We start from the raw sequence: 144179 nt of genomic DNA on the forward strand, positions 1-144179 counted from the left end.
ACTTGTGTCACACCATTTGCGAACTTCCTACTCCATTCGTAGATTTGCTGCTGTGACAAACATGCATCACCGTACTGAACCTTCATTCGTCGCTGAATTTCAATAGGTTTCACACCTTCAATACGCACAAACCGAATAACAGAACGCTGTTCTTCCCTGGTGCAAGTCACAAGTGGGGCGGCCATCTTTATAGTGATACTGCAACGGTATGTGTGCGTCTGCACTATGCTGCCACCTACAGGCCATTCTGCACGCTTTCTGTGGCACGCTTACCAACTTACACAATAACGGCGCGAAATTTCGAGTTGTTATTACAAATTTAAGGTTTTCATTTGACTCACCCTCGTACTTAAACCGAACTCAAAAAAATGTGTGTGAAATCTTATGAGACTTAATTGCTAAGATCATCAGTGCCTAAGCTTACGCAGTACTTAACCTAAATTATCCTAAGGACAAACACACACACCCAAGCCCGAGGGAACTCGAACCTCCGTCGAGACCAGCAACACAGTCCATGACTGCAGCGCCACAGACCGCTCGGCTAATCCCGCGCGGCAAACCGAACTAACCTAATGACATCGCACAGATCCATGCCCGAGGCAGGACTCGAACCTGCGAGCATAGCAGCCGCGTGGCTCCGGACTGAAGCGCCTAGAACCGCTCGAGCGCAGCGGCCGGCTAAAATCAGCAGAAGGAATCACTAGACAATGCTACCAGCAGTCCAGATAGCACAATGACGGTGCGTACGGAGTCAACAAGAATGGGCTACAATGATCGAGCAGCTCCTCATAAGCCACAAATTTCTATAGTCAGTGCTACTCTGCGCTCGAGGTGGTGTAATGAGAGGAGGTGCTGGATAGCTGATCACTGGAAACGCGTGATTTACAATGATGAATCACGCTATATTCCGTGGCATTCCGATAGGAGGATTTTGATTTGGCGAATGCTGGAGAACGTTACCTGCCATCATCTACATTGCCATCAGTGTAGCACACAGGTGGTGTTATGGTATGGGCAATTTTTTCGTGGTTAGGGTGGGGCCCCCTTACTGCGCTTAAGGAAACACTTAATGCGGAAAGACATCCACACATTTTGTAGCATTGTGTACTGCCTACAGTAGAACAGTTCGAAGACGGTGATTCCACCACATGACAACGCACCGGCATAAAGCAGCATCTGTAAGGCAATGTTTTGTTGACAGTAACATTCCTGAAATGGACTGGCCTGTGCAGAGTCCCGGTCTGAACCCAATGCAACACCTTTGGGATGGGCCAGAATATCGACTTTCGCTCCAGACTCCACGGTCCAACATCCCAGATACATCAAGCATCAGAAAGAGATAGTTAATATGTAAATTTACTGTTATGTGATTTGTACAGCCTATTCTAGCTTTTCAGATAATAGGCTGTATTGTGAAGAATAAATAAAAAAATCACTACCTGTTCTAGTTTCGGCTCTTGAGGGAGAAATGGATTGCTATTCCTCCACAAACATTCAGACACCTCACTGTAGGTGTTCCCAGGTAATTTCAGATCGTCACGAAGGGGATTGGTGGGCACACCGTATATTAATGTCAACTAATTGGTGTTCGGAATCTTTTGAGCAGATAAGAGTGAAACGTCCCCTTAGAAAAATTAATGAATTACTGTGCTGATAAACCTCTTACATTATTTAGTTTTCAAACAGCTGAGCAGAACTGAACGTACTCAGACATTACTCTCTTTACTTATTCTGATCAACACTAAACTGAACACAATATTTTTAGCGCAACGCAATCTGACTATCAAAAATCCCTACAAAAGAATGGCCCTGACTAACATTAACCTATACCTTTCACAAATCACTTACCTCACAAAAATCTTCATTACTCGAACTACTGCAATACAGCGAGCGCCACTACTGCCAGCTAAATAAAAGATTCAAACTACTGAAGGCACTAATTACTGATAGGCATAGTTAGCAAATGAAAGATTTTGATAGAGAACAAACAATGTATTTACTTTAATAGTGTTCAAAAGTCGTTATATATATATATATATATATATATATATATATATATATATATATATATATATATATATATATATATATATATCAGTTCATGGCATCCAGTCTTACAAATTTACTGTCTCTGTCCAAAACTCCCGCCATCTCACTCCCCACATCCACCACTGCTGGCGGCTCACCTCCAACTGCGCAACGCTACGCGCTGTTAACAGCCAACAGCCCAACACTACAATAGCGAATATTACAACAATGCCACCCACCCACAGACTGCACACAGCACAGCCCGTGATTTTCATACAGAGCGCTACGTGGCGTTACCAATATAAAAACCTAGACAGCCTACTTACAAGAGTACAAGACCAAGAGCACAGTTGGCGTCGTTGATGAACAAATTGCCTCTCGCACCCACCGATTATCTGATAAGTTTAGCATACTGCATGCGACCGCAAGCCGCGCATGAACAGGTGTTGCGGATAACGTAAAAGCACACAGCGGTAAACCTCTTGCTATACAGATGTACGCGCAGATGCCTGCCGATTCGGCCTCTACAAGCATTTTTGGGCAATTTCGAATACTGCACTAGGGAATGTACACAATGAAACGTAATCTTCAGAATGGGGAATAACTACAGCAGGGATATCGCAGCGATCGATACCGTGTCTTTTCCTGTCGTTGTTATGGACAAATGATCTTCCATCACGTATCCAAAAAGCAGACGTAATTCTCTTCGCGGAACAAGCGAGTATTACACTGAAGACCCAAAGAAACTGGTTCACCTGCCTAATATCGTGTGTAGGGCCCCCGCGAGCACGCAAAAGTGCCCCAAAACGACGTGGCATGGACTCAACTAATGTCTGAAGTAGTGCTAGAGTGAACTGACACCAAAAACCCTGCAGGGCTGTCCATAAATCCGTACGAGTACGAGGGGGGTGGAGATCTCTTCTGAACAGCGTGTTGCAACCCATCTCAGATATGCTCAATAGTGTTCACATCTGGGGAATTTGGTGGTCAGCGGAAGTGTCTAAACTCAGAAGAGTCGTCTGTAGCATTTCTCGATATGTGGTGTGTCGCATTGTCCTGCTGGAACTGCCCAAGTCCGTCGGAATGCAGATCGACATGAATGGATGCAGGTGATCAGACAAGATGCTTACGTACGGGCCACCTGTCAGAGTTGTATTTAGGCGTGTCAGTGGTGCCATATCACTAAAACTGCACACGAATTACACGATTACAGAGCCTCCACCAGCTTGAACAGTCCCCTGCTGGCATGCATGGTCCATGTATTCATGAGGTTGTCTCAATAGCCATACACGTCCATCCTCATGATTTAAATTGAACCGAGACTCGTCCGACTAGGTAACATGTTTCTAGTCATCAACAGTTCAATGCCGGTGTTGACGGTCCCAGGCGAAGCGTAAAGCTTTGTCATGCAGTCATCAAGGGTACACGAGGCGACATTCGGCTCCGGAAGCCCGTATCGATAATGTTTTGTTGAATGCTCCACACGCTGACACTTGTTGTTGACCCAGCATTGAAATCTGCAGCAATCTGTGTAAGGATTGGACTTCTGCCACACTAAACGATTCTCTTCAGTCGTCGTTGGTCCCGTTCTTGCAGGATCTTCTTCCGATTCCAGTGATGTCGGAGGTTTGATGTTTTATCGGATTCCTGACATTCACAGTACCCTCCTGAAATGGTCGTACGGGAAAATACCCACTTCATCGCTACCCCGGAGGTGCTGTGTCCCATCACTCGTGCGTCGACTATAACATCACGTTCAAACCCACTTCGTAGCAGCAGCAACCGATGTAACAACTGCGCCAGACACTTTTTGTATGCTGCGCAGTGTCGCCGCGCTCTATGAGACGCCTTGTCACGGTTCGCGCGGCTTCCCCCCGTAGGAGGTTCGAGTCCTCCCTCGGGCATGGGTGTGTATGTTGTCCATAACGTAAGTTAGCTTAAGTTACATTAATTAGTGTGTAAGCCTATCTCTGTATTTGAATATGCATGCCTATACCAGGTCCTTTGGCACTTCAGTGTAGATCCACGCGCGGATGCATCCCGATTCGGCCTCTCCAATCGACCCATATTGGGAAAACTTTGAATAGCGTACACTGTGGTGTCACTGCCAGACACCACACTTGCTAGGTGGTAGCCTTTAAATCGGCCGCGGTCCATTAGTATACGTCGGACCCGCGTGTGGCCACTGTCAGTGATTGCAGACCGAGCGCCGCCACACGGCAGGTCTAGAGAGACGTACTGGCACTCGCCCCAGTTGTACAGCCGACTTAGCCAGAGATGGATCACTGACAACTACGCTCTCATTTGCCGAGACGATAGTTAGCATAGCCTTCAGCTACGTCATTTGCTGCGACCTAGCAAGGCGCCATAGCAGTTGATATTATTTTATATTGTGGTTATAACATGTACCGTCAGGAGAGATGTTCTACAATTGTGGATTAAAGTTAAGTATTACATCAACTACGTACTTTATTTGCTACTATTAATTCCTTTAACTGTTCCAGACCTCACGCCAATCTGCGTGAGCTTAACGCGTGCCTTTCGGCTTCCTCTCATTGTGACTTGGCTGTCTTGCCAAGTCACAACATACACAATGGAACCACATCTTCAGAATGGGGAATAATCCCTGCAGGGATACCACAGCGATCGATACTGTGTCCTTTCTTGGCCTTATTACATAAAAATGATCTTCCATCACAGATCCAAGAAGCAGACATCATTCTCTTTGCTGACGATTCACGTATTAGAATCAATCCTAATGGAGTAACTGAAACGCTTGAAAGTGTAAACCACGTTTTGTTAAAAATTAATGACTGGATCTCTGCGCATGAACTGCCATTTGATTTAGATAAAAAACAATAACGGCAATTCAGAACTGTACAACTCCCGACCACGTCATTAGAAACAATTCATAAAGATAAATCAACGAATGACACAAAATATTCTAACTGGTAGGTGTTTACATTAACGAGAATCTAAAAGGAAGTCACATGACAAAGTCATTATTAAATTGAGAACGTTTGGAGCATTATGGGCAGCGCCCTTCACCATCTCGAGGTTTTCACGACCTAATGCGCCAACTGGACAAAATTCGGCAAAAATCCCTCTGGATGACAGCCAACAGCTCTATCAACCATTGTAAAGCCGACATTTCTGATACTGTAATCACTTGTTTGCCTGTACATTTATATCACTTCTACCGATTTCCGTCCAATTCGGGCAATTCCTTTGGTTTTTTGTGTGTGTGTATTCATGCGTGCATGAGAAGAACAAGAACTTCAGAAATTATACAAATGGTCAGCATGTTAACATTCGTATTTTGCGATGAGAAAATTTGCTATATAATTATAAAACGTACTCTTTCCGTATCATGGGCACAGGTTGCAATAACAGCCCATGAAACATGCAGATACCTTAGTAACTAACTAACCAGGGAGATGCAAACCAACATACCCGGACAGGAAAGCACATTAGGGAAATGGTTCAAATATCCCTAAGCACTATGGGACTTAACATCTGAGGTCATCAGTCCCCTAGACTTAGAGAACTACTTAAACCTAACTAACCTAAGGACAGCACACACATCCATGCCCGAGGCAGGATTCGAAACTGTGACCGTACCAGCAGCGCGGTTCCGGACTGAAGCGCCTAGAACTGCTCGGCCACAGCGGCCGGCCACATTAGGGACAAAAACGCTTTCAAGGCGTTCAGAAGTCGAAGTTCCGGCGACACACGAACAAGTGTTTCCATTCAACAGCACTTGCTAGAAAACTGACAATAATGAAACTGAGCACCACGACAGCATCCGGCGGCGCAAAACACGTGGTCGGTGGGACGTAGCAGAACAATGGTGTGACTGATCGCGTTGAGAGGCGTGGCAGCCTTACCGGTAAGCATTGTCCCGTCCGTGTGACATTTGGCGCGGGAAGCATTACGGCACGGATCTCATTTTTGCGAGCGGCCGTTGGTCCAGCGGAACCCTAACGGGAACCTCTGAAGTCGCAGATGTACAGTCTCTAGAAATTGGCCGGGAAACCGTTTAAAATTGAATCAGTTGACACTACAGTAGGGTATTTGGTTATTTTACCCGGAATAAAATAATTTGATGACTGAAAGATTGCAGTGGCGGGGTAGTTTCCATGGCGTGTAGCCAGCCATGGTTGACAAGACGCTATAGGTAACCGCACCCGACAAAATGTAAGCCACTGCCTTACATGAAAAACTGATCTCTTTGGAGTATTTTTTTCACTTGCTGCTTATTTTTACCGACGCACCACCTGACTGCTTTCGGTGCGTCACTTAATTCCTCTTGGCCGCTATGATCGGCGTATAGGACCCAAGTTGATCTGAGTAGCAGTTCCAAACAGCACCCACATCCGATCATACCGTTGCCCGCGTCCCGCCACTTGGATAGGGTGGCAGAGACGGAAAAAAAGAGAGAGAAGATTTTTTGGGTAGAGGGAGGATGAAGGAAGATATAGTCAGAGAGGAAATTGAAAGAGGGAGGGGGAGGTGGAGAAGAAGAGACAGAGGGAGTGGGGAGGAGACAGTAGACATATAGAAAGGGGGATAATAAGTGGGCAGACAGAGGGAGAAAGTGGTGGACACAGGGAAGGGGACGAGAAAGAGTTTTCAGTACATTTGTCGAACAGATACAGGTTCAAATGGCTCTGAGCACTATGTGACTTAACTTCTGAGGTCATCAGTCGCCTAGAACTTAGAACTAATTAAACGTAACTAACCTAAGGACATCACACACATCCATGCCCGAGGCAGGATTCGAACCTGCGACCGTAGCGGTCGCTCGGACTCTCTTTTTTGCGAAACTGAGACCATCATCACTACTAGAGGCGATGTAACCCGGTATTAAGATGATGTCTCCTGGGAAATTTTGGAAATTTGTTGTAAGTTCCTATGGGACCAAACTACTGAGGTCATCGGTACCTAGGCTTACACACTACTTAATCTAACTTTACGCTAAGGACAACACACACCCATACCCGAGGGAGGACTCGAACCTCCGACGGGGTGAGTTGCGCGAACCGCATCAAGGCGCCCAGGACCGTGCGGCAACCCCGCGCGGCACGTCTCCTGGGGATGGGAAATTTTTCCCGTAATTTTTCTACGAAACAGGTAACACAGCGAGCAAATGGCTCTCGGAAGCTACATTTGGTTGGTGATTGTACCCTGCTACTCTACTAACCGAAACGACAACCAAAAATTATTGTAATCGGAGCATACTGCGGCGCTGCACTGACCGATCGCACACAAACTTGTGCTCCTGTAATCCAGTTGCAAGCAGAGGGGGGGGGGGGGGGGACAATGATATCGTCTCTGTATCGTAGATAGCTTAGCCCGCTATGTTGTTAGCTGTCCTGGGTTTACTTTGGCTTTTGTAGAGAATGAAGAACTCTTTCAGATTGTGCTTTTAGGTCTGAATATTGGTAGTGAAATGTTGGTGGAAATACTAGTACAATCTTTTCACATTACTGCCAAAGGTGAACAGACACGGTCCATCAGGTCTTGCGAGAGGTGAGGACTATCCACTTGTCGGATAGTATTGTTTGAATTCATTTCAGTCGCAGGTTCAGGATATCTGTGAGAACAATTGAAACGAATGATTGTGCGCCATTTTTCAAAACATTTCACAGTTATATTTTGTCTAAGAAGACTAGACGCTATAACAAAATTTAATATTATATAGCTTTTCTATATTGAGAGCACTGCAGCTTAATGAAGTTTGTCACTTGAAGCGTTTGGCTTTATTTTAAAGCTTCATCAACAGTTATTGCACAGCCATCTGTGTAAACGATAATCTTTGTACATTCTGATTACTAAAGATCACAATCTCTCTTGAACACGTTACGTATGACGTTTATTGTCGGGCTTACTGTCTTGTAGTAATGTGAGAACGTGGAAAATGCAGTGTCTCGGGGCCGAATGCCAGTCAGACATTGGTCTGCATTTACGCTTGTCTACGCCTCTCCATTGTGCGAAGATATGCCGGGAACGACACGAGGTTCGGATATCACAGTAAATTGCAGCTGCCGTTTCCCCAGTAGGACTACAAGGATAGGCGAGAGACACACAAGTCGCGGAAGTGGCGTCCAATTGAAAGAAGTTCCAAACTGGCGGGGAACGATCCCTCCACAGGAACTCCCAGCTTATTATGTCATGTGAATTTCCTTTGTTCTAACGTTCATTGTTACTTTTCACGTGTTTCCATGACAGGTGGATTTTTTTGCTTGTTCTTAGCAGAGATTGTAGACGAACAAAGCTTGGTACCAACACCATTACTAACGTATTTCCGCTTTTCGAAACTGACCTTTCCTCTGACTCACTTCAGTTTGATTCCGTATGAGTTTGTGTAATGCAGCTGATTTAAGTGCCTTAATATCAACAGACCCTCATAACTTTGACGATGACAAATTCACGCAACATATAATCGAATTGCGCGCTACTATTATAAACACTGGTGTGGAAACTATGAGTATGTGAGCTACTAAGGGATGGGAATCTAGTTTCTTTCATTAGTTTCTGTCTGCATTCAATCAGTCGCTTTCTCATTCAGTGTCCGTCCAAGGACCGAACTGTACTATCCAATAAAGAGGTCCAGGTTTACTTACATATGCCCAGAAATGTTGGGAAAAACTGCGACAGGTTGTACAGGGTACCTTTAGGAACAAATCGAGGATGGGAACCTGTATATGGGAACGCCATCCAACGATGGTACAGAATGTCGAGGTCATAGGCGCCGGCGCTTGCGACTAGGCTACCCCTTTGGCAGAAAACTTGACTTTGTACGCTGAGAGACAACAGACGGAACGTTTCGCAAAGTTGTTTGTTACTTAGTTCAAATGGTTCAAATGGCTCTGAGCACTATGGGACTCAACTGCTGTGGTCATAAGTCCCCTAGAACTTAGAACTACTTAAACCTAACTAACCTAAGGACATCACACACATCCATGCCCGAGGCAGGATTCGAACCTGCGACCGTAGCGGTCGTGCGGTTCCAGACTGTAGCGCCTTTAACCGCTCGGCCACTCCGGCCGGCATATTACTTAGTGATCGCGATTGATTGCCAGGATCGCCAGTAGAGAGGTTGGAGCTAGCTCTTCTACGTAGGAAGGACTTGTCTCCTATGAACATAATGCTCTTCTGCCTCGGAAATTGAATAATATCTATTTCATCCTTCGTTCCCAAATCAGACGGAATGTAAATAACATAGAATATTGTAGCATATACTTTTATTACATCCATAAGAAATTCCCACAATGTGTTAACAACGCTAACATGAAAAACAATATTTGCATTTGTCGAGATGCGAACTCACAGCTTTTGACTCGAGAGACCTCAACATTATTCATTACGCTAGCACTTAGTTGTGTTATGTTTGTCTCCTGTCTTTGTTATCATAGCCTGAAGGGATATATCGTTGATGCGTTATTAAGTGACACTTAATGGCAATGGTGGCGTGCTTGTGACAAAGTTTCTGTGCGCCTTTACCTTGAACCGACATACTACAAATTATAATACAAGCGTGTCTCCTGCTTAATTTTTAAATTATTGACGATAACAACTTACTGCTGAGAGGGCACTCTCATATGATGCGATTCACTGATAATAAATCATTATCTAAAATTTAATTTTAACAGTAATTATAATAAATCATTCCAAGAATGACGCGTTTATATTAATCTGCGATGCACGTGCATGGAGTCTTGTGAGAGGCCCGTATCTAACGCTAACGAAAGTCGATAGCCGATCATGCGGTCGTCGATACTGTGCGTGACGTCAAAATGACATCTCATTTACACGATGGTGGTGTGCAACATGTGTTACCCAGTACACTGCGCCTTGGCACAGAAGCTTTATCCTGACCGGAATGGTCCCTGTAGACGACCAGGCCGCAAGCCGATAAGCCATCACGCAAGCAGCTTAAAAATATCCTGTATGAAACGTACACTGATGAGCTGAAACATCAAAAAAAAAAAAAAAAAAAGTTCAAATGTGTGTGAAATCTTATGGGACTTAACTGCTAAAGTCATCAGTCCCTAAGCTTACACACTACTTAACCTATATTATCCTAAGGACAAACACACACACCCACGCCCGAGGGAGGACTCGAACCACCATAAAGACGAGCCGCACAGCCCATGACTGCAGCGCCCTAGACCGCTCGGCTAATCCCGCGCGGCAGTTGAAACATCATCACCGCCGGATTAATAGCGTGTTGATCCAACTATGAAGGGTAGCAAAGTAGCGCTTCTGCGTGGCGTGCATTCCACAAGCCTATGGTACATTTTCGAAGATATGTAGTACCAGATGGTTACGCACGAATCACACAATTCCCATAAATTGCAGGCAGATGGTTTGCGAGCGCAGAGCTGGCGCCCGATAGGGTCTCACTTGTGTTCCATTGCGTTCACATCAGGCAAATTTGGTAGCCAGGACATCAACGCGAGCTCACTATCAAGATTTGGCAGCCAGGACATCAACGCGAGTTCATTATCATGCTCCTCGAACCACTGTAACACGATTCTCTCCTTGTGATACGGACAGTTATCCTGGCGGAAGAGCCATCGACGCCGAAGAAAACATCAAGCATTATGGGATGCAGTTGGTCTGCAATACTGCTCACGTAGTCCACCGCTGCCTTCGATCACTACCGCAGGTCCCATAGAAATCCAGGGAAATGTCCGCCATAGCATAATACTGCTCCCACCGGCTTGCGTCCGTAGCGCAGTGCACGTTCCTAACAGCTGTTTGCCTGCATAACAACGTATTCGGACACGACCATCGACTTGGACTAACAAGAAACGTGATTCATCCGACTAGGTGATCGAATGCTCAATTTCGATGATCCTGTGCCCACCGCAGTCGTAACTTACGATTTCATTGGGTCAGTATGGTGAAAAAGGAGAGGTCATCTGCTACGGAGCCCCGCGTTCAATACTGTGCGCTGAAACAAATTTGAAAAGCATACCACAAGGTTCAGTCTTAGAACCTGTATTATTTCTTAAATATCGAATGTTTTGCAAAAAAATGGTTTGGATGGCTCTGACCAGTATGGGACCCAACATCTGAGGTCACCAGTCCCCTAGAACATAGAACTACTTAAACCTGTGCTCCGACAGTCTCGTGCATGCACCAGGATTGTACCTCGTAGTCAGAACTTCTACATATCGCCTTGTCCACGCTCTGTAACGTGGAGTGGAGTCCAACAACTTGTCGCCTATTCGTCGTTTTACCGCCTTCAAACACTTTTCATAGACGCTTGCGACAGTAGCACGTCAACAGTGGACTACCTTCACCGTTATCGAAATGCTCGTTCCCTGGCATCGGTCCATAACAATGTGCCGTTTGTCGGAATGTATAATATCAGTGGATTTCCCCATTTAGGCCCCTATGGTCGTTAGAATGATTCACCATTCGTCTTTGATCCGGCTATGTAGTTTTACTCATCATGTCACTTGACGGCTATGCCATCTGGCGGTGTTCAATGGTGGGCAATGACTATAATGTTTGGTTTACAAGTGTAGCAATATGTAGAAGACCTTGCAGGTTCGAATCCTGCCTCGGGCATGGATGTGTGTGATGTCCTTAGGTTAGTTAGGTTTAAGTAGGTCTAAGTTCTAGGGAACTGATGACCTCAGATGTTAAATCCGACAGTGCTCAGAGCCATTTGAACCTTTTTTTTTTCCTTGCTGATTTCGACACTCAAGAGGTTCATGCTAGTTTACTCTCCATAAGTTACGTGATAAATTTAGAGACTGGTGTATGTAAAAACATAAAACCTTTTACTAATTTCCTTTCATGGGGTGAGGCGTCATGATACCCAAGCACTTTGCACCCTCCCCCAGTCCCGGTCTACCTCGGATCCGCACTTGCTAAGGGAAAACTAACATAGCTGCAGTAGAAATTATGTGAAGCTGCTTATAACACGAAATCTCGTATGGTGCGAGGCGCGCTATCTGCAAAACATTCGCCGGCCATTGTGACTGAGCGGTTCTAGGCGCTTCATACTGGAACGGCGCGACCGCTACGGTCGCAGGTTCGTATCCTACCTCGGGTATGGAAGTGTGTGATGTCCTTAGGTTAGTTCTAGCGGACGGATGAGTCCCATAGTGCTCAGAGCCATCTGAAACATTTTTGTTTTGTTTTTTGCAAAACATTCGATATTACAGAAATAATAAAGGTTCTAAGACTGAACCTTGTGGTACCCTTTTCAAAATTGTTTCAAATTCTGCACAGACGTACTGGAGGACTTTAGCGGACCACAAAAATTTAGTAGAGCACGGTTTGGGACGTACGAATCCCACTACCTGTACAGAATGCCGAGTTGTGCTCCCCGTGGTATCCGCTGGCGTCCATTGCCCCCGGGGCCTCGCGAGAAGAGAAGCGGCCGCGAGTTCCCACACTCGGCAAATAATAACAGGCTGGCCGTTCTGCTCGGCCGGACCTGGGTCCGCCCCCGCGCCCGCCGCCGCCCCCAGCCGCCGCCGCCTGCAGGTGGAATCCCTCCGCTTCCCTTATTAAAACGCCGCCGGCTGTCCGATCCGCCACAGAGGAGCACCGCCCGTCATTTCATTATCCACGCGCCGGTCGCCACCTGGGCCCTTCATCCAGCTGCGCTGCTCTGCCTGCAGAGAAAATCCGCTTTGCTTGTACTCCACGTTCCCTACTCACATACCCATACTCCTACTAAATCTTGAACGGACGAGTTGCAGAATTGATTAACACACTGGAAACGTGTTCTGGAAGACTCAGATACAGTCTAATCTCAGTGTGACCAACGAGTCCTTGATGTAATGTCCGTGTTTTAAACCAATTCAGGTGACTAGCACAGCCGGCCGCTGTGGACGAGCGGTTGTAGGCGCTTCAGTCTCGAACCGCGTGACCGCTACGGTTGCAGGTTCGAATCCTGGATCGGTCAGGGATGTGTGTTATGTCCTTAGGTTACCAGAATGAGATTTTCACTCTGCAGCGGAGTGTGCGCTGATATGAAACTTTCCTGGCAGATTAAAACTGTGTGTTGGACCGAGACTCGAACTCGGGACCTTTGCGTTTCGCGGGCAAGTGCTCTATCAACTGAGCTACCCAAGCACGACTCATGCCCCGTCCTCACAGCTTTACTTCTGCCAGTACCTCATCTCCTACCTTCCTAACTTTACAGAAGCTCTCCTGCGAACCCTGCAGAACTACCACTCCTAAAAGAAGGGATATTGCGAAGACATGGCTTAGCCACAGCCTGGGGGATGTTTCCAGAATGAGATTTTCACTCTGCAGCGGAGTGTGCCCTGATATGAAACTTCCCTGGGAGATTCGGAGGAGAGCTTCTGTAAAGTTTGGAAGGTAGGAGACGATGTACTGGCGTGAGTCGTGCTTGGGTAGCTCAGTTGGTAGAGCACTTGCCCGCGAAAGGCAAAGGTCTTGAGTTCGAGTCTCAGTCCGGCACACAGTTTTAATCTGCCAGGAAAGGTCCTTAGGTTAGTTAGGTTTAAGTAGTTCTAAGTTCTAGGGGACTGATGACCTTCCATAGTGCTCAGGGTCGTTTGAACCATTTGACTAACACACTGGTACAGTCGATAATTCAACTCCGTAGCACAGAGGAAAGACATACGCTTCCAGGATGGTGCTAAATCCATTGGAAACCGGTTCGAATCTTGGTGTTACAAAATTTACATTATCTGATCAAAAGTGCCCAGAGATCCCTATTTAACGCAAAAATTGATCACTAAATGTCACGAAGTGGCTTGCCTACCGTCCAGAGCGTCTTCAGACACGTCTTCGTTTCTTATCGCGGTTAGTTCGAAAAGGACTCATCACTGAAGACAATTCCACTCCAGCCAATGACAGTCCAGGCCGAAGACGTGTCTGAATCGCCCCAGGCAGCGGTGGGATCCCGCCATACCGCACCACAACCAGGATTGAGGGTCTTGGGTGCCATTTCTTTTCGTAGCAGGACTCTTTCGGTGGACATCCGCGACACCCTTACAACGCGGCGCTACATCGACGATATTCTGCGTCTCATTTTGTTTTGCTCTTCGTGGCAAGCCATCCTCGGCTTACATTTCAGTAAGATAATGCTGAGAGTTTCTAATGCTTGGCTTCCTGCTTGCCAAACCCTACCTTGGCCAGCAAGGTCGCCGGATCTTTTCCCAGTTGAGATCATTTGGAGCGTTAGGGGCTGGGCCCTCCACCCACCTCGAAATTCTGATGATCCAATGGGCCAATTCAACAGAATTTGGCACGATATCCCTCAGGAGGCCATCCAACAACACTATAAATCAATGGCAAGCCGAGTAACTGCTTACATAGGGGCCAGAGGTGGAACAATTGACTTTCTCACTTTCTGAAGCTTTTTCTCGTAAATAAATAATCAGTTATTCTGAAACTGTAATTTACCGATTTCCTTACCATTCGGATACTTCCTTCGTGGTGCGCCGTTGATATTATTTTTGTTTTTTAATAGCTTAGCGCCCGCTGCTTCGCTGTCGTAGATCGTATGGATTGCAGAGATTTTTGTTTTTTGTTTTTATTTGACTGAACTGCAACACCTTCTAAGCTTTTCACGCTAATTTAGGCCATATAAGCATGGTCGTTTCCGACTGTACTCCTGATCAAAAAGCGATTCTCGTAGCTGGAGTCCAAAGTTTTTGTTAATCGTGTGTTTTGCGTACTTATGGAGAAATTTTCATGGTAACTTTCATCCCTTAAGAAATATTTCTTTGTATATAACCGAGAAGTGAAGTACGAATTTACACAAATTTAGCTTTAAAATTTTTTTAATGTAACGAAATGTTTTCCCTTAGCGACTGAATCTCCTGACACACTGAAATCCGTATTTTTATAATTTCTAACCGAGAAGTCAAATACCAGTTGTCATAGAGGCAGCCTTAAAAATACTTTAGTAGTTCTTTAGTAATTTTTTTTTTCAAAACTGAATTTCCAAAAATGCTGAAATTTGTGTTTTTTACTTTCTGAGTCAGAAACCAAATACCAGCTTTCGTAGTTCTAGCTTCAAAACTCCCTTAATAACAACGTAATTTCTAAAAGCCTTTCATTCCCTATTTTATCATCTTAGGAGTGGAATTTCGGACAACCCTTCTTGAATGATACGTGCAGTATATGATCCGTTTCCTCTGCAAACTTCGAGTTTCTATCCTTAGCGTTATGGGCTAGGCGATGATGAGTCAGTGGATCAATCTGACCCTATTTCACCAACTTAGGGGTTGAATTTCCAAAAACAGTTAAACACGTATTTTTTCATCTCCAACCGAGAAGCCAAATACCATTTTTCACAGACTTAGCTTTAAAAATGCTTTTCGCAACGAAATATTTTCATAAAACGTTTCACCCCCTATTTCACCCGCTTAGGGGTTGAATTTCCAGAAAACAGTGAGGTGTGTATGTTTTATTTTTAACAGAGAAGCCAAATAGAAATTTTCACAGATTAGCTTTAAAAATGTTTGCACAATGAAACATTTCCATAAAAACTTTAATCCCCCGTTTCACCGCCACAATGGTTGAATTTCCAAAAACAGTGGAACACGTATTTTTTTATTTCTAACTCAGAAACCAAATTTAAATTCTCACTGATTTAGCTTTAAAATGCTATCATAATAAAATATTTTCATAAAAAATCCCATCCCCTATTTCACCCTTTGCGGGCTCAAGTTTTGTAACCGAGAAGGCAAACACCAATGATCACAGATGTAGCTTTAAAAACACTTCAGTAATTCTTTAATAACGATATATTTTCAGAAAAGCTTTCACCCACTATTTCACCCCCATAAAGTTAAGTTTCCAAAAATGCTGAAACATGTATTTCTTTATTTCTGACCGAGAAACCAAAGACCAATTTTCGTAGGTCTAGCTTCAAAACTGTCTTACTAGCGACATTAAAAAAAAAACCTCATCCCCCATTTCACCCCCTTACGGATGTATTTTCGAAAAATCCGTTCTTAAACGACGCATACTGTATAAGATCAATATCCTCGGCAAATTTCAAGTTTCTATCCTTCGCGGTTTGGCCTGGGTGATGAGTCAGTCAGACAGTCGGCACATTGCCTTTTATATATAGAGAAGACAATGTGCTATTCGAGGAAGACTGTGCAATGCTTGCTAATTTTTGATTGCCTCTAACCCTTTGCACTGAAAATCATATATGTGAGTGGCGTTCGCGTTTATAATCTTAGTGCCCCTAGCGTTGTAAATAACATCACGAAGGTGGTTCTGTCTCACTTCGATTAGATTTTATAATACCAAATTCAGTCTTAATCTGATATGCTTATTTTGCAACCTAGGTTCCGTAAGATGAAGCCATGTGCATTTGACTATGTTTTCATTGTTTAGCATGAGTACGCATTTCTTTTTAATTTTCACGCATTTGGGATCGTAAGTTTGTGGTATAAAATACGTGTTGGATAATATTTCAGGAAACTGTAGCCGCCAAGCGACAGTTTTACGTTTGCAACTGACTGAGGTAAGTTTATTACATGAGCTGGGGATCTGAAACATACACTCCTGGAAATGGAAAAAAGAACACATTGACACCGGTGTGTCAGACCCACCATACTTGCTCCGGACACTGCGAGAGGGCTGTACAAGCAATGATCACACGCACGGCCCAGCCGACACACCAGGAACCGCGGTGTTGGCCGTCGAATGGCGCTAGCTGCGCAGCATTTGTGCACCGCCGCCGTCAGTGTCAGCCAGTTTGCCGTGGCATACGGAGCTCCATCGCAGTCTTTAACACTGGTAGCATGCCGCGACAGCGTGGACGTGAACCGTATGTGCAGGTGACGGACTTTGAGCGAGGGCGTATAGTGGGCATGCGGGAGGCCGGGTGGACGTACCGCCGAATTGCTCAACACGTGGGGCGTGAGGTCTCCACAGTACATCGATGTTGTCGCCAGTGGTCGGCGGAAGGTGCACGTGCCCGTCGACCTGGGACCGGACCGCACGGATGCACGCCAAGACCGTAGGATCCTATGCAGTGCCGTAGGGACACTGTTGCTCCTGGGGTATCGGCGAGGACCATTCGCAACCGTCTCCATGAAGCTGGGCTACGGTCCCGCACACCGTTAGGCCGTCTTCCGCTCACGCCCCAACATCGTGCAGCCCGCCTCCAGTGGTGTCGCGACAGGCGTGAATGGAGGGACGAATGGAGACGTGTCGTCTTCAGCGATGAGAGTCGCTTCTGCCTTGGTGCCAATGATGGTCGTATGCGTGTTTGGCGCCGTGCAGGTGAGCGCCACAATCAGGACTGCATACGACCGAGGCACACAGGGCCAACACCCGGCATCATGGTGTGGGGAGCGATCTCCTACACTGGCCGTACACCACTGGTGATCGTCGAGGGGACACTGAATAGTGCACGGTACATCCAAACCGTCATCGAACCCATCGTTCTACCATTCCTACACCGGCAAGGGAACTTGCTGTTCCAACAGGACAATGCACGTCCGCATGTATCCCGTGCCACCCAACGTGCTCTAGAAGGTGTAAGTCAACTACCCTGGCCAGCAAGATCTCCGGATCTGTCCCCCATTGAGCATGTTTGGGACTGGATGAAGCGTCGTCTCACGCGGTCTGCACGTCCAGCACGAACGCTGGTCCAACTGAGGCGCCAGGTGGAAATGGCATGGCAAGCCGTTCCACAGGACTACATCCAGCATCTCTACGATCGTCTCCATGGGAGAATAGCAGCCTGCATTGCTGCGAAAGGTGTATATACACTGTACTAGTGCCGACATTGTGCATGCTCTGTTGCCTGTGTCTATGTGCCTGTGGTTCTGTCAGTGTGATCATGTGATGTATCTGACCCCAGGAATGTGTCAATAAAGTTTCCCCTTCCTGGGACAATGAATTCACGGTGTTCTTATTTCAATTTCCAGGAGTGTATATCAGTGTTCGGTATGAAACTTAGTGGCAGATTGCTACTATGTGCCACCCCACCACTCTCCCCTGGGATCTTTTCCTTTCGCACCTGGAAAGTACTGCACTGGCCGAGCTAGTCCAGCAGAACTGGCGACCCTGTCTTACTGTTTTACTCCCGCTGGTACCTCTTCTCCTATATCCCAGCCTTCACCGAAGTTCTCTTGTATATCTTGAGGGACTGGCACACCTGGTAGAAAGGATGTGATGAGACAATTGTTCACCCACAGCCTAGGGAATTGTTCCCAGAGTCACTATCCACTCTGGAGGAGAGTATGCGTCTGTTAGAAATTTGCTGTATTCGAATACAAAGTTTTCAGGTTCGATCCCGCCCCGAGGTTCGAAGGCCGGTACGATACACGTTTGTAAATTGCCTGGAAATTTCATGTCGGCCCACACACTGCTGTAGTTAGAAAACTCATTTCGTAATACGCAGTTTAATTCAGAACGAACTCTTTCGTGATAAACGGAATGGGGACAAATTCGCAGAATGCTATTTGCGTCTGTGTGTTTCACGACCATGATCGCCACAACGTTGCTGTGGCGGTTAATCGTAATGGGAAGCTTATTTCTGACGATTAGGCGCCACTTTAATGGGGAGAAAATGAAAGTCACGTTGCTGGCAGTCCACGAAACTCCTTTATTACAGCCTTGAAGTTTCGTCAGAAATTGCAGCCGTGTACGTGTGACGCTGTAGTTGGTGAGTGGAAGGTATTTTGCAGATCAGGACAGCAGCTCACATGCTCTTAACTACACATGCATAACGAGTTCCGCTAGCCTAACTGTAGGTGGCTCGTCAGCAGTTTATTTTCCCCTGTGGGAATGAGATTTGCTCCGTGACTGGTTTACGCGGAGACGCCAGATGTCAGTCCGGTTTTGTTCCTCTCATGTTCCTCTTTAGCAACGTCAGTGAAATGGAATGGATTTTCTCTTTGCAATGGAGTGTGCGCTGATATAAATCTTCTTGGCAAATTAATACTGTGTACTAGACCAGAAATCGAACCCGGAACCTTTGCGTTTCGCAGACAAATTCTCTACCGTCTGGGCTATTCAAGGACGACTTACGTCCTGTCCTCACAACTTAGTTCCGCCAGTACCTCGTCTCCTACCTTACAAACTTCACAAAAGTTCTCCGGCGAAACTTGCGAGACTAGCACCCCTCGAACAGATTTTCACTCTGTAGTGGAGTGTAAGCTGACGTTAAACTTCCTGGCAGATTAAAACTGTATGCTGGACTGGGACTCGAACCTGGGACCTTTGCGGCCGGTGTGGCCGAGCGGTTCTAGGCGCTTGAGTCTGGAACCGCGCGACCGCTACGGTCGCAGGTTCGAATCCTGCCTCTGGCAAGGATGAGCCATTTGAACCATTTGAACAATTATTGAGCAGAAAATGGGTTCTCTAACGTGGAAATGGAATGTTTCGTGACCCATGCCCATGTACACTACCTGACAAAAAATTGATTTACCCAGAAGGGGAAGAGGAAACACACCGAGCGAGGTGGCCCAGTGGTTAGCACACCGGACTCGCATTCGGGAGGACGACTGTTCAAATTCCCGCCCGGCTTTATATTTTCCGTGACTTATTAACTCGTTTCAGGCAAATGTCGGGATGGTTCCTTTGGAAGGACACGGCCGATTTCCTTCCCCATCCTTCCCTAATCCGATGGGGCCGATGACCTCGCTGTTTGATCCCATTCCCCAAATCAACCAACCAATCAACCAAGCAAGAGGAAACTAAATGAAATTCCCAGATTGAGACGATTTCAGTGACTAACAAACAGAATACAATGTACAAAGAACTTGATAGTATGAGTCCTCTTATTGGTTGTTTCTGAGAAACAAGATTCCGCCGGCCGGTGTGGCCGAGCGGTTCTAGGCACTTCAGTCTGGAATCGCGCGACCGCTACGGTCGCAAGTTCGAATCCTGCCTCGGCCATGGAGGTGTGTGATGTCCTTAGGTTAGTTAGGTTTAAGTAGTTCTAAGTTCTAGGGGGCTGATAACCTCAGATGTTAAGTCCCATAGTGCTCAGAGCCATTTGAACCATTTTTTTCTGGGACCTTTGCCTTTTGTGGACAAGTGCTGTACCAAGTGAGTTACCGAGCTTGAGTCGCATCCTGACCACCCAGCGTTACTGCCCCAGAACCTCATCTCTTGCAAGGAGAAGTGTTTGAGACTCGGTGCTATCGAAATGTGTTAAAAAGAAGGTGAAGAGATAACCTTCGAAGTGAAGAAGCACTAGAAAAAAATAGACGACTGTTTTATTGTTGTTCTCCACATTTCCAGTTTAAGTTCCATAAGATTTCACACACATTTGAACATTTGAACACTTTCGGAATTACGTCTTCATTTTTGTATTAATACCTGATACGAGTAGAACTCTTTTATTGGAGAAAGGTATCTCTGGATGTACCAGATTTCCTTGCTACGCCCATGCTGTGTGACCTTGATGACTTTGTTCCCAGGAGAGGAGGATTCTTCCACTTCTTCTACTTATGTTTCCCAGTTTTGACGTTAGACGAGTAGTTACTCTCCATTCTGGCACGCTTCATGGAATTCATCTTTGCCGTCTGCAACCTTATGTCATGCTCTGTGCAACGAATGCTATGCATTACTTTCAGAGCGTCTTCCTTACAGCTAACCTGGAGGACTGTGTCATCTGGAAGACTTAGCATTACTGTCTGTTTCCCAACATCTTTTATTCCTCTTTCGAAATTTTCTTTCACTTGCTTTGTTGCTAGCCTGTAAGTTGAAACGCACGTCTTAAAACGAGCTTTTCTTTCTTGCCCTTCAACAGACGCAGTGATGTCCACAAATATTGAAGCACTGAGAAGACATGGTCCGAAGAGAATGTAACTTCGTCCGCGTACACACCACCGGCAGGTATGAAAATGATTAGAGCTGCAATGCTGTGTGAAGCGTAGAACGGCATCAGATAGCATTAGTGCTGTTCGTATTGTAAGTGGCGTAGGTAAAGGGTCGCTATGTGTAAGCGACTTGCACTTACGTGATGTTTATGAAATGAGTGGAGCTCTGAGCTTTATCCAGGTGGATAAAAGAGCCACACGCAAATGGAAATGCTATATGACATTAAAAATCAAAGTAAAAGATTGGGTCGCCATTAACTCTAACGACACGACAAATAAAGAGGTTCGACTGAGTTGGAAAATTAATTAATTTAGTCATAAGAAAAAACTCATAAAAGAACATTCACTGTAATATCACTCATAAAGAATGGGATGTAATTATTAATATGATCCAGGGATTGTTCACACGAATCAAATATTAAAATAAAGTAAAAAGTGCGTGAACACTGGGTATAAGAGCAGCTTGCAGCAACATTCCTGAAAACGAGATCTATTCTAAGGAATTTGTTTTAAATAAAAAGGGAACACTAGTTATTGGACCCGTGTGCATGGAAATGTTATGGATGGGCTAACGAGGGAACTACAAGGTTCAAAAAAATGGTTCAAATGGCTCTGAGCACTATGGGACTCAACTGCTGTGGTCATAAGTCCCCTAGAACTTAGAACTACTTAAACCTAACCAACCTAAGGACATCACACACAGCCATGCTCGAGGCAGGACTCGAACCCGCGACCGCAGCGGTCGTGCGGTTCCAGACTGTAGCGCCTTTAACCGCTCGGCCACTTCGGCCGGCAACTACAAGGTGAATGGCGTAGGTAAAGGAGACGTAACATCTGTACACTTGATAAGACTTGAAGCAAAATTATTTATTTCATAAGACATTGATATAAGACATCTATATAACTGCTGTTGCCTAGTAACTACGTACGATTGCTTGTGAAACGCTAAACGATTCACAACAGAATCTCTTAATTTAGAACCGCAGTCGTAATTGGGGGGAGGGACGGGAAAGGTTTAATACTCGCATTCACATCCACATTCACTCAAAGAACAGCAAGAATGGCCCCAACACCAACAGGCAACGAAGCTAGGAGGTTTGATCCGCTGTGTTGAGAAATCATTAAATAAAAGAGTAAATCCGAATATCACGGTTGCATTTAAAGTTGAACCTTGGTTTGGAGAAACCGCCTCAGCGAGGGCCACACACACACGCTTACGCGCTTTAACATGAAATCACAAACCACAAATACAGTTAAATAATCTGGACAGGAAATATTTAATATTCCAAAATCAGAGCAATAAGTTAACTCTAGGACAGAGACAACGGGAAAATTAGGCTCACAGTTAACTCGTGTGGCCACTTGGTTCGCAAGGATAGTTGTGGTAAGATCTTATGGTTCTAAACTGCTGACGTTGTCGGTCCCTAAGCTTACGCACTACTTAATCTAACTTAAACTAACCTACGCTAAGGACAACACACACACACACACACACACACACACACACACACACACACACACACACACATGCCTCTCCCTCCGACGGTGGAAGCCGCGCGGACCGTGACAAGGTGCCCGAGACCGCGCGGCTACCCCATGCGGCAAGTGGTTTGCGGAAACACAATTTCTACGTACTGTGTCCAGATTTTAACTAACATTAAACCACGCAGCTGCGAACAATTAACATTTTATAGAGGACACATTTGAGTAGACAAAGAGTAATGGTAGAGGGCCAACAACTCTAATATTAACCCCCATGTGTGGTTTCCAACAGACATATAGAAATGAAAGTAAGAAAATTCACAAGGAGGCAAAAATTATCAAGATTCGGAAAAGATTAGAATGTATACGTACGCAGTCGCAGAGACACAAACATTCACACTGAATCGAGGGCGCACTTCCTACGTGAGATCGCTTCAACATATGCAACACCTTTGTGCTACGTTCTTCTTACGGACCAAAGTCTGCGTTAGGAGTCAAACTGAAATTCTGCAAAAGCCTTGCATCCCTTGCTGCGACCTAGCAAATAATCTTTAAGACAAAACGCGGGGCCAAAAACTCTTGGAAGAGACCTCGGCTGCAGACCCTCGGAGAGCTGGAGGCAGACTGCCCATCCCACCCTAAAACTTCTCCCACACAACCCCGTGGCCAGCAAAACCCAGAGATGAGGCTTCAGCCATCAACCTAACACCGGTAACTTTCTCATGAAGGGAACAAACCTCTTTGCCTACCTGAAAACTACAAGGGTTGGCCATTCTGTAAGACTAAACCACCGAACAGCAAAATAAAACACACCCACATTCATTCACTCATGCATGCCAGAGAGTTTTGGATTAGGCGAACAAGGGATAAACATTTTATGGTATCACAGTCGCGAGTTGGGTTACATATAAAAACATGGAAGACTTATAATGGCGATGCAGACGCATTTGCAAGTCTGAAGAGAACCAACATAACAGCTATATGACGCTTACAAATCGTAGAAAGAAATAAAATGATAATTAAATGGAGACCCTAGCTGCAAACAGGCGTTGATGTACCTCATTGGGGACATGTTGAAAATGTGCGCCCTAACAGGGACTCGAACCCGGGATCTCCTGCTTACATGGCAAACGCTCTATCCATCTGAGCCACCGAGAACACAGATGATAGTGCGCCTACAGGGACTTATCCCTAGCACGCTCCCCGTGAGACCCACATTCCCAACATGTCCACACCACTGCATTCGTAGTGCGCCTAGTAGATGTTTGCCCATCATACTCATAGCAAAGATGCGTGTTCATCTACGGTAACTGTTCTTTCGGGAACAGATACTACCGTCATATATAGTTAAAATATGGCTACCCGGCCATTGACCTTATTGTGTCAACGCACACGCTATGGACGAACTCGTGCGGGGCTTGGTAGATTAATCTGCCACGAGTAATTGGGCGCACTACGAATGTAGTGGTGTGGACATGTTGGGAATGTGGGTCTCACGGGGAGCGTGCAAGGGATAAGTCCCTGCAGGCGCACTATCCTCTGTGCCCTCGGTGGCTCAGATGGATAGTGTGTCTGCCATGTAAGCAGGAGATCCCGGGTTCGAGTCCGGGTCGGGGCACACATTTCCAACATGTTTCCAATGAAGTAAATCTGTGGTGTCACCGCCAGGCACCACACTTGCTAGGTGGTAGCTTTAAATCGGCCGCGGTCCATTAGTACACGTCGGACCCGCATGTTGCCACTGTGTGATCGCAGACCGAGCGCCACCACAAGGCAGGTCTCGAGATACGGACTAGCACTCGCCCCAGTTGTACGACGACTTTGCTAGCGACTACACTGACGAAGCCTTTCTCTCATTTGCCGAGAGACAGTTAGAATAGCCTTCAGCTAAGTCAATGGCTACGACCTAGCAAGGCGCCATTAACCATTTTAAGATAGAGTCTCACTTGTATCATCAAGGAATGCTGTATACAAATGATGGATTAAAAGTTAAGTATTATAGCAGCTACGTACTTTTCTTGCTACCATTCATTACGTATCCTGTTTCAGACCTCTCTCTAGCCTACGTGAGATTAACGCATGCCTTTCGGCTACTTCAGTGTGGCGTAGCTGTCTTGTTACGCCACAACAAAATCAACGCCTGTTAGGGTCTCCATTTAATTATCATTTCGTTTCTAGCAAAGCTGCATGGTCATCTACACTAACTGTTCTTTCGGGAACAGATACGACCGTCATATATAGTAGAAAGATATAGGCTATGGCTAGAATGAATCATAGCTCAGTCATCTCTGGTACGAAATTTAGCAATGAAAACACCCGTATTGTTCTGTAGGATGCAAAGTGCACTGGAAAGCAAATAAAGTGATAATGAAAGGGGATTATAGGATCCTTTCTGTGTTTAGCGTCGTTACCAGGCCTAGTCGAGATACAAGAGATTTGAACAGCGTCGGATGTTGAGAGATCACAATGAAGGACACGGAGGTGCTACGTATTCATGTGAGAAAGCGTTATCAGCCCCTGACAGTATTCGAAAGGGACCACACTGTGGGTCTCCATTTGGCCGGCTGATTGAATCATGCAGTGTCCACATTTCTGGGCCGTCCGGATGTTACAGTAGCCTGATGATGGACTGCATGGAAATGCAAGGCAGTCACAGTCATCGTCAAGTACCCGGTAGACCATGCCCGACAGCCATATGAGAGCCCCTTCACATCTGCATTTGTCATCCGAGGAGAACTAATGGATTTTCTGCAACCTCCTGAGTCATTCCACACCATCGTTCTGAGACTAGAACCAGCCGCCCTGGAGAATTACTGTTCCAAGCGTAGGCTGCCGCTCACAATAGGAGACAAACTGCTGTGTCTGGACTGTGTCCGTGGTCGGCAGCATGCACTGCAGATGAACGGCGATGCGTTGTGTCCAGCAGTGAATGGCGACTCTGCACTACGCTGGATGACAGTCGTCACTGAGAATGGTGGCGACCTGGCGAGAGGTGCTATTCTTCCAGTGCTGTGGAGCGGTGTCACACCTGGCTGGCATCATGGTGTCGGGAGCCGGCAGGTGCGACTTCAGGTCACGGCTGGTAATTGTGGCGAAACAAGCGCTGTCTTTGAAAGATACAGAGGCGAGCCGGTGTGACGGAACGTACCCCAGTTCACTGCTACTAGCGCCACGTCACCATAACGCGCCTGCGCGAAGCATAGATGTACTGCACCATAATTTAAGGATCAAATTAAAAATTAAAGTTGCTTTTCCAAATTTTATCAACATATGCTTCAGTATATTAATGTTTAAACTGTCAAATCTCAGAGTGGTCAGATGAATTTCTTTCCCTACATACACTACTGGCCATTAAAATTGCTACACCACGAAGATGACGCGCTACAGACGCGAAATTTAACCGACAGGAAGAAGATGCTGTGATATGCAAATGATTAGCTTTTCGGAGCATTCACACAAGGTGCTGACACGAGGAAAGTTTCCAACCGATTTCTCATACACAAACAGCACTTGACCGGCGTTGCCTGGTGAAATGTTGTTGTGATGCCTCGTGTAAGGAGGAGAAATGCGTACCATCACGTTTCCGACTTTGATAAAGGTCGGATTGTAGCCTATCGCGATTGCGGTTTATCGTATGCACGAACAGTTCGACGACGTTTGCAGCAGCATTGACTATCAGCCCGGAGACCATGGCTGCGGTTACCCTTGACGCTGCATCACAGACAGGAGCGGCCTGCGATGGTGTACTCAACGACGAACCTGGGTGCACAAATGGCAAAACGTCATTTTTTCGGATGAATCCAGGTTCTGTTTACAGCATCATGATGGTCGCATCCGTGGTTGGCCACATCGCGGTGAACGCACATTGGAAGCATGTATTCGTCATCGCCATATTGGCGTACCACCCGGCGTGATGGTATGGGGTGCCATTGGTTACACGTCTCGGTCACCTCTTGTGCGCATTGACGGCACTTTGAACAGTGGACGTTACATTTTAGATGTGTTACGACCCGTCGCTTTACCCTTCATTCTATCCCTGTGAAACCCTACATTTCAGCAGGATAATGCACGACCGCATGTTGCAGGCCCTGTGCGAGCCTTTCTGGATACAGAAAATGTTCGACTCCTGCCCTGGCCAGCACATTCTCCAAGTCTCTCACCAATTGAAAACGTCTGGTCAATGGTGGCCGAGCAGCTGGCTCGTCACAATATGCCAGTCACTACTCTTAATGAACTGTGGTATCGTGTTGAAGTTGCATGGGCAGCTGTACCTGTACAAGCCATCCAAGCTCTGTTTGACTCAATGCCCAGGCGTATCAAGGCCGTTATTACGGCCACAGGTGGCTGTTCTGGGTACTGATTTCTCAGGATCTATGCACCCAAACTGCGTGAAAATGTAATCACTTGTCTGTTCTAGTATAATGTATTTGTCCTTTGAATATCCGTTTATCATCTGCATTTCTTCTTGGTGTATCAATTTTAATGGTCAGTAGTGTACATCGTGTCAGTCGCTAAATAATAAAACTAGAAAACCAAAAATTTTTAAGAATGTGCAAATGATTGCCAGACTAAAAAAAAAAAAAAAATTCAGATGGCTCTAAGCACTATGGGACTTAACATCTGAGTCATCAGTCCCCTAGACCACTTTAACCTAACTAACCTATAGGACACCACACACACATCCATGCCTGAGGCAGGATTCGAGCCTGCGGCGGTAGCAGCAGCGCGGTTCCGGACCGAAGCGCCTAGAACCGCTCGACCACAGCGGCCGGCTATGTCAGACTGAACTGTTACAAATTTCAACCTGATCAGAACAATATTTTGGTCAAAATCGTAGTTTTTACTAAAAATTGAAGACGCTAATATTAGACTTAGAAATATGAAAATTTCTATGAAGCTTTAGTTCGATATAAAAACATTAACTAATGGACCCCATTTACCGACCTCTAATAGTTTTAGAGTAATTTACTGAAAACGAAATTTGGAACAAAAACGTTCTTATTTGGAATAGATTAAGTGTCATTTATACAGGGCTATTACAAATGATTGAAGCGATTTCATAAATTCACTGTAGCTCCATTCATTGACATATGGTCACGACACACTACAGATACGTAGAAAAACTCATAAAGTTTTGTTCGGCTGAAGCCGCACTTCAGGTTTCTGCCGCCAGAGCGCTCGAGAGCGCAGTGAGACAAAATGGCGACAGGAGCCGAGAAAGCGTATGTCGTGCTTGAAATGCACTCACATCAGTCAGTCATAACAGTGCAACGACACTTCAGGACGAAGTTCAACAAAGATCCACCAACTGCTAACTCCATTCGGCGATGGTATGCGCAGTTTAAAGCTTCTGGATGCCTCTGTAAGGGAAAATCAACGGGTCGGCCTGCAGTGAGCGAAGAAACGGTTGAACGCGTGCGGGCAAGTTTCACGCGTAGCCGCGGAAGTCGACGAATAAAGCAAGCAGGGAGCTAAACGTACCACAGCCGACGGTTTGGAAAATCTTACGGAAAAAGCTAAAGCAGAAGCATTTCTCAAACAGGTGATTGGAAAACAGATGGATTGGTCGTGGTGGAGATCATGATCAACAATTCATGTCATGGCCTCCACGCTCTCCCGACTTAACCCCATGCCATTTCTTTCTATGGGGTTATGTGAAAGATTCAGTGTTTAAACCTCCTCTACCAAGAAACGTGCCAGAACTGCGAGCTCACATCAACGATGCTTTCGAACTCATTGATGGGGACATGCTGCGCCGAGTGTGGGAGGAACTTGATTATCGGCTTGATGTATGCCGAATCACTAAAGGGGCAGATATCGAACATTTGTGAATGCCTAAAAAAACTTTTTGAGTTTTTGTATGTGTGTGCAAAGCATTGTGAAAATATCTCAAATAATAAAGTAATTATAGAGCTGTGAAATCGCTTCAATCATTTGTAATAACCCTGTATTAATTATAGAAAGTTTTGATTACCGCACCTGATGAAGCCCATTAAGTAATAGAACTGTAACAAGTTTCAAGACCTTGATGGAAATACCAATCAATGCAAGGTCTCATAATGATGTAGTTCAGACCTCATGTTCTACTGTCATTTCCGTTCTAAAAATTCTAGACGGCAAAGTTTAAATGCTGGCCATCCAAACTTTTTCTGTGATTAAAGCCAACTCAGCTGCATTCGTACAAAAATTACGAAGATTCTAATTTGATTCATGGAAGTGTTATAAAATAATATATGTCCGAGAAAGCTGCCATTTAGAAGCTGCTACCAGGGCATAGAGCGGATGACGGGAGGTGTGCCCTTCGGCCGTCCGCTGCGCCCCTATATAAATCATACAATAAATACCCAGCTACCAATCGGTCCGCGTCAGTCAAACGCCGACTTACGCGCTGCCTCCGATGACGTCATTACCAGGCTACAACTAAACATGTGTTTTTGCCAGAAATAGGAAGTGAACTGTCCTGGATCTCTCAGATTTCGCGGAAATAATTGTTAGTGTGCCGCCCAAATGTTAGCAAAACCGCTTGCCAAGTGGTGATATTATTTTTCCTCTTTTTTGGTGAGCAATTAACTTTATCAGAAGTCAGGGCGAAAGACCATTTAATGATACCTTACCTAGAGCTCGCCTCTGAACTGCTTGTAGTCCTTTTTATGATAAAACATTATTACTATTCTTATTATTGGTATTATCAGGAATATTACGATGTTGTGCGTGTGAAATTTTCTTAAATGTAATTGAATCATTTAGAGCTCAAAACCTTTATTTATAATTATAGTTCCTGATCCCGCTGAGTAAGCAGAGAATAGAACATTTCTTTCAGTGAACAGAAGAAGACTGCAGAGTCGCAGACTGGAAAGTGTGGTCAGTATGTTCTCCATCGCTTTCTGGCTGACCACAAAATAGTTTTTAGGCTATCGTAAACAGATGGCGGCGCCCCCCCCCCACCCCCCCATAATGAGTAAGGGAACTCTAGCAGAACAAAAAAATGGCTCTAAGCACTATGGGACTCAACATCTGAGGTCATCAGTCCCCTAGACTTAGAACTACTTAAAAGTAACTAACCTAAGGACATCACACACATCCATGCCCGAGGCAGGATTCGAACCTGCGACCGTAGCAGCAGCGCGGTTCCGGACTGAAGTGCCTAGAACCGCTCGGCCACAGAGACCGGGTCTGGCCGAACAACAGTATATCACGGACACCTTAGGTCCGCATGTGTCACCTGTCAAGCGACAGTATTGTGGTGCCATTTTCAGTAGGACAATGCTCTTCCGCATATGGGATGTGTCTCTGTGAACTGTCCGCGTGATGCTGAGGTGCTTCCGTGGCCAGCAAGATCCTGGAATCTGTTCCCGGTAGGAACAGCTCGGTGGCCAACTCCGTCCGTGAGTCAGTATCCCAGATACCAGGAGACAGTTACAACACTTACGGGCCAGCTTGCCTCAGGATGGGATAAAACGGCTTTCTGACACGACTCCCAACAGAATGTATGCGTAATGTAGTACAGAGAGGTGCAACTTCATGCTAATACGTGGGTCCATATTGCCAAGTTCTTTGTAAATTTGGCTCGATATTGTAATCACTGAAATAATATCACATATCCTCCCAGATCGTGATTTTAATTTCATTTCCTCTTCTTCCCTCCCGGCGTACGTGCGGTAGACGAATACAACCTGAATGTTTTACGATTGTTCGTGAGGACTGTTTCGAAATTGAAAACCATGACTGCTGACGTCCTCCGGGAGAAGGGCTGTAATAAAAAGTAAGTTTGTAACCGAGAGCGGCGTTCACAAATGTCAGCAGATGGAGCAGGCTTATCCCGGTGCTGCTTTACGCCCGACATTCGGCAGTGACGCTGCCTCGCGCGGCCGTCACTCAGCACATCACAGCAATTTACGGAAAACGTAAAGGCACATCCTGCTGCCAGACAGCACGCCTCAACCACGGAGCGATTGATCGTCGTTCGCGAACGATTTCATCAATAAATGCCACGAGGCAGCAGGTTATCGAAACTTACTGAAGAGCGAGTGCCCCGCGACATTAAGGAAAGCTAGTCGAATGCGCCTCATGTATTATTTACGGTCCGATTCGGCGTCATGGAAACACGTGTTTGACCGAACGTTGACAGCGAGGAGTGGAGAGTGGAAAGGGGTAGCTGTGGAAGGAATCTGACCGGCGCTATCGACCACTTTATACGGAGCTCAGGCCAAGAAGCACAGTGATTGCAGATGAAAAAGGTAATAGAGTAATGCAAGCAGAAAATAGGTAATGTTATTCACTCTTCGTGTGTGAGGCAGCGGCTGTCATATTTTATCAATAATGATTATTTGCATTCAAGTATTTTAATAGTACGAGGATGAAAGCGTGTACCTTAATCTACTCGCTGACGCCTTTACGGTCTGATTCTTCCTTGTTTACATTGTGTACTGAGTGTTTAAGATGCCTCCGATAATCCTGAGCCCCGCCGACTGTGAAGTACGGCCTGTTATAAGATTTCTTAGTGCTAAAGGCCTAAAAGCGATCGATATTCATCATGAGATCTGTACATATTACGGAGAAAACATTACGAGTGATGGAATGGTAAGAAAGTTGGTGAAAGGATTTAAAGATGGCCGTACAAATGTGCATGATTAACAGCGGAGTGGGCGTCCTTCGGTCGTTAATGAAAGTCTGGTGCAGGAAGTGGACAATAGGGTGAGAGAAAACAGACGCTTTACGATTTCCTCCTTGCGGGATGACTTTCCTAATGTTTCTCGTAGTGTTTTGTATGGCAATCTGACCGAGCACTTGAATTACCGAAAATTGTGCGCACGTTGGGTACCGAAATGTTGACGGATGTGCACAAAACCAAACGTTGAGACAGTGCATTGACTTTCCTTGAGCGGTTACACAACGACGGAAATGATTTCTTAAGCCAAATTGTTACGGGCAAAGAAACATGGTGGCCTACGTCACATCAGAATCAAAGCAACAGTCCATGGAAGTTGAACAAGGGCATCGTTTTGCTGCAAGAGCCGACCGGAGTGGCCGTGCGGTTCTAGGCGCTGCAGTCTCGAACCGAGCGACCGCTACGGTCGCAGGTTCGAATCCTGCCTCGGGCATGGATGTGTGTGATGTCCTTAGGTTAGTTAGGTTTAATTAGTTCTAAGTTCTAGGGGACTGATGACCTCAGAAGTTAAGTCGCATAGTGCTTAGAGCCATTTTGCTGCAAGACAATGCCCGTCCGCATGTGGCGAATCAGACCAAAGATCTCATCACATCTTTTCGATGGGAAACTCAAGATCATCCTCCGTACAACCCCGATCTTACGCCCAGTGACTACCATCTGTTCCTGCACTTGAAGAAACACCTGGGCGGTCAGCGTCTTCCAGACGATGACGAAGTCAAAACAGTGGTGATGCCGTGGTTAACAAGTCAGGCGGCAGACTTCTATGAGGAAGGTATTCAAAAACTGGTACAGCATTATGACAAGTGCCGCAATATTGACGGAAATTATGTAGAAAACTAGATTAAGGTACAGGCTTTCATATAAAAATAAAATTATTGAGATAGCACGTCATATTTTAATTTCAAAACGGTACTTACTTTAAAAAAACACGCCTCGTACATGATGAAAGGAGCAATGTCTCTTGAAATATTGTATTAAATACTAGTAAAGTGGATAAAAACAATTTTTACTGATGAGGCGAGATGATGGAAATAATACTTGGCAAAACTTCATAGCTGTGCAGGAGAACAAGGCATAAGAAGATGAAGTGAGATATTCAGTACCTATTACTGAATTCCAAAAGCTATGCACGAACTCGAGAGGCACAAACGGTGAGGTATTCGTCAAGTACGGGTGGTGCTCTTTCGAGTATCAGGACAAGGAGCAGAACAATACATGTACAAGATTGTGAATGGCAGTGATGGAACTGGATCCCGCCGCCGCGGCCGTGCTCGCTAACGCTACACCCACACCCATTACAGTCACCTACACTTCACAGACACACTTAATGCACACAGCTTTCATACTCCGCGAAAGAGAGGTGCGTGCGGGCGCTTAGGAGTAGGAAAAACTTTCCAATTCGGTGGCTGAATCTGCCCTTCGGGGTCTCCCATCCATTCACGCCATACGACTTTACTATATGGAACTGGAGAGATTCCATCAGATTTTGAAAACATTCAGCAAACACAAACTTCCGGTACAGCTTTATTTCGCCTAAATGCGTCTCGGGTTTCCATCCATTTCCAGTTGGCGTTATACATTTATATCTTCGTCAATACTACGTTTTTGCCCACTCCTCTTTGTATGCCGCAGCGACGTTAGTTGGTCACATGGCGAATGACACGTTGCAAGAGTGTAAGAGTCAAGCTACATCCTCACAAACACAGTTATTAACTAATTTTGACGCTTTTCCCAGGCTTATTCTTTCGTGTGGCTGGACATCGAACCGTGAAGTATCGATAGTTAACGCAGCAACAGCTAGTTCCGCTGTACCCAGCGCTAATGTTTGCTTGCCGGCAAATTTTTTTGTGAATGGTCGTTGTGGTTCGCGCTGGGTGTAATATCATAACCAGAACCAGCTGATCGGCAGCAAACATGCGTTGTGGGTGCGCTGGCGTGTGTGGTCGGGATGACCGGAAAAAATTGCATCCTTCTCAAAATAATGTTCAGTTAAATCATTCGAGCCGCTTTTACAGTATACCTCCACTTTCAGTGTGAAACAATTAATATATGTGGCGTGCGGCAATTTCCTGAATCAAAAAGTATTTTAAAAACTTTTGAGAAAGTAAACAATGCAGGCTGTGACCCGTAATTAATTGCTATCAATTACGGAATTTATTACCCGTACCAAAATCTACTTCTTTCAGAAATATGAAAACATTATTGTACTAAATTAATTCAATCGCTCAATTGAATTAACTAATTATGATACGCTGATTAGGCAAGAATAATAGAAAAACGAAGATGGATAGAAGAGGATCAGTAATTTAGCGCTGTCGGCAATATCGAGCGAGAGTGTTACACGATGTTACTACTCACCTTTCCTCTTGCAGTCGCGAACGGTGCGCAGGGAGAAGGAATGCTGGTAGGTCTTAGTGCGAGTTCGAATCTCTCTTATTTTATCGTCATGGAATTATCGCGAGATGTAAGCAGGGAGAAAAAATACACTGACTGACTTCTAGGAATGTATGCCCTTCGAATTTTAACAGCAAACCGGTTTTTTATTTAGTATATGATCACGAGACCGTCCCCGACATTGCACCAGGCTTTGCATGGATAATTAGTCAAACTCTCACAATGGAAAATGGACAAAAACGGGTTGATTTGAAGAAAAGATTAGGAGAAACAGTGCGTAGTTGAAGGTATGACGGAGTGAGTTTGACGTAAAAGTCGTTATACTTACGGGACAGGCCTGTGGAACAGTGGTGTCGAAGTGAGCTCTGAAAAAGATAAATAAAAAAATTAATAAAAGTATGGCGGGCAAATCAATGCTTAAAGTAAATACAGATAATATCTTGCGAACGCAGAGTGATGAATAATACAGACAACAATTCAGTAACTTGCAGAACAGCTTTAAGGGGGGACGTTCATGGAACTGACCGAAAATCTCGATTTTCAATTTATTTTTTTATTTTTTAGTACAACCCATAGACAGTAACTTCCCAAAATTCCAATGATGAAATGGCATCCAAAGTACAAGAAAAATAATTAATTGCGTAACGCAACCTTCTTCCAACGCCCACTTTTTGAAGCAACACTGTAATAGTAGCTCGGTGAACAACGATTCCGTGGATTGCTTTCAACCAGACTTGAGTGGGATACATCTAGATGGCTGTGACATCTAATCTTTGGTTTTATAGATCACTTGTGATTCTGTTCTGTATCGTTGAAGCAGTAACAAACCAGCTGCTTTCTTTATGAAAAAGCATTGTCTTAAAACCACACTTTCATCTGCTACAGTTGTCAGAACTGTATGTTCAAAAAAATGGTTCAAATGGCTCTGAGCACTATGGGACTTAACGTCTGAGGTCATCAGTCTCCTAGAACTTAGAACTACTTAAACCTAACTAACCTAAGGACATCACACACATACATGCCCGATGCAGGATTCGAACTTGCGACCGTAGCAGTCGCGTGGTCCCGGACTGAAGCGCCTAGAACCGCTCGGCCACCGCGGCCGGCCGAACTGTATGTAATTTAATGATAAGAACGCAGGGAGGGTGAATATATTAGAGATAACTAGCCTTAAGATAGGAAATTTCACTCAACACATCTTGGCAAAAGTCGATTTACGGCGCCTCTCTGCAGCTGAAAAGTCGGTCAAACGCTTGGTAAAGGAAAGAAGGCAGAAAACAAGTATTCAAAAGAGAGAACTTCAAGGGAAAGAGAACACGGAGTACAGAGCTGGGGCCTTATGAAGAGCTGACATAAGAAAAAACATTGGGTTGAACTTTAAATTATATTTCCTGAAAATTATATATTTTAGTGTTTATGCACTTTTTTCTCAGAATCTATGAAGTCCAGAACTACGAAATTTTGTACACTTATTTCAATAAACCCTCTAAATGTTGTATCAAGAATAAATTTTGGAATTCTGAGATATGAAACAAAGTGTCTGGAATTTTGCATGATTTTTATATTATACTTACAGAATTATAATTTAAAAAATATTAAAATTCTTCTATTCAATGTATTCAAAATACCTCATGTGAGAAACTTACGATTTTCAAAGAGATTAAACAGACAAAGTTTTATAGAAATCTTGAATCTCACGTTATGAATCTCTTGAATCGTTTCTAAGAAAAAGGTTAATACGTATATTATGTGTTTGAAATAAAATTTTTAAATTCAATAAAAAGTTAAGTATATACAATCCAAAGAACTTAACAGTAGACGTGCTGATGTCATGTAAGACATGGTACAAAATTTCATTGCCGTATCTTCAGAATTGGGGATTTGGTGCACCTTTTATATAGCGTGTGTTTTTCACAAACGTCCCCCCTTGAGCAACTTCTTGTATCAAAATTTATAAACCAGAAAATTTCCATGAAGGTAAGAAAGAGTCAAACGTGATACAGATGTGTTAGTTATGAACATGACGCGAGAAATCGGAACTATAGTAACTCACAGCCAATTATCGCAATAACATGAATTTTGGAGTACACACATCAGTGTCTTGGTCGAACGACTAGTCTTGAATTTTGAGAAAGTAATCTGCAATCCAATCCTTTACAAAGGTCACTGACCCCATCCGTAGATCAAAGTGATATAATTTCGCTAACATGAATTTTATGTCGCTACAACTGTAAAATTTACATAGAATTTCTGTTCTGACTTGGACATTGAGAGGAAGAATTTTAATGGAACTCGTATATTTTTATTACAGTTGCTTTATAATACGTATTTCATACGGTGACATACACTCCTGGAAACTGAAATAAGAACACCGTGAATTCATTGTCCCAGGAAGGGGAAACTTTATTGACACATTCCTGGGATCAGATACATCACATGATCACACTGACAGAACCACAGGCACATAGACACAGGCAACAGAGCATGCACAATGTCGGCACTAGTACAGTGTATATCCACCTTTCGCAGCAATGCAGGCTGCTATTCTCCCATGGAGACGATCGTAGAGATGCTGGATGTAGTCCTGTGGAACGGCTTGCCATGCCATTTCCACCTGGCGCCTCAGTTGGACCAGCGTTCGTGCTGGACGTGCAGACCGCGTGAGACGACGCTTCATCCAGTCCCAAACATGCTCAATGGGGGACAGATCCGGAGATCTTGCTGGCCAGGGTAGTTGACTTACACCTTCTAGAGCACGTTGGGTGGCACGGGATACATGCGGACGTGCATTGTCCTGTTGGAACAGCAAGTTCCCTTGCCGGTCTAGGAATGGTAGAACGATGGGTTCGATGACGGTTTGGATGTACCGTGCACTATTCAGTGTCCCCTCGACGATCACCAGTGGTGTACGGCCAGTGTAGGTGATCGCTCCCCACACCATGATGCCGGGTGTTGGCCCTGTGTGCCTCGGTCGTATGCAGTCCTGATTGTGGCGCTCACCTGCACGGCGCCAAACATGCATATGACCATCATTGGCACCAAGGCAGAAGCGACTCTCATCGCTGAAGACGACACGTCTCCATTCGTCCCTCCATTCACGCCTGTCGCGACACCACTGGAGGCGGGCTGCACGATGTTGGGGCGTGAGCGGAAGACGGCCTAATGGTGTGCGGGACCGTAGCCCAGCTTCATGGAGACGGTTGCGAATGGTCCTCGCCGATACCCCAGGAGCAACAGTGTCCCTAATTTGCTGGGAAGTGGCGGTGCGGTCCCTTACGGCACTGCGTAGGATCCTACGGTCTTGGCGTGCATCCGTGCGTCGCTGCGGTCCGGTCCCAGGTCGACGGGCACGTGCACCTTCCGCCGACCACTGGCTACAACATAGATGTACTGTGGAGACCTCACGCCCCACGTGTTGAGCAATTCGGCGGTACGTCCACCCGGCCTCCCGCATGCCCACTATACGCCCTCGCTCAAAGTCCGTCAACTGCACATACGATTCACGTCCACGCTGTCGCGGCATGCTACCAGTGTTAAAGACTGCGATGGAGCTCCGTATGCCACGGCAAACTGGCTGACACTGACGGCGGCGGTGCACAAATGCTGCGCAGCTAGCGCCATTCGACGGCCAACACCGCGGTTCCTGGTGTGTCCGCTGTGCCGTGCGTGTGATCATTGCTTGTACAGCCCTCTCGCAGTGTCCGGAGCAAGTATGGTGGGTCTGACACACCGGTGTCAATGTGTTCTTTTTTCCATTTCCAGGAGTGTACATTAACTATTTTTAATTTCACTCGGTCATAACAAGAAAAGTATAGAATTGCTATTACTTATAAGGGCGACTATGTTTTGACCACTTTTTTTCACTGAAAAGCATACCCCTGAGCTTGGAATAGTCCATACTGATGTGAGACAACATTAACTGATCCATTGTACAAGAGAAGTGTTGTGTAGAACGGAGAGGTTTACTATTAAGACTCAGAGAATGTTATGTTCCAAGCAGAATCAGGACCACATGACTGCTTTCTCCAGAATAAGTCTCGAGAAATGGCGACGACCAGGAAATCAGAAATTAGAACTAATATGGAGGTTCACTGGCAGTCGTTTTCGCTATGCATCGTACGCTTATGACACAAGGAAGGGGGCGACAGACATTGTTACCGCCAGGAGCAGTTTATCAAAGCAGTACGCACTACGATCTATGCGCTTCGTCCACCCCCGCAGGATGACGTGCGCAAGATTTTGCAGTGTATTTAAAACCGTGTAAATGCCAGGTGACTGATATAAAACTGGGTCTATATTACAACTTTGCGAGAATATATTTTCCGCAGTTCTACTTCATTTAACCACGTCTCACGAATTACAAGTTGCCACAAGAGTTTACTTTACACATTTTGTTCCACTATGGCCAGCGCCGCAACACTGTCGACAGATATTGTTTCCTTTACATTTTTAGGAAAGCTTGTCTAAAAATCGTCGTCAATTGCTTTAAATGTGCAGAAATGTAAAATTCTATACTTCAAAAATGGAAAAAAAACTTATTTTATTAATATCAGTGATTCAGGATTAAAATCAGTTAACCAATACACATACCTACGTATAACGATTTACAGGGATACGAAGTGGAATGATGGCATTGGCAAGCAGATAACGTCCCTCGTGTTGTCCTGACCTACCTCGACATAAAGGGTGTTGGACTGGTGCCATGGCCAACAGGTTTTCCAGATTTCTCACCCACTGAAAATATCTGGCCATTGGGTGCCCCGAGACTGGAACATCACCACACGACAACTGATAAGACTGACATGCGCTAGCACAGAATGTGTTGAGAAAAGAGAAATTCCGATCTCTGCCGCATTCGGGCAATGAAAAAACTCAACGGCGACAAATGAAAATTTGTAACAAGGCCGGGATTCGGAAGCAGCTCTCCTGCTTACTATGCAGGTGCGTTAAGTATCTACTTCACTTTGGCACAGTGGTCAGACAAAACTGCACGAACTACCGAAGCACGCCTTCCCCCTCAATCCAAATTCTCATTTGCCACACACTACCAAAGTAGCGTCCCCTAGTCCGTTTTTCCTGTTTCTGCTCGTTGCTTCACGCGAAGTCCTGCACGAGGCCGTTCGAAGAGTGGTCTACACTAAGTGATCATTCACGGCGCATATATTTGTATACGAGTGATGTCCGTTCTTTCGAACATATGGACACTAGGATAGCGCTGGTGCACCGTGGAGCGTCACACCTCAGTTTGCCATTAGTGCTGTGCGCGATCGCGCCTGGAACTGCTCGAGCAGTTTATGTCGCAACTCGAGAAATCTAGCGACTACTATTTGACACTATCTTCACGACTTGCCTTAGTGTGTTACCCCTAGAACACTGAACGGGGGAAAATGATACGTTGCTCCTAAACCATCGTGAATTTTACTACTCCGGATTTATTCAAAGGAAGTCGTAATTTATAGGTTATGTATTAGTTAATTACAATTATTAGACCCTCCAGTGTCATGTAACATACCAAACAAAGCACAAAATGTCCCTTTTATACCCTGCCGCAACCGTAAATTTTACGAGGATTTAGTGGTTCAAATAGCTCTGAGGACTATGGGACTTAAAATCTGAGGTCATCAGTCCCCTAGAACTTAGAGCTACTTAAACCTAACTAACCTAAGGACATCACACACATCCATGCCCGAGGCAGGATTCGAACCTGCGACCGTAGCGGTCGCGCGGTTCCAGACTGAAGCGCCTAGAACCGCTCGGCCACTTCTGCCGGCGAGGATTTAGTGATCTAGGGTTAATAAATTTAAGGGTTTTCATTATAAAAATACATGTGAAACATGGAATGCGATTACTTCTAGGGAGGCCTGCTCAGCAATCTGCTCGTGTGAGCTGGCTAGTGCTCACGCCTCAGCACTGAGCAACCGGCCGGCTCACGGCGCGTGACGGAAAGTGTAAAGCGAGGAGGAGCAATCGGAGCAAGTTACCACGTCACGACTAACTGTTGTGAACGCGTCTCGTCTATGGCTGACAATGTTAGTTTTATGAAGATGTATCGATTCTTGGCGGCTAATTAATGGCTTTCGTGGCAAATTTGTTCCCTAAGACTCTTGCATTCATAAAAGAAGACAGTGAAACGAAACTCGAAGATTTGAAGAACACGGGACAGCTAAGTACGAAATATAATATATCTTATCACTGATGCAGCCATACATAGTCGTTTTCGGACGATGTTTAATTTGACACCAACTTGTATTTCGTGACTATTTTATTCACACATCAAACAGAAACACTGTATGTCAAATAGTGCTACTTATTTTGCTTTCCACTAACGCATATATAATTTACGTGAAACGTTTACGTCCACTTAAACGTTTCTCGCAAATATCTCCGGAACAACAATGGATCTTGAAAACCGACTTACGTGGGTATGAAAGTAAGGCAGGGTTCATGAAATTAAGTAGTGTGAGACATTTTAAAACGTAAGTAAATGTATTTTCAGCAGAAATTTATGTTTTTCTAAATGGATACCCCTTATTATTTTATATGTAATTAATAACATGAAAACTCATAAAAATAAATAAACGAAACGCGCCGCCACTGCACATAACGAGAAGCAAGCGGGAACCAAGTAATTTCCTTATTTTTCGACTTTGGGTGTTAGTCTTACTTAAAGATCAGCATCTATGTTTACATATCATGTTAACGGTGCTGTAAGAGAACTGTTACTGCAAATTTGTTAAATACACGGGTTTGTACGACGATAGGATTTAATGATATTTCTTCCTGTCTGTGACAAAGCTGTCAAATTTTAAGCATAGTTGTAGCATCCTGTTTTGGCTAGTTCCTAATTTCTTACCTATCCTTTGCATTCGCGCAGAGCGAGTCAAATGTCACAAGACTTTTCAAGCAGCTTCGACTCTGTACCGATCTCTTCTGCATATCCAGAAATCTCGAAACACACTGAAATTTTCACTCTGCAGCGGAGTGTGCGCTGATATGAAACTTCCTGACAGATTAAAACCGTCTGCCAGACAGAGACTCGAACTCGGGACCTTTGCCTTTCGCGGGTAAGTGCTCTACCAAAGCCACGTCTCCGCAATATCCTTTCTTCCAGGAGTGCTAGTTCTACAAGTTTCGCAAGAGAGCTTCTGTGAATTTTGCAAGGTAGGTACTGGCGGAAGTAAATCTGCGAGGACGGGTCGTGAGTCGTGCTCGGCTAGCTCAGAGGAAGAGAACTTGCCGCGAAAGGCAAAGGTCCTGAGTTCGAGTCTCGGTCCGGCACACAGTTTTAATCTGCCAGAAAGTTTCAATCTCGAAGCAGTTCGAAGGCGATTGTTGGCTGTCCAGTCCTAGGTGAGTATTAGATGTCAAACTCCGTACAACCCTGATAATCTACAAAGGTAGGCATGTATTCTCCCTACTACACTGCATATCTGCATTTACGTCTAAACCTACTTACATATTCCGCAAACCACCGCACGGTGCATGGAAGAGTGTACCACTTCTAGTCAGTTTCTTTCCTGTTCCACTAGGAAGTGGAGCGAAATAAAAAAAACGACTATCTATGAACGGCTACCCTGCGCGGCATTTCCGTAATACTTGTGTGCTCATCGAACCTACAAATCTAGCGGTGCGCCTCTGAATTACTCCGACCTGGTGGAGACCCCAAACCCTTGGGCAGTACTCAAAAATGGCTAGCATAAGCGTTCTATACGCCTTCTCCTTTACAGATGAGCCGAACTTTCCTAAAATTTTCCAATAAAACGAAATCGAGCATTTGCCTTCCCGACTACCAACCCTACGTGCTCATTTCATTTCACATCACTTTGTACTTTACGCCTAGATATTTAATCGATGTGACTCTGTAAAGCACGACTCCACTAACGCTGCACTGGAACGTTATAGAATCGTCTAAGTGATCTTGTATACTCCTATAGCCTGTCAACGACGAGGCCTTTCCGCACACCACACCATCATCAGCAAACAGCGGCAGATTGCTGCTCTCCCTGTCCTTCTGATCATGTATGTGTACAGAGTTTTCTTACTGATTTGTTCGGACTCAAGAACATTTTATCAGCAATATCAAATAGTTTATCCTCAGACAAAACGCAAGGACGACCACTTCTCGGTGCATCTGTCACTGAACCCGTTCTTACAAATTTGTTAATCAAATCTCGCACAGTATCGCGATGTGGGAGTGTTGTCTCCGGGAAAACTGAATGAAATGTTTGACGAACTGAAACTCTGTATTTACTGCCAGCTTTGAACAGTTGTTCGACTAAAAACACACGTTCTTCAATGGTTAGCATTTTAACAGTGACACTACTGACGCTGGCTGAGATAAACGAAACAGTGGAATGTGGGGAGAGTCCACTTGAAGGGAAGTAACCCAGGCAGGCGAACAATCATACGGCACGCGCGGCTAACAATCATACGGCATTGCGGAGAGACTTTTTGAACACACTGTATTATAGCAAAATTAACTAAAATTTCGCTATTTGCTACCCTTCGTGGCGCTGCAATTGTAATGGCGCAGAGTGTACTAACACTACTTACTAGCATCTTTTGCAAAAGAAACGCCGTGCCGTGGAAGCCTCTTGATTACATCCACAAGTCTCACTTGCGTGTCCCGTCGGCTTCTGGAAAACAGATTCTGTGACGGATGAACGTGAAGAAGTGGACAAGTTTCCATGGCCTCCACGTTCTCCGCATCTCAACCAACAAGACTTTTATTTATGGAGGAATGTGAAACTTCTATCGAATCACGGTATAAGATGCGGGGGGTTCCGTGCCCGTCGTGAGCAAGGATGCAAAACAATACACAATACGATGGACAGCCGTCAGTCTATCCCAGTTTCATGTGATGGCCAGTTGGCATATGGCGTATGTACGAGCATTTAGAATATTTTACATAAGATACTGTTTTGCGTGATATGCTGGTACGTTATCTTCCTGTGTGTTTCCCACAATTATTGAGCAGAAAATGGGTTGTCTAACGTGGAAAGGAAATGTTTCGTGACACTTGTGCATGTACACAACCTGACAAAAGAGTGATTTACCCAAAAGAGGAAGAGGAAACACACCGAGCAAGGTGGCGCAGTGGTTAGCACACCGGAATCGCATTCGTGTTCAAATTCGGGCCCGGATGTTCAGATTTATATTTTTCGTGATTTACTAAATCGCTTCATGCAAATGCCGGGCTGGTTCCTTTGGAAGGACACGACCGACTTCCTTCCCCATCCTTCCCCAATCCGACGGGACCGATGACCTCGCTGTTTGATCCCCTCCCCCAAATCAACCAACCAATCAACAAAGAAAGAGGAAACTAAATGAAATTCACGGACTGAGACGATATGTGATGCTATATCAGTGACTACTAAACCGAGTCAAATGTGCAAAGAACTTGGTAGCGGGAGTCCTCTTATTAGTATGACGTTGGACCATCTCTGGCCTGAATGAACGCATTCATTCTGGTGGGAAGGCTGACGTGGAGCCATTGTATCCCCTCCTGAGGCAAGCTGGCCCACAAGCTTTGTAACAGTCCCCTGACATCTGGGATACTGCCATTGGGACGGAGGTGAAATCCGGGTAGTCCCACGCCTTTTCTACCGTGGACAGATCTCGGAATCTTGTTGGTCACGGGAGTACCTCAACATCACGCAGACAGGTCATAGAGACATGCGCCAGAGCACTACTCTGTTGAAAAGTGACACCCCAATATTGTCGAGAGGTGACACATGAGGAGGCATGTCCGTAACATACCAATGTGGCGTCGGAGTTTCCTCAAGCCGGCCGTTGCGACCAAGCGGTTCTAGGCGCTTCAGTCCGGAACTGCGCAACTGCTACGGTCGCAGGTTGGAATCCTGCCTCGGGCATGTTAGTTAGGTTTAAGTAGTTCTAAGTTCTAGGGGACCGATTACCTCAGATGTTAAGTCCCATAGTGCTCAGACCCATTCGAATAAGTTCCCTCAATCACTACTAGCTATGACGCGAAGTGACAGCCGATGGACCGTGCGAGGTGTCGCAGTGGTTAACACACTGGACTCGCATTCGGGAGGACGACGGTTCAATCTCGCATCCGGTCATCCTGATTTAGCTTTTCCGTGATTTCTCTAAATCGCTCCAGGCAAATGCCGGGATGGTTACTTCGAAAGGGCACGGCCGACTTCCTTCCCTAATCCGATGAGACCGATGACCTCGCTGTTTGGTCTCTTCCCCCAAACAACCCAAGCCCAACCCAACAGCCGATGGCTCCTGATTACTCTGTGACTCTCCAAAACATTGGAACAATGGGAATATTCGCAGTTTGCCTCCATACTTGCCGACCATGACCATCCGGGTTAGTGCAGAACTACGCTTAATTATAGAACACAACGCGTCGTCACTCATCAGCAGTCCGCGCAGTCCGCGCTTTCCGGTCACGACATCACCGCACCCCGAGCAAGGTGTCACTATGGGTAACCAATGGACTGAAGGATAACGGTTCTAATCCGTCCGACCATTCTGATTTAGCTCTCCCGTGATTTCCCTAAATCACTACAGGCAAATGCAGGAATGCTTCCTTTGAAAGGGAACGACCGACTTTCTTCCCCATCCTTGCAACGACCCGAGCTTCTGCACCGTCTATAATGGCCTCGATACAGATGGGACGTTAAAACCTAATCTTCCTTCCTTCGTTGCAAACTCAGGCGAATGGTGTTAAGTCAGCCCACTCAATTCCCGAGTCAGAACTGTGCTAGTCCCCAACCGATGGTGCAAGATGACACATAATGTTATGAAATGAAATGATCGTATGGCATTGTTGGCCGAGAGGCCCCATAGGGGTTCCATTGCTTGTTCTCGGATGGCAGGCACAGATGTGAATGGTTTGCAGTGTGTTTGGTGCACTACACTCTGAACCACCCTTGTGTCATCCAGATGTGGTCGACTGGTATCTTGACGACGAATATGCCTGCACTCTCGTTCCCATGCCGTGCCGTCCAACAATGGACCACTGCCACATCCGGATACACCACCAGTCTGGATATTGTACGATTCGAGCAGCAGACCGAATGGAGATCCACAAGTAGATCCCTTTCAAACTGTGTTAGGCGCTGATACCGCTGTCTCACACGAGTATGCGGCGTCTGCGTGTGCTTCAGAGGGATCAGTCAACATCTGACGCTGTTCATGTCGGTTATATCCAGTAGCAGGCTTGGTGACAACAGTCAACACGAAGAACACTAACGCAGTCTGATAGCCGTCCTAGCTGCCACACAGAACTGTTAACAATAACCATTTATATGCCTGCGATGGTAAGTATGTGTACCAAGTTACAGTGTCGTCCGACCATGTCTTCAGGTGCTACACTTTTATCACTTTTTTGTCAGGCAGTGTATATTTCCTTGTGCTTTGTGTGAAGAATTTGCACAGAAAGCTTGGCCGAACGTTTTCGTTCCACCCTGCGTAATCCATAAGTACGGTCCATTATAGCGTGGATAATACTGTTTTTCCGTACTTTCTATGCAGTATTTGTGAGAACTAGATCAAGAGCGTCCTCACAATCGATGGACCGTTAAGACAGGTTCTACAGTTTGCTGCCTTCTTTTCTCCATGATCTATCTGATTACTTCGGTGATCATTCGAAGGCCTATCTTTCCAAAACTACTTTTCGACTGGTAAAGTCAAGTTGATATACTCAAAAAGGATAATCAACCATAATTTTGATTATTTCGTGCTTATTTTTTCATATAAAGTGATTCATATAAAGTGATCATTACAAGGCCTATCTTTCCAAAACTACTTTTCGTCTGGTAAAGTCAAGTTGATATACTCAAAAAGGATAATCAACAATAATTTTGATTATTTCGTGCTTATTTTTTCATATAAAGTAATATTACTTATGCTGTAATCAGCGTTTGGTTATCACGCTCTTACGCCAACCGTGTTTGCAGACTAAATTACTAGAGTTCAGATACACATCTTATAGCAGACAACTTTTGATTATAAACGTACAAACATCTTTCAGCTCATTTGCGCCATCATCAGTAGGTACTTTCACTCAGTCCTTATTCCCTAAGTATTACGCTCCGTAGAACCTTCTTTACATATTTAGTACTTCAAGGTCATTAACGACCTTTCAGACGAGTGTGGTTAAAATATATTAGCGCAACAATAAATTCTAAAACCAAACTATAGCGACAAACGCAGCACGCTGCTGCTGTTGCTGATTAAGGGTTTGAAGAGGGCAAACATCTAAGATGATCAGTCTCTTATTAAGCCCCAGGACCGAACCTGCGTACTCCACCTGTCCACGTATAGAGTTCATCCTATGTGCAACTGCGAGGAAGTTTTCTAAAGGTTTGCGTAATATGTATCCCGGGCGGAACGTGGGTACCAGGCCGGTATTCACTTAGTGAGCTGTAAGAAAACGCCTAAAACCCGCATCCTGGCTGGCTGGCTAGCTGCCCAGCCTTTGTCGTTAATCCGCAAGGGCGATTCGATATGCGACAGGCTCGGCTCCCGAGTTCCGGAAGCCGTCCCTGCACAATAATAATAATTAAAATACAGCATTGACGTACGGAGAGGCATAAAGGACAATTCATGAAATGTGTATAATCTGACACTGTTATTCTGTAGTATCATTCCTCATCTGCCTGCTTCTCTGATACAGGTCTCTAAAGAAATACATTCGCAGGCTACAGCCTGGGAACATTTACAGGAACCAAGAAACATCAGCAACACAAACAGCGTGTTCTGTGAAGTTCAAATGCTTAATCTATACGTATACTTCCCAAAAAGGAAACAGGTACCTCGTTTGTGTGTGTGTGTGTGTGTGTGTGTGTGTGTGTGTGTGTGTGTGTGTGTGAGTCTTTCCACTACAGAGGCGTATAAAGATACTGCAAAAATAACTATGGCAAGCTATGCCGTATTGTAAAAATGTTTCTACGGAACCTGCCATTATAGAAAAATAAGAACTGAATAATAGCACCTCCTAATGATGGGGCAAAGTTGCTGAAACATGTCAAGAGATTGAAGAAGAAGATTGTCTGTATAACAGCAGGAACTGGATTCACATAATTATTTTTTCTGTTTGCTTTTCATTGTAAACTTTCCATTTTCCTTTATTAAGAACTTGAAGCAATAAAAAATTTTAGTGCGGATGTTCATAAAAGATTTAACGGAGTTACATCAAAAGAGACTAAGGGTTGACTACCGACGCCATTGCATATAAAAAGTGTACAGGAACGGAGGACGCCGGCGGCGACTATAATCACATGAAGAGTTACGGCTATTCCCGAGAGCAGTAGCGTGTGGCGTGTAGGGGCAGCTTTAGCCGAGAACTGTGTGGCTGGCCCCAGGGCATTACAGGCACGGCCCCTACCGTATACACTCGCCCGCCTTACAGGAGCGTAGGTTGGGCTGACTACAACGGGAGGCGGCTGTTTACAAAACATTAGCCGTTCCCAGAACAGGGGAAAAATCCCGGACACTGCGTGTTGCCCTCGACAATAACATTTTCTTTTCCGTTAACACTACCGCCTTTTTTCACGTCTCCGCAGATTTTCCTCCGCAAACAGAGACAGTTCACGGATCAACAAACAAGAATCGGATTCTCTTGTTGACCTTAAAGTTTCAATATTTGCAGGGAAAAAACATGGATGGTCGCCTTGTTGATATTGGGATCTGCTGAATCCATCGCGCGGCTCTAGCTGGAATTATAAGCAAACCAAAAAAATATCACCTGTAATGAAATCGCTGAAAATGTATTATTCTTGCAGGGCGTGTTTGTGTTTTGTCTTTAAATTTTGTGCTTCTGTTAATTAATAGACTATCATCTTGAGTGGAATGTTTATTATTTATCTGCTACTTAGTTAGGGTTATTGCAGTTTATACCAGTGAGAGAAATTGTGACTGGTTTAAGAGATTGCTGTTCGTATCATGAAGTCTATGAAGAGACTAGAAAGAATCTGTGTTGTGGAAAACGGGAGATTAAACGAACTGGTTACGATCAGCAATTAGGAATAAGGATGCAGAATTATATATACTTCTGGCAGAAAGCCTGTTTAACATGATGCACAAGTTTTTGATAAACGACCTAAATGACGTTATGTTGTTAATTCCAGATCCCTACATCGCGTATGAGAGATTAATATTAACTTATTATTTGTGTGTTTGTACACCGCTAGAGAATAAGCATCGCATCATTATAAACAATAAGACATTTCTTATAATAGCCATAACTGATGGTCATTTATTGTAATGAAGAATGGATAGTTAAATCGAAAAGCTTCAATGAATATTTATGTGGATAGTAAATAGTTTATAATTCAAAGAGAAATCAGTGATAGACATTCCAAACCACAAAAACTATTCCAGGCTGTTCTAGAGCATTGTTCCAGATAGTAAAATTGAGAAAATGAATTTGCATCACATTCTTGTTGTAGTATTTGACCTCCTGCAGACGATCTTTAACAGCTAGCGGAAGCACTTAACAGGGAAAGTCTGATAGTGGAGCTGAAAATGTTTTATAGCAAGAGTGTGATAGTGCACAATTGCTATATCGAAAAGAGAACAGCAGAGATTAAAAGCAGAGTCACAGGAACTGTTGAGAAGGTTTTGTATTCAGCGTGAACAGTAAAAGAAATAAAGGCAAGAGTAAGAATGGGCCGGACCGCTTTTGGCAAACTAAACAGAGTTTTCAAGCCCTAGCTTCTGATGCATCAGAAATGCCAATATTGCAATTAGCGGTTATTATCAGTTTTCACTTATGGGAAATGGGCACTGATTTTCATTGTGACGATTGATGACCTTACTGATTAAATGTATCTAGCTTCTTACTACCTCCAACCACTCGTCTGCCCACTGACACAAGATTCTACTGTCAGAGAATCAGACAACGAGGCCAGGGGGATCGGCACAGCGAATCACAATGTTGCATCTTTTAGTGCAGCAAACCAAATGTATGTATTGCACATTTTAAAAAGATTTACTTTGTTTCAAAGCAATCTTATGTTTCTTTTGTAACTACAAAAAAATTGTGTTCTGTTTCTTTTTCACGTAACTGGCAATCACCGGGAGAATACGTGGAATTTCTGAAGACCGAGGTGTGTCGAGTGTAGTTGCCGCCTGACCTTCGAGAAATATATTTTTTTCAGAGTTACGTGTGCAAAGTTTAAATAGCTCTGCAGAATTTCGCGAAGATAAGAATAGTACTCGCGAAAATTTTAATCTTGCAAAAAAATGTGAATCTGAGAAAATAATTATGATCACAATAATGAATAGCTCCCAAGAGTTCTACAGAAAACCTCAATGAAGTTTTCGCAAAGATAATAGTTTATGAGATAACTGCAATAATGTGGGACCCATTTTCACTACGTAAAAAAAGAAACTCGTGCAACAGTTCTCGTCACAGTTCTAGATAGCGCCCCAAGAGTTCTTCCGAAAGTGGTCAGCTAAACCGTTATTCGTAGTCTGGAAACTTTGTCTTCAGGTAACAGGACGGCCCGAGTCGCATCTGGTTACCCATCCGCGCAAGATTACGTAGTGTTTCGCTGTCTAATTTATGATGGCCATTGAAACCAAAATTCACGTCAGCGTGATGTTGAGGTACTCCCGTGGCGAACTAGATCCCCAGATTCCTCACAGTATGAATGGCCAGTTACAACAGTCGCTGGCCAATTTGCCTACGGAGGTACAAACACTTTACGACAGTCTTCCCAACCGAGTTAATGCATGAATTCAGACCTTAGGAGATGCAACGGCTGTGACTGAGCGGTTCTAGGCGCTTCAGTCCCGAACAGCGAGACTGCTACGGTCGCAGGTTCCAATCCTGCCTCGAGCATGGATGTGTATGATGTCCTTAGGTTAGTTAGGTTTAAGTAGTTCTAAGTTTTAGGGAACTGATGACCTCAGATGTTAAGTCCCATAGTGCTCAGAGTCATTTGAACCATTTGAGATGCCACGTCATACTGACAAGTGCACTCACGCTGACAAATGCACTCATGCTGCCAAGTCCTTTGTAAATTTGACTGGATTTTGTAACTAATGAAATAACATTACATACTCTTTCATCCTGTGAAGTTTCATTCTGCTTCCTTCTCCTCTTCTGGGCGATTAACGTTTTTGGTCTAGTCGTGTACTAAGATGCCTATCAATCGGGTGTACAAAATCCGCCCTATTTATGAGAGGGAGCTGTATGTACTAGATATCTAACGACATACAAATGTGCAGGACGCTTACGGGTAAACCTTACGCCGCAACATGAGTTTTAGAGTCTGTGCATGTTGGCGACTATAAGTCTGGTCTGAGCATCTGAATGTTCACTCCGTAGATAGCCCTACACTCCGGTATCCACATCAGTTTTCCGGGTGCTCGGCCCCCGGAACGCGATGTCGCTTGATGGCTCAGATTTCCTTTGGCAGCCAGTAACATTAGAAAAAAGAGAATTTCCCTGCTTGTTCCCCTTTTTCTATCACTCAGCAACGGATCCTTTTTTATACCCACCTTTATTTTAATTTATCATTTTACGTGGAACAGAAGAAGCGGATATAAGTAGACGCTTACCTCAATGTCCATGGGAACACGCGAGGCGCCACACGGTCATCGAAAGAGTCAGTATATCGTTTACAAAATGAGGACTTTTAAAACTCACAAAAAAGTAAATAAGAGTTAATAAAACACGACGAAGTTTAGAGACAGTACACGAATAAATAACACGTTCCAAAGAAAAGTTCTTAACTGCTGCGACGATCTCCAGTATAGCATAGAAGGAGTGTGCCACCAATAGGAAACATTTCAACATAGGTTCGAATACCCGACGTTAACGCTCAATTTTTAACACTTTTTATTAGATCGCTGTATTGTCTGTTGTGTAGAAATTTTTCCATTGATTGTAAACTAACTTCTCGATGAGCTAGAGACTTGAAGCTTTCAATATAGCTCAGAACTGGATGACAGTGCAACATTGACTCGCTTTCTTGTAAGGTATATGGCAGCGGGTACTTTCTCAACCACTATCATTTCCTGATGAGCGAGAGCTTGAAACTTTCAGAAAAGCTCAGAACTGGTTGACAATACAATATTAACTCGCTGTCTGGTCTGTGACCGAGGGTACTTTGTTTACCACTATTATTTTCTGATGGTTTAGAGGCTTAAAACGTTCAACATAGCTCAGAATTCGATGACAATGCCGTATTAACAAGTTTTCGTGTCTGACGTGTGGCGGAGGGTACTTCGTGTGCAAATGCTATTTCACCCTCTTCCTGTCGCACTTACGAGTTTTTCGGGGTAAGAACGGTTGCTGGTAAGGCCACGTACGAGCTCGATTCTCTCTAATTTTTACCAACGATGTCTTTTCGTCAGATAATCGTAGGAGTAAGCAGCGTGTTGGTTGAGTCATGGGAAAAGAAAGTGCAATAATCCTGAAATTTACCACGTCTCTGTTGTAATCTTATCAAAATGTTTGAAATCGGTTGAAGACTAAAAAGCAGAAAGTAATTACTCAAATATAAAAGTTTTTAATGTAGCACATTTTTAAAACAGATTAAAAAGTATAAGATAATTTCTACTAGCCCCACACAGATTCCTAAGCCGATATGGAGAGTCCTGAGAATTTATACTTGATAATTTTTAATAGCTATGAAAATATTTGTAGAATTTTCAACAAAAATCGTAGGGCGCATGTAACACATAACTGTAAGAATGTCAAGAATGCGCCCCAGGTTTTTCGTCCTACAAGTTTTTTCATAGCTATTAAAAATCCACAAGCAAAAATTTTCAGGACTCCCTGTGTGGGCTTAGGAAACTGTATGGGTCTAAGAGCATTTATTTTATATTTTTTAGCCGGTTTTAAAAACGTGTTATATTTAAAAAAATAAAAATAATTATTTCAGTTCCGATGGAAGCCCACTGGAAATGAAACCTGCTGAATAGCGCCTCCCTCTCGTAGAATGCTTAAGGAAGCGGTAGCCAAGTGCAAATAGCTTTTGCAACAAGTTTTCCCGGAATAAATGCTCCACTTTTTTCGAATTACTCAATATTGCCAGCAAAATATCCTGTAACGGAGTATTTCTACAGGAATTCCGATACATCTGAACAACGCCAAAAACGAAGTTCGCGTTTTGCTGGCTGAGCACTATGGGACATAGCTTCTGAGGTCATCAGTCCCCTAGAACTTAGAACTACTTAAACCTAACTAACTTAAGGACATCACACACATCCATGTCCGAGGCTGGATTCGAACCTGCGACGGTAGCGGTCGCACGGTTCCAGACTGAAGCGCCTAGAGCCGCTCGGCCACCCCGGCCGGGCAATGCATGTGCATCCAGCACAGAAGAAGAAGGTCAATGGCCGGTTAGCCTTAACTATATGAAGGTGGTATCTGTTCTTTCGGACATGTTCGACAGAACAGATACCACCTTCATATATTCTTTAAAACTGGCGGGTCTGCTTCTCATGACATCTCGTGGTCAGTTCCCATTACAGACGTTTCTACGGATACTTTTGACCAAACAGTGTAGCTAGCGGCTTTAGAAAAATCACCACAATATTGTGGCCGCCCGCTTAGCTGAATGGTAACGTGCTTGCCTCCCATGCAAGCTGGCCCGGGTTCGATTCTGGGCCGGGTTGGAGATTTTCTCTGCTCGTGGACTGAGTGTTGTGTTGTCCTCATCATCATTTCATTCTCATCACCGGCACGCAAGTCACCCAACGTGGCGTCGACTGAAATAAGACTTGCACTTGGCGGCCGAACTTCCCCGCATGAGGCCGCCCGGCCAAAGATGCCATACGCTCATTTGCACTTCCACCACAATATTGTCCGTCCCCGGTAGCTGAGCTGTGCCGGCACGGTAGCTCAGAGTGTTCGGTCAGAGGGTTATCTGCCCTCTGTAAAAAAAACTGAGTCGACGGCTCAACACTGAACTTGAACGGTTGTCATGGGACATCTGCACCGAACAAATGAAAAAATAGAAAGAAGAAGTAGTCAGTGAAACAGAATGTCAATCCTAAGGACCCGGGTTCGAATTTCGGCTGGGTCGGAGATTTTCTCCGCTCAGGGACTGGGTGTTGTGGTGTCATAATCATCATCATTTCATCCCCATCGACGCGCAAGTCGCCGAAGTGGCGTCAAATCGAAAGACTTGCACCCGGCAAATGGTCTACTCGACGGGAGGCCCTAGTCATACGACATTTACATTATTTACAACAATATTGTAAAGTGCCTCAAAATGGAGCTATGTAGTAGTGAAATTTAGTAGCATGTAAATTCAACATCAATAAATGTTTACAGAGAAGTGCTACAAGAAAAGAAAAAAGAGGAACAGTAATTTTAAAAAATATATTTATTTTTGCTACGCTAATTAATTATCGGCTTAGTATCTCCCATCAACACAGAAGGTACACGATTCTTTCGCTGACCTCCAGTGATAAACCTACTCACTGGAAACACGGTGCAGGAAGTGAAAGCCCTAAAAGGGCACTACGCCGAATAATAAGGGCGTTTTTTGACCTAGAGAACACGGTCTTTCACGGCAAGGTCGAGTAACTTTCTTCTCGCCCTAGCAGACAAGGCCCAGTCGTTGACCTTAGCGGTGAATTTAGAAGCCGCGCCGCTGCGTGGTCCGCATTAACATTGCAGCAGCAATTACGACCCGGGGCTCCATCACGCCAATCCTGGCGCTCACGTCCATCCACCTCCACGCCACCCCTCCTCCTGCTTCTCCTCTTTCTCCTCGACCTCCGCAAAGGTGTGACCCTGAGGTGAGGACAGCGCGCGTCATCTAGCGGAACAGCTGTAGGCCGATGGGAGCAGTACTACGTTGAGGTCACAAGAGTCACGGCCTACCTCCTAATATCGTGCCGGACGTGCTTTTGTCCGCCGTAGTGCAGCAACTCGACGCTGCATGGACTCAACAAGTCGCTGAAAATCCCCTGCAGAAATATCTACATCTACATCTACATGGCTACTCTGCAATTCACACTTAAGTGCCTGGCAAAGGGTTCATCAAACCATTTTCATACTACTTCTCTACCATTCCACTCTCGAATGGCGCGTGGGGAAAAGGAACACCTAAATCTTTCCGTTCGACCTCTGATTTCTTTTACTTTATTGTGACGATCATTTCTTCCTACGTAGATGGGTGTCAACAAAATATTTTCGCATTCGTAAGAGAAAGTTGGTGACTGAAATTTCGCAAATAGATCTCGCATCAAAGAAAACCGCCTTTGCTTCACTGACTGCCACCCCAACTCGCGTATCATATGAGTGACACTCTCACCTCTATTGCGCGATAACACGAAACGAGCTGCCCTTATTTGCACTTTTTCGATGTCCTCCGTCAATCCTACCTGGTAAGGATACCACACCGCGCAGCAATATTCCAACAGAGGATGGACAAGTGTAATGCAGGCTGTCTCTTTAGTGGGTGTGTCGCATCTTGTAAGTGTTCTGCCAACAAAGCGCAGTATTTGTTTCGCCTTCCTCACAATAATATCTATCTATGTGGTCTTTCCAATTCAAGTTGCTCGTAATTGTAATTCCTAGGTATATAGTCGAATTGACAGCCCTTATAGTTGTGCGATTTATCGTATACCCAAAATTTATCGGATTTCTTTTAGTACCCACATGGATAACCTCGCACTTCTTGGTTTAGCGCCAATTGCCACTTTTCGCACCATACAGAAATTCTCTCTAGATCATTTTGTAATTGGAGTTGATCGTCTGATGATTTTACTAGACGGTAAATTACAGCGTCATCTGCAAACAATCTAAGGGGGCTTCTCATATCATCACCTGGATCATTTATATAAATCAGGAACAGCAGAGCGCCTATGACACTATCTTGTGGAACGCCAGATATCACGTCTGTTCAGCTCGATAATTTACCGTCTATCACTACGAACTATGACCCCTCTGAGATGAAATCTCGAATCCAGTTACACAACTGAGACGTTACTCCATATGCACGCAATTTGATTAATAGTCGCTTCTGAGGAACGGCAGCAAAAGCCTTCTGGAAATCTAGGAATATGGAATCGATATGAGATCCCTTGTCGACAGCACTCATTACTTCATTGAAATAAAGAGTTATAGCTGTGTTGCACAAGAACGATATTTTCTGAATCCGTGTTTGTTATTTATCAATAAGTCATTTTCTTGAAGGTGATTCATAATGTTCGAGTACAGTATATGCTCTAAACTCCTACTGCAAATTGAGGTCAGTGATATGGGTCTGTAATTCAATAGGTTACTCCTATATCCTTTCTTGAATATTGATGTGACCTGTCCTACTTTCCAGTCTTAAGTAACAGGCCTTTCGTCAAGTGAGCGGTTGTATGTGATTGCTAAGAAAGGCGCTATTGTGTCTGCATACTCTGAAAGGAACCTGATTGGTATACCATCTGGACCGGAGGCTGGCCTTTCTTAGGTGATTTGTTTCGTAACACCTAAGATATCACTCATGCTAACAGCTTTTCTGGTGTCGAATTCTGGAATATTTACTTCGTCTTCTTTCGTGAAGGAATTGCGGAAAACTGCATTTAGTAACTCCGCTTTAGTGGCACCATGTTGTTGTTGTTGTGGTCTTCAGTCCTGACACTAGTTTTATGCAGCTCTCCATGCTACTCTATCCTGTGCAAGCTTCTTCATCTCCCAGTATTACCCCCATGCTTCCCTCCAGTACTAAACTGGTGATCCCTTGATGCCTCAGAACATGTCCTACCAACCGATCCCTTCTTCTAGTCATGTTGTGCCACAAACTCCTCTTCTCCCCTATTCTATTTAATACCTCCTCATTAGTTATGTGATCTACCCATCTAATCTTCAGCATTCTTCTGTAGCACCACATTTCGAAAGCTTCTATTCTCTTCTTGTCTAAACTATCTATCGTCCACGTTTCACTTTCATACATGGCTACACTCCATACAAATACTTTCAGAAACAACTTCCTAACACTTAAATCAATACTCGATATTAACAAATTTCTCTTCTTCAGGAACGCTTTCCTTGCCATTGCCAGTCTGCATTTTATATCCTCTCTACTTCGACCCTCATCAGTTATTTTGCTCCCCAAATAGCAAAACTCCTTTACTACTTTAAGTGTCACATTTCCTAATCTAATTCCCTCAGCATCAGCCGACTTAATTCGACTACATTCCATTATCCTCGTTTTGCTTTTGTTGATGTTCATCTTATACCCACCTTTCAAGACACTGTCCATTCCGTTCAACTGCTCTTCCAAGTCCTTTGCTGTTTCTGACAGAATTACAATGTCTTCGGGGAACCTCAAAGTTTTTATTTCTTCTCCATGGATTTTAATACCTACTCCGAACTTTTCTTTTGTTTCCTTTACTGCTTGCTCAATATACAGATTGAATAGCATCGGGGACACTATCATCGGTAATATTTCCATCACTATCGCGCAGTGACGGTATTGACTGTTCTTTGCCACTGGTGTACTTAACGTGCCATGCTGTCTCTACAGCCGTCCACAATTGCGAAAGTGTTTTGTACACTGGCTGACCTCTCGAATATGTCCCAGATATGTTTCACTAGATTCATATCGGGCGTTCTGCGTGGCTAAATCAGAACGTTCTTCAAACCAGTCGCGAACAATTGTGGCCAGGTGACATGGTGCAGTGTCATGCATAAAAATTCCATCGTTTGGGAACATGAAATCGAAGTGTAGTTGCAAATGGTCTCCAAGTTGCTGAACATAACCATTTCTAGTCAATTATCAGTTCAGTTGGACCAGAAGACTCAGTCTATTCCACGTAAATACAGCCCATACCATAATGGAACCACCACCAGCCTGCACAGTGCCTTGTGGACACCTTGGGTCCATGGCTTCGCGGGATCTGTGTCACACTAGATAGCTACCATCAGCTCTTATCAGCTCAAATCGAGACTTATCTCACCAGGCCATTGTTGTCCAGTCGTCTAGGGTTCAACAGATACGATCGTAAGCCCAGAAAAGGCGCTCCAGGCAATGTCATGCTAGCGGAAAAGGCACTCGACTCTGTCGCTGCTGCTATTAGCCGCTATCAGCATCTTTCACCGCACTGTCCTAACGGGTACGTTCGTCGTACGTCCCACACTGATTTTTGTGGTTAATTTCCGCAGTTTTGCTTGTCTGTTAGCATTTATAACTCTACACAAATGCCTCTGATTTCGGTCGGTAAGTGAAGACCGTCGGCCAAAGAGTTATCCGTAGTGAAAGGTAATGCCTGAAACTTAGTTATTGTATTGTATTGAATTGTATGTTAACTGGGGAGCTAGAAACGACGGAGAGGCTGTGTCCCCGCCGCAGCCGCAGTGGTCCCCAACCCCACGACGACTACTGCAGTCCACTTCACCCCCTGCGCCGCCCCACACCGAACCCAGAGTTATTGTACGGTTCGGCCCCCAGGTGGACCCCCCCCGGACCACCACCACCCCCCCCCCCCCCCTCCGCAGTGAACGTCTCACACCAGACGAGTGTGTAACCCCTATGTTTGCGTGGTAGAGTAATGGTGGTGTACGTGTACGTGGAGAACTTCTTTGCGCAGCAATCGCCGACATAGTGTAGCTGAGGTGGAATAAGGGGAACCAGCCCGCATTCACTGAGGCAGATGGAAAACCGCCTAAAAACCATCCACAGACTGGCCAGCTCACGAGACCTCGGCACAAGTCCGCCGAGCGGATTCGTGACGGGGACCAGGCGCTCCTTCCCACTCCAGAACCCGTGCGTTAGAACGCTCGGCTAACTGGGCGGGCTCGAAATTTGGTATTCTCTGGACACTCTTGATATTGTGGATCTTGGACTACTGAATCCCCTAACGGTTTCCGAAATGGAGTTACCGTTCCGTCTAGCTCCAACTATCACTCTGCGTTGAAAGTCTGTTAATTCATGTCGTGCGGCCGTGGTCACGTCGGAAACCTTTCCACGTGAAGCACCTGAGTCCAAACGACACCTCCGTCAATGCACTGCCCTTTATACCTTGTTTACGCGATATTACCGCCATTTGTATGTGCGCATACCGCTATCCAATGGCTTTTGTCACATCAGTGTATGCTGTGAGGGACATACACCTGGGCCGACCAACTTCATCACTTCATGCTTGATGTCTTCCCATCTTACAGTACAGCAGGATGACAGCCCGTGCCACGAGTCAGAACCGTGATACAGTGGTTCGAGGAGCATGACAGTGAACTTAAGCTGATGTCTTGGCAGCGAAAACAGCCTGATCTGAAGCCGAAGGAACACATTTGGGATGCTAACGGCGTCAGATCCACGCCCAGAAATAATTTGTCTATAATTTACGGGGATCGCGTGATCTGTGCGTAGACTTCTGGCGCCACACACCACCGGAAACCTAGCAATGACTCGTCGAATCCATGCCAGCAGAACAGCTGCTGCACTGCCTTCCAGAGACACACCAATACTCTACGCAGTTGGTCACTGTATTTTTGCTCATCAGTGAATGTAAAAGACCTAGGATATTACAAGATGATGTTGTTGTACACTCATGCTCAAAAATTAAAAATAATTGCAGAATGTGGTGCCACACAACGTGGCACTACACAAAACTGGCGCTAATAGCATAGGCACACAGGGAACACACACGACACAGATCTGTAAGTCCACGGTATTGGTGATAAGTTGAGAAAACCGTCCCGAAACACATGTGCTACAAAACGCCACTGATACCTGCGCATGTACCCCGACATCAATAGCAGGCCGCTATGGACGAGCGGTTTTAGGCGCTTAAGTCTGAAACCGCGCGACCGCTACGGTCGCAGGTTCGAATCCTGCCTCGGGCATGGATGTGTGTGATGTCCTAAGGTCAGTTAGGTTTAAGTAGTTTCTAAGTTCTAGAGGACTGATGACCTCAGATGTTGAGTCCCATAGTGATCAGAGCCATTTGAACCCGACATCAATATGGGATATGATCACCATGCACACGTACACAGGCCGCACAACGGGTCGGCATACTCTGGATCAGGTGGTCGAGCAGCTGCTGGGGTATAGCCTCCCAGTATTGCACCAGTGCCTGTCGGAACTCCTGACGTGTCGTAGGGGTTTTAAGACGTTCAGCGATATGTCGACCGAGAGCATCCCATACGTGCTCGATGGGGTTTAGGTCTGTAGAACAGGCAGGCCACTCCATTCGCCTGATATCTTCTGTTTCAAGGTACCCCTCCACGATGGTAGCTCGGTGGGTCCGTGCGTTATCATCCATCAGGAGGAAGGTGTGATCCACTGCGCCACTGACATTAAGGGATTCGTATCTGGTTCCTGCTTCACGGCAGATGAAGACCCGGCGAGACTCACTGTTCAGACTATACCTGGATTCGTCCGTGAACATAACGTAGGACCACTGCTCCAATGACCATGTGCTGTATTCTTGACACCAGGCTTTACGGGCTCTCCTGTGACTAGGGGTCAGTGGAATGCACCTTGCAGGTCTCCGGGCGAATAAACCATGTCTGTTCAGTCGTCTGTAAGCTGTGTGTCTGGAGACAACTGTTCCGGTGGCTGCGGTAAGGTTTCGAGCAAAGCTACCTGCAGTACTCCGTGGCCGTCTGCGGGCACTGATGGTGAGATATCGGTCTTCTTGTGTTGTTGTACACTGTGGACGTCACGTACTGTAGCGCCTGGACACGTTACCTGTCTGCTTGAATCTTGAGACCACACTTTGAGGCACACAGAGGGCCCGTGCTGCGACCTGCTGTGTTTGACCAGCCTCCAGTCGCCCTAATATTTTACCCTTCATACCGTCATCAGTATGTGTTCTTTGAGCCATTTTCAACACACAGTTACCATTAGCACGTAAGAAAACGTCTGCACACTTACTCACTGCACCGTTCTCTGACATGCACCAACACACCTCTGCGTATGTGGACTGCTGCCAGCGCCACCGTGCGACGACTGCAGATCAAATGCACTGCATGGTCATACCACGAGGTGATTTAAACCCGCAAACCGCCCACCAGAGGGTTGTTTCACCATGTATCAGCATTATCCTTAATTTATGAGCATTAGTGTATATGCAGACCTCGCAGCGCTAGAAAATTCTAGTGAAATGCAGGAAGACGTGCTGAGAATCAACGCTTGGTGCAGGGATTGTCAACTGACCCTAAACATAAAAAAAATGTAACTACTGCGAATACATTAGGCGGAAAGACCGATTGTGATCTGCGTATACGACATAGGGGAACAATAACTAGAAATAGTCTAACCATTAAATATCTAGTATAATGCATACGAAGCCACTTTGCTCGCAAAGTGAAGCTACCTTATACAACTAATCGTAGGAAAGGCAGATGTCTGACTGCGATCCTCAAGGTTTGTAGGTCAACCACGACGAAGGTGATTTGCAACACCACAGTTCGATAGTTAACTGAGTACTGCAGTTCAGTCTGGGACTTTAGCAGGTACGACTAATAGAGAAACTGTAGAAGATCCAAAGAAGAACATCACTTTCCGTAACAGGTCATTAAGTAAGCGCGAAAGCGTCACGGAGACGCTGAGTCAATTCCAGTGGTGAACACTGCAAGAGAGGCGCTGTGCATCGCAGTGTGGTTTAGTGTTAAAAATCCGTAATTCAATCGGTAAAAACGGAGCCCTCATGGGATCACTTTGTTGTGTGCCTGTGTCTCTGTCCGACTGTGAAGACTCGTTTTCCTCAGGATCGGGTAGAGATGTCAAGATGATATTTGTGCGACGTACTAAGGTCTAAGATGCCTTGGCGGTATGAAAATTTAAACTTTTAACTTCGTACATTCAAAAGATACGGTCGTTTATGTCGCACATTCACTCATATATGTCACATAATCACTCGTCAAAACCTGCTGTTGACCTAGAAACATAAAATTTGGGAAGAAGAAAGGTTGCACAGTACAAATAAAAGAAAAAGTCGGAAAACTGTTAATTTGTAATTACATTGCATTACATTTTTCTGCCATTTCTTGTCTGATCTTCAGTTAAGACCCCTTTTTTCTCAGGAACGAGTAGACGTGTCACGTCGAAATATATGTCAATTTATAAGGTCCACGGTCCCTTGTTGGAGTAAAAAATTATAGCATTTAAGTCAATGCAAAAAACCATACGGCCGTCTATAAAGACCCCTTTTTCTCAGGAACGGGTAGAGGAATTAAGTTGTAATTTATGTCAACTACTAAGGTCTACCGTTTCTTGAGGGTATAAATAATTTAAGCTTCAAGGTCAATGCGCTCAAAAGATATAGATGTTCGTGGGTACATTATGTACTGCGATACTCGCAGACTTACCCACTAGAAGCCATCGACACACAGATGAACTTTCTACAGGGTGTCCCAAAGAAACTCCGACAAACTGTAGGGTCAAGTTTCTTGTGTAGAAAGAAGTAAACAATGTCTTGCAAACAGCGGCTGTAAAATGCATACCTTAAGAGGTACGAGCACTTGTTCATCTTCGCTACTATGAAACAGATCTCTTCAACTGCACGGTCTTTGCTTTCAATTTTTTTGGGAGGAACAAATATTGACCAAAACAAGAAAAGAATACCTGGTAAATATGGGGTCTGAAATGCGTACTTTAGGAACTATGAGCACTTGTTTATCTTCTCTAGTGTGAAAGACATCTCTTCCAATCAACAAGTACTCATAGCTCTTAAGGTACATATGCATTTTCGAGCCCATGTTTAGTAGATTTCTTTCTTGTTTTGGTTCAAACTACTGCCTCCCAAAACATGAAAAACAAATAGTTTGCTGTAGAAGATATGTGTAAGATAGTACCGGAGATGAACAAGTGCTTATATCTGTTAAGGTATGCGCTTTGGTCGGTTGATATGGCGGAGGGGATCAAACACCGAGGTCATCCGTCCCACGGGAATAGGGAGGGATGGGGAAGGAAGTCAGCAGTGTCTTTTCAAAGGAACCATCCCACTATTCGTCTGAAACGATTTAGGGAAATCGAGGAAAACCTAAATCAAGATGACGGGATGCGGGTTTGAACCGACGTCCTCCCGAAAGTGAGCCCAATGTGCTACCACTGCGCTAACTCGATCGGTATATGCGCTTTTTAAAGAACTTGTTTATTAGATATTTTTCTTGTGTTTGTGTAAGGAACCTATTCCTAAAGTACGTCGCCGATTTTTACACCCAGTATCCAGGTATACATGTCGAGGCTAGTGGTCTAGTGTTAAAGTGCGTGCCTGTAAACTGACACGTCACCGGATGGAATCTCAGTCGGAACACGGACTTTTCGCTTTAACCTGGCCTTCCCATGTCAACGATATGAGGAGTCACCAGATACGAAACGTGCTTCTGCTTCTACGTTAAACCGTTAGTCCCCTGTCCTCAACTGGACAAATAGGGTAGGCTAGGAATTCGCAAATCGCCGAAATGGCGTCCGATAGAGAGACTTCCACGAGGCCATTGAGCCATACGAAATTATTCTTCTTATCATTACTATAATTATAATTATTATTATAACTGTTGCATATAATTAAGTTTCTATGGAACCCTCAGAACGCGAGTTCTACTCACACTTATCCGATTTTTTCTGCATACGCTACCTGAAAAAAGTAATAACCAAGAAGACACGGCCGTATGTCAACATAAATTCATACATGTACACATTATCGGCGGGTATGTAACTGATTTGAGTTACAGTTCTCTTTGTCAGGTAGAATAGCTACCGGAGTGGGTTAGTACTGTTCTCGATTAGTGTTATTAACAGGCACAGGAGGGTACAAAAGAGATGTGAACAGCGTCAGATGTTGAACTATTACTGTGAAGAAAATGTAGATACCGCTTACTCGTGTGAGACAGCGTTTTCAGTATCTGACAGAGCTGGATTGTGGGTATTCATTTGGCTATCTGGTCGAATCGGGCACTATCCAGATTTGTGAGGATTTCGACGTGACTGTGGCCCGATGTTGGAGTGCATTTGAACGTAACGGCAGGCATTTCGTAGTGAAGATTCCAGTCGACGACATCTGACCACCACAAGGGACGATTGTCGAAATGTGGACCGTGTGAATCGCAACCCCTTGACATCTGCACCTACCATCGGAGAAAATTCCGTGTAACCCTACACCACTAGTCGGATACAAGCAGCAGTCAGACTGGGGAATTACTACCGTTAACACAGCAACACAAATGGCTGTATATGGAGTGGTGCCATGAGTGGGAGGCATGGACTGCTTGACGAATGTAGTCACGTTGTGTTAAGCGATAAATGGAAGTTCTGAAGTACCTCATATGGCCATCTTCGGCGAGTTTGGTGGAGACGTGGGTAGAGGTGCCAGTCTTCCAATATTTTGGAGAGGCAAAGAGGTGCTACCCCTGGTGTCATGCAGTGGGCAGCCATCGAATATGCCTTCAGGTCACGACTGATAGTAACTGAGGGAACTTTGAAGACACAACGCCACGTCACAGACACCCTATGGTCTTCATTTGTTACCTATCATGCGACAGTATCGTGGTATCACTTTCCATCAATACAACGACCGCCCACACACGGCACGTACGTGTATCAGCTGCCGAGAATTCTTCCGGGTTGTATGGCCGTGGTCCATGGAGCTCTTTTGTCCCTGACGTTTCGTCCAAAGCTATGTTGGACATCTTCGGAGGTACTCCTGGTTGTGCTGAGTCTTGACGACTGACGAGTCGCACGTCGAAGAACGGCCTAAATACCGAGGAAAGTGGGCGTGGTCTGGATTTCGCGTGATAGCAGAGATAAACCTTGTCAATGATAAAATATAACTATCGATCGTAGTACGACAAAGATAAAAACTTCTCATCGATTCTGTAGCGCCACTGTCCATATATCGCTAAGTTTCATGGCTTCTTCTTTTCTGTTAAAATTATCCCCATGTTTATATTTTTCGATGGCTTCTATATATAGCCGTGGATAATAGTTCGTCATAGTACATAAAACTTCAGTTTCCGAAAATTTCACTACGTGATTACCCGACTGATGAGCATGTTCCGCCACGGCTGACTTGTCTGTTTTCCCTAATCGGCAAAGACTTTATGTTCCTTCAACCGTGAACTCACACATCGATGAGTATCAGTCGGCAAGACTCAGCACAACCAGGAGCACCTCCGAAGATGTCCAACGTAGCTTTGGACGAAACGTCAGGGATAGAAGAGTTCCATGGACCACGGCCGTACAACACGGAAGAATTCTCGGCAGCTGAAACATCCAGTCGTGAAAGCCTTCATTGCATGATACGTACTTGTATGTCTTAACTATCTGCGCGATGTTGAGGTACTCCACTGACCATCACAATCTCCAGACGCGTTACCAACAGAACAGTACAGACGTGAACTCCGTCCCAGTGATCGTCTCCACGACATGAACCACTTCACGTATACTGCAGTTGTGGGCCCGCTTACCTCGGAAGACGATGCAACGGCTGTATGGCGCCCTTTCCAACCCAATGAGAGCATGAACACGTCAGAGGGGGTGCAACGTCGTACTGATACGTGGGCTCTTACTTCAAAAGTCTTTGTAAATTCCAGTTTATGATCACCGAAATAACATCACAAAACATATTAGTCCGTTACGTTTCATATCATTTCATTTCTCCTCTTATAGGTGTTCCCCTTTTTTGTCGGATAGCGTCTAAAAGACCTGCAAGCCAAATCAGAGAGATTCGAGCCCACACAGATACTAACCAACAATCGTTCTTCCCACGCATCGCGTGACTGTTACACGAAAGGTGGACCGTGACAATACTGGACCAAGTACCCTCCGCCACACACCATAGTAGGTCCTGTATACAGATGTAGATGTAGGTGTATAGAACGAGAGTGAATATTTCTCTGTCATTGGGCCCTACGGTGCTGTGTGTAAACTAATTTTCCGGCTGCATGAGCACCGGATTAAAAACGCATTTTGCTCATGATCGCTGTATCGACCGGAAGCACGATCTATATCACATAGCAAGGGGCGGTGGTGGCGGAAGGGGAGCCAGGAGGAAGGGGGCAGAAAGTAAGTGTCAGGGAAATACAAAATAATCCACAGCGTACAGCACCAAAAAAAATGTCGTTCGCTTTCAATAGTAATAAATTGATAAACAGTGCGCACGGTGTAAGTGTTGTCGTGCTGCCGCTGCTAGTGGCTGCTAGCGGCGGCAATAAAAAGTGATTGCTTTTTTAATGAATGACCGTTATTTGGGCGCGAATAAGAATTTACGCTGCGGCGCTGTCTCGTTAAAAGCCGGCGGCTTAGCACGCAATGTATACAGCTAAGCGCGTGGCGACCGCTGTAGCAGCAACAGTTTGGGACAGCGGTGGCCGCCAACTGTGAGCAGTGCCATCAGTGCTAATACGACTCTGAACACACGCAACTGAAGGAGTGACCAAATTTCAATTTATACAAATTCTGAACGCTGTAATTTCCTTCAATTTTTCATGAAACACTCACACGGAAGCGTAGTCAAGGTTTTTTGGTCTTCGCCAACTAGGGAGCACCGCTCTTATTCTGAAAGTATTTCTCGCAGCTGCATCTTCTCCTTTTATGTTTCGTGTTTTTATTTTTTAACTTCTCGCACCCAGCTTGTTGTTAAATCTCATTAATTTTTTTTATTTAGACGTCTAGCTCCGTAAGACCAAACTGAGGAGCCAATATTTACAGTCATGGAACAAGTCAGCACTTGAAATTACACCACAAATTTAATAATAAATAAAATAAAATTCACACGAATAGTACGCAGACAACAAGCTGCTGAGTATATATAAACATAATCTTTTATGTAGGGAGATCACAAACAGCTTGACAAGCATGTAAGGGTGTCGCAGGGTAGGTTGTGCGGAAAAATAATTGTTAAGAACAAAACTCGATATGTTGCGCCGTTCGCGAGTTAATTAGCATTTAAGCTAGACAATCAGGCCATAGCACCCGCCGATCCTAGCCGCTGGCGAGAGACAGTGTCGCCAAATGCGTTCTTTATTTGGCTTCCTAAAACCGAACAACACAGCAATACAAAAATTAGACATGGGACTGAAGTAACGATTAAACCCGACTCAAAGGCTGAACAGTCCGCTGCATTATCATCTACACCATGAGAACAGCTGACACTCACTTTGTGATGATCATGATGATGATGATTGCTTTGCGGGTTATCAGTGCCCGTGCAAATTCCCAACCTTTTGCTCAGTCCAATATCGCCACTTTTATGAATAATGATGAAATGATAAGGACAACACAATTACCCAATTATCTCGAGGCAGGTGAAAATTCGTGACCCCACCGGTAATCGAACTAGCGACCCCGTGCTTGCGGACACTAACTTTATCTCACAAGCCTCTTGAATTTGCACATGCAAAGGCATGATTGGCTAATTTCATTGCTAATTAAGTCAGAAACAGCGGAGCATATCGAATTTTTCTTAACAAATATTTCTCAACACAACGTACCCTGTGACACCATTACAAGCTTTTCATACTGTTTCTGACCTCTCTGTATATACAAAGCTGAATGTATAAGTCTAGGACCTCTTTCCAACCCCTCACCAATTTCAGCCAAATTCAGCTCTGAAGCTGCGGACCTCAGGGGTATCGGCACTGTGGGACTTGTAACCACTTAGATCCAATAGGAACGGAGAAATGGGCAAAAACGAGTTCTTCCAGCCCTTGGCGTATAACCTGCTGTGCATGACAGGCATATTGTTTGGGAACAATATCGGACTACCAAATCAATCTGCTTTGCAGCACAGCATATATGTTAACATCAAGAAACGATTTTAAGCCCCCTGACATCTAGACTGTCCTGCAAGACAGGTGTGTTGTATTGGAGTAGTATCTGTTTGCTTCACTGACCTGCTTTGTATTGTGGCCAGTAGGCCAGGCTATCTAGGGCGCAGCACTCTTGGACTGTGCGGCTGGTCCCGGCGGAGGTTCGAGTCCTCCCTCGGGCATGGGTGTGTGTGTTTGTCCTTAGGATAATTTAGGTTAAGCAGTATGTAAGCTTAGGGACTGATGACCATAGATAAGATTTCACACACATTTGAGCATTTTTGAGTAGGCCAGGGGAAAATAAATGATTTTCAAGCCCCTGATGTGTACATTGCCCTGTATCACAAGTGTGTTGTGGGAGAAATATTGGCCTACTTTAAAGAACTGTATTGCAGGGGCTACACACACCGATAAGCATGGCTGGGGACAGGTTGACACGGATATAGGAGGGGATGTACAGAGTAAGGAGAGGAGAAAATGCTCAGAGGGAAGGGAGGAGCAGGAAATGCATGAGGCAGCTATGGAAAGTTTAGAGAGATAGTGGTAAGGTGGAAAAGGAAGAGGGGGAGGCAGAGTTGCAAAGAGTGAGGGCGAGGGTGAGGACGGTGTGGTCAGAAGCAGAGGGAGGAAGACATGGTCAAAGAGAGAGGGGGTGAAGAAATGCACAAAGAGAAGAGGAGGAAGAGGAAGATGAGGAAATGAAGAGACAGAGAAAGTGGGGGTGGAGAAGATAGACAGATTTAGGAGGATGAGGTGGACAGTCAGAGAGAGTGAAAGGGAGCTACCTTCCAATCCCTATCTGAAATTCCTTCCTCATGTCAACATCACTCTGAAGAGGACATTTTGGATCAAATTTTTAACTTTCTGGACTTCATACTGTTATGTCTATCCCCAGTTCCAGTAGTAAACTGCTCTTTTTCACATTAATATACTACCCGACTTACATTAGCAACTAAGGGGAATAAGCCATTTGTTAATAATCCAACTTTGATATTTCGTGACATGAAATGTGCAGTCATATTGCAACCCATATTCTTGAAAATTTAAATCTCCCCTATTTCCGAAAAGCTAGGATGTTTATTCATTACGATCAACTAAAACGATAGCTCTGCTTGAGAGCGAACCGAAATACTGTTAGTAATATTTTATTCAAAGTAACTGGGTTGCAATTAACCAAAATGTAATTTATATTATCGTACTTCATGTTCTTTCATGTTAACTATGGAACTATGTAAGCTTTTCCTAGTTATATACCAAAACTGATAGGGAAATATGTGGCCAATTTTTTTTCATACATGTAACCAAAATTATCTCATGACTTTTAATTGTTCTTTAGTAAATTCAAATTCACTAATGTATAAGACTATTATATATATATATATATATATATATATATATATATATATATATATGTGTGTGTGTGTGTGTGTGTGTGTGTGTGTGTGTGTTGTTGTGGTCTTCAGTCCTGAGACTGGTTTGATGCAGCTCTCCATGCTCTATCCTGTGCAAGCTTTTTCATCTCCCAGTACCTACTGCAACCTACATCCTTCTGAATCTGCTTAGTGTATTCATCTCTTGGTCTCCCTCTACGATTTTTACCCTCCACGCTGCCCTCCAATACTAAATTGGTGAGCCCTTGATGCCTCAGAACATGTCCTACCAACCGATCCCTTCTTCTGGTCAAGTTGTGCCACAAACTTCTCTTCTCCCCAATCCTATTCAATACTTCCTCATTAGTTATGTGATCTACCAATCTAATCTTCAGCATTCTTCTGTAGCACCACATTTCAAAAGCTTCTATTCTCTTCTTGTCCAAACTATTTACCGTCCATGTTTCACTTCCATACATGGCTACACTCCATACAAATACTTTCAGAAATAACTTCCTGACACTTAAATCTATACTCGATGTTAACAAATTTCTCTTCTTCAGAAACGCTTTCCTTGCCATTGCCAGCCTACATTTTATATCCTCTCTACTTCGACCATCATCAGTTATTTTGCTTCCCAAATAGCAAAACTCCTTTACTACTTTCCTAATCTAATTCCCCCGGCATCACCCGGCTTAATTAGACTACATTCCATTATCCTTGTTTTGCTTTTGTTGATGTTCATCTTATATCCTCCTTTCAAGACACTGTTCATTCCATTCAACTGCTCTTCCAAGTCCTTTGCTGTCTCTGACAGAATTACAATGTCATCGGCGAACCTCAAAGTTTTTATTTCTCCTCCATGGATTTTAATACCTACTCCGAATTTTTCTTTTGTTTCCTTTACTGCTTGCTCAATATACAGATTGAACAACATCGGGGGGAGGCTACAACCCTGTCTTACTCCCTTCCCAACCACTGCTTCCCTTTCATGTCCCTCGACTCTTATAACTGCCATCTGGTTTCTGTACAAATTGTAAATAGCCTTTCGCTCCCTGTATTTTACCCCTGCCACCTTTAGAATTTGAAAGAGAGTATTCCAGTCAACATTGTCAAAAGCTTTCTCTAAGTCTACAAACGCTAGAAACGTAGGTTTGCCTTTCCTTAATCTTTCTTCTCAGATAAGTCGTAAGGTCAGTATTGCCTCACGTGTTCCAGTGTTTCTACGGAATCCAAACTGATCTTCCCCGAGGTTGGCTTCTACTAGTTTTTCCATTCGTCTGTAAAGAATTCGTGTTAGTATTTTGCAGCTGTGACTTATTAAACTGATACTTCGGTAATTTTCACATCTGTAAACACCTGCTTTCTTTGGGATTGGAATTATTATATTCTTCTTGAAGTCTGAGGGTATTTCGCCTGTTTCATACATCTTGCTCACCAGATGGTAGAGTTTTGTCAGGACTGGCTCTCCCACGGCCGTCAGTAGTTCCAATGGAATATTGTCTACTCCGGGGGCCTTGTTTCGACTCAGGTCTTTCAGTGCTCTGTCAAACTCTTCACGCAGTATCATATCTCCCATTTCATCTTCATCTACATCCTCTTCCATTTCCATAATATAGTCCTCAAGTACATCGCCCTTGTATAGACCCTCTATATACTCCTTCCACCTTTCTGCTTTCCCTTCTTTGCTTAGAACTGGGTTTCCATCTGAGCTCTTGACATTCATACAAGTCGTTCTCTTATCTCCAAAGGTCTCTTTAATTTTCCTGTAGGCGGTATCTATCTTACCCCTAGTGAGATAGGCCTCTACATCCTTACATTTGTCCTCTAGCCATCCCTGCTTAGCCATTTTGCACTTCCTGTCGATCTCATTTTTGAGACGTTTGTATTCCTTTTTGCCTGCTTCATTTACTGCATTTTTATATTTTCTCCTTTCATCAATTAAATTCAATATTTCTTCTGTTACCCAAGGATTTCTACTAGCCCTCGTCTTTTTACCTACTTGATCCTCTGCTGCCTTCACTACTTCATCCCTCAAAGCTACCCATTCTTCTTCTACTGTATTTATTTCCCCCATTCCTGTCAACTGCTCCCTTATGCTCTCCCTGAATCTCTGTACAACCTCTGGTTCTTTTAGTTTATCCAGGTCCCATCTCCTTAAATTCCCACCTTTTTGCAGTTTCTTCAGTTTTAATCTACAGGTCATAACCAATAGATTGTGGTCAGAGTCCACATCTGCCCCTGGAAATGTCTTACAATTTAAAACCTGGTTCCTAAATCACTGCCTTACCATTATATAATCTATCTGATACCTTTTAGTATCTCCAGGGTTCTTCCATGTATACAACCTTCTTTCATGATTCTTAAACCAAGTGTTAGTTATGATTATGTTGTGCTCTGTGCAAAATTCTACCAGGCGGCTTCCTCTTTCATTTCTTAGCCCCAATCCATATTCACCTACTATGTTTCCATCTCTCCCTTTTCCTACACTCGAATTCCAGTCACCCATGACTATTAAATCTTCGTCCCCCTTCACAATCTGAATAATTTCTTTTATTTCATCATACATTTCTTCAATTTCTTCGTCATCTGCAGAGCTAGTTGGCATATAAACTTGTACTACTGTAGTAGGTGTGGGCTTCGTATCTATCTTGGCCACAATAATGCGTTCACTATGCTGTTTGTAGTTGCTTACCCGCATTCCTATTTTCCTGTTCATTATTAAACCTACTCCTGCATTACCCCTATTTGATTTTGTGTTTATAACCCTGTAGTCACCTGACCAGAAGTCTTGTTCCTCCTGCCACCGAACTTCACTAATTCCCACTATATCTAACTTCAACCTATCCATTTCCCTTTTTAAATTTTCTAACCTACCTGCCCGATTAAGGGATCTGACATTCCATGCTCCGATCCGTAGAACGCCAGTTTTCTTTCTCCTGATAACGACATCCTCTTGAGTAGTCCCCGCCCGGAGATCCGAATGGGGGACTATTTTACCTCCGGAATATTTTACCCAAGAGGACGCCATCATCATGTAATCATACAGTAAAGCTGCATGCCCTCGGGAAAAATTACGGCTGTAGTTTCCCCTTGCTTTCAGCCGTTCGCAGTACCAGCACAGCAAGGCCGTTTTGGTTATTGTTACAAGGCCAGATCAGTCAATCATCCAGACTGTTGCCCTTGCAACTACTGAAAAGGCTGCTGCCCCTCTTCAGGAACCACACGTTTGTCTGGCCTCTCAACAGATACCCCTCCGTTGTGGTTGCACCTACGGTACGGCTATCTGTATCGCTGAGGCACGCAAGCCTCCCCACCAACGGCAAGGTCCATGGTTCATGGGGATATATATATATATATATATATATATATATATATATAAGAAACTGGCACATGAGCCAAGAGCTCCGTCTCTTGCATTACTGTCTTTCGGTATCTGTTTATGTGAGAGTCTTTCGGAGGCTGTCAGATCGCCAATGTACACTGAGGAGCCAAAGAAACTGGTACACCTGCCTAATATCGTGTAGGAGCCCCGCGAGCACGCAGAACTGCCGCAACACGATGTGCCATGGACTCGACTAATGTCTGAAGTAGTGCTGGCGGGAACTGACATCATGAATCCTGCAGGGCTGTCCATAAATCCGTAGGAGTACGAGCGGGTGATCTCTTCTGAACAGCGTGTTACAAGGCATCCCAGATATGCTCACTCTTCTGAACAGCATGTTACAAGGCATCCCAGATATGCTCAATAATGTTCATGTCTGGGGAGTCTGGTGGTCAGCGGAAGTGCTTAAACTAAAAAGAGTGCTCCTGCAGCCAATCTGTAGCAATTCGGGACGTATAGGATACCGCATTGTCCTGTTGGAATTGTCCGTCGGAATGCACAATGGACGCGATGCAGGTGATCAGACAAGATGCTTGCGTCAGAGTCGTATCTAGACGTATCAGTGTTCCCATATTAATCCAGCTGCACACGCCACATCCCATTACAGATCCTCAACTAGCTTTAACGGTCCCCTGCTGACATGCACGTCCATAGGTCCTTGAGATTGTCTCCAGAGCCGTACTCGTCCATCCGCTCGATACAATTTGAACGAGACTCGTCCGATCAGGCAACATATTTCCAGTCATCAACAGTCCAATGTCGATGTTGACGGGCCCAGGCGAGGCGTAAAGCTTTGTGTCGTGGGTCATCAAGGGTACAAGAGTGAGCCTTCGGCTCCGAAAGCCCATATCGATGATGTTTCGTTGCATGGTTCGCACGTTGACACTTTTTGATGGCTCAGCATTGAAATCTGCAGCAGTTTGCGGAAGGGTTGCACTTCCGTCACTTTGAACGATTCTCTTCAGTCGTCGTCGGTCCCGTTCTTGCAGTATCTTTTTTCGGCAGCAGCGATGTCGGAGATTTGATGTTCTAACGGATTCGTGATATTCACGGTACACTCGTTAAATGGTCGTACGGGAAAATCCCCACTTCATCGCTGCGTCAGAGATGCCGTGTCCCATCGCTCGTGCGCCGACTATAACACCACGTTAAAACACACATAAATCTTGATAACCTGCCATTGTAGCAGCAGTAACCAATCTGACAGCTGCGCTAGACACATGTTGTCTTATATAGGCGGCGTTGCCGACCACAGCGCCGTATTCTGCCTGTTTACATACCTCTGTATTTGAATACGCATGCCTACACCAGTTTGTTTGGCGCTTCAGTGTATATTCCATGTACTTGGTAATCAGTCACAATATATGACAAGAAAAGTATTAGAGTATGTTTTATTTGAAAATTAGTACTATCGCGACGCAAGGACCGAGGACTTCCTGAAGCAACAACCCCCGAATGTCTCATAATATGGAACAGCTAAGTTATTATGTCAACTTTCATTAACTGTGACTGAAATTTTCTAGTTTCACTCGTCTCCGTACTTGTGAATGGTTGAGGCCAGAATTACTTAGTTGTTCCAATGGTATGATTGAGAATTCACTATTACCATTTTCCAACTATAGTAAGAACTGAGATACTGTACATTTTTCTCATTCAGCGTCAGTGGTAATTAAAGTGCTTCCCTGCTCTCACTATTAAGGATGGAATTTTAGAAGGAAGAGGTGGACACAGAGAGGGAGAGGAGGAGATTCCAGCTCAGAGATTCCAGGTATCCCCCTCTGGAAGATTGTTTATGCGTACAGGGTGTTTCACAATTCCTATCACAGGCTTCTGAGGGTTGCAGAGGAGATGAAGGAGATACAATCTGGCAAAGAAACCCATATCCAGAAATGTACTATCTGGAACAAACCATGTATCTAATTCACGATATAGCCACACTGTAATCAGCGTTCCGGTCATTGGATAACCATGACAACGATGACGTCAGGACATCTATCAAACGGCGTAGTGTTTGACGGGTAGTGTCACATCCAAAATCGCTGTGTACACAGTCACAGACGGTGCAGTATGGCACAGAGAAGACGCCTACCAGACACTGCGGTAGAGGGCCATAAGAAGAAGGGAAGCAGGACAGACGCAAACTGATGTGACCCAATAGCTTAATGTGTACTGTTCTGTTGTTTCTCGGATGTGGCGACAGTTCATAGAGACCGAAACTGTATCCCGGAGACCAGGGCAGGCCAGACCACGTGTGGCATCAGGAAAAAGGACCGTTATTTTGCAGAAAGGGCATGACGACACCGCCTTGGTACTGCACGGTAACTCGCATCTGACCTCGCAGTATCTGACCTCGCAGTATCCACTGGACGTGCTGAATGGAGACAAACGGTGTACAGGAGTCTTCGGCAGAATGGCCTTTATTGTCAGAAACCTGCTGTATGAGTACCTCTGACACGTCTTCACACAAGGAGACGTCTAGAGTGGAGTCGTCACCATACCACCCGGAAGGTCGAACGGTGGGCCAATGTTCTTTTCACAGATGAGTCCCGATTTGGTCTGGAGAGTGTTTTTCGACAGATTCACATCTGGAGAGAACGTGGAACACGATTCCGGGACCTAAACATCGTGGAAAGATACCGATCTCGAGGAGGATCCCTAATGGTAGGGATTATGTTGACACTGTAGCGCCTCTTCATGAAATTTAACGAGTGAATCGATAAGTTTTGACTGCTGTAAGGTACCGTATGAGATCTTGGCACCTCATGTGCGGCTGCTGCGAGGTGCCGTGGGCCAAGACTTTGTACTGATGGATGATAATGCTCGACTTTATAGAGCACGGGTGGTTGATATTTTCTTGGAAGCGGATGATATTGCACACATTGCGTGCCCTGCTCGCTCTCTAGGTTCGAATCCCTTAGAGCATGTATAGGATGCACTAGGGAGACGGGATGCATCACGTCAGCATCCACTAACCACTCTCCAAGACTTGCGAGCAGGTCTGCAGGAAAGATGGACGTTATTGCCTCAACATGAGATTGATGGTACCATTCACAGCATGCCTTGTCGGTGCTAGGCCTGTACTGTTACCACAAGTGGTCACACGCTATACTGAGCACATTAACCAGTTGTCGGAACGTGTGTACAAATCTGTTAAGTTGGGAAAAAAGAAGTACATTTTTGTCTACCGTTATAAATGTTGCAGTTGTTTACGTTCTGTATTCTTTATATTGTTTCTACTTTATTGTCACCTGTTTATATTGTTTTGTGGCAAAATAAGCGCAATATTGCACAATTTCATTGTTCCCTTAACTTTGAACGCCACCGTAGTCTTTGTCTGACTACGAAAACAGCTACGAGAAATTGGTAAGTTCACAGCTAAGAGGATTGACTGTAGTGTTCCATGGACGTGCACCAGGGTTTGTGGACCGTGTGTACGAAAGAGTGTGTCACAGATACACCTAATGCAACGAACAGCAGGATCACAACATGGAGCAAGCGCAGTGGAGCACACAGGTCAGATCTCGTTGCCTCCGCTGTATGCGTACCGTGAAGAGAGAGATGTGAAAGTGAGCCCTTCTTCAATATCATTTTACATCCAAACGGTACATTTCCGGACGAAGGTTTCTTATCAAGCCTTTCTACAAATTCTCCTCTACAGCCCTTACGAGCCTGTAGTAAGAATTGTGAAACACGCAGTATAGAGAGCCAACGACCTTGCTGCAGTGGTAACACCTGTTCCCGTCAGATCACCAAAGTAAAGCGCTGTCGGGCTGGGCTAGCACTTGGATGGGTGACCATCCGGTCTGCCGAGCGCTGTTGACAAGCGGGATGCACTCAGCCCTTGTGAGGCAAATTGAGGAGCTACTTGATTGAGAAGTAGCGGCTCCGGTCTCTGAAACCGACATGGGGCCAGGAGAGCTGTGTGCTGACCACATGCCCCTCTATATCCGCATCCAGTGACGCCTATGAGCTGAGGATGACGCGGCGGTCGGTCGGTGCCGTTGGGGGGGGGGGGGAGGAGGCTGTTGAGCCTTCAGTATAGAGAACAAGAGCAGGCCTATTATACGAGAGTTGAAACTTCAATAGCGGCAATTATTAATTTTCAGCTCGTACAAAATAGATGCGCGTTTCAAAGCTTTACTGACCTTCAAAGTAATCACCAACATTGTGTATAACCCGTTGCCAGTGTGTGTAAGTCGTAGGATACTCTTAGCAGTGCCAGTTACGTTGACACTTCGAGCGGTGTGGTCTATTGCCTGACGAATTTGTAGCAGTTCTGAAGCGAATGCCGAGAAGTGTCTCCTTCAGTTTAGAAATCGAGTTGAACTCACGGGGTCTTAAGTCAGGCGAGTGCAGTAGATGGTATAGCAATTAGCAGCCCCATCAGTCAAACAAATCAGTAACAGTTTGCACTGTATGTGCTTGAGCATTGCCTGCAAAATAATGGTCACATCCTTCAGAAAGTGTCGTCACTTCTGTCTCTAAGCTGGCTGTAGGTTGTGTTCCAAAAATGAACAACATAGAGACAGAAGTGATGACACTTTCTGCAGGACCTGACCATCATTTTGCAGGACAATGCTCAAGCACGTACAGTGCAAGCTGTTACTGATTTGTTTGACTGATAGGGCTGCTAAGTGCTATACCACCTACTGCACTCCGCCGACTTAAGCCCTCGTGAGTTCAACTCGATTTCTAAACTGAAGGAAACACTTCTCGGCATTCGCTTCAGAACTGCTACAAATTCGTCGGGCAATAGATCGCGCCGCTCGAAGTGTGAACACAACTGGCACTGCTAAGAGTATCCTACGACTTGCACATCGCTGGTAACAGGTTATACACAATGCTGGTGACTACTTTCAAGGTGAGTAAAACTCTGAAACACGTATCTACTTCGTACGAGCTCTAAATAAATAGTTGGCACTATTAAAAGCTCCTACCTCCGCAGTTCCCCGTGGTACTTGTGATGATACCCTCGCCTCTGATGAACACTCGCTGTCCACCACAACGTACGAGGTTCTACTACTTTGGAAGTCTTCGAACCACTCCCACATATAAGAACTAGTTTCTCACGCATGCTTTAAACGCTTTCTGTAGATGTAGGAGTATGGAATCTGCCTGCGACCTTCATCTATAGTCCACAGGATATCGTCTAAGTAAGCGGCTACTTGAGTTTCGCATGTGCGATTCTTTCTAAATCCGTATTAATTTGTAGATAGAAACTTTCCCCCTTTATGCTCAAGAATTCTGCAGCAAAACTTAGCAGCAGAACTTAGAACTAGTTAAACCAAACTAACCTAAGGACATCACAAACATCCATGCCCGAGGCAGGATTCGAACCTGCGACCGTAGCGGTCTTGCGTTCCAGACTGCAGCGCCTTTAACCGCACGGCCACTTCGGCCGGCAATTCTGCAGCAAACCGAGGTTAAGAATACTGTCTGTAATTCTGCGCGTACGTTCTTTTACGCTTATTACATAAGGGCGACATCTGCAGTTTATTCTAAGTGCTCCGCGAAATTGTATAGTTTGCTTACGTTAGATACTGCAGAAATAGTCGTACGGAGAGGCAGGTTCTCCGGTAGACATGCAGCTGACGTCAGTCGCGGAAGCTGCGACCTCGTCCGTGAGTGCCCGCAGGCAGGGTCTACGAAGCAGAACAGCGCTCGTGTTCTTTACACTACTGCTGCTGCTGCTGCTACAGCTGTTCCAGCGGCGCATATCCGCTGCACAGGAAGCCAGAGGGCGGTCGGGTTCTGTTATTTCTGCCCTCGCCGTCTGCTCTGTTTCCTTCGCTCGATCTCTCTTAACGGCTCTCGCTTCGTAGCAGGAGCTGTGACAAAAGACAATCCACACGTTACTCGTTCTTAAAATGAGGCGCTTGGGGCTAGATAATGGTAGCCACATTAAGTACGAGCGGCGTTCCTCGACCAATTTCCGTTGAAAATATGCGGAAGCTGTTTTACGACAAGGTGGAATATTCCCACTTCAAGCTCTTTAGTTTCATTAGCTTCCGACAGGTGGCGTCGCTATAAGTTGCTTTCAAAATGGCGTCTGTACTGGAGGTGCGTTCTAAACAGAGAGCACTCACTGTGTTTCTTTTGGCGGAAAACCAGAGCATCGCAGATATTCGTAGACCCTTCCAAAATATCTGCGGAAACCTGGAAGTAAATAAAGCACCATGAGTCATTGGCCGAGGCGTCTGTCACTATCACAACGTCACGCAAAACCGTCAGATCCCCGCGCGCCGGCTGGCCGCACACAGCTGTGACTCCTGCATTGCTGGAACGTGCGGACACTCTCATTCGAAGTGATCGACGGATCACAATCGATCACCTCGCTGCTGAACTGGACATCTCTGTTGCTAGTGCTGACACAATCGTCAACCATTTGGGGCACTCACAAGTGTGTGTCCGCTAGGTTTCTCGTCGCCTAACAAAAGACCATAAAAAGCGACAAAGGACCATCTGTGCGGAATTACTTGCGCGTTACGAGGCTGATCGTGACATCTTTTTATCGGATATCGTCACAGGCGATGAAACAGGGCATCATCACTTCGAACCTCTCATTGGAAGAATGAGTTCAAAGTTGCAGCCTCAGCTGATAAAGTGACGACAACGGTCTTCTGGGACTTTCAAAAGGGTTTCTAATGTTTAATGTCCGCCATCATGGTGCAATGACCATCTTGGAAGTGTATTGCGCAACTTCAGGAAATGAAGAAACGACAACAACGTGTTCGTCGCCACAAAAATGGGAACGTACTTCTCCTTGTCCATGACAACGAAACGCTCACACAAGCATTGCGTATTCGAGAGAAGCTCACAAATATGCACTGGGCTGTTCTTCCTCATCCATCCTGCTGCCCGGATCTGGCATCTTCCGACTTCCATCCGTTCGGCGCAATGGAAGATGCACACCGCGGCAGTCAGTACATGGATAACGGGGAGGCTATTGATGAAGGAACACGTTGTCTGTGATGTCAACCAATAGGGTGATACCATGCGGGCACAAAGGCCCACCCAGTAAGGCGACATAAGGTCATCGCTTTAAACGGAGATTATGGTGAAACATACGGTTTTGGAGCCAAAGACGTGTGTAATAATATGACATATTGGAATCCTGAATAAAGCTAACTTGCCTTCAGAAAAAACATGTGTTGCATTACTTATTGAAGGGCATTCACCTAAATTTTACACGAGAGACATATGAATATTCAAAAAATTTCATAAAACAAGTGATGGACACAAGAGGTATGCTTATTGCACTGTAAGTTACAACATATATAAAGATTTCGTTGTCACTTAAAATAGACCATTTTTTGACCACTGCACATAGAGAAAAACAATATTAAGTTCAAGGAATACAGCCGGCCGGAGTGACCGTGCGGTTCTAGGCGCTACAGTCTGGAGCCGAGCGACCGCTACGGTCGCAGGTTCGAATCCTGCCTCGGGCGTGGATGTGTGTGATGTCCTTAGGTTAGTTACGTTTAATTAGTTCTAAGTTCTAGGCGACTGATGACCTCAGAAGTTAAGTCGCACAGTGCTCAGAGCCGTTTGAACCATTTGAATCATACGAGGAATATAAATAATTTTCTGGCTTTTCACTGTATACTACCGAAGTGTCAGTGCCAACATATCGCTTCACTGACCACAATTAACGTTTCCCTCAGCTTAATCTAAGATACAGCCAACAACTAACTCACACTCATCAACCTGTTTTGTGGCGTCGTAGTGAGTGAGAATCAATCATATACTGGATCCACCACAGCTATAGAGCAAAGCAGGTCATGCCATCAGGCAGACAGACGTCTCCGTGAATTAAGTGATTCAGGGAAACTGAACCAGGATTTGAGGCAAAATATTTCGAAACTGTAATGTATGAAAGGTAACAGGATGTCCATCTGTTGCAGCATTTCTGTTTATTATGTTGTATTGTATTGTATGTTAACCGGGGGCCTAGAAACGACAGAGAGGCTCCGTCCCCGCCGCAGCCGCAGTGGTCCACAACCCCACGACGACTACCGCAGTCCACTTCACCCCTCCGCCGCCCCACAAGCGAACCACTCTTTCAGAGTTATCGTGCGGTTCGGCCCCCGGTGGACTCCCCCGCCCCCCCCCCCCCCCACCCCCTCAGGGAACGTCACACACCAGATGAGTGTAACCCCTATGTTTCCGTGGTGGTAGAGTAATGTTGGTGTACGCGTACGTGGAGAACTTGTTTGCGCAGCAATTGCCGACATAGTGTAGCTGAGGCGGAATAAGGAGAACCAGCCCGCATTCACCGAGGCAGATAGAAAACCACCTAAAAAGCATCCACACACTGGCCGGCTCACCGGATCTGGACACAAGTCCGCTGGGCGGATTCGTGCCGGGGACCAGGCGCTCCTTCCCAATCCGGAAAGCCGTGCGTTAGACCGCACGGCCAACCGGGCCGGCTTTTTGTTATGTTACTAGTTATGCCTGTTTCCTTACAAGAAAAAAAAATTGAGAGATTACGAATAGCATGAACCTACGAAACTACAGTGAACAATACAGCAATTTTACAGCTATGCATTGAGGTGACAAAAGTCATGCGATAGCGATATGTACACACACAGATGGCAGCAGTATTGCGTACACATGGTAGTACATTGGCGGAACTGTCATTTGAACTCAGGTGATTCATGCGAAAAGGTTTCCGTCGTGATCACGGCCGCACAACGGGAATTAATCGACATTAAAAGCTGAATGGTAGTTGGATTTAGAGACATTCTGTTTCGCAAATCGTGAAAGAATTCATTATTCCCAGATCCACAGTGTCAAGAGTGTGGAGAGAATACCAAACCTCAGGCATTACCCCTCACGACGACTTTCACATACCGACCGGGAGCAGCGATGTTTGCATAGAGTTTCCAGTGCTAACAGACAAGCAACACTGCGTGAAATAACCGCAGAAATCAATGAGCAACGTACGACGAACGCATCCGTTAGGACAGTACAGCGAAATTTGGCGTTGATAGGCTACGGCAGCAAACGACCGCCGCGAGTGGCGTTTCTAATAACACGATATCTCCCGCAGCGTGTCTCCCGGGCTTGTGAGCATATCGGCTGCACCCAGACGACTGGAAAATCCTGGCCTTGTCAGATGAGTCCCGATCCCTGTTAGTAGGGGCTGGTGGTAACTTCCGAGTGGGGCGCAGACTGCGCGAAGCCATGGACCCAAGTTGTCAACAAGGCACTGTGCATGCTGGTGGTGTCTCCATAATGGTGTGGACTGTGTTTACATGGAATGGACTGGCTCCTATGGTCGAACTGAACCGATGATTTACTGGAGTCTGTTATGTCTGGCTACTTGGAGATCATTTGCAGCCAATCATGGACTTCTTTCTTATGGATGACACTGCGCCATATCACCGGACCACATTGTTCGCGGTTAGTTTTAAGAACATTTTGAACGATTCGAGTAAATGACTTGGCCACCCACATTGCCCGACATGAATCCTATCGAATATTTATAGAACATAATGAAGAGGTCGCTTCGCGCGCAAAATCCTGCACAGGCAAGATTTTCACGATTATGGACAGCTACAGATGCAACATGGCTCAGTGTTTCTGCAGGAGAGTTGCAACGATTTGTCGAGCCCATGCTATTGCACTACGCTGGGCAAACCGGGGTCCGAAATGATATTAGGAGCCATCCCACGGCTTTTGTCACCTCACTGACCATAACAACAGAGTGTGAGCGGCCTTTTCTTGGTTTCTTCAAGTACTCCTCTACCATTCGCACCGGCCGCAGTGGCCGAGCGGTTCTAGGCGCTACAGTCTGGAACCGCGCGACCGCTACGGTCGCAGGTTCGAATCCTGCCTCGGGTATGGATGTGTGTGATGTCCTTAGGTTAGTTAGGTTTAACTAGTTCTAAGTTCTAGGGGACTTATGACCTCAGATGTTGAGTTCCATAGTGCTCAGAGCCATTTGAACCATTCTACCATTCGCTTGTCATCGTCTGGTAGATATGATAACGAAAGAAATCTCAATATTGCTCAGTGTGTAGCTTTCCATTAACTAGCCCCGAGGGCTTCAGTTTACACTGACACGCACGCACGCACACACACACACACACACACACACACACACACACACACACACACAATGGTTCAAATGGCTCTGAGCATTATGGGACTTAACATCTGTGGTCATCAGTCCCCTAGAACTTAGAACTACTTAAACCTAACTAACCTAAGGACACCACACACATCCATGCCCGAGGCAGGATTAGAACACGCGGTTCCAGACTGAAGCGCCTAGAACACCCTCCCCCCCCCCCCCCCCCACACACACACACGCAACACACAACATATACGGGGTGAACCAGAACTCAACCGACAAACATTCAGAGGTCTTTCAGGGAGATCTTCTGAGTATTTTAGTATAAAATACGGTCTGTCACGGATCTGCCACGGATCGTTATAGAGTTACTGTATTTCGTTTGGTTTCTTGCTCCAGTTAGCTTTGTATCTGTATTGCACTGAAAATGGTGCACGCAGCGCGAATTCGAAAGTATGAGCTGCGCGTCTTGTTTCTTTTCGATGACGGTACCTGCTGTTGGCCCATTTTATTCTTCGTCTTCAAGCTGGCATTCAGTACTGCTCAGTTTTGTCTGGGGTTTGTTCCTCTGGCAGTGTTAGTTGTACGTTAACAGTGATACACAGCTGTATGGAGAGAATTACTGTTGAACCATAGGCCGATGCACAACTCGTGTACGGTTTTACTGAAGGCAATGAAGGAGCGGCACAACGACGCCATGCTGAGATGTTCCCACAGCGACGGCAGCCACACCACACCACCTCACAATACAGTGTTTCGTCCGAGGGTTCTTGCATTACTCTGTGTTGTGTGTTGTACGTTTTGGTTATTACTTATTACAGTCTTCTTCACTGTTGTGAAGATATTTTCACAGAAACAAGGGTCACTGCAGTAACAAAGAGTATAAATAGCACTACATTAATACATTGTAACGACCAGCTGAACCCTGGGTCCGTTCTACCGAAGTACTCAAAACGTTTCCCTGAACAGAGTCGGAAAATTTGTCGGTGGACTTATGGTTCATTCTGTCTGCACAATACCTGAAGGCAGGCAACCCATTCAAGAGCCCTTCGAAGGGGTTGCCTGTCCTCAGGCGCTACAGCAACAACAAAGCTGGATTCAGGTGTACCGGTGTCGAAGTTCATGTGCAGGTACACTCTTAAAGTGTGCAACAAAAGTGCACAGATGGCATTGGGGGGTGTTGCCAAACTGGAGATCTGAGAGGGTTTCATTGTCGTTTCATTCACGTATGTCTCAACTTTGCGCGCGAAGATGGAGGGCAGAGAAAGCGTAAGCACCCTTTGCCGTTTCGGATCACATTCAAATTCCGTCAAAAGGTTTTGAATGGTCCTTTGTGGCTCCACACCGTATCCCACAAAAAAACTTCGGGCGCGCTACACTCCAAATGGGTGTGCTGACGTTCAGTGGGGTTGCAGCCCCACGCCATCTTGACAGGAGGGGTGAATCACCCATGGGGTGTCAGGAGCGTCGAACGTGTCAAGAACGTCGTGCTGTTGTTCATCGCACTGCGAACTGCAGCTATCGACGGAGGAATGTAAGGGAATCAACGCCCCAAGGGAAGAGGTGGTTATAGACTGAAGCGCCAAAGAAACTGTAAGGCATACGCATTCAAATACAGAGATATGTAAGCAAGCGGAATATGGCGCAGAACACAGCATCTCCGAGATAGCGATGAAGTGGGGATTTCCCCGTACGACCATTTCACGAGTGTACCGTGAATATCAGGAATCCGGTAAAACACCAAATCTCCGACATCGCTGCGGCCGGAAAAAGATCCTGCAAGAACGGGACCAACGACGACTTAAGAGCACCGTTCAATGTGACAGAAGTTCAACCCTTCCCCAAATTGCTGCAAATTTCCATGCTGGGCCATCAATAAGTGTCACCGTGCGAACCATTTAACGAATCATCATCGATATGGGCTTGCAGAGGCGAAGGCCAACTCGTGTACCCTTGATGACTGCACGACACAAAGCTTTACGCCTCGCCTGGGCCCGTCAACATTGACATTGGACTGTTGATGACTGGAAACATGTTCCCTGATCGGACGAGGCTCGTTTCAAATTTTTTCGAGCGAATTGACGTGTACGAATATGGAGACATCCTCACGAATCCATGGATCCTGCATGTCAGCAGGGGGACTGTTGAAGCTGGTGGAGGCGTGAGCAGTTGGAGTGATATGGGACCCCCGATACGTCTACATACGACTCTGACGAGTGACACGTACGTAAGCATCCTGTCTGATCACCTACACACATTCATGTCCATTGTGCATTCTGACAGATTTGGGCAATTCCAGCAGGACAATGTGACAACCCACATGTCCATAATTGCTACAGAGCGGCTCCAGGAAGACCCTTCTACGTCTAAACTCTTCTGCTGGCCACCAAACTACCCAGACATGAACATTTTTGAGCATATTTGGGATGCCTTGCAGTGTGCTGTTCAGAAGAGATCTCCACCCCCTGATACTGTTACAGATTTAAAGACAGCCCTGCATGGTGTCATTTCCCTCCAGCACTAGTTCAGAGCCGCGCGGAGTGGTCACGCGGTTAGAGGCGCCCTGACACGGACCGTGCAGCCCCTCCCGCCGGAGGTTCGAGTCCTACCTCGAGCATGGGTGTGTGTGTTGTTCCTAGCATAAGCTAGTTTAAGTTAGTTTACATAGTGTGTAAGTCTAGGAACCGATGACCTAAGCAGTTTGGTCCCTTAGGAATTCACACACATTTGAACTACTTCTTCGGGGGCAGGTGGAGGCTTTGTCTGTTAGGCTCATCGAGCTCGAGGCGCAGGCGTCGGCTCGTAGTGGCGTTGGGGCAACTGTGGTGAGACCTATGCCTACTTCGGTGGCCTTGGAATCACATGGAACCCCTGATGTCGCTGCGTCTTCCGGCAGTGAGCATCTTACCGGTCAGCCATCACTCCAGGGTGAATGGCGGACAGTGGTGGGCTCGCGCGTGCCTGGCCGAAAGGCGAAGGTGGGATCTGGCCGCGTGGCAGCTGCCTTACCCCTTTCCAACAGGTACGGGGTGCTTCCTAGTGGTGATGACATCGTTTCCGAGCCACCACAGGATGCCTCGCCTGTTGGGCCAGTGGCCGATTCTCCGGCAAGGTCCCGACAGTCACAGAGGGCGGGCCTATTAGTTATAGGGAGCTCCAACGTTAGGCGGGTTATGGAGCCCCTTAGGAAAATAGCGGGTAGGTCGGGGAAGAATGCCAGTGTGCACTCGGTGTGCTTGCCGGGGGGGTCTCGTCCGTAATGTGGAGGAGGCCCTTCCGGCAGCTATTGAACGCACTGGGTGTGACCGGCTGCAGATAGTAGCACATGTCGGAACGAATGACGCCTGCCGCTTGGGTTCTGAGGCCATCCTTGGTTCCTTCCGGCGGCTGGCTGATTTGGTGAAGACAACCAGCATCGCACGCGGAGTGCAAGCTGAGCTTAATATCTGCAGCATAGTGCCCAGAGTCGATCGCGGTCCTCTGGTTTGGAGCCGTGTGGAGGGTCTAAACCAGAGGCTCAGACGACTCTGCGACTATAATGGTTGCAAATTCATCGACCTCCGTGATTGGGTGGAGAACTGTAGGGCCCCCCTAGACAGGTCAGGCGTGCACTACACACCGGAAGCAGCTACTAGGGTAGCAGAGTACGTGTGGCGTGCACACGGGGGTTTTGGTTTTTTAGGTTAGAGGGACCCCCCCTTGGGCGAAACGATAAAATACCTGACGGCTTACCAGAGAGGACACTATCATCGTTGATAAAGAACGTCCGTCCTCAGAGACCAAAAACAGGAAAAGTTAACGTAATATTGGTAAACTGCAGGAGTATCCAGGGCAAGGTTCCTGAATTAGTATCTCTTATTGAAGGAAATAGTGCGCATATAGTATTAGGAACGGAAAGTTGGTTAAAACCGGAAGTGAACAGTAACGAAATCCTAGACACAGAATGGAATATATACCGCAAGGATAGGATAAACGCCAATGGTGGAGGAGTATTTATAGCAGTAAAGAATTCAATAATATCCAGTGAAGTTATTAGCGAATGCGAATGTGAAATAATCTGGGTTAAGTTAAGTATCAAAGGTGGGTCAGATATGATAGTCGGATGCTTCTATAGACCACCTGCATCAGCAACCGTAGTAGTTGAGCGCCTCAGAGAGAACCTGCAGAACGTCGTGAAGAAGTTTCGTGATCATACTATTGTAATAGGGGGAGACTTCAATCTACCACGTATAGAATGGGATAGTCACACAATCAGAACTGGAGCCAGGGACAGAGACTCTTGTGACATTATCCTGACTGCCTTGTCCGAGAATTACTTCGAGCAGATAGTTAGAGAACCAACTCGTGAAGCTAACGTTTTAGACCTCATAGCAACAAATAGACCGGAACTTTTCGACTCCGTGAATGTAGAAGAGGGTATCAGTGATCATAAGTCAGTGGTTGCATCAATGACTACAAGTGTAATAAGAAATGCCAAGAAAGGAAGGAAAATATATTTGCTTAACAAGAGTGATAGGGCACAAATCGCAGAATATCTGAGTGACCACCATCAAACGTTCATTTCTGAGGAAGAGGATGTGGAACAAAAATGGAAAAAAATTCAGAAACATCGTCCAGTACGCCTTAGATAAGTTCGTACCGACTAAGGTCCGAAGCGAGGGGAAAGATCCACCGTGGTATAACAATCATGTACGAAAGGTACTATGGAAACAAAGAAAGCTTCATCATAGGTTTAAGAGTAGTCGAATCATAGCTGATAAGGAAAAGCTGAACGAAGCGAAAAAGAGCGTAAAGAGAGTAATGAGAGAAGCATTCAACGAATTCGAACATAAAACATTGGCAAACAATCTAAACAAGAACCCTAAAAAGTTTTGGTCATATGTAAAATCGGTAAGCGGATCTAAATCCCCTATTCAGTCACTCGTTGACCACGATGGCACCGAAACAGAGGACGACCGAAGAAAGGCAGAAATACTGAATTCAGTGTTCCGAAACTGTTTCACTGCGGAAAATCGTAACACGGTCCCTGACTTCAGCCGTCGCACGGACGCCAAAATGGAAAATATTGAAATAAACGATATCGGAATTGAAAAACAACTGCTATCACTTAGTAGCGGAAAAGCATCCGGACCAGACGAGATACCCTTAAGATTCTACAGTGATTATGCTAAAGAACTTGCCCCCTTTCTATCAGCAATTTATCGTAGATCGCTGGAAGAACGTAAAGTACCTAGCGACTGGAAGAAAGCGCAGGTCGTTCCCATTTTCAAGAAGGGTCATAAATCAGATGCGAATAATTATAGGCCTATTTCGCTTACGTCAATCTGTTGTAGAATAATGGAACATGTTTTGTGTTCTCGTATTATGACGTTCTTAGATAATACAAATCTCCTTCATCATAACCAACATGGATTCCGCAAACAGAGATCATGTGAAACTCAGCTCGCCCTATTTGCCCAAGAAATTCACAGTGCCGTAGACACTGGCGAGCAGATTGATGCCGTATTCCTGGACTTCAGGAAGGCATTTGATACGGTTCCGCACTTACGTTTAGTGAAAAAAATACGAGCTTACGGAATATCGGACCAGGTTTGTGATTGGATTCAGGATTTCCTAGAAGAAAGAACACAACATGTCATTCTTAACGGTTCAAAATCTGCAGATGTAGAGGTAATTTCGGGAGTACCGCAGGGAAGCGTGATAGGACCTTTATTGTTTACACTATACATAAATGACTTAGTTGACAACATCGGTAGCTCCGTGAGGCTATTTGCAGATGACACGGTTGTCTACAAGAAAGTAGCAACATCAGAAGACTCGTACGTACTCCAGGAGGACCTGCAGAGGATTAATGCATGGTGCGACAGCTGGCAGCTTTCCCTAAACGTAGATAAATGTAATATAATGCGCATACATAGGGGCAGAAATCCATTCCAGTACGATTATGCCATAGGTGGTAAATCATTGGAAGCGGTAACGACCGTAAAATACTTAGGAGTTACTATCCGGAGCGATCTGAAGTGGAATGATCACATAAAACAAATAGTGGGAAAAGCAGGCGCCAGGTTGAGATTCATAGGAAGAATTCTAAGAAAATGTGACTCATCGACGAAAGAAGTAGCTTACAAAACGCTTGTTCGTCCGATTCTTGAGTATTGCTCATCAGTATGGGACCCTTACCAGGTTGGATTAATAGAAGAGATAGACATGATCCAGCGAAAAGCAGCGCGATTCGTCATGGGGACATTTAGTCAGCGCGAGAGCGTTACGGAGATGCTGAACAAGCTCCAGTGGCGGACACTTCAAGAAAGGCGTTACGCAATACGGAGAGGTTTATTATCGAAATTACGAGAGAGCACATTCCGGGAAGAGATGGGCAACATATTACTACCGCCCACATATATCTCGCGTAATGATCACAACGAAAAGATCCGAGAAATTAGAGCAAATACGGAGACTTACAAGCAGTCGTTCTTCCCACGCACAATTCGTGAATGGAACAGGGAAGGGGGGATCAGATAGTGGTACAATAAGTACCCTCCGCCACACACCGTAAGGTGGCTCGCGGAGTATAGATGTAGATGTAGATGTACTTCAGACATTAGTCGAGTGCATGCCACGCCGTGTTGCGGCACTTCTGGGTGCTCGCGGGGGTTCTATACGATATTAAGCAGGTGTACCAGTTTCTTTGGCTCTTCAGTGTATTTACGCCCTTTATGCCACCACCTCGGGTCGTCTTGTGTCGATTCCCAGCGGCGGGGAGTCTGAAATATTTTCCTCGGCCATCCATAAGAAAAGCGCGTGATTTCAATGCTGCGGGACGAGGATCCGAACTCCATCGCGGGGGCGTCAAAAGAATGCATGAAATGTGATAAGAGGTGGTGTAACGACCATCCCATGGCGTGACACGTCCACGATGGCGTTGGGCAGAACTGCAGTGAAATTTTGTGTCAACGTGACGCCATTAACCCACCTTACAGCTGATATGAGCTTCTGAGTATTGACGTCCAAATTCCAGCCCTTGTCGTCGAAGAACAGCAGTTCGCAGGTTGCATGTTGCTTCGGAGGCACATACGCAGCATCGTTCGCTGAACGGTCGTTGAGGACACACTGTTGGTCGCCCCTTGGTTCATTTGGCCAGTCAGTTGCCCAATAATTGACATCTATTCTCTCGTACACATCTCCGCATCTGTCATCCACCTCTGCAATCTATGGCCTGTGGTGCCTTTTGACATTGCGGGATTTCAAAACAGAAAAATGAAATGATGCTGATGGCCCTCAACTACGTACCCTCTGACTCAGAGTTTTGGCTGGTTTCGCTGTCTAGGGGCTGGGATACGTAGTTGCCGCATTACAAGCCAAATACTGGTGAGTCTACAGTATACAATATGAATATACACATGAATCAAATGGTCAAAGGTCCCTATCACTCAGCAATTGCGAATGTAACGTAGAAATTTATAAATGAAAGATTGCAATTAAATAAAATCTGCATGTACTATCTTAATGACTTTAAATGATTAGTACGATTGTAGAAGTACTGTTGACAACGTGTTATATTTCTGCAAAACAGTTATTGGTGTCGATGGCCCAGCAATTAAATAAAAGTTGAATAACAGGGAAACAATAGATTCCTTTCTAATATAATCCATTATGGAGTCGAGGTAGCAGTTGTCGTTATACTGGTTATCACTGTTAGCATTCAACCGCGATTCTTATACAGGGTTATTACAAATGATTGAAGCGATTTCACAGCTCTACAATATCTTTATTATTTGAGATATTTTCACAATGCTTTGCACACACATACAAAAACTCAAAAAGTTTTTTTAGGCATTCACAAATGTGCGATATGTGCCCCTTTAGTGATTCGGCAGACATCAAGCCGATAATCAAGTTCCTCCCACACTCGGCGCAGCATGTCCCCATCAATGAGTTCGAAAGCATCGTTGATGCGAGCTCGCAGCTCTGGCACGTTTCTTGGTAGAGGAGGTTTAAACACTGAACCTTTCACATAACCCCACAGAAAGAAATCGCATGGGGTTAAGTCGGGAGAGCGTGGAGGCCATGATATGAAATGCTGATCATGATCTCCACCACGACCGATCCATCGGTTTTCCAATCTCCTGTATAAGAAATGCCGAACATCATGATGGAAGTGCGGTGGAGCACCATCCTGTTGAAAGATGAAGTCGGCGCTGTCGGTCTCCAGTTGTGGCATGAGCCAATTTTCCAGCATGTCCAGATACACGTGTCCTGTAACGTTTTTTTCGCAGAAGAAAAAGGGGCCGTAAACTTTAAACCGTGAGATTGCACAAAACACGTTAACTTATGGTGAATTGCGAATTTGCTGCACGAATGTGTGAGGATTCTCTACCGCCCAGATTCGCACATTGTCTCTGCTCACTTCACCATTAAGAAAAAATGTTGCTTCATCACTGAAAACAAGTTTCGCACTGAACGCATCCTCTTCCATGAGCTGTTGCAACCGCGCCGAAAATTCAAAGCGTTTGACTTTGTCATCGGGTGTCAGGGCTTGTAGCAATTCTAAACGGTAAGGCTTCTGCTTTAGCCCTTTCCGTAAGATTTTCCAAACCGTCGGCTGTGGTACGTTTAGCTCCCTGCTTGCTTTATTCGTCGACTTCCGAGGGCTACGCGTGAAACTTGCCCGCACGCGTTCAGCCGTTTCTTCGCTCACTGCAGGCTGACCCGTTGATTTCCCCTTACAGAGGCATCCAAAAGCTTTAAACTGCGCATACGATCGCCGAATGGAGTTAGCAGTTGGTGGATCTTTGTTGAACTTCGTCCTGAAGTGTCGTTGCACTGTTATGACTGACTGATGTGAGTGCATTTCAAGCACGACATACGCTTTCTCGGCTCCTGTCGACATTTTCTCTCACTGCGCTCTCGAGCGCTCTGGCGGCAGAAACCTGAAGTGCGGCTTCAGCCGAACAAAACTTTATGAGTTTTTCTACGTATCTGTAGTGTGTCGTCACCATATGTCAATGAATGGAGCTACAGTGAATTTATGAAATCGCTTCAATAATTTATAATAGCCCTGTACATATATTTTAACGACGCGTTTCAGGAGACAATGCTCTCATCATCAGGTTGCAAAGTCTATGTCATGAAATTAAACGGACTAAAAAGACAAAATATCATCACAAATAGATATGGTTAAAAAACTGTTACGGAAAAGTAATAAGCGCAAAAAGAAAAAACCTGATGGAGAGAAAGTGAAAATTATCACGATGCCATACTACGGAACTGTCTCACAAAAGATAGCAAATATTTTTAAGCCATACGATGTTAAAATAGCTTTTCAGACTAATAACCTAGTGAGGTATAGCCTTAAGCACGACATTGGCGAGAAGAGAAATAAGTTTGAAAGATCGGGAGTTTATAAGATTCAGTGCAGAACTTGTGATGCAAAATATATAGGGCAGACAGGAAGATCATTCGCGATCCGGTATAAAAAGAACATAAAGATGCGTTCAGGTTAGGAAATTATGACAAATCAGCTGTTGCGAACCATATATATGAAACAGGCCATCCCCTTAATAGCATAGAAGATAACGTAGAAATATTGCATGTAGAAAAGAAAGGGAGGAATCTTGATTTACTAGAGGAATTCGAGATAGCAATCGATGAAAAGAAACAAAGCAATATTCTAAATGCACAAGATAATTTTAAAGAAATGAGATTTTTTAGCGGGTTTTTAGAACTATTTTCGGGTAGGCATGCGACTTTAAACTTGTAGCATGTCACTGACGGAGTTGCGAAAGGCTAACGATGGCAGACCAATGCAATAAGAAAATAAGGCGCCCAATAGCACAGCGTTACCGTCAAGCACACGGCTGTAACCACGCCACAACACCGAGGCACGTCAGTCCACAACAGCCCCCGAGCCGACACAGTGCGACAGCATACTTGGTAGCTATGGGACGGCCATCGACTTGTGTCAACAACTTCAATGTAGGACGAGGACCCACAGTCCAATATACTTTTAATTCTGTTTTACTCTATGGACTTCCCAACTATTTGTGATGATATTTTGTGTTTTTAGTCCGTTTAATTTCATGACATAGACTTTACAACCTGATGATGAGAGCATTGTCTCTCGAAACGCGTTGTTAAAATATATGTATAAGAATCGCGGATGAATGCTAACAGTGATAACCAATAGATTCCTACTTCACGTAATTAGTTATGAACGACAACATAGCTCGCGAGATATTCATTTCTAAACGCATACTTCGTCTTCACTGTAGACATCACGGAAATCTCACAAGTGCACAAGTCGGCACTCCGAAGTATTTCTATCTCCCGCAAACACGCGCAAACCACTCCACACTCTCCAAGTCTTTCCTGCGACTGTATGTCCGTCGCGCCGTCGCGTTCAGCACCTCCCGTGTCCTGTCCCACACTCCCCCTCGCGCCGCACTATCGAGAACTCCCCCTCCATTCACTTCGGTAGTCGCCTCCCTTAGTAACGAGCACTGTGATTGGCGATAGTGCTCCCGTCATGTGTCCAAACCAATGCACCCTCACAAACATTTCGAAACACATTCGAAATACTGGGTTTACATTTAAATAACTTGAAATTAAATAAATATTCCTACAGCTGGACCATAAACACGCTCTAACACACATTATTAAATTGTTGTTGCGGTCTTCAGTCCTGAGACTGGTTTGATGCAGCTCTCCATGCTACTCTATCCTGTGCGAGCTTCTTTATCTCACAGTACCTACTGCAACCTACATCCTTCTGAATCTGCTTAGTGTATTCATCTCTTGGTCTCACTCTAAGATTTTTACCCGCCACGCTGCCCTCCAATACTAAATTGGTGATCCCTTGATGCCTCATAATATTATATTATAAAATTATTAAATACATAAACAAATTAAATAAACATATGTCAAAGGAACAGCAAGCAAAAGTAGGCTAGTAGCCTAATGTCTCTGTGCTTTCTAAAACACGGTAAATAACAGACCAATTTCTTCATGAATAGTATACAGGGTGTTACAAAAAGGTACGGCCAAACTTTCAGGAAACATTCCTCACACACAAATAAAGAGAAGATGTTATGTGGACTTGTGTCCGGAAACGCTTAATTTCCATGTTAGAGCTCATTTTAGTTTCGTCCACCTATGCTCAATGGAGCACGTTATCATGATTTCCTACGGGATACTCTACCTGTGGTGCTAGAACATGTGCCTTTACAAGTGCGACACAACATGTAGTTCATGCACGATGGAGCTCTTGCACATTTCAGTCGAAGTGTTCGTACGCTTCTCAACAACAGATTCGGTGACCGATGGATTGGTAGAGGCGGACCAATTCCATGGCCTCCACGCTCTCCTGACCACAACCCTCTTGACTTTCATTTATGGGGACATTTGAAAGCTCTTGTCTACGCAACCCCGGTACCAAATGTAGAGACTCTTCGTGCTCGTATTGTGGACGGCTGTGATACAATACGCCATTCTCCAGAGCTGCATCAGCGCATCAGGGATTCCATGCGACGGAGGGTGGATGCATGTATCCTCGTTAACGGAGGACATTTTGAACATTTCCTGTAACAAAGTGTTAGAAGTCACGCTGGTACGTTCTGTTGCTGTGTGTTTCCACTCCATGATTAATGTGAATTGAAGAAAAGTAATAAAATGAGCTCTAACATGGAAAGTAAGCGTTTCCGGACACATGTCCACATAACATATTTTCTTTACTTGTGTGTGAGGAACGTTTCCTGAAAGTTTGGCTGTACCTTTTTGTAACACCCTGTATATCGGATATAAACAAGGACATAGACGAATAAATATATTTATAAGCATGCTGCTACCGTTTTTTCGTGTAACTGCGGAGTACTTATGGCCTGACGCGATTGATAGTAATGGGCCACTTTGACCTCCAATAACTCATGTACGATTCAAGTTACATGCCTGTAATTTATACCGATTTAGGTTTACGTGAATAGCTTTCTAAACACATGTCGATCGACAAAATCTTCTGAACCGTTAAGATTTTGGAAATTCGTTGTTGGGTGTTACTTGTATGATTTACAGTCACATACTAAACTCTAAACTAATAGAGATATTGAAAATCTGATTACACCATCAGAATCATCGTGCAAATAATGGTAATATACATTTTTCTTTTTGAGGTATCATCATTCGTCTGGCTATTGTTAATTTCTATACGAACAGCGAAATGTCTGCCATTAAGGTTTCACCATGACCACCATCTTTGGCACTCCCGGCGTCTCTCCTTCATCGACACAGCGACTCCATAGAATTCCCAGCCACGCGGCTGGGAAAACGGGCTGGGGCTGCCCCTCATGCTCAGCTAACGTTCGGCAGCACGTGGTTGCTGCTGGGCAGCGGCCCGCCGAGAGGCTCCCGAGCTTACAATGTTTCCAGGGAGCCACAACTCGCCCGTTACCTCACAACATGTACGGTATACTTCAACCTAGGCGGCACGTGAACATTTTACGCGCTAAGCCGTTTTGGAAATGTTTAAAACCTTGGTGGTACAGCCAATGATCATGCTCTTTTGGACAGATAAATCGCTCCTTTCCCGCATGACGGCAACGACTGCAGTGTTTTCCGCGTCCTCCAGAAACAGTTTATATACCCTCCACAACCAGTGCTGCCACCTGCCGTCAGTGAGTGGTTACTGCACGCTGACGTCCGTGGACCATAGGCAGTGGTCACATTAATGTGACTGGAAAGTGTACGCTTGCATTTTTTTCGTTGTAAAACGAAAGCTGGAGAGCGGCACAGTGGCCGTTGCCAGTTGCTCCTCCCCCACACCATCCTCCTTATAGAGAAAGAGGGTATATAACAAATAAAAAAGAAGAAAAAGCTTCAGCGGAGGGCGAGGTGAGACGGCGTGACGGCGCTTGCTTGGGGACTCGGCTGGTGGGACCAGGTTGTCGAGCGGACCCGTGAGTCAACGGCGTGTGCAGCCAGCCACACCTGGGCAGCGGATCCCAGCGGCCAGCGCGCAGGTCACCGGTATAAATAACGCCGCGACACGGCCTCCGCACGGGCGGCCGACACACGAGCACAGGCAGCGGAAGTTCGCATAGAAAACGATGCCGCGAACGTGGCTGACAAGCTGGGCCGGCGCTTAACACTGGCAGTGCCGGGCCAGCACTTGTCCATGTCCGAAGAATCCGTGCAGTGTTAGCTGTGTTCAAAAATTTATAGCTTGGAAGATATCGAACGTATAAATAACAAATTAACGCCGATTTAAGCCCAATCTGTCTCCTTTAATAACTAACTGTGAACAGAATCTTCCCTGATATAACATGGACAAATTATATGATTATACACGGTGTAAATTTAAAGTTGACGAACCACAATAACTCGAAAAAATGTGTAGCATACAAAGTTGATTTTTTTCGAGGGAGACGCCTGCTGGTGCTAAAATTAGCCCGCCACCCCAGCCCGCTGGGGGTGGGGCGGGAGGCAACTTTAAAATTTCAAATGGGAACCCCCATTTTTTATTGCAGAATCAGCTTCTACATAAAAAACTAGGTACATTTTGTCTTAAACATTCGTGTGATTCTTGGTAGTTGGCGCTGTAATTCAAGAAAATCCATCTTCTCATTTTTGCGTGGAAAATGGTTACGGATAAACAAAAAATACTTATTTACTTCGTAAATTTTGATTCGCTAAAACGAAAACTCTCCCTCTCTCCCCATAGGGTGGGGTTTGAGAGAGAGGAATTAGAGTTTTACAAATGTTGACCCAAATATCCGAATCTGCGGAAAAAATTAACATCTGGGTCAACATTTGTAAAACTCTAATTCCTCTCTCTCAAACCCCACCCTATGGGGAGAGAGGGAGAGTTTTAGTTTTAGCGGATCAAAATTTACGAAGTAAATAAGTATTTTTTGTTTATCCGTAACCATTTTCCACGCAAAAATGAGAACATGGATTTCATTGAATTACAGCGCCAACTACCAAGAATCAAAAAAAAAAAAAATATTTAAGACAAGATGTACGTAGTTTTTTATGTAGAGACTGATCCTGCAATAAAAAATGAGGGTTCCGATTTGAAATTTTAAAGTTGCCTCCCGCCCCACCCGCAGGGGGCTGGGGTGGCGGGCTAATTTTAGCACCAGCAGACGTCCCCCTCGAAAATAATCAACTTTGGATTCTACACATTTTTTCGAATGAAGCTTATTTTTCGAGTTATTCTGGTTAGTCAACTTAAAATTTACACCCTGAATATGACACCACTGTTTTCGTTCAATTGAAGAAGTCGTTCATACAATTAGAGTAAATGTGTACATAAATACAAGATAGCCAGTGCTGAATATCGTATTTAATTACAATAATAGTTTCTGCATCGATTTTCGTATGAAATATTATAAAACAGCGTTCCATACACAACACCACGTGAGTCGTGCTTCGGTAGCTCAGTTGGTAGAGCACTTGCCCGCGAAAGGCAAAGGTCCCGAGTTCGAGTCTCGGTCGGGCACACAGTTTTAAACTGCCAGGAAGTTTCATATCAGCGCACACTCCGCTGCAGAGTGAAAATTTCATTCTCAACACCACAATTATTGTTCGCACTGATAAGATGTCACCTTGCGAGATTGCTTTCCCACTTCCTTTCTTTGATTTTGAAGAACCAACATGACACACAAGGGAGGCATATTTTTTTGGTTGTGGGTGGTAAATGTCTCAGGAAGTTTCCTCTAAGTCAGTCAGCCTACAAGTCCATTTTGGTTATTTGGGACTGTTGGCAAGATTGGTTCAAATGGCTCTGAGCACTATAGGACTTAACATCTGAGATCATCAGTCCCCTAGAACGTAGAAATACTTAAACCTAACTAACCTAAGGACATCACACACATCCTGCCCGAGGCAGGATTCGAACCTGCGACCGTAGCGGTCGCGCGGTTCCAGACTGAAGCGCCTAGAACCGCTCGGCTACACCGGCCGGCTCGGCAAGATTGATAATGAAATTAGTTATTGTCATGTTCTTGGTCTGAAATGAACTGTGTGACGAATTTGCATTCGGTACTCCTAGTAAGAGCAAATGAAAAATTAGCTTCCGTCACAATTTTATAGTTCTGTGCCTGAATACATCGTACTGCAGATGCCTTCAAAGACACCTGTCTCATCCAAATCATCTTCACTACGTAGAGCATGGACAATGTCTCCAAAATGCAGCAAGTCGGGAATTTCTTCATCAGATAAACCACGTCGCGCCACCTCTCTTACACAGAATACCAATAATGTGCTCCATCCGCAGGCGAAAACAATGGCTCAGAACGAAAGAAATACCGCGAAAAACAATACGCACATTTCCGTCATCTATCCGTACAACTAATAAATAACAGTATAAACGTCGTATATCGACCGTTATTGTCTTGATACAACTATGATGATGATGATGATGACGTCCAATACTGCGTGACAGATCGCAGGGGAACGATGCGGGAGACCCGCACCGTCGTACTAGGCAAGGTCCTAGTAGAGGTGGTTTGCCATTGCCTTCCTCCGACCGTAATGGGGATGAATGATGATGATGAAGACGACACAACAACACCCAGTCATCTCGAGGCAGGTGAAAATCCCTGACCACGCAGGGGAATCGAACCCGGGACCCCGTGCTCGGGAAGCGAGAAGGCTACCGCAAGACCCCCAGGTGCGGACCTTATGTTATTTTATTTAACTGTTAGAGCTGCGAAAACAACTCGCAGCGCTTTTTAATCAACAAAATGCGCTGGCCCGTAGAACCTAGGGGCTTGGCGCTTTTGGATGGGATCGCGGCCCTTACAATCTACGGGCTTAGCGCTGAGAGAATTAAACTCCCTGCCGGTTGTACCGATTTAAACAGACTAGGCTTGCAGACGTAGCGACCGTCTTATAATTGTATGTGGCAACAACATTCGTCGCGTGATGCCGAACGCATTATTTTCTCTGACTGGTAACGTCGTTCTCGATTGACCCATTGCGGACGGATCCTGAGTTTAGATTTGTTTCGTGCGCCGTCTGTGACGGACGGATCTCGAGACGATTCTTGTTTTCTACACGCTGCCTGCAGACGCCATCTGCTGTGACATTCTTTACCATCTTTTCAGGTTTTTACTCCAGCAGTTAATGTATTAAACATGATTGCCTTTTTGCTTATTTAGCATTTTGATTGTATTTTGATATTTCAAACAGTTACAACTTCCGTCGTGAAGTTCGTCGTGCACTCAGAGATGGTGAATGTTTGTATAGTTCTGAGGACGATTCCAGTCACAATTAAGTCAATAGACCTGCAAAGACGCGTAAGGCATCAGTGTTTTCAAGTTATACCGACAAGAGAGATGACGGTGATTCTATTTTTTATGAAAGTTCGTTCTGTCACACTGTTAACACTTTGTCGACGGCGCTGCGTCACTCTGGCACCGACTATGCCACTGCACGGATGAGACTCCGATGCCGTCTCGCGTGTGTTAAAAGTAGTCGACCGTTATGTCTTGGTACAAAGTCGCCATCTATATGTTATTTTATTTAACAGTCTCTTCCTTTTGGTTGACATTGTAAATTTCTATTTGCTTCCTGCAGCTCAAAGTTTCGGAGCCCCATGGACTTTCAAAGTAGTTGTCAATTTTATCTCTGAAGAATTTCCGCAGATGAGAAACGAAAAGTTAGTAAATAATTTTATACATCGACCATTGCCTCTTACTCCACCCCGCCCGGATAGCGGTGCGTCTTACGGCGCGCTTCCGGGACGGGAAGGCAAACCGGCCCCGGATAGAATCCGTCCGGTCCGGTGCATTAACGACCAAGGCCGGTGCGACTGCCAGCCTGAATGTGGTTTTCAGACGGTTTCCCACATCCGACTAGGTGAACACTGGGCTGCTACCCTCGTCCCGCCTCAGTTACATGATTCGCAAACATTTAGACAGACTCTAGCACACTTTCACGTGGATCACACTATACGCAGACAGTTGGGGTACACACATTCCGATCTGGGTGGTAACTGGGTGACGGCAGGAAGAGCATTTGGTTATTTCTTAAACTAACCATGCCAGACCCGCTAATAACCATGCCGATGCAGCACAAAGGCGCAAGAAAAAGAAGACGCTCTTTCAACACGGAAGTTTTAACTGGAGTAAAGATCAGCAGTGAAAGCCTTTATTATATCACTAATAATTGCCTCAGTCCCTTCTGTGAAGCTAATATGGGTTCACTCTCTCACTCGCTCACTCCCCGTATCTGCACAAGTCCCGAGTAAGATCTTGACTTAACCTTCCGTTCTGACTGTTCAAATACATCTGAGCGATCATGATCGACTGTTTAGTCAAGAACACGCGCCCGCCAATTTATGGGCATGTACTAGGTATTTCAGAAAGTAAGTTACATACCATGTCCTAGGCTAAAGCCATCGGCACACGGACCGTGCTAATGAACGTTCAGAAACGATGCGACTTGTGCATACGGTACGTGGGCCCCAACGTGGTATGCGCGATCACAACGCACTCCAGCGGCAGTTGAGGGATGTTTCTAGTTCGTAAATCACTCTGTTTACTAAACGGGCGCGCATAAAACCACGTTAGCTCTATTAAAACTCACATTTCCTTGATCGTCCACGAAAAGGAAAGTACCATATCCAATCAGAAAGGACACAGGCTTATAAATGTTCCATTACAAACAGTGCGATACAAATTTGGAATACTTCTCCACATAAGATAAGCATTATTTCACCATTCTCACATTTTAGTAAAACCGCAAGGTCAGTCTCACTTGACCAGTGTTCCTACCCAGTAGCAGAATCTTTGCAACATGTGAATTACGAAGCGTAAAAGAAACAGGAGCAAAATATCATTATACAAGTAGCGCAAGCTGTCCTGTACATTAAGCCAACCGAACAAAGTCAACCCTCAAAAAAAGGTGAACCTATATTTACATAACATAAAATATTATAGTACATACTTATATTAAAGTATCAGAACCTAATGAAAACGCCAATGTTAGGAACAAAAACTTTACAGCGTCGAGACACGAACCACCGTCCTAACAATCAAAATAACATAAATCAGTGACACTACTCACTACGCTTTTTTTTGTAATCTCATTTTGTTCGTTATAGTTCGTTGCAGTTGTTCGTGATGGACGTCCCCTCGCGCCCATTGAAGTTCATTATTGATCCATTCACTCAGTTTTTTTTTATTACAGACGGCAGCTAGCCCTCTGACCGAACACGCTGAGCTACCGTGCCGGCATGCTAAACCAGCAACATCCTACTTTCAACAATCATAGCATCTTACCACTTGCTGGAAACCTTAATCGTTGATATGTTACTATCTGAAATTCAATTATAACAAATCGTACCAAGAACAATGCGTTTTAGGTGGATCTTCAGTGAGTCGCTGCCTTCAAATAGCGTACTCCAATAATACGCAAGTTACAATAATTCTTTTGCCACGAATATTACGTTTCTCATTATTTTATTGGAACGAATCACACAATTAACAACGGGTTTTCCAGTGATTCTCAATTTTCTAGTGCTCAGAAACGGCATATGTACGTATAGGCTTGAAATGAATGCCAATATGGCGACTCACAAATCTGTACTGAAGGGAGACGGCGTGCGTGCGACGTAGGTGGCGTTGTGCCATCTCATTGGTCAACGCTCAGACGCACGCTCAGAATATCTGACATGCTAGATATTGCTCTGCACGTTCGCAAAGACTCCCGAACGTGCTGTTCCACAGTATGACGTAGGAAACTCGGCACGCTCAACGCTCAACATTCGGATGCACGGTCCGTGTGCCGAGGGCTTAAGGCCATTGCGCAACAATAGTGCCGCACTGTCAAAGGAGAGTACATGTTCGGGGTTTCCTGCAGACACAGGATCAGAATGTGGGAGTGAAGTGACATGGCAACTGTAAACGTACTCCATATGATGTACGCGGGATAGTGCGATTCTAGTGAGCAAAACGTCTAAATTGAGCACAGATGCACTTTAAATTCTGGCAGTATACCGACCAAGTACAATAGAGAGTCCAGCCTTAGCGAAATGGTGCCATAAATCCGACAAAGGCCGTACAGACGCGACTGATACTGATCGGGAACGAAGGCCATCGACATCGATCATAGAAGACAATGTCCAGGCATCTGAGCAGCTGATTCGCAGTAATCGCAGACAGCGGTTCTCAAATGACACCGTCACCAAGGGAGAGCATTTTTATCGCCGAGGAACTGAACGACTGGTAGAACGTTCCAACGGTTGTTTGTAGAGATTTTGAGACTATGTCGAAAAAATAGTGTCACGTATCTCTGTTACCTTGAAGTGTTGTGCAGCATTCAATCAAAGTTAGTTGGTCTGTCATAATACTGTGTAACATACTTTTTGAAGTCCCTCGTCTATCTTCTTCTTCTTCTTTCACTTCCAGTTTTAACAGTAGCTATTACTATATTATTAACAGACCGAAACCTAAATACATCATTCTTTGACCCTGCAGGTGGGGGAGACCCAATTCTATATCAACACCTATTCTGATTCTTTGGGCACCCAGAAGTTTACATTCTAATTTTACCAGGATTTGGTATTATTCCACACATTGTATGTCAAGAAAGAGGAACAATTGAATCATTTGGAACGTTAGGTATAATCTACGCCATATTATCAATTGGATTAATAGGATTTATTGTATGAGCACACCATATATTTACAGTAGGAATGGATGTTGACACAGTACGTCAACCCGCATAGTATCCCATTATCTTTCCACGCACTACTGACCTACTGTTCGACTAAAAGTTGTATGTAGACATATCAACAAAAGTTTTTCATCACCCCCATATGTTGTGCAGATGTGTTGCTACTGTAACTCTTCCTGTGCCGATCCGAAGATCACCATTGACGTAGTTTCTGAACATAAACACAGTTCTCAGAATGAAATTTTCACGCTACAGCGGAGTGTGCGCTGATATGAAACTTCCTGGCAGATTAAAACTGTGCGCCGGACCAAGACTCGAACTCGAGACCTTTGCGTTTCGCGGGTAAGTGCTCTACCAACTGAGCTACCCAAGCACGACTCACGCCCCGTCCTCACAGCTTCTTCCAGGAGTGCTAGTTCTGCAAGGTTCGCAGGAGATCCTCTGTGAAGTTTGGAAGGTAGTAGAAGGTACTGGCGGAATTAAAGCTGTGAGGACGGGGCGTGAGTCATGCTTGGGTAGCTCATTTGGTAGAGCACTTGCCCGCGAAACGCAAAGGTCCCGAGTTCGAGTCTCGGTCCGGCACACAGTTTTAATCTGCCAGGAAGTTTCATAAATACAGTTACCATGAGAGCTTCCTACGCGTAGACCACCGCATTCGAATGGATTGCAGCAATTCAGTTGAATGTCAAGTACCATGAGCGACGCAATAGGTACGCGTGTGCAACAGTAGAGTGATCATCTATCATGCCATGAAAGACAGTCGCGACTAATAATCAGCTGCGCATCATCACGTTACGTGCACAAGACCTGTCAACCAGTGAAGTTGCCTGACGTGTGCTCTGGAGTCAAAGTAATGTGGAGCGAACATGGAATCGTTTCAATCGGCAGGTAGTGTTGAGGACTTACACCGCACAGGCCATCCACATTCGACAGGTGTACGGTGTGATCATTACCTACACCTTATGAACCGAAGGAACAGTGGGCAGAGTGTTCCAGAAATGAATTCGGCGTTAGAAGAGGTTACAAAAAAAAAAATGGTTCAAATGGCTCTGAGCACTATGGGACTTAACATCTGTGGTCATCAGTCCCCTAGAACTTAGAACTACTTAAACCTAACTAACCTAAGGACATCACACACATCCATGCCCGAGGCAGGATTCGAACCTGCGACCGTAGCGGTCACGCGGTTCCAGACTGAAGCGCCTAGAACCGCACGGCTACACCGTCCGGCTGAAGAGGTTACAGGACGTCATGTATTGCATCAAAGTAGTAGGAGACGACGACCATGGCAAGCACCCCGTCGTAGACCACAACACCATCATGGGTCCTTTGAGAGATAGGCAAGAAAATATACAGAATGGACAACCCAGGAATGGCATCGCGTATTGTTTACGGACGAATGGTTCAAATGGCTCTGAGCACTATGGGACTTAACTTCTAAGGTCATCAGTCCCCTAGAACTTAGAACTACTTAAACCTAACTAACCTAAGGACATCACACACATCCATGCCCGAGGCAGGATTCGAACCTGCGACCGTAGAGGTCTCGCGGTTCCAGACTGTAGCGCCTAGAACTGCGCGGCCACTCCGGCCGGCCTACGGACGAAACTCGGATGTGTTTGTACTCTGGTAATCGCAGACAACGTGGTAAAAAACAGCCTGGTAATATCGAATGGCTCCAGAACTGTGTCCCACACGTGCAACAAGGCGGTGGTGAAGTGATGTTCTGAGGTAGCATTACGTTGGGCCGCGGTACAGCTCTCGTGGTGGTTGAAGGCAGCCTCACTGCTGTGTGGCACAAGGACGAGATTCTGCAATCAATAGTGCGACCGTATCGCCAACACTTTGGTGAAAATTTCATCTTGATTATACGAGGGTTGGAATTTAAGTAGTGGCAACTATTTATTCACAACCGATACAAAAGAGTTACATGTTTGCACCTGTTACTGTCCTTCAAAGTAGTCAACAGCGTTGTGTAGAGCCCGTTGCCAGCGATGTGGAAGGCGCAGTATACCTTTAGCAGAGTTCTGAAGCGAATGTCACGAAGTGGTTCCTTCATCTTCGGAATCAATTCAAAGTCAGAAGGACTTAAGTCCGAGGAGTATGGTGGATGGTACAGTACTTCCCAGTCCCATCGACGGAACAGAGCAGCCACAGCTTGTGCTGTATGCGCCCGCGCGTTGTCGTGCAAAATAATGGGTGGGTTGCGCAGAAAGTGTCACTGCTTCTTTCGCAAAGCTGGTCGCAGGTGATGCTCCAAAAATTACAGTAATACTGTGCACTGACGGTCTACCAAGGGCGAACGTAATCTGTTTAGATAACAGCATCGCAGTCGTAATCGAGAATCACCATAACTTTAGGCCGCTCCATTCGCACCATCACCAGAACAGGCTCTACTAACGGTATACTACGCCTTCCCCATCGCTGGCAACGCGTTCTACACAACTCTGGTGACTACTTTGAAGGGCAGTAACAGGTGCAAACGTGTAACTCTTTTGTATCGGTTGTGCAAAAATATTTGCCACCATTCAAGTTACAACCATCATAGGATCACCAGAATGGAGTAGTCAGCCTATTCCCGGACATGAAGCCCAATGGGATCGATTGAACCGAGCTACTTTTGGACTTCTACAACGACCACGTGCTATACGCTGCACACGCAAAAACGCCATCGGAGAATGGAACAATTTGCACCAGGGCTGGCTTGATGATTTCATCAATGGTATGCCACAACTGGTTTAAGACTGCATCCGAGCAAGAGGACGTTCCACCAGGTATTGATGTTATTATTTTTTTCTTTTATACGCCTAGTTCCGTAGGACCAAATTGAGGAGCAAACTCCAAGATCATGGAACGTGCCAGTGTATGAATTACAACATAAAAGTAATAACAGATAAAATAAAATGTTTATGAACCCAAAAAGAGTCAAGTCATAAGTTTAAGTAAACGCCATCAACAATATAACATAGGAAGCAGCTTGATTTTTCGAGGAACTCCTCAACAGATAAAAGGAGGGCTGTGAAAAAAAAAGCCCCCATGAGAAATGGATGATTTTGTCGCTATACAAACGAAAGTTTCTTTGATTTGGTGATCTGGACACATTGCAAATCAGTATAAACTGAGGTGACAAAAGTCATGTGATAGCAATATGTACATGTACAGATGGTGATAATATCCCGTACACAAAGTATAAAAGGACAGTGCACTGCACTTTGCCGCGCGTAGGGAATTAACAGACCTCAAAAGCGAGATGGTAGTTGGAGCCAGGCGCATGGGACATTCCATTTGGGAAATCGTTACGGAGTTCAATATTCCGAGATCCACGGTGTCATGAGTATGAGAATACCAAATTTATGAATTCCCTGTCACCTCGTACAATGCAGTGACCGACGCTTTCACTTAACGACCGAGAGAAGTGGCGTTTGCGTAGAATTGTCACTATTAACAGCCGTGCAACACTACGTGAAAAAGCCGCAAAAATCAATGTGTGACGTATGACGGACGTATCGGTTAGGATAGACTGGAGAAATTTGGTGTTAATGCGTTACGGCAGCAGACGACTTGTGCTAGGACCTTTGTTAACAGCACGATATCGCTTGCAGCGCCTTTCCAGCACTGGTGACCACATCGGTTGGACCTTAGACTACTGTAAAACTGTGGCTTGGTCAGATGAGTCCCGATTGCAGTTAGTAAGAGCTGATGGCAGTATTCGAACCTGGCACAGACCTCACGAAGTCATGGACCCAAGTTGTTCATAAGGCATTGTACAAGCTGGTGGTGGCTCTATAATGGTTCAAATGGCTCTAAACACTATGAGACTTAACATCTGAGGTCATCAGTCCCCTAGACTTAGAACTACTTAACCCTAACTAACCTAAGGACATCACACATATCCATGCCCGAGGTAGGATTCGAACCTGCGACCGTAACAACAGCGCGGTTCCGGACTGAAGCGCCTAGAAACGCTCGGCCACAGCGGCCGGCTTTATAATGGTGTGGGCTGTGTTTACATAGATTTGACTGCGTCCTCTGCTCCAGTTGAGCTTATCATTGACTGGAAATGTTTATGTTCAGCTGCTTCGAGACCTTCCTCAACGATTCATGAACCTCAGGGTTCCCAAATAACGACAGAATCTTTATGGACGATAATGCGCCATGTGACCGGGCCACAGTCGTTCGCAATTGATTTGAAGAACATTCTGGAGGCTTTGAGCGAATGGTTTGGACACCCATCGAACATTTGTGGGATATAACCGAAAGGACAGTTCGTGCACAAAATGCTGCACTGGAAAGGTGTTAACAATTACGGACGGCTATAGAGGCAGTATGGCTCATTATTTATGCACGGGACTTCCATCGACTTGTTGAGTCCACGCCACGCCGAGCTGCCGCACTGTGGCGTGGAAAGGGCGGTGCTACACGATATTAGGAGGTACCCCGTGGCTTTTGTCACCTCAGTGTAGACGCATGCCTCGGAGCCAAGTTTAGTTTCCTGTGCTATGTATTTCGAAATAATGGCTTGATCAACAGTTTTGTTGATGTGTGTATGTACATTGCCTTACGCAGTTCGTTGGCTGCGTGCAAATTGTTGCCGGCAGTGCGTATCCGAACGTTAACGCGCTAACAGCATTACATGAAGCAGTGGAAAAAAATTGCCGGATTTCGTTAACGAATCGTTAAATACCTAGCTACACGATTATGAATGTCATTTAAAATAAATGGTTAATCATTCGACGCGATGTGCTGCCCCAGTGGCCAGTCTCTATATACACATCGAACCATCGAGTCGCACTCAGTCGAGATAATCAATCGCGGACAGTGTTTCCCCGCGGAGCTTTCGGGGTGGCGCGGGTCGCACAAACCCCGCGACGATAAAACATGCACGGCCGCGCGTCGTTCGAAAGCGGGAATATTCATGGGCCGGACGCCGGTCCACAAAGGCCGTCCGAAATTGCGCTCTGAAAATGGGAAGCGTAGTGGCGTCCCGGTATCTGAGACACAGTGGCGAAGCGTTAACATTGCCGGTAAGTTATTCACGAGACAATCAGCAGTCCATTTAGCTACAAACATCTATAATAATCTAACGTCGAAGCCATGAAATACGTTTGGACCGCGAATAGTCTCCGAGAAAACTTTAGTATCATCGCACGTCAAAATAGTTCAGCCTAAAATACTTATAAACGACGAAAATATCAAAATAAAAATTTAAAGGAGAGAAGAATGCAGTCACAAGAGACGAACCTCACAATCAGTTCAGTGATCATACACAAAGGCTTTTCCGTCATCACAACTGCAAACATTCAGGGGCTGTACAAAAATATGAACGAGAAAAGCCTGACTGAACATAAATACAAATGCTAGCCGAGTCTGCTGGTTGCGTTGTTGTATCTGATCACGAACGGCGCTTGTGCAATTTCCTCAACACTTTGCAAGTGTCATTCGTAGTAAGAACAGTGTTCTGTGCAGTTGTGAGCACGTAGGGAGTATTTGTGTATTGTATGTTGAACCGGGGACCTAGAAACGACGGAGAGGCTTCGTGCCGCCGTAGCCCTCAGTGGTTCTCTACCCCACAACATGCCACAGCAGTCCACCCACCTCACCGCCGCCCCACATCGAACCCAGGGTTACTGTGCGGTCCGGCCCCCAGTGGACCCTCGACCCCCCCCCCCCCCCCCCCCTCCTAACACGGGAACGCCTCATACCAGATGAGTGTAACCCTCAATGTTTGCGTGGTAGAGTATTTATGGTGTACGCGCACGTGGAGACAGTGTTTGCACAGCATTTGCCGACATAGTGTAACTGTGGCGTAATATGGGGAACCAACCCGCATTCGCCGAGGCAGATGGAAAATAGCCTTAAAAACCATCCACAGGCTGGCTGGCACACAGGAAGTCGACGCTAATCCGCCGGGCGGAGTCGTGCCAGGGACCGGCACGCCTTCCCGCTCGGGAAGCGGCGCGTAGGACCGCGCGGCTAGCCGCGCGTTCTTTGCTAGTATTTACGAGCTGAGTGATTTCAAAAAAAATGTTCAAATGTGTGTGAAATCTTGTGGGACTTAACTGCTAAGGTCATCAGTCTCTAAGCTTACACACTACTTAACCTAAATTATCCTAAGGACAAACAAACACACACACCCATGCCCGAGGGAGGACTCGAACCTCCGCCGGGACTATCCGCACAGTCCATGACTGCAGCGCCCAGACCGCTCGGCTAATCCCGCGCGGCAGCTGAGTAACTCCGAATGTGGGCATAATGTTGTTACTCGTATGGCGGACGCTTCCGTAACCAAAGGAGTCGAGGTGTATGATGTCTTAAGAGGTGTCATATAGAAGATTTATGCCGCATGGGCCGGCCTCTGTGACCGAGCGGTTCTAGGCGCTTCGGTCTGGAACCGCGCTGCTGCTACGATGGCAGTTTCGAATCCTGCGTCGGGCGTGGATGTATGTGATGTCCTCAAGTTAGTTACGTTTAAGTAGTTCTAGGTCTAGGGGACTGAAGATCTCAGTTGTTAAGTCCCATAGTGCTTAGAGCCATTTGAACATATGCCGCATGCAGGGAAACAAGAACAAATAAAAATGCTCTGTTTTAAGTGAACGTGACAGACCGTCAGGGAACACGATTGAGACGAAAAATAAGAGGACGACAGCTCAAAATAATCACTGCTGAACTGAATGTTGAGCTCACGAACTCTCTAAGTACCAAAACAACACGAAGGGAGCTCCATAAGTGGGGAATTGTAGGGAGAGGTGGAATTCCACAACTACACATCAGTGATGCAAATGGCTGTAACAGAAAAATGTTGTGCCAAAGTTATAAAACCAGGAAGTGGAACAATAAAAGAAAATCCTTTGATCAGATGAGCGTTGTTTCGCACTGTTTCCAACTACCGATCGAGTTAACGTTTCAGAAATAAAACGGTGATTTGGGCATCCACATTGTGGCATTCCACGGACCCATGGCTTCTCTGAAACGTCACATTACGTGACCATTTTGGCTGATCAAGTCCATCCCATAGTGAAATGTTTGTTTCCCAGTGCCGATGCTATTTTCCAACTTGATGGGGTGCATAATCACTCAGCTTGCGTTGTCCAGAGCTTGTTTTGTGAGCACGAGGATAAGTTGTCGCAACTACACTTACCACCACAGGAACCATAAATGCCTTCGTAGTCTACTTTGGAAAGAAGCATGCGCAATCTCTACCTACCTCAGTCACCGTTACCTGAACTTTCAGCTATTTTGCCGAAAGAATGGTGTAAGATGCCCTAGAAGTCCGTGCAGTACCTGTACTCTGATCTGATTGCTAACAGCTTTCCTACGACGTATTAGGCACGCGAATTTGTTATGTTTTCGGTGTTTCCATAGTTTTATCAACCCTCTGTACGTAGAGTGCAACCGCGGGTTCAGAGTAAGATATGAACTCATCTAATTGCTAGTTCAATGTTTCTCAAGAATTAGTTCCATTCTGTCTTAATGGTCCTTACTCGAGACATTGGTTGCGCCGGCCGCTGTGTCCGTGCGGTTCTAGGCGATTCAGTTTGGAACCGCGTGACCGCTACGGTCGCAGGTTCGAATCCTACCTCGGGCATGGATGTGTGTGATGTCCTTAGGATAGTTAGGTTTAAGTAGTTCTAAGTTCTAGGGGACTGATGACCACGGATGTTAAGTCCCATAGTGCTCAGAGCCATTTGAACCATTTGAACATTGGTTGCAACATGTAATGCGTTTCCTTACTGGCCCCATCGATGTCTTGAGAATAAAGCTCTTCGCATTCCTGTGAATTCTGTAGCTATCACGGATCAAATAAAGGGAGCGAAAGGTTATCTGCAACTTGCACAGAAACTGCACTGCAATTATGGGGAGCCAAGGACATCAAAGGGAAGTACACAATGGCGTTGTTTACCCCCTAATAAATCCGTAAGAACATCAAAAGTTGTTAAAAAATGACATGGCCAGGATATCTGGATGGTGCGAAAAGTGACAACTGAACCTAAGCAATAAAAAGTGTGAAGTCCTTCACACGAGTGCTAAAAAACGTCTCGTAGCTTTCGGTTACACGATAAATCACTCCAATTTAAAGACTGTCGATTAAACTAAACACCTAAGGATTATAATTACGAATAATTTAAATTAGAAACATAACGTGGAAAATTTCATGTGTTCTGTAGCCTCAACAAATTGTATGAAATGCGTACTGTTGTAACAATTATCCATTGGAGCTGCTTTATTGTTTTATTTCCGCCACTGTTTCGAACGATGGCTCACTTTGGAGGGAGAAGGCGAAGCAAGACTGCGTTTTATTGGTCGAAGACTTAGAAGGTGGAAAAAGTCTACCAGAAAGACTGCATGCACCACGGTTGTCCGCCCTCTTCTTGATTAATGCTTCGCAGCATGATATCCTTACCAGATAAGATGGACGGAGGACATCGAAAAAGTTCAGAAAAGGGCTGCTCGTTTTGTACTATCGGGAAACCAGGGACAGTTTGTCACGGATGTGATACGCGAGTTCGGCGGCGATCATTAAAGCAAAGGCATTTCTCGTTGCGGCGATATCTTACCAGGAAATTTCAGTCACCAGCTACACATGAACCATAACTCGGTTTACAAACTTTTTACAGAAATAACGTTTCATACCTCGAGGAGCGTCATACAAAAGTATATTTCAAAAAATGAAACATTTTCAAAATTCATACATTTACTTAATCACGAATTTTTCGTAGTTCTGACATAAAATATGGATTTTAATTTTTTAAATGGTTAATACCTTGTATTACATTATAAATTTACGTTCAAGTAAATGGGTTATTATTTTTTTATTTAAATTTAAATCGCTCTCTTCCCGCTGCTTTTAGCACATCATCAATATTTCTCTTTCGGTAAATGCTGAGATGGCGTAGTCAGGAAGGAGAAAGATAATTTTTTTTTACTTGTTTGGTGACTTAATTACTTGCTTTTTAACCGTCACTTGTAGGGAGTATTTTTCCGCGAATTGTCATCAATCGTTAACCTTCTTTGAATTTATTTAGTTAATATTCGGCCAGAATCTGAATCCTCCTTGCAAATATTATATATCGCCATGAATTTATCTTGAGGATCATTTTTAATCCACTCATATTTCTTCCACTGCCACGTCACTGCCACGTCTCGACATTTTGATCCAAACAAAAAGTTCACTATCAAGCAAACAACTATAAATATGGAAGTGATTCAGAGGAAAGTGCGTAATGATGAAATTAAAAATAGGCAATGCCGCCGATAACGTATTTGTGTATCCTCTCGTTGCGTGTTGCACAGCATCAATCATCGGCGCCGTGTTCGGTCTCCCAGAATGAACCAATGTGAATCAGTAATACTATTTACCGCAAAAGAGAGCATTTAAGTGCCAGTGTCTTGCAGCGAGCGTGAGAACGTGCGTTCGGTCATCACGTTTCCGCATCATCAACGATCAGCCGCGTCGCGATGGTTACGCGCACGCTCGTACAAGTGAGATCTGAAAATTTACCTTTATGAACGGTGTTATATTATTACTAGTGTCAAGGAGAACTGGTACCATATATTTGTGTATACGTGACGAGCGTAAGAACTTTCGTTCGATCATTCGGCTTCCGCAACGTCAATAATCACCCGCGTCGCGTCAGTTACGCGTACACTCGTCCAAGTGACATTGTCGACAGATATTCATCTAGAAGTTGCCATCAAAACTTACGACTTAAGAGTGTAAACAGTGCAACCTGCTATTCTTCTTATCGTCTCAGAATATAGTTGTTCGTACCAGATGAAGGACAGTGCTGTGTTTGATGTTGAGTGGCTCCCCTAAACCTGCTTGCATATTTAGATTCACAATTTCAGGCAAGCCAGCAGCAGTGTGGAGCAGAACAATACAACCGCCGCGGGATTATCAGGTACGTGGTGTGGACATGGCGCACAGTCCGAAGTGAAAAAACAGTTTAAGCGTCCCCCACCATTTGTATCCCCGGGCATGTTACAAGTTACAAGCGAAAATTATTCTGATACCTCTGACAGTGAAACACACGTACTGGTACTGTTGTTCCTATCAATATAGGGTACGCAATGTTCAGAGGTGGTAGTGTGGACCAAAAGAAGAAAAAATATCTAGTGAACGAGTAAAAGTGGGCTCTAAAATGTAAACCTGAGGAGCGATGAGCACTTGTTCATCTTCGCTAGAGTGAAACACATCTCCCCTAAGGAACAAGTGATCTTAGCTCTTAAGATATGCGTTAAGATTTCATGTTCATTAGACATTTATTCTTGTTTTGTTCCGTACTACCACCTCTGGAAGTTGTCTACCCTACAGTCTTAGCAACAACAGTACCGTTACATGTAGTCAATTGTCGGAGGTATCCGAAAGGTTTTCACTCATAAATTTCGACTCATTCGTTTCCAGTACAGGGAAAATTACCTCAATTTGATACGTTTATGCTTCTCCAACAACCTTGAAAGTTTGTAACGTCATCACGGAATCGCCCCGTATATATATTCATTTACAGGCGCCGGCGCTGGTAACTTTGACGCTCTATTGTGTTGCTGTTCACATTAAAGTGACTGGACCGTGATTTTCTTTCCACACTCATAAACGGCTGACTACACTGAAATGAATTTTAATCACTGGACATCATCACACCTTTTCAGTAAGACAGAATGCAAACAGGCGCTATAATGAGGCAATGTTTCTTTCTTAGTCACGTACCGCTAAGGAAACTTCTGTGCTCAACTTTGTGCCACCAACGATACGTCATTTTAATTAGTTAAATGTTAATTGTATCTGCAATAACTTAGTGTGCAGCAATTTTAAAACACGAAAAGTTAAATTAGTCTATTTTTCACGTAATTAAGTCAATATTTATAATGCTTATTTTAACTTTGGGGCCACGCGGAGTGGCCGCTCGGTTTGAGGCGCCATGCCATGGATTGCGCGGCCCCTCCCTTGCGCATGGGTGAGTGTTGTTCTTAGCATAAGTTAGTTTAAGTAGTGTGTAAGTCTAGGGACGGATGACCTCAGCAGTTTGGTCCCTTAGGTATTCACACACATTAGATCATTCAACTTTGGGGTCGCCCCCACTCCCCCTCCACTTCCGGAATGTCCTCACGTACCGCCGGGGTAGCTTTACCATTCTGAGGGGGTCTGTTTACCCTGGTCGTATACCACTGCTTTGGTTCACCTCAAGGAAGTGCTACAGACTGGTTTCGCTCAGAACAATGAATGGCTAGCCTAGTCAACTAAAACACTTAGGAGTGGCTTCAGTTGCGAAGAACAAATAGATATACATACTAAGATGGTGTCTGTTCTTTCGGACACGTCCGAAAGAACAGATACCATCGGTGACCATGCAGCTAGTTAGAATGAAATTACAATGAAATGAATACCCTTAGCTGCTTACAGGCGATGACATTCGTCAACGGGGACAGATGAAAATGTGTGCCCCGACCGGGACTCGAAAGAACAAATACGATCTTAGTATATATATATAGTTAAGCCTCACCGGCCACTTGACCATCTTCGTCTTCTGTGCGAATGCACAAACAGTGCCCGAACTCTTACGGGAATCGGCAACGCGCCGCGAGTAACGAGTATAATGGGTGGGGGCACTACGAATGTAGTGCGGAACAATACGTTGAGAATGCGGGTTCCGCGGGAGGTGTGCCAGAGGTAAATCCCTGCTGTCGCGCTATCCTCTGTGTCCTCGGTGGCTCAGATGGATAGAGCGTCTGCCATGAAAGGAGGAGATCCCGGTTTCGAGTCCCGGTCGGGGCACACATTTTCATCTGTCCCCGTTGACGTATGTCAATGCCTGTAAGCATTGTAATAAATAGATAGTTCAACTGATAGAAAAAAATTATAGACAGGTTTCACGTGAAAAGGAAGTTATACGTAAAAATAACTGATTATGTCGATTGCTGTCGATCCGTTACTTCCACAGACTGCTTTCACTCGAAATAAATTAATGAAGAACTCAACCCATATCTAGGACTACAACCGAATGAGTCGACTGTTTTCCAAAAATTGAATGGATCAGTTGTTTTCATTCGGATGTTCCCATCACCAGTAGGCAAGAGACGTCCTGTGCCCCCCACCCCCTCAACACGACAATCACGGCGTCATGTCTGTGGCCGTCTGCCCGCTCACACGGCGACCTACAGCTCTGGGCTTGTCAAGGGCGCGGCAGCTGTTCCGTGACGCCATCGTGACTCACACACTCCCCTCCCCTGCTCCCTAATCGCGTCCACTTATCGATACCCGAGATGGCCAGAAGCGCAGAGCATACCTTGAGCTCCTTAAATGACTTGGACATTATCGCTTGTTCCGGGCGTAGAGTAGCAGTATCTACGACGCGAGCATTCAGATGCGCAAAACAGAAATTTTGTCGTCAACGTACGTTGACAGTATAAGCGCTCTACAGAGCTTCGAAGTCGATACATCGATAGTACAGATAGATCCCATTCAAAAGTATTGCCGATTTTCTACGCACTTTTTATGGTGCTGTAATTGCGGTCTTCAGTCCGAATACTGATTTGACGCATCTCTGCACGCTTCTCTACCCTGTGGAAGCCTCTTCATTTTCGCATACCTACTGAAACTTATTCCACTTGGTTATGCGTACTGCACTCAACTCTTCATCTCCGTACACAATTTTTACCTTCCACATTTACATCCATTACCGAATTGACGCTTCCTTGGTGCCTCGCCATGTACCCTATCAACCAATTCATTCTTTTAGTCAAGTTACGCCAAAACCTTCCTTTCTCCTCAGTCCGATTACAACCTCTTCATTGGTTATACAATTTATCGTCGTAGTCGATGGTCCTAGCGTAGCCGTATATGATTAGCAGTAACATGGGCTAAAATAGCCTCTGGCTGCATGGATGATTTTACAACTTTTTCGTTGTGTGATCGATTTAGGGACAGCCTACCCCATCTTCAGATGCACCTGTATGTGCACATAGCAACATTTTCTAAAACTTACATTACATCATTGGATATACAACATAACAGATTCGCTCGTAAAACATACATTACGAGTTGTCAAGATCACCGGTCATAACATCAGGCTTAAAGATCTTGTGATTCAGTCAGAATACGCATAATATCAGGCACGATCACACATTAATCCAATTTTTTTCTAAATTTGGAATGTTAATGTCATTCCACGTTGCTCATAATCAACTTACAGTTCAATTAAACCCAGTAATAGTGGGATACGTAACCACTCCCTACAAGCAATAAACTTTGTGGTGCTGACAATAAACTTCCATACAGAACCCGAGTGAAAATTAATCTGTAAGGAAGATGAGCCGTAATAAAATACTACACTGAAGGAAAACATCGCAGTACCAAAAAATAATTAACGCAGAATAATGGAATTTCGGAAATACACTTGTCTAGGTAATATATTTAACATTGAAAGATCGCAGGTTGATGTAAGCAGGAGATAAGCCACTACAAATGACGATTTTATCTTGGAGCTCTTCCATTTGGTCTGTGTTTGCATAGAAAAACTGTAATATCAGAAAATTAAGTCCGCGTTGATGCAAAACATCTTGTTATTCGTTCATTTCATTATTCTCCTAGACTAGTTTCGGCGACAAATATCACCATCATGAGTGTTTTCCTTTTCTTTTCTTTTTTTAAAAAAAAAAAAATCTAAAGCGTGCAGAAAATAGCATGGTTATACAGACACATTACATTTTTACTATTCTTTTTTAATTATTGTTTTATATGGACACTTTTATACTACCTTATTTATTGTATGTTACAGCATGTTTTAGGCAATTATTGTCGCTGTCTGCGACATATTTTCTGTGCGCTTTTTGTTTCTGTTGCCGTTTTTTTTATTGAATGTTGGTACATTAATAAACGGTGTACCTACCAGAACGTTGGATTCAGGCACGCAAACGTGCATGCATTGTGTTGTACAGGTGCCGGATCGAGTTCCATGCATGTTCCATTTGGTCGGTCAATACAGGGACGGTTAATGCTGTTTGTGGATGGCGCCGGATTTGTCGATCTATGATGCTATATGTGTGCTCCATTGGAGACAGATGTTTTGATCGAGCACGCCAGGGCAACATTCGACACTCTGCAGAGCAAGTTGGATTACAACAGCGGAATGGGCGAGCGTTATCCTGCTGCGAAACACCCTCTGGAATGCTGTCCGTGAATGGCAGCACAACAGGTCGAATCACCATATCGACGTACATATCTGCAGTCGCAGGCCTTCAGCTGGTCTCCTTCTAACCAACACACGGCCGTCACTTGCACCGAGGAAGGGCCAGCTTTCATCACAAAACGCAGCAGACCCTCGCCCTGCCCTCCAATGAGCTTTCGCTTAACAACACTGCAGTCGCAAATGGCGGTGGTTCCGGGCCAGTGGAATGCACTACATGGTGTCTGATTCGGATCTGTCCTTGAAGTAACCGATCTGCAACAGTTCGTTGTGTCACTGTGGTGCCTACTGCTGCTTAGATTGCTGCAGCGGAATTAGTGCGTTGCGTCAGAGACATACGCCGAACACGATGGTATTCCGTCTCGGTGTGCCACGTGGTTATCCGGAGCCCTGTCTTTTTGCGACCGTACATTCCCGTGACCAACGCTACCAGCAGTCATGTACAGTGGCTGCATTCCTGCCATATATTTATGGAGTACTACAGAAGAAACATGCAGCTCCTCTTAGCCCTGTTATACGATGTCGTCCAAACTCAGCGAGGTGTTGATAATGGCGTCTTTGTCAGCTTAAAGGCATTCTTGACTAACATCAAGTCAAACCCAATCTCAAAGGAATCTAACGCTCACGACAGTTACAACGTTTATTTAAAAAATGTTTCAAATGGCTCTGAGCACTATGGGACTTAACATCTATGGTCATCAGTCCCCTAGAGCTTAGAACTACTGAAACCTAAATAACCTAAGGACATCACACAACACCCAGTCATCACGAGGCAGAGAAAATCCCTGACCCCGCCGGGAATCGAACTCGGGAAACCGGGCGCGGGCAGCGAGATCGCTACCGCACGACCACGAGCTGCGGTCAAACGTTTATTTAAAGCAAACCTACTAGCGCCATTCTTATTTGAGTGAAGTGAAATTTGGGTTGACATCATCTTCCAGACCTAGAAACACGCCTACCAACTTTAGTTTACGTCGCACAACTCCTTCTTGGTTCTGCGATGTTTCTCCGTCAGTGTATTTTATGCCCCGTGGGCTACATAGTCAGAGCGTGAAATTAGGCAAATGTGTAAGGACGTCATACGGTAAAATCAAGTTGCTAAAATCAGTAGAATTATCTTTTTCGGGCAATGGTGAAAAGAATATAGTACAACAGTAACTTTTACCTTACCATTTAAGCATTGTCAGTAAATGCTGGCAACAAACTTTTCGTCATCTTCATCAATTCTCTATTATTCCAAACTCGTATAGCGCGAGGAAAGAATGAACACCTATATCTTCCCGTACGAGCTCTGATTTTCCTTATTTTATCATGGTGATCGTTTCTCCCTGTGTAGGTCGGCGTCAACAAAATATTTCGCATTCGGAAGAGAAGGTTGGTGATTGGAATTTCGTGAGAAGATTCCGTCGCAACGAAAAACGCCTTTCTTTTAACGATTTCCAGACCAAATCCTGTATCATTTCTGTGACACTCTCTTCCATATTTTGCGGTAATACAAAACCTACTGCCTTTCTTTGAACGTTTTCGATGTACTCCGTCAGTCCTATCCGGTAAGGATCCCACACTGCACAGCAGTATTCTAAAAGAGGACAGACAAGCGTACTGTTGGCAGTCTCCTTAGTAGATCTGTTACATTTTCTAAGTGTCCTACCAATAAAACGCAGTCTTTGATTAGCCTTCCCCACAATAGTATCTGTGTGTTTCTTCAAATTTAAGGTGTTCGTAATTGTAATAACTACGTACTTAGTTGAATTTACGGCTTTTAGATTAGACTGACTTATCGTGTAACCTTGGAAGACAGCGTCATCTGCAAACAACCTAAGACGGTTGCTCAGATTGTCTCCTGAATCGTTTATATAGATAAGGAACAGCAAATGGGCTAAAACACTACCTTTGGGAACGCCAGAAATCACTTCTGTTTTACTAGATTACTACGAACTATGATCTCTCCGACAGGAAATCACAAATCCGGTCACATAACTGAGACGATATTCCACAAGCACGCAATTTCACTACGAGCCGCTTGTGTGGTACAGCGTCAATAGCCTGTGCGAGTGCGAGTATTATCTCTTAAAACACAAACCATTTGAGTAACTGAAAACCACTGCGATAAAACTGAATGCACGTTATTCTGGAATGACAGTTGTTACTGATATGTATAAACAATGGTTGGTTGTATGGCCACCAAACCAGAAGCCGACACACCAATAAACAGGGCCCCGAGACACAATAAGACACTGTTCTGTGAAATGAAGATTACATAGGTAAGTCTGATTAATAATGAGGAAGTGATGAAGGGAAGTTGGGAAGAATTAAATTTATGGTACAACTTGTGTAAAAGAGGGGATCGGTTGATGGGAAACATCCTGAGGGCTCACGGACGTGCCAAGTGCGTCATGGCGTGGTCAAAATTGCGGAGGGAGGCCAACGCTTGAGTAAAGTGGACAGCGTGACACGGCTGTAGGGTGCAGTAGCTACGAGGTGAGAAGTATGAAACCGAAATTTCTCTAGCCGTCACTGGAGGGCCCGTGAGACCGTGTCTGCGGCGCATTCTGGTTCCTGTAGCGGCTGATGACGAATGTCAGCACACAGTAACCCAAGTTCCACACATCGGTGTCTGTTCCAAAACAGTGAACATGTCGAGATTTGTGCCTTCAAACTACGATTTGCGGGCAGCATTGCTTTTCTGTTACCATTTGAAGAAAACTGCTGCAGAACCGCATCGAATGCTTGTCGAAGCTTCCGACGAACGAGCTGTTGGGGGGAAAACACAGTGTATCGAGTGGTTCAAAAAATTCAAAAGTCTGATTTTGACGTAAGAAACAGCGAGCGCGGGGAACCACAGAAAGTTCGAATACAACGAATTGCAGGCCTTACTGGATGAAGATGATACTCCAACTCAACAGGAACTCACAGAACAATTGAATGTGACGCAGAAAGCCGTTTTTCTTCAGTTGCAAGCTATGGTAAAGGTGCATAAAGTCGGATAATGGCTTCCGCATGAAATGAATGAAAGACAGCAACCATATCGAATGACCACGTGTGAAATGTTGCTCGACAGATAGAAAAGAAAGTCGTTTCTCCATGAAATAGTGACAGGCAATGAAAAATGGATATATTTTCAGAATCGTAAGCGTCGTAAACCATGGGTGAAGGCAGGCAAACCATCGACATCCACTGCAAAACCAAATCGCTTTGGAAAGAAGACAATGCTCTGTGTTTGGAGAGAAGACATCGAAAAAGTGCAAAGAAGGGCAGCTCGTTTCGTGTTATCGCGCAATAAGAGTGAGAGTGTCATTGATATGATACGCGAGTTGGGGTGGCAGTCACCGAAACAAAGGCGGTTTTCTTTGCAGCGAGATCTATTAACGAAATTTCAATCACCAACTTTCCGAATGCGAAAATATTTTGTTGGCACCCACCTACGTAGGGAGAAATGATCATCATAATAAAATAAGAGAAATCAGAGCTCGAAGGGAAAGATTTAGGTGTTCGTTTTTCCCACGAGCTATTCGAGAGTGGAATGGTGGAGAAGTAGTACGAAAATGGTTCGATGAACCCTCCGCCAGGCACTTAAGTGTGAATCGCAGAAAAACCATGTAGATGTAGATGTGTCATCTATTATGAGCTGTTAAAATCTGGCGAAACCGTTAACACTGATCACTACCAACAGCAAATGATCGATTTAAATCGAGCGTTACGTGAAAAACGACCGGAATGTGGAAAAAGACAACACAAAGTGGTACTGCCCCATGATAACGCCCCATCATACACAGAAAAACGGATCAGCGAAACGATCAAGGCGTTCGGTTGGGAAATACAGGGACATGCGGTTTATTCTCCAGACTTGGCTCCCTCCTATTTCCATCTACGTATTTGCATCACTGGGACACGCTCTCGCTGAACAACGCTTCATTTCGTACGAAAATGAACGAAAATGGCTTGCTGACTGGTTCGCTTGGTTCAAAAATGGTTCAAATGCCTCTAAGCACTATGGGACTTCACATCTGAGGTCATCAGTCCCCTAGACTTAGAACTACTGAAACCTAACGAACCTAAGGACATCACACACGTCCACGTCCAAAGCAGGATTCGAACCTGCGACCGTAGCAGCAGCGCGGTTCCGGACTGAACCGCCTAGAACCGTTCGGCCACACTGGTTCGCTTCAAAAGAAGAACTTTTCTTTGGCGTGTCATTCATAGCCTGCCGGAGAGGTGGGAGAAATGTATAAATAGCAATGGAGATTATTTTGAATAAAATATTGTTTATGAGTTTCAAACAACAGACGTGTAATTATTGCAACAAAATTCCGGTTTCATACTTCTACACCTGATATGTAGAGCTGACGTGCTTACACAGGATAGACCACCAGTGGAGAGCTGCACGAAACCTGTCTTTGGACAGAAGACCAGGACAACAACAATTTCATGTTATCCCCCCTCCAAAGCACAGTGTGGTAAGAACACGGCGCATGCCGGGGGATTTACTACTTTCTCTTCGAGGCCTCCACATTATTTATGTCGAGCCGCCAGGTGACTAATATTATGTTCGCTGAGCTTATATATGCAACTTTTAAAAAAATCTAATCCGGCGCTTTCTTTTTGGACGTCATTGGAATTTATTGCATGGTCATTTAGTAACAGCCTTAGAGCTGCAGTGGAAATACGAGGCGCCCTTCAGTCAAAGTTGCGCGTGGCTACGCGACGGATTGGTCCCCAGGGCGGGCATTCTTCTTGTGTGCAAGCCAGGCTGCGCCGTTCCTTAGGCCGAGCCCGGTTGTAATTAGCGAGACTGATATCAACAGCCGCCTTGGGGGCCGTAAATGTTCGCTGCCAACACAGTGAGCGAGCGGCGAGGAGCGGAGCCTACACGTGCTGGGGAGCCGACTTCCAAACCTACAGGCTCCACACTTGTGTGCGGCACAGTGAGCCGTAGCCTTCCTCCCATCTGCGAAACTCAGCTGGAAGACATGGGGTGGATTAAATGTACAATACTGGCCATTAACATTGCTACACCACGAAGATGACGAGCTGCAGGTGTGAAATTTAACCGACAAGAAGAAGATGCTGTGATATGCAAATGATTAGCTTTTCAGAGGATTCACACAAGGTTGGCGCCGATGGCGACACCTACAACGTGCTGAGATGAGGAAAGTTTCCAACCGATTTCTCATACACAAACAGCAGTTGACCGGCGTTGCCTGGTGAAACGTTGTTGTGATGCCACGTGTAAGGAGGAGAAATGCGTATCATCACGTTTCCGACTTTGAACACTGGACGTTACATTTCAGATGTGTTACGACCCGTGGCTCTACCCTTTATTTGATAACTGCGAAACCCTACATTTCCGCAGGATAATGCACGACCGCATGTTGCAGATACTGTACGGGCCTTTCTGGATACAGAAAATGTTCGACTGCTGCCCTGGTCAGCACATTCTCCAGATCTCTCTCCAATTGAAAACGTCTGGTCAATGGTGGCCGAGCAACTGGCTAGTCACAATACGCCAGTCACTACCCTTGTTGAACTGTGGCATCGTGTTGAAGCTGCATGGGCAGCTGTGCTTGTACACGCCATCCAAGCTCTGTTTGACTCAATGCCCGGGCGTATCAAGGCCGTTATTACGGCCAGAGGTGGTTGTTGTGGGTAATGATTTCGCAGGATCTATGCACCAAAATTGCGTGAAAATATAATCACATGTCAATTCTAGTATAATATATTTATCCAATGAATACTCGTTTGTCATCTGCATTTCTTCTTGGTGTAGCAATTTTAATGGCCAGTAGTGTATTAGAGGCAGTCAAATGGAAAAAGAACACTTGCCACAACAGTACCTTTGAATGGTTCCATTCAAAAGTAACCACCACATGCTTTGAAATTTATCCTACTGAACGACGAGATCAGTTCCTGTTTGGTAGAATGCGGTCGACCGCTGACGGATCTACAACCACAACCACTCTTCCACTTCGTCGCCCTATAGAAACCGACCTCCACGCACGTCTTTCTTCGGGTCGCCAAAGACGTAAAAATCACACCATAAAAGATCCGGGCTCTATGGAGGAATGTTGCAATGTTTCCCAATAGATCGCTGAAGAGTAGCATTCGTCCTGTTCACAGTGTAGGGGGAGCGTTATCGTGCAACAAGATGAAGCGTTGCAAGTTTCTGCAAAGAGTCTTCATGGCGCTGCGCATTGATTGTGGTTCGACGTTCCCGGAACTGGACGAGCAGAGGGCCCCTACAGTCGAAGAGGGAAGTCGTCATGACCTTATGGAACTTGTGAGAACAGCTTTGGATTTTTTTGGCGGGAAGGAGGGGATGTTTCCACTGTTTGATTTGCTGTCATGCTGTCGGATGGACTCATCCTGTTGTACGACTATGCCCTGCTTACAAAACTAATGTGTTCTGATGGTGGTTCCATTTGGCACATACTGCTTATGGCAGGCAGGGTGAAACCGAATTCCACCAACAGAATTATCGGATACAGCAGTGGCATCTACATATACATCTACATTTATACTCCGCAAGCCACCCAACGGTGTGTGGCGGAGGGCATTGTACGTGCCACTGTCATTACCTCCATTTCCTGTTGCACTCGTGTATGGTTCGCGGGAAGAACGACTGCCGGAAAGCCTCCGTGCGCGCTCGAATCTCTGTAATTTTACATTCGTGATCTCCTCGGGAGGTGTAAGTAGGGGGAAGCAGTATATTCGATACCTCACCCAGAAACGCACCCTCTCGAAACCTGGACAGCAAGCTACGCCGCGATGCAGAGCGCCTCTCTTGAAGAGTCTGCCACTTGAGTTTGCTGAACATCTCCGTAACGCTATCACGGTTACCAAATAACCCTGTGACGAAACGCGCCGCTCTTCTTTGGGTCTTCTCTATCTCCTCCGTCAACTCGATCTGGTACGGATCCCACACAGATGAGCAATATTCAAGTATAGGTCGAACGAGTATTTTGTAGCCACCTCCTTTGTTGATGGACTACATTTTCTAAGGACTCTCCCAATGAATCTCAACCGGGTACCCGCCTTACCAACAATTAATTTTATATGATCATTCCACTTCAAATCGTTCCGTACGCATACTCCCAGATATTTTACAGAAGTAACTGCTACCAGCGTTTGTCCCGCTATCATATAATCGTACAATAAAGGATCCTTCTTTCTATGTATTCGCAATACATTACATTTGTATATGTTAAGGATCAGTTGCCACTCCCTGCACCAAGTGCCTATCCGCTGCAGATCTTCCTGCATTTCGCTACAATTTTCTAATGCTGAAACTTCTCTGTATACTACAGCATCATCCGCGAAAAGCCGCATGGAACTTCCGACACTATCTACTAGGTCATTTATATATATTGTGAAAAGCAATGGTCCCATAGCACTCCCCTGTGGCACGCCAGAGGTTACTTTAACATCTGTAGACGTCTCTCCATTGATAACAACATGCTGTGTTCTGTTTGCTAAAAACTCTTCAATCCAGCCACACAGCTGGTCTGATATTCCTAGGCTCTTACTTTGTTTATCAGGCGACAGTGCGGAACTGTATCGAACGCCTTCTGGAAGTCAAGGAAAATGGTATCTGCCTGGGAGCCTGTATCTAATATTTTCTGGGTCTCATGAACAAATAATGGGAGTTGGGTCTCACACGATCGCTATTTCCAGAATCCATGTTGATTCCTACAGAGTAGATTCTGGGTTTCCAGAAATGACGTGATACGAGAGCAAAAAACATGTTCCAAAATTCTACACCTGATCGATGTCAGAGGTTTGCGCATCTGCTCGACGACCCATCTTGAAAACTGGAACTACCTGTGCTCTTTTCCAATCATTTGTAACCTTCCGTTCCTCTAGAGACATGCGGTACACGGCTGTTTGAAGGGGGGCAAGTTCTTTCGCGTACTCTGTGTAGAATCGAACTGGCATCCAGTCATGTCCAGTGGACTTTCCTCTGTTGAGTGATTTCAGTTGCTTTTCTATTCCTTGGACACTTATTTCGATGTCAGCCATTTTTTCGTTCGTGCGAGGATTTAGAGAAGGAACTGCAGTGCAAAATCGAAAGCAAATTGTTTACTGCAGTATCTAGCTGTTACGAAGAGTGGTTCGGCTTCAACACCTATATGTGAAAAGATTTGCTTCTACACTGGATCATCCTTTTTACATCGCTGACAGTTTTTCGTCAAATAGCGTGCAGAGAACAATCAAAACCTGATTCTCTGCCGCTTAAACGCGGCTGTATTGACTGCTGCACAATATATATACGTATATCATTTATCACTTACATACGTGACAGAATTTGGTTGCTCTTCAATGCAGTTGCAATTTGCGTGGCAGATTACGCTAACGCCGAGCCGCTGTCGTAGTTAACTCACCTGTGCTGCGTGGCGAAAATAAATTGGATCTCCACCGCAGTGTAAAGTGACCGTAATGTTGTTAATTTGCAAGCTATCCTGCCGTGACAGATAGCGGACATTACTTTGTCCGGCTGAGTTACGGGTGCCAACAAGAGCAGTTGTTGAAATATTGTGCAAAATGAATTTCATAAAACGGTTCATCAGGACATTTTTTACTGCGACAGACATTGCTGGCGAACGCTATCAGACAGGTGAAAAATAAATAGAAGAAAAAACATGTTATGAAAACAAATTTAGAAATTCAGCCCTCAGTTGCAAGATAAAATTTTATTAGTTTACCTAGGTTTCGATGCCAATAATGGTACCTTCCACAGAACAAAAATTAAATTATTTTGAGGGCCAAAGGTTGGCCATGTCACACAATAAAATTAAAACTGAATAAAGACGCCTAATCATAAGATTATGTCTGTCAAAACTAAAGACATTAAGACGAACGTAGACCTAGCTACGCTGGCCAGGAATAAGAGTCACACATAAGCAACAAGGAAAAATCTGGTGGAGTGGAGTATTTGCTATATTTCGAAAGACGAGTGGCGGCTTGTAAGTAACCATAAAAAAGTTCCAGTTCCCACCACGTTAAAAACCTGTGCAATACCTACTTTTCGCTGAGTGCTAGGGGGCGGTCGCCTCCCCATCCTCCATCCCGGAGAGCCCCCGCTCCTCTTCCCCTCCCCCCTCCACCTTTGCCAGCAGGTTTCCGCGCCCATGCATAGTGGAACTCGTGAGGAACCGTAATTTCATAAACCAGTGCTGAAGGAGCTGAGTTGTGACGTCACTTACATAGACCGACGGTAAAATAACAAAATACATACACAGCTTGCAATTCACGGTGTAAGGTGCAGAAGGGAACGTCACGGAATGGTTTGCCAAGTTTACGAAATGATGAAGTTACAAAGAGTACACACGCTTTTTTCTCCTGACCATCGCCCGTGTAATATGTAGCTTGGACCAGAACAACTTACACTACTGGCCCTTAATATTGCTACGCGAAATTTAACCGACAGGAAGACGATGCTGTGATATGCACATGATTAGCTTTTCAGAGCATTCACACAAGGTTGGCGCCGGTGGCGACACCTACAACGTGCTGACATGAGGAAAGTTTCCAACCGATTTCTCATACACAAACAGCAGTTGACCGGAGTTGCCTGGTGAAACGTTGTTGTGGTGCCTCATGTAAGGAGGAGAAATGCATACCATCAAGTTTCCGACTTCGATAAAGGTCGGATTGTAGCCTATCGCATTGCGGTTTCTCGTATCGCGACATTGCTACTCGAGTTGGTGGAAATCCAATGACTGTTGGCAGAATATGGAATCGGTGGGTTAAGGAGTCTAATACGGAACGCTGTGCTGGATCCCAATGGCCTCGTATCACTAGCAGTCGAGATGACAGGCATCTTATCCGCATGGCTGTAACGGATCGTGCAGCCATGTCTCGATCCCTGAGTCAATAGATGGGAACGTTTGCAAGACAACAACCATCTGCACGAACAGTTCGACGACGTTTGCAGCAGCATGGACTATCAGCTCGGAGACCGTGGCTACTGTTACCCTTGACGCTGCATCACAGACAGGAGCGCCTGCCATGGTGTACTCAACGACGAACCTGGGTGCACGAATGGCAAAACGTCATTTTTTTTCGGATGAATTCAGGTTCTGTTTACAGCATCATGATGGTCACTTCCGTGTTTGGCGACATCGCGGTGAACGCACATTGGAAGCGTGTATTCGTAATCGACATACTGGCGTATCACCCGGCGTGATGGTATGGGGTGCCATTGGTTACACGTCTCAGTCACCTCTTGTTCGCATTGACGCTATTTTGAACAGTGGACGTTACATTTCAGATGCGTTACGACCCGTGGCTCTACCCTTCATTCGATAACTGCGAAGCCCTACATTTCAGCAAGATAATGCACGAGCGTATGTTCCATGTCCTGTACGGGCCGTTCTGGATACAGAAAATGTTCGACTACTGCCCTGGCCAGCACATTCTCTCACCAATTGAAAACGTCTGGTCAATGGTGGCCGAGCAACTGGCTTGTCACAATACGCCAGTCACTACTCTTGATGAACTGTGGTATCGTGTTGAAGCTGCATGGGCAGCTGTACCTGTACATGCCATCCAAGCTCTGTTTGACTCAGTGCCCAGGCGCGTCAAGGTGGTTGTTCAGGGTACTGATTCCTCAGGATCTATGCACCCAAATTGCATGAAAATGTAATCACTTTTCAGTTCTAGTATAATATACTTGTCCAATGAATACTCGTTTATCATCTATATTTCTCCTTGGTGTACCAACTTTAATGGCCAGTAGTGTAAATTGGAAGGAATGCATAGAAATTGTTTTGGGAAGACTAACGAAAGACTGCGTTTTATTGGCAGCACACTTAGAAAATGTAACAGACTTACTAAGGAGACTGCCTACACTGCTGTTGTACGTCCTCTTTTAGAATACTGCTACTCGGTGTGGGATCCTCACCAGGTAGGACTGTCTGAGTATATCGAAAAAGTTCAAAGAAAGGCAGCGCGTTTTTTATTATCGCGAAATATGGCAGAGTATGTCACGGAAATGATACAGGCTTTGGGCTGGACATCATTAAACGAAAGGCGTTTTTCGTTGGGACGGAATGTTCTCACGAAATTCCAATAACCAACTTTCTCCTCCGAATGCGAAAATATTTTGTTGACACCGACCTACGTATGGAGGAATGATCACCACGATAAAATAAGGGAAATCAGAGGTCGTACGGAAAGATATATGTGTTCATTCCTTCCGCGCGCTATACAAGATTGGAATATTATAGAATTGTGAAGGTGGTTCGATGAACCCTCTGCGAGGCACTTAAATGTGATTTGCAGAGTATCCATGTAGATGTAGATGAAATCGAAAGTATACTTGACGAAAGAAATTTCCGACTTTTGCTGCGTTGGAGCATTGAAATAGCACATTGACGACTGATGAAAGTTTGTGCTGGATTCGAAACTGGAGTTCCCGCTTTACGGCAATGGTCTGCTTAACCTTTTCGGCTATCCGAGCACGACTACCACGCGATCCTTACGCCGCACACTACACAGCAGAGTCCCTTTCCATTATTCTTCTTCGCTCACAGCCCTACTGTATTCCCGCGACATGGTCGGACATTATTGTGCATATGCAGTGAAAGATCGATATGCCGTCAGGTGCATATATTATACAGGTAGGTCCGCGTACATAATTCGAATGCAAACAAATCCGAGTCTTCCAGCTGTTTTTGTTGTTCAACCAGAAAGGCGTGCGTGGGCGACCGGGTGAAAACCTGCTCGGAGCGACCTACAAACGCAGTGTGCGCCTCGTAAACGAAAGCAGACCTGTGACCGAGCGGCTGACGTAAGCGCTTCCAGGCGGATGAGAACAGTCTAATGCGTCGTTACGAAACACGCTGCAAGACGAGAACGGCTTCAAAAATCCGTGGACACCCGTTTACAATCTTCTGTATATGTTCACAGAATGAAGGATCATTAGAGCTAGGACGACATTAAAAATTCTATCTCATAAAAATAATCCTTACAGCCTTATGTTATGCGGAATTGACCATAGCATGTCACGAGAGGCGGACGCGGCAGTATAATAGGAGGCTGGGAGTACTGTGTTGCCAGAAGAGAAGCTGTGACGGCGGAATGGGGCCGTCGGGAGAGGTCAGTGACCCCAAACGTCGTTTAATCATATGGATATCACCTGAATAAGAAATCCATCAGGGATATTTCAACCACTTTAAATCCGGCTATTTTGTAGTTACAGTAGTTCATAGATCCTTCATCACTTTATAAGCAAGGTTAGATTGGAAAGTTTCCAAACAGTCTTTCTCATCGAGTCTTCCCGGTTAATAAGTTATCGCTTGCTGCACTATTTTTTCTCAATTTATGTTCGACTAAAGTGGTTAAGAAAATTCGGTTCAGATTTGTTTCCAGGCGATATACACTACTGACCATTAAAATTGCTACACCAAGAAGAAATGCAGATGATAAACGGGTATTCATTGGACAAATATATTATATTAGAACTGAAAAGTGATTACATTTTCACGCAATTTGAGTGCATAGATCCTGAGAAATCATTGCCCACAACAACCACCTCTCGCCGTAATAACGGCCGTGATACGCCTGGGCATTGAGTCAAACAGAGCTTGGATGGCGTGCACAGGTACAGCTGTCCATGCAGCTTCAACACGATACCACAGTTCATCAAGAGTAGTGACTGGCGTTTTGTGACGAGCCAGATGCTCAGCCACCATTAACCAGACGTTTTCAGTTGGTGAGAGATCTGGAGAATGTGCTATCCAGGGCAGCAGTCGAATATTTTCTGTATCCAGAAAGGTCCGTACAGGACCTGCAACATGCGGACGTGCATTATCCTGCTGCAATGTAGGGTTTCGCAGGGATCGAATGAAGGATAGAGCCGCGGGTCGTAACACATCTGAAATGTAACGTCCACTGTTCAAAGTGCCGTCAATGCGAACAAGAGGTGACCGAGACGTGTGACCAATGGCACACCATACCATCACGCCGGGTGATACGCCAGTAAAGCGAAGACGAATACACGCTTCCAATGTGCGTTCACCGCGATGTCGCCAAACACGGTTGCGACCATCATGATGCTGTAAACAGAACCTGGATTCATCCGAAAAAATGACATTTTGCCATTCGTGCACCCAGGTTCGTCGTTGAGTACACCATCGCAGACCCTCCTGTCTGTGATGCAGCGTTAAGGGTAACCGCAGCCACGGTCTCCGAGCTGATAGTTCATGTTGCTGCAAACGTCGACTAACTGTTCGTGCAGATGGTTGTTGTCTTGCAAACGTCCCCACCTGTTTACTCAGGGATTGAGACGTGGCTGGACGATCCGTTACAGCCATGCGGATAAGATGCCTGTCATCTCGACTGCTAGTGATACGAGGCCGTTGGGATCCAGCACGGCGTTCCGTATTACACTCCTTAACCCACCGATTCCATATTCTGCTAAAAACAGTCAATGGATTTCTACCAACGCGAGCAGCAATGTCGCGATACGATAAACCGCAATCGCGATAGGCTACAATCCTACCTTTATGAAAGTCGGAAACGTGATGGTACGCATTTCTCCTCCTTACACGAGGCATCACAACAACGTTTCACTAGGCAACTCCGGTCAACTGCTGTTTGTGTATGAGAAATCGGTTGGAAACTTTCCTCATGTCAGCACGTTGTAGGTGTCGCCACCGGCGCCAACCTAGTGTGAATGCTCTGAAAAACTAATCATTTGCATATCACAGCATCTTCTTCCTGTTGGTTAAATTTCGCGTCTGTAGCACGTCATCTTCGTGGTGTAGCAATTTCAGTGGCCATTGTGTATATGAACTATGGGTCAATCCACCTGCCAGAGATCTTGTGTGTGGTAACTGCTCTCCTTTAGGCCAGTCGGTGTGGCCGAGCAGTTCTAGGCGCTTCAGTCTGGAACCGCGCAACCGCTATGGTCGCAGGTTCGAATCCTGTTTCGGGCATGGATGTGTGTGATGTCCTTAGGTTAGTTAGGATTAAGTAGTTCTAAGTTCTGGGGGACTGATGACCTCAGATGTTCAGTCCCATAGTGCTCAGAGACATTTGTTGAGTCCCATAGTGCTCAGAGCAATTTGAACCATTTGCTCTCCTCTTTTAATGTGGACTGCATTGTGGTACTGCGTTTGATAAGGAGCCAACTTTTTCGACCTGGATTCTATTACAATACAACTTTGCTGACTGACGTCTTTCATTATGCGGAGTGTTTTACCACTGTCTCTGCCCTTTAAATTTTGATTAGCAGTGATTTCCTACGGTTCCCTACGTATATCATTGGAGCATGAGTGTCCATTACCACTCTTTCCGCTCTACATGTTCTAATTTGCAAATTCTTTTAGAAATTTGTGGTAAGTTCCTATGGGTCCAAACTGCTGAGGCCATCGGTCCCTGAGCTTACACACTACTTAAACTAACTTATACTTAGGACAAAACACACACCCATGCCCGAGGGAGGACTCGAACAGTTCGGCTTTAGAAGTCGTTTAACAACTGAAAATGGTATAATCTCTTTTCTCTGTGAGGTAGTGGATGGGCTAAACAAAAAGTTTCGAACGCTTGGCATATTTTTTGTTTTAACTAAGGCATTTGATTGTGTTGATCACAAAATATTGTTCCAGAAGTCGGACCATTATGGAATACGGGGTGAGCTCGCAACTGGTTCGCCTCTTACTTTAGCAACAGCCAGCAAAAGGTCATTATACACAATGTTGAGAATGGCTGTGATGTGGGGTCTGAGTGGGGTTCTGTCATGTGGGAGGGGGGGGGGGGGGGGAGATTAGTTTAGGGGCCACTCGTGTTCCTTATTTATATAAATGATATGCCCTCTAGTATTACGGGTAACTCTAAAATATTTCTGTTTGTTGATGACGCTAGCTTTGTAGTAAAGGATGTTGTGTGAAACATTTCAAATAGTGCAGTACATGACCTCAGTTCATAGCGTGTAGAAAATAAACTAACGTTAAATCACAGTAAGACTCAGTTTTTACAGTTTCTAACACACAATTCACAAAACCTGACGTTTTAATTTCACAGAACGGGCATATGATTGGTGAAAATGAACAGTTCAAATTTCTAGGTGTTCAGATAGATAGTAAGCTGTCGTGGCAAGCCCACGTTCAGGATCTTGTTCAAAGACTTAATACTGCCATTTTTACTATTCGAACGGTATCAGATGTGAGTGATACATCGGCACGAAAATTAGTCTACTTTGCTTATTTTCATTCGATTATGTCGTATCGTATTATATTTTGGGGTAACTCTTCCCATTCTACAAGGATATTTTTGGCTCAGAAACGGGCGGTTCGGGCAATTAGTGCTGTGAGTTCACGAACCTCTTGTCGACCTCTGTTCACGTGTCTGGGTATTTTGACATTGGCCTCTCAATATGTATATTCCTTATTGTCGTTTCTTGTTACAAATATTAGTTTATTATCAAGAATAAGCAGCTTACACTTGGTTAATACTCGGCAGAAATCAAACCTGCATTTGGATCGGACTTCTTAACTCTTGTGCAAAAAGGTGTGCAGTAAACTGCTGCATCCATTTTCAATAAGCTGCCACTCGAATTCAAAAATCTTAGCAGTAATCCACGCGCTTTCAAATCGATACTGAAGAGTTTCCTCATGGGTCACTCCTTCTATTCTGTCGAGGAGTTCCTTGAAAAATTAAGCTGATTCTTATTGTACTGCTGATAGCGTTTACTTAAACTTATGGACTGACTTCTTTCAGGTTCATGAACATTTATTTTTATCTGTTATTACTTTTATGTTACAATTTCATGTAATAACCCGTTTCATGACATTGAGATTTGCTCCTCAGTTTAGTCCTACGGACCTTGACGTGTAAATAAAAAAAATAAATAAAACCTCCGCCGGGGGTAGCCGCGCGAACCGTGACAAGACGCCCAAGGCCGCGTGGCTCCAATTTGCAGTTATTTGCTCTCCTTTTCTAGGTATTTTATTGGGGCATGAGTTTCGACGCCTTGGACATTCACTTACAGTCTACAAACTCTAAGTCTAGCCATTCGATGGTTAGCCTTTTAAGATGTTACAAAATTAATCGGTTTACAACTTGAACTTTGGGACTTTGTACATTCTCTCTAGCCTTATGAGATGAAACGTTGTGAGTAAAAGCCTGTTTCCTTTCGCTAGTATACATACGCTATGTATTAAAAGCATTCTATATATTTTTCTATTTTCAGTATAGATTCTCACCTGAAGATGCATCTATAATGGTGTGAAACCGATTGTGTTGGCAAATAAAGGTGCCTATATACAGCTAACACGCACCTGAAGAAATTTCATTCCTATTCAAAAAAAATTTAAAAGATTTTTGAGATTATTTTAGAGAATGTCTGGAAATTTCCATACAGTAGTGACCTTTTAAGTCTGCACAAGTTGACTGTTGGTGATGTGACTGCTAAGTGGAAAGGCGAAGGAATAACCACAACTAAAGCAAGATCAGGCAGACCGCAAGTACTGATGTAAAGTGTCTGTCGAGCATTGCAAAGGGTAGTTGTAAAAAGTCGCACGAAATGAGCGGAAGGAATCAATTGTGGCTTCCAAAATACTGCCATCAGTCCAGCTAGCACAATGTCTGGGCAGAGGGAATCAGAAAGAACGGGGTATAACTTTCGAGCGGCTCCTCATAAGCTACACGTTTCTTTAGTCAGTGTTAAGTGACACTCGAGGTGACGTAAAGAGTGAAGCCACTGGACAGTGGTTGAGCCGCGCCTGGCTCGCGTTGATCCCGTTTTTCTTTGGCATTTTGTCGCAATCGAGTGGAGCCTTATTTCTCCCAGAGCTACTACCATAACAAGTTGCTGACTTGCCTCTGTCAGTGGCAGCAGCAGCGCTTATCGATACTAGTACTGCTGTATCATCTTCGGCGTGACCGCTGTATTTCCGTGTGGTGGTGGTGTGTGAGACAGTTGGTCGGTTGCGACGGAGCAGCGGGGAAGTCTCCGCGGCGAAAGGTCAGGCTAGGACCGCTGGCGGCGTGCACGCGCTGTCGGATTGTGAAGCGCTAGCTGCGAGATCTACACAGTTCGTTGCCCACCGAACCTGGACACTGAAGTTGAGTGATCAGTTAACCTGTTATGAAACCTCAACTGCTGTGACTTCTCTTCGTTCATTGCCGGTTGTTGCTTCCTGAGCCGTTCCAGCTAGCAGCAACATATGGTGTGTTGGAGTCAGTGAAATTTTGCAGCGATCTTCCTGTATGGTCTTTAACTATTAAATTGGTCGTTACTTATCAGTGAAGTGCACCAGCGGTATTTTCTGCCTTGTGGCCATTAACGCCCCAGTTACCTGCCCTGGTCGTTAGCGTAGTTTTCCAGCAGTGTGTTTTTCCTCGTCGTGTTATGCTTTCCGGCGCAGTGTGTAGTTCGACAGCCTTTTAGTTGGTTCATATTTTTTTTTTATTAAGAGTGGTTATTGTGGCTTGGCTGTCCTTAGACGTCAATTTGGAAGATGCAGTGCTGCTGGTATCTTAGTCCTCAGCTCATATTTTCGGTTGTCGTACCGTTGGTCGGGTGCAAGGGAATTGATTAGGTTGTTGGTCAGTCCTTCAGCCGTCCCTGGGTTGGGTTTCCCATCCGATTATTTAACACTACTCTTGGCTGCCTGTCTCACCCCACCTTACGTTAGAGCTACCACCTCAGACCGACCCTCAGAACACCACTGCTCTGTTGATTTTAGATTCTGATTTTCATTTTTAGTCTGATGTACTATGCGAGGACTTCAGCGGTCTATTAATTTAGTTTGTTTTAATTTTAAAGAAGGCCATCATCTGACTTAAATTCAAAATTTTAAGATTGATTAGTTTAATAACTAAAATTTTGAAAGTTTGTTTTATCTGAAATTCTTGTTATCCAGGCCCTAAGGCCTGAATTGTTCCATGTCTTGTGTGTGGTCTTCAGCCGAGTATTTACGTGAAATATTTTTTTTTTAAATAAGGCCTTCAGCCGCGTGTATTCTTTAAAGCAATTTTTTATAACTTGTGTTTAGGCCTTCAGCCGTTCTTGTTTTTGGTGTGGTTTTGGGCCTTCAGCCCAGTAGGTATCGCAAGTTTTCTTAACTAGGCCTTCAGCCATATTGTTTTAATTTGATCCTTTTAAGACAATGTGTAATTAAGTGGTTCTTAGGAAAATACAAGTTTGTGTGTTTTGTGCAACTAACAGTAGCTTATTACAGCCCCTACACAACCAGAACCTGAACTGCTCTATCCTGCGAAACAAGATTTCAGTGGTAGACTGTGAACGACTGATTTGGAGTGGTGAATCACTTTATACTCTCTGGCAACCAAATGGAAGGGTCTGGGTAAGGCGAACGTCTGAAGAACGTTACCTGCCATTATGTGCAGTGGCACCGGCGAAGTACGGAGCAGACGCTGTTTTTCGCGATTAGGGTGTGATCCACATAATGTATTTAACAAAGCGCTACATCCGGGGGTATACCAACACAGTTTACAGCATTACGAATTGCGTACGGTGTAGGAACGTTTCGGAGACACTCACTGTCTCTATCAGCATGACAGTGCGCTGTGTCATGAAGCAGTATCCTTGAGGCAATGGTTTGTGGACAGTAACATTCCTGAAATGTACTGGCCTGTCCCGAACTAAACTCAACTGACCTCCTCTGGAATGAATTTGAACGTCGACTTTGCTCCAGGCCCCAGCCTCGAACATCACTGCCTTCTCTGGCTTTGGATCTTGAGGAAGAATGGGATGCGATTCCAACACAGACGTTCAGGCGTCTCATTGGAATTGTCCTCACTATAAAGGCATAGGGTGGACACACCTCATATCAGATGGTTCAAATGGCTCTGAGCACTATGGGACTTAACATCTGAGGTCATCAGTCCCCTAGAACTTAGAACTACTTAAATCTAACTAACCTTAGGACATCACACACATCCATGCCCGAGGAAGGATTCGAACCTGCGACCGTAGCTGTCGCACGATTCCGGACTGAATGGCCTAGAACCACTCGGCCACAGCGGACGGCGTAGTACGTGTAATTCGAGAGAAACATCTTTACAAACTGAGCACGTCAATAACGCATTGGTCCAAAAAATGTTCAAATGTGTGTGAAATGTTAAGGGGCTTAACTGCTAAGGTCATCAGTCCCTAAGCTTACACACTACTTAACCTAAATTATCCTAAAGACAAACACATACACCCATGCCCGAGGGGGGACTCGAACCTCCGCCGGGACCAGCCGCACAGTCCATGACTGCAGCGCCTTAGACCGGTCGGCTAATCAAGTGCCGCGCATTGGTCCAACTCTGGCCCTTATGGATGCAGTTATTCGTCTTGGCATTGATTGAACGAGTTGTTGGATGTCCTCCTGAGGAATATCGTGCTAAATTTTTCCCAAATGGCGCGTTAGATTGTCAAAATCCCGAGCTAGTTGCAGGGCCCTGCCACTATTGCTCTACACGTTCCCAACTGGGGAGAGACCCATCGACCCTGCTGGCCAAGGTAGTCTTTGGCAAGCACGAAGACAAACAGTAGACTAGCATTATGTTGTTGAAATGTAAGCCCAGAACGGCTTGCCATGAAAGGTATCAAAACGGGGCGTAGAATATCGGCGTGCTGCAAGGGTGTCGCGGATGATAACCAAAGAAGTCCCGCTGTGAAAAGAAATGGCAACTTAGATCACCGCTGCTGGTTGTCGGGCCGTATGGCAGGTGACATCCAAGTTGGTATCCCACTGCTGTCTTCACACACGTCTTTGCTGGACATCGGGGCTAAGTTCGAAGCGGGACTCATCATTGAAAACAGTTCTACTCCAGCCAATGAGATTCCAAGTAGAAGATGTATTTGGAGATGCCCCGGACAGCGGTGTGATATCAGACCGATTGTCCTTCGTGTTGCGTGTTTTTTGAGTGTATAAAGCAGTTGAGAAGGAAGCAAGACAAGGCTGTATCCTATCCTCAGTGTTTGTCTATACACTGAGGAAGCAGTAAAGTACTACAAAGAGAAGTTTTGAAAAGCAATTAAAGTTCAGGGACAAGAAAGGAAACAACAGTTGAGATAGTAATAACGTTTGTTTATTCTACCCATACTTTTTTTCTGTACAGCAAGGAAGCAGTAAAGCAATCCAAGGAGAAGTTCCGAAAAACAAAGTTCAGGGACAAGAAATAAAAAATTAAACTTTGTCGATGATACCGAAATTCTGTCAGACACATCAAAGAACTACGACCATTCAAATGGCACCAAGCACTATGGGACTTAACATCTGGGGTCACAGTGTCTTAGAACTTAGAACTATTTAAACCTAACTAACCTAAGGACATCACACACATCCATGCCCGAGGCAGGATTCGAACCTGCGACCGTAGCAACAGCGCGGTTCCGGGCTGAAGCGCCTAGAACGGCTCGGCCACAGCGGCCGGCCAACTAGGAAGATAATTTGAATGGATAATACCTTGAAAAGACGTTATAAGATCAATATCAACAAATGTAAAACAAGAGTAATGGAAAGTAGTCGAATTACAACAGTAGCTTCCGAGGCTCCTAGGTTAGGTAACGTAACAGTGAAAGAAGTAAAATAGTTCTGCTATTTGGCAGCAAAATAACAGACCACGGTAGAAATAGAGGATATGAAATGCAAACTTATGAAAGACAGAAGCGAGTTTCGGGAAAAGAACAGTTTAATAGCTTCAAATATAGCTCTGAGCACTATGGGACTTAACATCTATGGTCATCAGTCCCATAGAACTTAGAACTTAAAAAAATGGTTCAAATGGTTCTGAGCACTATGGGACTTAACATCCCTGGTCATGAACTTAGAACTACTTAAACCTAACGACATCACACAACACCCAGTCATCACGAGATAGAGAAAATCCCTGACCCCGCCGGGAATCGAACCCGGGAACCCGGGCGCGGGAAGCGAGAACGCTACCGCACGACCACGAGCTGCGGACCATACGATTGCTGCACACAATATCAAGTAACATACAGACACGTGGACCGGATATTTTATGACCGTTTGCCTAAATCTGACGTACCTGTTTCCCCCCGGCGCTTATTCTTGCGTGCTGCCACCACCAATTGCCAACAGCGTTGCCGCAGTGTAACACCAGTTCCCGTCAGATCCCTGAAGTTAAAGCGCTGTCGGGCTTGGCTAGCAAGTGCTAGCAAGTGACGAGTGCTGTAGGCAAACGGGGTGCAGTCAGCCCCTGTGAGGCCAATTGAGGAGCTACGTGACTGAGAAGTGGCGACACCGGTCACGAAAACTGACAATGGCCGGGAGAGCGGTGTGCTGACCACATGACCCTCCATATCCGGATACCGCGACGCCTAACGGCTGAAGATGACACGGCGGCCGGTGGTTCCGCTGGCCTTCAAGGCCTGTTCGGACATGTTTGTTTGCCACCACCAACTAAAGTTTCATATTGTAATGTTCGTTAATTCATTAACGATTGTGGAAGCACTCAACAACTGAGGGCAACAAGTATCTGCTAAAAATAGTACATTCTGCCAGTAAGACACAATAATGTGGGATGCACTGTTTACAGCTGACTTGATCTCAAAATAGTTGTAATTAGCATAAGGCCTAAGCAAAAATTTTTCGTTCGAAGGCCATGCTGTCCAGTATTGGTATGCCTATCATACAAAATGGCTGCGAGCATTAAGGCAATCATGCCACCGACGCACGCCGTTGAAGATATCCGTTTGGTAAAACACCGTGCCCTGCTGCACTACGAAGTGCTGCACATCATCGTCCGTCAAGAATCGTCTACCCTTCAAGGACTTTACTAACGGACCGAAGGCACGATAATTGCATGGAGAAGAATCAGAACTATACGGCGGATGCTCCAGTGTCTCCCAACTGAGTTGGTGTAACTTCTGGTTTACGACATTTCCAATATGAAGCCGTGCATCATCATGAAGCAGCATCACATCTTGTCGCTTTTGGTTTTCGACAGACATGCTCTCCCATATACATTCTTTATTCTCTTATGGATGTCTAGCCCGCCCGGTTGGCCGTGCGGTCTAACGCACGGCTTTCTGGTGGGGAAGGAGCGCCGGTCCCCGGCGCGAATCCGCCCGGCGGATTTGTGTCGAAGTCCGGCGAGCCGGCCAGTCTGTGGATGGTTTTTAGGCGGTTTTCCATATGCCTCAGCAAATGCGGGCTGGTTCCCCTTATTCCGCCTCAGCTACACTATGAAGGCGCTTGCTGCGCAAACAAGTTCTCCACGTACGCGTATACCACCATTACTCTACCACGCAAACATGGGGGTTACACTCGTCTGGTGTGAGACGTTCCCTGGGGGGGTCCACCGGGGGCAGGACCGCACAATAACCCTGGGTTCGGTGTGGGGCGGCAGAGGAGTGAAGTGGACTGCGGTAGTCGTTGTGGGGTTGTGGACCACTGCGGCTGCGGCGGGGACGGAGCCTCTCCGTCGTTTCTAGGTCCCCAGTTAACATAACATAACATAACATGGATGGGTACCGGTGTTTGTCCTTCGACAGACAAAAGAAAACAAAACGGGCATTTGTCCTGTTTGAACACGTTCGATAATAACGTCGCCAAAGTTCACTTTTCCGCATTTACCAGACGCACGTCGGAAAGACACGAAAGTCACACCAATCCCTTGCCGGCATGTCGATGCTCATACATCCGCATCGGAGTCGCGCTATGCTGCATACACGCTGCAGTAACGCCCTCCTCCTGAAAGTGGGTTCGAGCAATGTGTTTAGTCGCTTTGGCCCGTGACGTAAAGATAAAGTGGTCATGCAAGGGCAAACACACAGAATGAAATACAACGTCCTGCATGGGCAAACAGACAGAATGAAATACTGACAATGTTTCTTTTTCTTCTACATTACTTCATGGGAATGTAAGTGATGGTGATTCACTGATTTGTAGCGTAGGTAGAAGTCCAGGTTTCGCAGAAAGAGTCCAGGTTTCGCAGGAAGGTGAGTGTTTAGTTGCAAGTTGGTGAAGCCAACGACGGTGACGTCGTAAAAAACTATTATTTTTGTTATATGGCGTATTTAACTTATTTTGGATTTAGGTGAATGATTTTTGCACGTAATTTTGATGACTCCAAGGGCCAAAACAGACGGGAGGTATCAGCAGGTTCAGTATTTTCAGTTCCTGCTATCATTCATTTCCGACAGCATTTCCTGGACGCAAGAACACCGATGGCCTTGTTATTTTCCTCGTTTAAGTCCATTGTTGCGCAGCGTGGTTCCAGTCGAGATTATGCGAGCAAGTAGCCAGAGTCCTGTACTGTTCTCCACTCACAGAACAGATATCATTAGCCGGAGGGATGCCCAATTTTTGTATGTTGGCCCTGCAACCGGGGACGCCGAGCTTCAGCAGACCGAGTGATTTCCAAACAGGATAGGCCAGAACATTTCCTGGGGCTAGCTCTTCCTTTGCAGGGATATCCAGAGGCAGTTTACTCTCCTATCTGGTGACGTGGCTAGACTACGGTGTCCCCTCCAGTGGTTGAGTCCTAGCGACGAAGATTTCTCTAGATTTCAATCGGCGGACTACTGCGGGTAGCGGAGGCTGTGTGGCGTGGACTGGGAGGTTTTTTAGGTTAGAAGGCCTCGGGAAAGTACGGGGTGGGCTGCAATCTCAAAGGGTGCATGGCAAATACAGGACGTGCTTGGATCAAGGAATAGTCGGAATTGCAGTTGTAAATTGTTGTAGCTGTGCTGGGAAAGTCCCTGAGCTTCAAGCGCTAATAGAAAGCACAGAAGCTGAAATCGTTATAGGTACAGAAAGCTGGCTAAAGCCTGAAATAAGTTCTGCAGAAATTTTTACGAAGTCTCAGACGGTGTTCAGGACAGATAGATTAGGCAGAATTGGTAGTGGAGTGTTTGTGTCTGTCAGTAGTGGTTTATCTTGTAGTGAAGTCGAAGTAGATACTCCGTGCGAATTGGTATGGGTGGAGGTTATACTTAACAGCCGAACTAAGTTAATAATTGGCTCCTTCTACCGACCCCCAGACTGCGATGATACAGTTGCTGAACAGTTCCCAGAAAATTTGAGTCTCGTAACAAATAAATATCCCACTCATACGGTTATAGTTGGTGCGGACTTCAACCTTCCCTCGATATGTTGGCAAAAATACTTGTTCAAAACCGGTGGTAGGCAGAAAACATCTTTCGAGATTGTCCTAAATGCTTTCTCCGAAAATTATTTCGAGCAGACCAAAGACTGCGATTTATTGGCAGAACACTTAGAAGGTGCAACAGGTCTACTAAAGAGACTGCTTACACCAAGCATGTCCGCCCGATTCTGGAGAATTGCTGTGCGGTGTGGGATCCGCATCAGGTGAGACTGACGGATGACATCGAAAAAGTACAAACAAGGGCAGCTCTTTTTGTATTACCGCGAAACAGGGGAGATAGTGTCACAGACATGGTACGTGAATTGGAGTGGCAATCATTAAAACAAAGGCGTTTTTCGTTGCGACGGGATCTTCTCATGAAATTTCAATCACCAGTTTTCTCCTCCGATTGCGAAAACATTCTGTTGGCACCCACCTACAGAGGGAGAAATCATCATGACGATAAAATAAGAGAAATCGGGGCTCGCACAGAAAGTCCTCGTCTTTCCCACGTGCCATTCGAGAGTGGAACGGTAGAGAGACAGCTTGAAGGTGGTTCACTGAATCCTCTGCCAGGCACTTTATTGTGAATAGCAGAGTAATCACGTAGATGTAGATGTAGACGGATACTGGAAACGTGTCGCCCGTTAGGATGAATCGGGATACCCCGTCATTCAGGCGAACGGCTGCTGGACACATACACTGCGTCACCAAAGCAGTCCGCTGGGGGCGGTATTGTTACGTTATACGAGACACTAGTCTTGGCTTCCGTGGGCGATGCGGTAGCAATCAAACCCTCAGTGAGGATGCAGAATACGTGAACATTTTTACGGACCATCTGCATTACTTGTTTCTTGAGGTTTTCCCCGTTGGCTATGGCTTCTTCCAACTGTATAACAGTCGGTGTCACAAGCCCAAAAACGTGCTATGTTGTTTGTTTGTGTACAATAGAGAATTCAAGTCGACGTCTTGGTCAGCAAACCAACCTGATCTGAACGCGATCAAACTCGTCTGGGACTCAAGCCGGCGCCTACTCGGCGCCCACAGTCCACCAGCCTGTAGTTTAAGGCCGGCCGTTGTGGCCGAGCGGTTCTAGGGGCTTCAGTCTGGAACCACGCGGCTGCTACGGTCGCAGGTTCGAATGCTGCCTCGGGCATGGATGTGTGTGATGACCTTAGGTTAGTTAGATTTAAGTAGTTCTAAGTTCTAGGCGACTGATGACCTCAGCTGTTAAGTCCCATAGTGCTCAGAGCTATTTAAACCATTTGTAATTTACGGGCATTTCATGACCCGCCCGTAGACATCTGGAACTACCTACCGACGGAAACCTGCCAAGGGCTTGCCGAGTGCATGCCACGCAGTGTAAATTCTATAGGAATCAAAGAGTAAAAACGTATTATGTATGCAAAATCTTTGCATAGTCACCACTTATACTGCTTAAATGAATACTTGTTAGATAATAGCTGCAGGTAAGATGTCGACGTCGAGGTCACTGGAGACAGAACATAGGCTCGATCTGTTTCGGACAAAGAATTCGCTCAGGTCTGTTCATGAAAACCACAGACAACTAAATGTGAATGTGTGTACTGCCGTCTGGTGTCGAAGTTCGTTGCCCATCTACACACTACTGTTTCCACAAGCTAAAAATTATTTTCGGGATATTTCCTGTATTGTTATCTGCTGCTGTTCTATATAGTTCGACTACACACTAGGACGTTTGTTGGTGAGGGAACGCTTTGAGAATACTGGTATTTTGATGGATTTATTTTCATGTCTAATAAACTTTTAACAAAATGGGCACGTGCGAGTAGCTCTCGCGATCTGAGGGTTCCGTGCAAACTTAACTGTGTATACAGACAGTCCATCCATACCGCAAACGGAGAATCTCGCTGATTTTTGCCTGTTATCGACATTGATACTGGCAAGACATCGGTCCCGGGAGTTCCGAGACTTTCGAGAATGTTTTAATTTTAAATCTGAAATCGGATAATAAATGACAAAAGAGACCCTTTTTTCGTGTGATATAATTACGAATTAACAATTTTCCGAGTTTTTTCCTTTACTTGGATTGTGTACCCACTTCTTCCAAATTTCATTATTCTAGGTCAACCGGAAGTACGCTACAGGTTATGATGAGTGAGCTTCTGAGTATCAAAGCACGCGACAGAAACGACTGTATCTTTTGACTGCATTGACTTAGACGCTTGAGTGTTTTACACCGCCAAGGACTGTAGACCTTAGTGTGCGCCGTGAATTTCAACTTGATACGTCCACCCGTTCCTGAGAAAAATGGTTTCTAACAGTAGGATAGACAGACAGACATACATACATACATACATACATACAGATGGACAATAAAGAGATTCCATAAATGTTCTGTTTTTATCGATTGAAGTATGGAACCCTACAAATGAGAAAACTTATTTTATTCAGTCACTGCTTCATTTTTAAATCATAACTAATACCACAGAAATCATCACGCAGTTTTAAAAAAGTTATTAGTACCTTAAACAGGTAGAAGAAAACTGCCACGTTATTAACAGCTTTCCGCGCAGCACTTGTTCACTTCCCGCAGAACACCAGCGTTCCACGGAACACATTTTGGGAAATATTGGACTAGGACGTTATCGAACACACCAAACAGTAGTCACTTCTTATCATTAACAAAATGGTTCAAATGGCTCTGAGCAGTATGAGACTTAACATCTGAGGTCATCAGTCCCCTAGAACCTAGAACTACTTAAACCTAACTAACCTAGGACATCACACACATCCATGCCCGAGGCAGGATTCGAACCTGCGACTGATCATTAACAAAAAATCATTAAAATTACTTCGTTACAAACAGAATCAGTACGTATTACTTATTATGGGTATATTACCATCAAAAGCAATGTTTAAAGAACAACGAAGTTCTCAACACACGCGACTGACAGGCATCACAATCATCACTTGATCGCGTTATTGATAAAAGGCCGCGCTTTGTATCACAAACTGGAATGCACCGATAAACTTCCAGCCATCCTGATTTACGTTTTCCATGCTTCCCCTAAATCGTTCCAACCAAATGCCGGGATGGTTCATTTGAAAGGGCACGGCCGATTTCCTTCCCCGTCCTTCCCTAATCCGATGAGACCGATGACCTCGCTGTCTCGTCTCCTTCCCCAAAAACAGTCCAACAGCACCAATAAACTCGTCGCGATACAAACTACTCTTACAAAATGTCATTACTTACCATGAGCCGTCGCCGTCCGCTTACAACGAATGGAACGACAAAGATTCGTTGAGTTATGGTTTCTGGGATCGCAAAGAGTGATCTCCGGCGTGATTTTCTGCCTAGTGTTTCATCTTCTATAACTTTAGACATCGACAAAGGCAATGGAGATAACTGTTCAAATTCTTTGCCATATAGCTTCGGAAAAGAAATTACCACTATGAACACTGCTGTAAATGGCGACATCTGAACCGTTTGTTTGTTTCCGCGGCAACGGCTGTCGTGTCAGGCAGTGACGTCATCAGAACATTGTCAGAGTCCGATTTAAGGTATGTCCACCGGGATCTCTTTTCGTCGCACACTGCGGCCATGTGGGAGCAAGAGTGAACTCGCCCAAGTTGACTGAAGGCAAGCAATGAGCGCTCACGTTTGCCCACTATCCTTGCTTTCACCATGACAACGAACAGCGTGAGTGTTTGGTTATCCGATATGGACACAGGCTCCCACGATACTGTTAGCTACATAATCGGGAACAGAGTAAATCTGCTTCATACGCCAGGAGAACAGCTTTTATGCAAAATTTGTAAGAGGAGGGGCATTGGCGCAGTCCGGCAAACATTAGCTTAAGAGACAAAAATACGAGGGTTGTAACTTTAATAGTGGCAACTATTTATTTACAGCTCATACAAAATAGATACGTGTTTGAAAGTTTTACTGACCTTCAAAGTAGTCACCAGCAATGTGTATAACCCGTTGCCACCGATGTGGAAGTCGTAGGATACTCTTAGCAGTGCCAGGTGTGTTGACAGTTCGAGTGGCGCGGTCTATTGCCCGACGAATTTGTAGCAGTTCTGAAGCGAATACCGTGAAGTATCTATTTTGTACGGGCTGTAAATAAATAGTTGCCATTATTATAGTTCCAACCCTCGAATTAGTCAGCCATAGTAATGTTAGCTTCGTATTCACATGTACAGAGATTTTGCAAACGAGTAAAATGTTGGCACAATAAGGCCGCATTACATTCACGACAGCAAGAAAATATTCCAGTCATGAATAATTAAGTTTTGCCGGCCGGGGTGGCCTAGCGATTCTAGGCGCTACATTCTGGAACCGCGCCACCGCTGCGGTCGCAGGTTCGAATCAAGCCTCGGGCATGGATGTGTGTAATGTCATTAGGTTAGTTAGGTTTAAGTAGTTCTAAGTTCTAGGGGACTGATGACCTCAGACGTTAAGTCCCATAGTGCTAAGAGCCATTTGAACCAATTAAGTTCTAGAATTAATGAGCTAAGACCTCGTTCTCCTGCGTTCTCTAATATTTGGCGATAGAGTAAGGCCCGATTGCACCCGTCCGCTTTGACGAATGACGTCATATTACGCGGAAAGGCGTTCATTAGCCTTTGTTACTAAGAGACAACGGATAACTTCTTCATTTGTGTGGCCATATTGTCCGTAGTTGCTTTACAATTACTGAGGGTGTCTTCGTTCCGTCGTTACAACTACAACAAAATGAGTGTTTTCCCCACCAAACGCGTTTCGCTCTATTGACGTCCGTAATTAAAGATCTTTACAATTTGATTTGTTTTTAAATCGAGAAATAGGTGTTTAACAATTTGTTGGTTTTTTTCTGCTTGGTTTCTCGCCTACGCCAGGAAATGCCGTCTGCCTTCTGTTGATAACTATAATCTAATTTAGTACCAGGACAATTACATTCTTCAAGCTGGCGACGACAAAACAGACCATTGTTCATAAACAAACGTAAAGGACAGGCAAAGTATTTCAATCGGTGAAGAAAACGAAATCAACCGTCGGAATGAAAGGGTTTGTAAAGGGACAAACTTTAAAAGAAAGTTAATGAAAATAAGGTCAGTCCACAGCAAGCAGTACATCGAAAAATAGGATACGCGAGTACATCTGGAATAAACGGAACGAAAATATACCCAAAATACAAAATTTTAAACGAATAATCAGCTTGACTTACGTAGCTCAAACGAAGACAGTGACGCTAAACATATCTTTCACAATAAAAAGCAAGATGTCAAGAAAACAGCAAACGGAACCGAGAGAAACAACATCGAAATATTCGTCAGCTCTATATAAATCAAACACATGCATCGACTCCAAAAACATAGCTATGCATATGAA

This window comes from Schistocerca piceifrons, chromosome 8 (assembly GCF_021461385.2).
Source record: "Schistocerca piceifrons isolate TAMUIC-IGC-003096 chromosome 8, iqSchPice1.1, whole genome shotgun sequence".
Taxonomy (NCBI): domain Eukaryota; kingdom Metazoa; phylum Arthropoda; class Insecta; order Orthoptera; family Acrididae; genus Schistocerca; species Schistocerca piceifrons.